This window comes from Tachysurus vachellii, chromosome 8 (genome assembly GCF_030014155.1).
Source record: "Tachysurus vachellii isolate PV-2020 chromosome 8, HZAU_Pvac_v1, whole genome shotgun sequence".
Taxonomy (NCBI): Eukaryota; Metazoa; Chordata; class Actinopteri; order Siluriformes; family Bagridae; genus Tachysurus; species Tachysurus vachellii.
In genome coordinates this window covers 2,494,920-2,639,098 of record NC_083467.1, presented here as the reverse complement: position 1 = coordinate 2,639,098, position 144,179 = coordinate 2,494,920, and the positions used below count along the sequence as shown (strand labels likewise).

At 41.7% G+C, this 144,179-nt stretch overlaps 3 protein-coding genes across 10 annotated transcripts in view; 1 reads left to right on the top strand and 2 right to left on the bottom strand.

The window, feature by feature from the left end:
• Positions 1–20,169, top strand: part of LOC132849825 (R3H domain-containing protein 1-like) — a 40,041-nt gene extending 19,872 nt beyond the window's left edge. Inside the window, exons 4-24 of one of the 6 annotated variants that reach the window (XM_060875729.1) lie at positions 1,298–1,433; positions 2,110–2,188; positions 2,370–2,429; positions 3,107–3,247; positions 3,378–3,486; positions 3,634–3,726; positions 3,852–3,880; positions 4,056–4,109; positions 4,236–4,459; positions 5,326–5,586; positions 7,234–7,406; positions 9,584–9,835; positions 9,986–10,124; positions 12,979–13,130; positions 13,248–13,429; positions 14,737–14,840; positions 17,006–17,178; positions 17,344–17,488; positions 17,707–17,804; positions 17,990–18,061; positions 18,695–20,169. In XM_060875729.1, the coding sequence (XP_060731712.1) occupies positions 1,298–1,433; positions 2,110–2,188; positions 2,370–2,429; positions 3,107–3,247; positions 3,378–3,486; positions 3,634–3,726; positions 3,852–3,880; positions 4,056–4,109; positions 4,236–4,459; positions 5,326–5,586; positions 7,234–7,406; positions 9,584–9,835; positions 9,986–10,124; positions 12,979–13,130; positions 13,248–13,429; positions 14,737–14,840; positions 17,006–17,178; positions 17,344–17,488; positions 17,707–17,804; positions 17,990–18,061; positions 18,695–18,697 (2,679 nt within the window). In that variant the 3' untranslated portion in view covers positions 18,698–20,169. Of the gene's footprint in view, positions 1–1,297; positions 1,434–2,109; positions 2,189–2,369; positions 2,430–3,106; positions 3,248–3,377; positions 3,487–3,633; positions 3,727–3,851; positions 3,881–4,055; positions 4,110–4,235; positions 4,460–5,325; positions 5,587–7,233; positions 7,407–9,583; positions 9,836–9,985; positions 10,125–12,978; positions 13,131–13,247; positions 13,430–14,736; positions 14,841–17,005; positions 17,179–17,343; positions 17,489–17,706; positions 17,805–17,989; positions 18,408–18,694 lie in introns of those variants that run through there. The other 5 variants (XM_060875725.1, XM_060875726.1, XM_060875728.1 and 2 more) reach the window with 5 other exon arrangements.
• A 23,354-nt stretch (positions 20,170–43,523) lies between these two features.
• On the bottom strand, positions 43,524–56,091 carry epc2 (enhancer of polycomb homolog 2 (Drosophila)). Its single transcript, XM_060875724.1, has 14 exons — positions 55,652–56,091; positions 51,729–51,888; positions 51,469–51,614; positions 50,535–50,741; positions 50,072–50,220; positions 49,148–49,277; positions 48,393–48,584; positions 48,184–48,267; positions 47,864–48,003; positions 47,084–47,403; positions 46,453–46,565; positions 44,569–44,707; positions 44,198–44,420; positions 43,524–43,971 (listed from the first exon to the last, which is right to left on the bottom strand). The coding sequence occupies exons 1-14, from the start codon at positions 55,802–55,804 to the stop codon at positions 43,899–43,901; spliced, it is 2,229 nt and encodes a 742-aa protein (XP_060731707.1). The 5' UTR covers positions 55,805–56,091; the 3' UTR covers positions 43,524–43,898.
• Positions 56,092–59,764: 3,673 nt separating this feature from the next.
• On the bottom strand, positions 59,765–102,285 carry acvr2aa (activin A receptor type 2Aa). 3 transcript variants are annotated; one of them, XR_009648934.1, is made up of 12 exons: positions 100,978–102,284; positions 85,530–85,740; positions 83,338–83,489; positions 79,400–79,554; positions 72,708–72,851; positions 72,262–72,405; positions 70,298–70,443; positions 69,906–70,020; positions 69,291–69,429; positions 65,588–65,718; positions 63,028–63,802; positions 59,765–61,761 (listed from the first exon to the last, which is right to left on the bottom strand). XR_009648934.1 is itself a non-coding variant. In XM_060875722.1 (11 exons), the coding sequence occupies exons 1-11, from the start codon at positions 101,030–101,032 to the stop codon at positions 63,608–63,610; spliced, it is 1,545 nt and encodes a 514-aa protein (XP_060731705.1). In that variant the 5' UTR covers positions 101,033–102,285; the 3' UTR covers positions 59,765–63,607. The 3 variants fall into 3 exon arrangements, 2 of the variants coding, with proteins under 2 accessions (XP_060731705.1, XP_060731704.1); XM_060875722.1 differs by having other exon boundaries at positions 59,765–63,802; positions 83,380–83,489; positions 100,978–102,285; XM_060875721.1 differs by having other exon boundaries at positions 59,765–63,802.
• Between the last annotated feature and the right edge of the window lie 41,894 nt (positions 102,286–144,179).

Sequence of the window (144,179 nt, the reverse complement as noted above, 5' to 3'; positions counted from 1 at the left end):
TTTGTTTGTTTTTTTACATTACTTCCCAGTAGAATGTTAAATTAGTTATGACTATTTACACACACGCAAACACACACACATATATATAGATATATATATATATATATATATATATATATATATATATATATATATATATATATATATATATATATATATATATATACACACACACACACACACACACACACACACACACACACACACACACACACCCATACACACACACACACATACAAACACACACTGCTGTTTTCTAAAAGCAAAATCGATTCTTTTTGCAGGAAGATTTTTATTTGTATTAGTATGTATTTATTTATTTATTTTTTAGTTTTCTATCTACGGTAAAGGCCCTAAAGGCAGTTTAAAAAAAATGCAGGCTTCCCATTTTATGTATCAGAAGCGTACTCAATAATTAATCACCGAACTCGAGTTCCTAAAGCCGTGTTAGTTTTAGCCATCGCTCCTCCAGGCTGCTTTATTTTTTATTTTTAATTTATTGTATTTTTTTTTTCCCTTCGAGGTCAGAACTGAGCTCTCGCTATTTTCAGTGTAAACACTACGGCTCCAGTTTCCCCATTAAAGGCGGCTTCTTAGAAACCGCTCCACACCTCCCCAGGCGTCACGTCGCGCTCCTGCCTCTCCTTTGTTTTACTTTTGTGTCGGCTTTGAAAAGAGAAATGGACTCCTTTCTCGCCGCGCTGTTAATCAAAGGAAATTGGGGAGGTGAAAGGGGGGTGGGGGGAGAAGCTGCTTGGTCTGAGCCACTCCAAAGGAGGCGAAGGCACAAGGACGCCGTCGAGCCTGAGGAAAAAGAAAAGACTTAAACCGAAAGCTTCTCGTCAGGGTGCCCAGGCTTTGCCACATTGCAAATGGCAGGGATCCAGAAACAAAAGGACCCAAGGAGTAAAATATTAATCTGTTGCTGGACACGTTCAAGATCGAGCCTTGAATTTTTTGACACGTTACACTTGGGCAGCATGAAGAGATCTCCTTGTAAATATCCTGCATTTCCTCTAAAAGCTGCTCTAATCTCTTTATTTTTTGATGTCTGTAATAAACCTTATTAACGTTGTTTATAAACCCATTGATCTCAGTGTGCCAGATGACACTAAGCTTCTGCTCGTCACATCCACCGATGTAAGAGATAAGCAAGTAGTGAAACAGGCGTTCACGTGTTCTGCTTCGTCATCACAATAATCACAACGTAATCTGGCAAGTCAAGGCTGAGTTTCTCGCCCCACTGACGCTGATTTGACTTTCCTTTTTTATTATTTTTTTTGTAATTCTTACACAGGAGGAGATTCAGATCAAGATCTGTCAGTCGTTCGAGAAGGAGGACGCTCCAGCCAGTAGGAACGAAGATGATCGGGAGAAAAGTGCAGACAAGTTCGAAAAATTGGAGAACATGCAGCGCAAGATGCTGTCAAGAGGTGTGTGTGTGAGGGGGAGGGAGGGTGAGGGAGGGAGGGAGAAAGTGTGTGTGTGTGTTTGAGAGTGTGTGTGTGTTTGAGAGTGTGTGTGTGTTTGAGAGTGTGTGTGTGTTTGAGAGTGTGTGTGTGTGTGTGTTTGAGAGTGTGTGTGTGTGTGTGTGTTTGAGAGTGTGTGTGTGTGTGTGTTTGAGAGTGAGTGTGTGTGTGTGTGTGTTTGAGAGTGAGTGTGTGTGTGTGTGTGTTTGAGAGTGAGTGTGTGTGTGTGTGTGTGTTTGAGATTGAGAGTGAGTGTGTGTGTGTGTGTTTGAGAGTGAGTGTGTGTGTGTGTGTGTGTTTGAGAGTGAGTGTGTGTGTGTGTGTGTGTGTGTTTGAGAGTGAGTGTGTGTGTGTTTGAGAGTGAGAGTGTGTTTGAGAGTGAGTGTGTGTGTGTGTGTGTGTGTGTGTGAGAGTGTGTGTGTGTGTTTGAGAGTGAGAGTGTGTGTGTGTGTTTGAGTGTGTGTGTGTGTTTGAGAGTGTGTGTGTGTGTGTGTGTGTGTGTGTGTGTGTTTGAGAGTGAGTGTGTGTGTGTGTGTGTGTGTTTGAGAGTGAGAGTGTGTGTGTGTGTGTGTGTGTTTGCATTATTATTACCCCAATGCTATCCTGTTCTATCAGAAGTACAGACTTTCTCTCTCTTCAGATTCCAGTCAAGAATACACCGACTCCACTGGCATCGATCTGCACGAGTTCCTGGTTAACACACTGAAAAACAACCAAAGGTTTGTAAACGCTGCTGCTTCATTTATCTATCTATCTATTTATTTATTTATTTATTTATTTATTTATTTGACACACACTTTTCCACAGCCATTTGTTTGTTTTCTTCACCTCATAAGTGACCTAAAACACACACACTGGCTTTGTACTGAATGTGAAATGATGTTCCTTCATCTACTGCAGGGACAGAATGATGCTGCTGAAGCTGGAGCAGGACATCCTGGACTTCATCAGTAACAATGAGTGAGTTAATGACTCCCGCAGGCAGCCTTTGTTTTAGTAACTCACTGTTTCATCAAATCTTTTCCTTAACATTGTTTTGATGATTTTTTTTTTTGCTGAAAGCAGAGAGAGAAATGTAACAACAGCTAATGATGGTTGTGGGATTCTTCTTTTTTCTTCTCCCTTCTTTCTTCTTCTCTCTTATTTTTTCTCCTCCCTTCTTTTTTCTTCTTTCTTCTTCTTCTTTCTTCTTTCTTTCTTCTTTCTCCTTCTTTCTTCTTCTTTCTCCTTCTTTCTTTCTTTTTTCTTCTTCCTTCTTTTTTCTTCTTTCTTCTTCTTTCTCCTTCTTTCTTCTTCTTTCTCCTTCTTTCTCCTTCTTTCTTCTTTCTTCTTCCTTCTTTCTTCTTTCTTCTTCCTTCTTTTTTCTTCTTCCTTCTTTTTTCTTCTTCCTTCTTTTTTCTTCTTCCTTCTTCTTTCTTCTTCTTTCTCCTTCTTTCTTCTTCCTTCTTCCTTCTTTCTTTCTTCTTTCTTCTTCCTTCTTTTTTCTTCTTCCTTCTTTCTTCTTTCTTCTTCTTTCTCCTTTTCTTCTTTCTTCCTTCTTCCTTCGTCCTTCTTCCTTCTTCTTTGTTCTTTTTCTTCTTCTTCTTCTTCTTTCTTCTTCTCCCTTATTTCTTCCTTCTTCTTCTTCATCGTTCTAGGAGCCAGAGAAGAAAGTTCCCCCCCATGACGTCCTACCACAGAATGCTCCTGCACCGAGTAGCTGCTTACTTTGGCTTAGACCACAACGTCGACCAAACAGGCAAATGTGTGATCATCAACAAAACCAGCAATACGAGGATGTGAGTAATCTGTCTCCGTCCCTGTACGTCGTGCCTCGTGTCCGCGTTATAAAAACGCCCTTTAAAGAGGAAACAGAAACATTTCTAGACCGATGTCTAACATCCTGAAGGCATTTCTTTCTCCATTCAGACCAGATCAGAAGTTCTCCGAACACTTCAAAGACGACAAGACGGACGATTTCCAGAAGCGTTACATATTAAAAAGGGACAACTCCAGCATGGACAAAGACGACAACTTGGTAAGCGTTGAGCTCGAGCCTTAAGTAGATCACATTTTTAACAGAATTTTTTTTCCCCCCGAAGCCGGTATATTGTCTCTGGGTGATGGATGGTTATTGGATCATAACAGTTCCTTAAACTTAAAAAATAATAATAATGTGTTTCAGATGCGAATGAGGTTAAAAGATGACAGGAGGAGTAAATCAATAGAAGAGCGTGAAGAGGAGTATCAACGGGCGAGAGAGAGAATATTTGCTGACGTAAGATTCATCTTCTTTTTCTTCTTCTTCTTATCCACTCAATTGTTTTGCTTTTTTACATAAACCTGTTTGGAGAACGTGGGTCGATACATGAACGTTAACCCCACTGCGGATTTCTCTTGCAGGGTTTGGATATGTTCCCGCTTGATAAAAGGTGAGTCGATCACGTCAGTAGAAGCGAGTTTGGCGTAAACATTTAGACAGAGAGAGAGAGACGGCCTGAGCCCGTCGTCCTGCTCCACATATACACATGTCAGCTGCTAATGTCTGTGAGATCTGTTAAGACCCAGACTCTGGGGAAATTAAGCCTAGCTTTCTAACTTTGGTAGGATCCAGGAGGACGACGCCTGCAACACCACTCAGCAGAGGCGACAGATTTTCAGGTATCCTTTCATTTCCTACCGAGGTGAAATAATGTCACCGCTTCACACACCATTCAGGTCTGGACTTATTTAACACTGTTGCCTTGCAGTCAATGGATTTAAACACCATTGTTGTTTGCGACTCAGGTTGAAACATGGGCGCTCGGGGAACGGGACAAGCCGCCAGAGCAGTTCGGAGACCGAGGCTCGTTCCTCTGAGCCGCGGCCGTGGAGCAGCACGGACTCGGACAGCTCGAACCGCAACCTGAAGCCGGCCATGACCAAGGCGAGCAGCTTCAGCGGCATCTCGTTGCTCATCCGCGGAGACAGCTCCAGCAGCGGCAAGAGCGCTTCACGCCTCTCTAAAACGGGTGAGTGACACCTCGTCTCAGCCAATCACCGTTCCACAAAGGAGAAAAACCAAACAAGAAGCTCTGGTGTCACGCACAGAAGGGCTCTATTGGGTTGGATGGCCCTAAGGGGATGCTGAGAAATATTTAAAATGGCTCTCAAGTATTGAAAACTAATTTTCAGACTTTTTGTTAGATTTATTTCTATATTTCCAAAAGACCTCCTCTTTCCTTCTTGTCGTTTCACCGCATGCCTCTCACAAGACACGTTAAAACGTCTTTAGCGAAAGCCGGAAAAGTTTTAACGCACGCTTTTCGTTTGCGTTTTCTCCAACTAACTCTGCATTTCCATGTTGCTCCATTTCATGTTGTAAACAACACTTGAAGGAATTCAAGGAATTTTTAGAACACATAGAAGCACAAAACGCGTCCGCTATACGTCTTGAGATCTTTGTAACCCGAGTCACGCCGGTTAGGAGAATTAAGCATTAAAAACCGAATTGTTAAATTAGCCGAAGTGTTAATCAAGAAATTAATTAACTTGTCATTCATTGCTAATAAAATGATTACCTTATTTCATTCCTCTGGTCTCTGAGGTATTTAGCAATTAGTATAGAAAATGTATCGCACATGTTTGGAATATCGGTCAAAAAAAAAAAGAGCCGTTCGTGTATCTGTAGGGAATCTATACATCACACCCCGACTTTTTAAAAATAGACGTCCAATATCCCCAGAAATCCCCAATGGATTTACAAGCTTGAAGGGCTCTAATTTATTTCTATCATTTTACAGCCCCATCTTCATCTTCTAGCATGATTGGCATGGTGTGTTTCTGCTCTACCTGTCGCTTAAGGCTTCCTGTCGTTGCTCCCTTCCTCCCTCCATAGGTTCTGACTCTTCTAGTAGCGTAGGCTCATCTACGGGCTCGCTCTCTCGCTCTCTGCCTCCCCCTCCTGTGGCTCCGTCCCTAGTCCAACTGGGCCACGCTGCGCCCTTGGCCTATCCTACCGTCAGCACTAGTAGCAGTGTGTCCTGTGAGGGTGGCAGGAGCGGGGCGCCAACAACCGCAGCTAATACTAGCTACTATTTGCTTCCCCTGGAAGCAGCGGGAATACCGCCTGGGAGCATCCTGCTCAACCCGCACACAGGTTGGTACTCATGCAGGTACTGACGGATAAGTTTCTCACTACTTTGAGGGAGATTTGTCTGTGTGGTGTTTTTTTTTTTTTTTTTTTGTACTGAATCCTAAACTAACCCCACTTACTTACTTACTTACTTACATACATACTCAGTCTTAACCATCTGTTCTTGCATATTGTCTTGCATAATGTCTTAATAACACTTAATAACACTCTTAATATTTTAAGATGCTTCATCAGTGTGGTTACTTTGCTCCAAAAGAAAAAAAAAACAAAACCTAATGACCGAGCCTCATAATTAGTTTTTCTTTTCTCGTACTTTGGTAAGTAAATTCCGAGCTGATGAAATGCACATCAGCGTCACCAAATTGCTAAGAATCTCTGCCTAATGAGGCGGCTCATACGCCATTAAAATCCCTCCAAACCCACCGGCAGACATGTCTTTGGTCAGAACAAATTCTCCAAAGCGTTGCGAGGAAACGGATAACGAAGCCGTCCTGCGCGCTATCGAAAACAAGCCGAGGTGATGGATCCCGTTAACTCCGCCGCATAAAATATTCCCCGTTCGCTTTGCTCGCTCCCGACTCGTCTTTAAATATGCATGCGGCCGATAAGTCGCTACATCGCCGCTCCTGATATATTTTGGATGAGCAGCCCAGGTGTGTAATTGCTTATTGACCTTTCCGAAGCGATCACCCCGGGGGTTTTTTTTTTCTGAATTTATCATTACGTAAGCGTTCGCAGCCTACGGAGACTCGTTCGGGGTCGGAGAACGCTCAAGCGATCCGTCGATCCGTCCGTTTGCCGATTTAACGAGCGCTCCCACGCAGTCAAGAAATTTCATCTTGCAGCTTTTAGACCTTGAAATTCAATTTGTAATGCATTCAGAAATCTAACGTTTTTGCTTCCTTACTTGAGAAGTAAGTAGCAGCACAGTACACAAAAAAAAACCTATATTTCAGGTATATTTTCCGGTGGCGGATTTATTTTCTGATGGCTTTTTGTAAATCTTCCCCACGTCACACCAGGTCTAGTGCACAACCATGTAAAGGTATAAACAGTGACACTGCACCTGCCTTATCTACGACAGAAATGATACGTACACACATCATAAACAGGACAGACTATATATATTAGGGCTGGGCGATAAAACGATAACGATATGTATCGCGATAGACACGTGATCGATATAAAAAATGTGTTCGATAAAACGTTCGATGTTTTTTATTCTTTTTTTTTTTTTTCGAATAAAAAAGGAAATGTAATTTTTATTGCCGGACCGGATTATTATTATTATTATTATCGGACATGTATGTATACGACACACAAATAGCTCACAGGATTTTGATCTTTAAAGTAATGATTAGTTTTATTTCTGCTCACTCACGGTGGAGATTAGCTGAGGCCTGAGACTACTCCAAGGCCGGTTGATATTAAGTCTTCTGCAGGCAGACGTGAGTGAAACATGGAAATACTTTCATTATGTATCTTCTAACTTTCTAAAGGAAACATCGATCATCTTACTCGCTTGAAAAGCTGCAGTTTATTTAATAACAGTTTATTTAATATCTTGCGTTCGACAGCCGACGTGCGTCTGCGTAGCGACGATGTAGCGTATACACGGCGGATTGTGACCCTTTTCGTCTCCCATCACAGGTCAGCCTTTTGTGAACTCGGAAGGCAGCGCCGTGGTCTACAGCCCCAACGTGGCTCCTCAGGCTTCCAGGCCCCAGCAGCCTTTGCCTCCTCCACCACCTCCTCCTCCTCCTCCACCACCTCTACCTCCCGGCCCCCACCAGCATCAGTCTACAAATCATGTGATGTCTCAGGTACGATCGCGACGACTTTATGCTTAATAGTTTCATCGTCCCATCTTCCCTTCCCACAAGAAAAGCAGGAGACAGCTTGAGATAAATGCTCGGCAGTAAAATATTGAAATCGCATTCTGTTTACCCCACGTGCAAAATTCACTTATACAAATGAACGCCTCACTATGATTCACACCTAATGAGCTGACCGTGTGGTCATGCTTTTTTTTTTTTTTTTGTAGGTCAGTTAGATTTGATAGATGATGGTGGATTTGTGCTGATTGCACTGTCCTGCGACCAGTTATAGAGCCCGACGGGGCATTAATTGCTTGGCCCAGGTTTTTTATTTTTTTTTTCCTTCTTGCTATTAAACCTGCAGCCAAGTTACAGTCTGAGGCCTTGTTTGCAAGCCCCCCGTCTCGTTGAACGATCGTCAGGGAAACAGGCGCTCACGTTAAAGAGCAAAGTTCACTCCAGTTTCCAATTGGGAGCCTCTGGAGTTCACACAGGTCATTTTAGTAAATTACAATCACTTAGGCGCAGGATATATATCGTTAAACCTTATGCTACGACGACCATGAGGTAGACCACGATGGGAACTCGAGCCTCATCTATTTCTAAGATGTAAAATGAATTTGACCCCCATCAGAGTGGGCAACTGACAACAGCCTTTCGTTTTCCCATCGATCTCCACGTGTGTCGAGCACCAAAATTAAATCTGTCTCCCAAGTCCAGGGATTCCCAGATAACACGCACGGTGCGACCGTCTCCGATTAACCCCATCACCATACATCTATCGTCGTCGTCTTATCGAGCCGACTAATCGGCTCAATTAACTTCCTCACACGGTGTCGATTTTCTTTTCTTTCTTCCTGCTAAGCCACTAAACTAACACGCCCCACGGGGTGAAATCTACTCTTTTGATACCCGAATGTCCTGTGCTGTTTTCCACTTGAAGTCTTTCCATCTTTTCTTCATCTTTGACTCAACCCTTTTTCCCCTCTTCTCCTCTTCTCGTCGTCTGTCGCTTCCTCAGCCTCTCTGGCCTGTCCAGCCCTCCGCTCAGCCGGTGCAGTACTCGGCGGTGTCTTACCCACCACAGCTCCTCTCCGTCTCCCCTAACCAACAGTACACTGTGGTACCACACTCTCTCTCTCTCTCTCTCTCTCTCTTTTTTTTTCTCTCTCTCTCTCTCTCTTCTTTTATAACTATTCTGGTTTTTGGTGTTGTTTCTTTCCCCCCCTTTTTTTATTCTACCTATGCAATTTGTTTTGCTGTTCAAATTGAATGTATGTTTTGCTACACAGATTTGTTTCAGGGTTTGTTTGGTTTTTTTTCTCAGTTGTTTGTATCCACCACTTTTTTTTTTTCCTTCCGTTCGTCTTCCACGAATCTTATTGAACTCTATAGACATGGTGAAAATGTCGGATTGCTTTTTTTTTTTTTTTTTCTTCTGTGATGAATTCCTTTTCACCCAGATTTGAATATAATGTGATCATTTAATGCAGGCTCTCTTGACGAATGGGTCTGCTTAATAAAATATAGAACAGCTCTCCTGTAGAACGGATGGCACGACGGCACCAGGCCCTAATGACGCTCATTGGTCTTGTGCCTCCAGTAGATTAATACGATCAGCAGAGGTTTATAATCTGTAGTCACTGTTTACACGTTTCTACACGTCGGCAGCGAGGAGATCCTGTCGCACGCTTCGGTAACGATTAACTTCGTCGCCGTTCGCCGCCAGCCTCTGTTTTTTTTTTTGACCTCCCTCGAACAGTAAGCGTTCATGAATTACTAATTAAAATGGCCTGCTTAGAATAATTCATCTAGGAACAGATGTTGAAGTGAAGATTCTGCAAATACAGCACAAGCCCCTGTGTTATATTTAATTGAGAAAATAATACAAATTGATACGGATTGGGGATCAGAACGCCGCGTGTCGTTTTACTGAACCGCTTTAGATCTGGAATAAAAAAAAATAATAATTCAAATTTGCACACAACACGTGACTGAACAGAATATTTCTCATGGTCTGTTTAGTGATGCAGAAAATTCTGTTTTTTACAAGATATTAAGGAACAAGACATGAAAAATTGAGTGGTGGGGGAAAAAAAAGGGTGGATCAGCACAACTAAAGATAGGACAAAATCAGTGTGTGATCAGTGTGTGTGTGTGTGTGTGTGTGTGTGACCTTTTAGCAAGACAACCTGAGCACCCAGTTCAGTCACATGAGCCTGGCACGGCAGCCGTCAGGCGAGGCCCGTGATGCCCACACTGCCATGTATCCGTCCTCCATGGTGCTCCAGGCTCCTCCTCCTCCTCCTCAGCAGGCCGGCTACATGGGGCAAAGCATGCCAACCCCAACCTACTCCACTCCTGCGCCAGGCCCGGTGCCCGTCAACCAGCCGGTGATGCAGCAGCAGGGCTACATGCAGCAGTCTATGCAGCAGGTATGTTTAATCCAAGCTGAAAGATCACGGATGTGTGTCTAATTCTAACGAAGGCTGTGTAGTAATGAGCCATCAGTAAAAGGATCCGAAAAAACCAAGTGTATTGTGTCACTTCTGACCAGCTGTGTGTTTTGTTTTGGATATCTGCAGATGCCGTGTTACTGCACACCAGGCCAGTACCCTCTGTCCAGCCAGCAGTATCGGTCAGTTGGCGCAGTGCAGTACAATAGCCCTCAGGGCCAGGCGATGCCCCCTCCCCCTCCTCCTCCTGCTCCTACCCAACAGCCAGGTAACCCACCCAAGGCCCGTTAGCAAAACCGCTACTCATTAAACCTAAACAGCTTCTGATCGTCTCCTTTAATCGCATTAGAGCTCGATTCCTCAAGTTTCAGCACTTGTGCAAATGTGAACTTTTTTTTTTTTGTTTGGCAAATAATAAAATTTCCAGCCTGATTTTGTTGCATCCTGCCCTTTTTTTCCAGCACTTTGTTGTCTTTGTTTCCTAGCAGTTGTAGTTTTCACACGAATGATTGGAAATGAGGAAGCACCCCAGGGGCAGAGGAGCGGCGCCGAAAGCTAATTACACAGAGCCGAGCGCTTTTGTACTCGCGTTGTATTGCCCTTTTTTAAACAGATACAATAAGCATTTCCAATCAAATACAAAATTAGCGTTGTTTTTCTCTCTCTCTCTCTCTCTCTCTCTCTCTCTCTCTCTCTCTCTCTCTCTCTCTCTCTCTCTCTCTCTCATATGTAAATGTGCCTCTTTGTAATCCCGCATGCTTTGATGGATGTTTTGTTCAACTGAAGTGTAAAAATGCTGTTAAAAAAAAACGAGCTCAAATGTCCTTTATGGCATCGGCACCGGATCCTTTGAGAACCGTAAGAGACATTTTATTCGTTAAAAGCTTCAGTTTGGATTTCAACACCTTGAGCCGTCCTTATTAGCGAGACTCGCGAGCTGTTTTATGGTCCGAGTTAAGTTACGGTCCTAAAACGAAGCCCTCGGAGGTCGGGATATAGACGGTGTACTGCGTGTTCTGTCCAGGTAACGTAACGAGGCTGTCGACTCTGACTCAGAGTGGCTGAATGCGGGGCCGGGACACTGTCTGAGAGGCCCTAAGATTCTCACAGTGAACCGGTCTCTTTTCCAGCCCCTCACTCCTCCTCAAAATAAACGTGTCGCTGTTTGTCCGAGCACTCTGTCACCGTAGAAGTGCTCCACCTCGCGAGACCTTACCACACCAGATCGTCCTCCTTTTTTTTTATTTTCCCGCTTCTTTACTCCTCACTTAATCGGCCACGACTTGAAGTCGCAAATCTGCACTTGCTTCTGAAACCCTAGTAAACGGATCCTCATGTAACGCCATTAGAAACAATCTCTCGTTCGCATCCGTTTTTGAACACAAACATAAAAAGGAGGGAACGTGTTTCCTCATTCGGTTTAGCGAAGGCATAGGGGAACGAAACACACGATCAGATCAACGGTGATGGATGAGCAGAACTTCACAGTCGGCGAGACGGTGGGGAAAATGAAAAATAAGAGAGCCAGAGGAAACGAAACATCTGCCCTCGAAAGAAGAAAGACAACACATAGGGTTTTTTTTTTTATTCCTTTCCTACCCCAGAGTCTTAAATCTTAATCATAAAGCGCCTGACGGTGCATTTTTTTTATTTATTTTTTTCCCCCCCAAGCAGGCGACGTGTGAGCGAGAACGTCTTTGAAAACTTGTACGTTCCGAGGGAGTTTAGTGAAATAACTTGTTTTCCCATATTTTTTTTTTTTTTTCTCCCTCTCATCATTTTTCGCTGCTTTGCTCAGTCAGCCTGCACAGAGAATATTTAATATTAAATGTCCTTCCATGCTGGCTTCCTAAGTGGAGGTGAGTGAATCGAACCAAAAATAGCCAGCTTCTCTTCGGCTCCTCGCCGTGGGCCATCCGTTCCTTTTGTCCCACTTCTTTTTTTCTCATCAGGGCTAAATTGATTGCTGTCGCTTTGGCCAAAAGCCAGGAGAAATTGAAAATTGCCTCTCCTCCACACACCCCACCTTCTTCAGCTCCCACACAGGCCTCCCATTGAGTCTTCCCAACGGGCACCACCACCTCCTCCTCCGACGAGAGCTTTTCAATAGCGTCGTCTGGTTGTAAACCCCCCACACCAACCCACCCCTCCCCTCCCCACTCCCAATAACCTTGACACCGATGCAAATTCTCTCTCTCTATAACGGCCGTCGGAACAAAACCGTGTCGGCTTCTTTCATCGCGTCTCACCTCGCCGGGCTGTTTCTGCAAATGTCTTCACTCGTTTTGTTTTTGTTTTTTTTGACCTGCCGTTTTTCCAGTATCCTTAAAAGACGTAACAAGCGAAGGAGCTCAACAGCTTCAACCAAAGGCAGTTTTAATGCACCGCGTTCATAGGCCTACTTTAGAGGTAATGAAAAGCCATTTAATGGCAAAAGACTCGCATGTGCCGCCACCGGGTGATCGAATTCTAGTATTGTAGCTAATAAGGGAGTAATTAAGGTGGATTTGGTTTCATCGTCGTTCTCCGGCTGTAAATAATTCATTCCAGAGTTGCAGCGATGGACGGAAAGGAAGGACCACGCCGCATTCTTTAGAAACTTCTTACTTCTTAGCTTCAGGGTGTAATGTTATTCCACACAAGCTCAGATTCATCATCGCGTATTATTTCAGTTTTAAGTCGGCCCGTTTCCTCTTTCTGACTCTCCGACATGTCGTGTTGCGTGACTGTACCTTACAATCGAATTCTTTCTTTTTTTTTTTTTTTTTCCTCCGCCGTCGTCTTTATTGCGTTACGCCGCTTATCCGTAATAGCAGCCCATTTTTCAGAGTTATTTCTCAGCAGTCTGAGAAACACAAGGTGAGGAGAAACGCGTTCCCTCGGGTCAATTTTGGTTACAATTATGCAAAGTATGTATTTTTTATTTTTTTATTTTATTATTATTTTTTTTTAAACGATTGCAGTCTAGAACAAACCATATTGCAAGTGTTTATTTGCAACTTCACCGTCATTTGATATGAAACATCTCTCGGAGATTCAATTTAACGCGAAGCGAAGCAGAAGGATGTCACTAATCGGATCCCGTTTCCTTCCATTAACCGATTTTGTTTTCATCTCTTTAGGTTACCAAACTGTGATGCCAAATCAGCAGCCGAGCTACCAGAGCGTGGTGCAGCAGCCGGCGAATCAAACCCTGGTCGGAGGCCAACATAGCAATATGGGGAATCAAATGCAAGGCATGATGGTCCAGTATCCCTCAGTGCCATCTTATCAGGTGAGACTTAAAGACCTACATTCCTCGTTAGCTTCACTTTAGACGATAAATATATAACGTATGCTCGAGTAATAAGACGAGACACGAACGCGTGACTGAAACGGAAAACTTTTCCAGGTATCCATGCCTCAAGGATCCCAGCAGACATATCAGCAGCCTGTCATTATTCCCAGCCAGTCAAGCCATGCGTCCAGCATTCAGGTCTACTACAGTGTTATACCACCAAACCAACAGAACAACATGAGGTACGCAATCATCTACGGACCAGAGGCCTTCACCAGGAACTGCTATTCTTTCAAGTAAAACATTAAAAAAAAAAACAAAAAAAAAACACCACTGCTTTTTGTACTTGCTTGTTTGTATTTGTTTATAATGTAATACAAGCACATTATTTGCCCCTTACATTGGATAGAAAGTGGATAGAAATACTGTAGTAACACTTCATGAATTTTCCTCATATAGGTTTACGCATTTTATTGATTTCTGATTATCTGCTGAAACAAAACTTTCTAAAAACCTCCTTTGCATTTTTGCTAAATGTAAATTTTCTCACGTAAATAAAAAAGATTTCAGGCCGCGTCGGATCGAGCGTCACAGCATGAGCGAGAAGAAGGCACCTTTTTTTTTGACGTTATTAGGCCACACTTGGCACTGATTTATGCGACCAAATACCGACCACTCTTATTATAACACAGTTGCTCCCGAAAGGAACGCTCTCTCGTTTCTCTCTACACATCCACCATCCTTCATAAGCGGCAGCCTGTGCAGGGGGATTTGTTCCTCAGGGCTCTCTCTCTCTCTCTCTCTCGCTCTCTGTCTCTGTTGCTCTCTGTCTCTGTTGCTGTCTCTGTCTCTCTCTCACTCTCTCTCTCTCGCTGTCTCTGTCGTTCTCTGTCTCTGTTGCTCTCTCTCTGTGTCTGTCTCTCTCTCACTCTCTCTCGCACGCTCTCTGTCTCTGTTGCTCTCTCTCTGTCTCTGTTGCTCTCTCTGTCTCTGTCGCTCTCTCTCGCGCTCTCTCTGTCTCTTGCTTGCTCTCTCTGTCGCTCGCTCTCTCTCTGTCTCTCGCTCTCTCTCTGTCTCTCGCTTTCTCTCTCTCTGTCGCTCTCGCTCTTTCTCTCTCGCTCTTTCTCTCTCGCTCTTTCTCTCTCGCGCTCTCTCTCTCTCTCACAGCTGCCTGTGCACTTTGACTGGCACATCAGTCTCCGTGCTGCTTATATCCTCATTAGACCGGCACTTTACATCCTTATTAGAGCAGCGGAGAAGGGGAACGGCGCCTTGGAAAATTGGACGACGGATGATGAATGTCTGTGGTGCCACATCTATTTTGATATTGTGAAAATTACATTGGCAGAATATTTTTGTGTGTGTGTGGAGGCATGTCCCGGTAGGATTGCAGAGGGTATGTTTAAACTATCGCTGGCATGTGGAGCTGCGCTGGTCCCATGTGCGCTCCGTGCCCTACATTAGTAATTTCCTTCCAATTTCCAGGCAATCAGCTGAATTTGTGCTGTATTAAGTCAACTGTAGACCCCAATTTGGTGGAATTTTATTATAGCTTTGGCGGTAAGACCTGTTTATCAGAGTGTGTGTGTGTGTGTTTCCGCAGCTCCACAGTGGGATTCCTACCCCCTCCGGGCACGGAGCAGATGCCGTTCCCTCGCACGTCCTCCCCCTGCAGTTCCCAACAGATTCCCGCCCAGCAGTGCTCAGGTACTTAAGGCCACGATGACCTATAACTCACTCGGTCAACATCCTCCACTCTGCCATCCTGATTCATTTTTATTCCCATTTAGTTTGAGCAACATTTTGTGGAAACTCTACCTAATGAATATTTCATGCCCGAGTATCTACATATTAAATAGGAGTTAATGGCACCATCTGTAGTCTTTCCCCACGGTTAGTGCCGCATTGTTTATAATACACACTCACTCATTTCTGGTGCGTAATGTTCCTCCTTAAAAAAAAAAATGGCGCAGCTCTCGTTTTGTCGCATGAAGTGCTGAAATAGCACAAATAAAAATGTCACCATCATCTGACCCGTTGCCAGTCGCATTTTATTGCACTACGACATGAATTACAACAAAATCTGCTGCATGCGTGAGTGAAAATCTCTCCCGCAGGTTACCCTTTCAAATCAATATCCTCTTTATCCCTGTGCTACTCTCTTATTGCTCCCCCCTGTAAACTTCCTAATCCTTGCCATTGCGCACGCACACACACGCACGCGCACACACACACACACACACACACACACACACACACACACACACACACACACACACACACAATGCCACCTCCAGTCCCTCCGAGCTACACACTGAAGATCCCAACTTCAGACCTCACAAAATTAGATGCTGCGCCTCAACAAAAGAAGGTCGCACCTAAAGAAACATCTACGCGCTCCGTTCATCACGCCCGATCGGAGCAGGTTCAGTAAATTCAATAGGCAGCACGCTCAAAGGGAGGCGGTCCGTCTTATTGTCGAGACCGTAACCGCACAATTCAGCCGCGACAAAAGAAAGGAAGTCGCGTAGCGGCGCGAGCGATCGGACTCGCCGTTCCCGCCCCACCCCACCCCACCCCACCCACGCTTCATTTCTGCGTCGAGCTTTAAGGTGCTAATTGAAACGATGTTCTCCAGCTGTAACGATCCAATTATCGAACAGATATGGGGTGGTAATTAAAAAGTAATTCCTGCGCCACTTTGTTCCCAGTTATGGCAATCTTAAAAAAGAAAAAAAGAAAAGAAAAAAAAAATTAAGCAAGAACCTTCATGGGGCCTCTAATTCTAATTTGCTGCTTTATGTGCAAGCCGTTAACGCAAATGACTTCTTTCACTGTGCCCCCGTGATCTTTCTCTTCTGTCTCTCTATCGCGCTCCTCTTCTTTTGCCCGTAACAGCTAATTAAACGAGAAGACGGGAAGGAAGAAAAGCTGCTTTTCAAATGTTGGAATTAGATTCCCGCCGCCCCTTTTAGTAGCCAGTGGCCGAAACGGTTTCATTTCATGAGGGGATTACAGAGTGGAAAGCATATACCCTTAATAAATCTGTCAGGGCAAATCCCAAATATTTCAGTGCCTCTTTCCTGCGTTTCCCGATCAGATGCCGACGGCAGCCTTTTCCATTTTAGAACAGTGGATCATAACGAGCTTGTCTAGTCATTATCTCGTTTTTTTGCTTTTCTAGCTTTCCTTCGGTGTGTAATTAGACTTCTCTGTGCTTTATGACAATACATTCTGTCTGCGAATAAAGCCGGATGTCTTTAATGCTCGAAATTAGCAATTCGGTCGAAAAGAAAAAAAAAAAGCACACGCAAGTCAATTTCAGGTGGAGCAAAATTAATAAGGGTGTGAGGAGACGACGCAAACACGGATTAATTGAATTCAACCTTGTTTTGATCTCAATCTGAAGAGGATATTAAATGGGTTACTTTGAGCCATTTAGAAAAAGAAAGAAAAAAAAAAAAAAAACGAGTAATTACCCAGTGAAAGGCCTTCAGAGCCTTTCATAAATGGGGTCAAGTCTTTTCTTCAGAAGAAACTGGTAGAGAAATATTTTAATGGATTGTGCTGCAACGCTGTGCTTCCAATTTCGGGCACTTCTGCAATTTTTACTGTTAAACACACGACGCCTTCGGTCACAGGTTAGACGTCCCGACGGAGCGACGGATCATTTTTAAGTCTAACAAACGAAAATATGAAGAAAACCCGAATCAGTGTCATCGAAGTGTTTAGTAATCCTTTTGTTAATAAAGAAAACAGCTCGGCTTTCACGACGGTCAGCCTGCGATCTCAAGGTCAGCTTGTTTTTATATTAATAAGCTTAAACATTGGATCTCATTGTGTGTGTGTGTGTGTGTGTGTGTGTGATATAGGCGTGCCTCCTCCACCCCCTGGTAGCGGCATGGTGATGATGCAGCTCACGTTACCTCCTGGCCAGCAGCCCCGGCCGCACTCGCCTCCTCAGTGGAAACACAACAAGTACCACAGCCTGGACCATCAACGCAGCCAGAAATCCAGCGACGTCTGCGGTCTAGACAGCTCCCATGTAAGCTTGTCTATAAAATCCCTTCTTTTTTCTGTCTGGTGATTCATTGTGATTCTTTTTTTTTTTTTTTTTTTTTTTTTTTTTTTTTTTTTTTTAATGAACGTTCTTATTAAACACAACCAGGTAAAGCCACGTTTCTTCAAACAGCTCTTTTGTGCCTTCCAGAGCAGCGCTCAGCTCGGCAGCCCGTCCGCATCCCCGGCGCAGTCGCCCGCTCCCTCCCACCTGACCAACGTCAAGAACGTCCGACCCGGCCTCGCCTCTCTTCCCATCATGCCTCAGTTCTCCAGATCAGTTGTCCCAGGGCAAGGTGAGCTCGGCCGCTCGGTCAAAGACAAGCCGTTCTGATACGACGAGCTGAGAATAGCAGCAGACTTTAGGACTTTAGGGTCGTATTAATGTTAGATACTAATGTGTTTTTATTTTGTGCTTTCTTTGAGTCATTTAAGAATAAATATATAAAAAAAAAGACATTTTCTTGGCAGAAACAGCAGTTTTTATTGGTTGCTTGTTATTTATTTTGACAAGGTGATGCACGGTACCCTCTCCTCGGTCAGCCTCTTCAGTACAACCCTCAGATTCGTCCTCCTTTGCTCCACGCGCCTTCCATGGTCGCCAATCACCAGGTGAGTCTCATGGAACACACAGCAATAAACCCTCACTAGCAAAAAACACTCACGTGCGTCCACACGGTATAAATCTTTACAGCCGAAGTCGAGCCACAGAGCTCCAAGGGCAGATGGAGAGCTTTTGAGAGAACTCTCTTTATGTTCTTTCTCCCCCTCCTTCACTTCTTTCTTCTTTCATTTAGGGCCCAGTGGGAATTCGGCATGGCGGTCGAGGCAGGAAGGGGCCCAGAAAGGCGCTCTCTACAGATCTCAGTGTAGGTGAAACCCGTAATGTGAGGACAGGCAAGCAGAAAGAGGACAGGAGCAGTGACATTGGCCTAAATATTAAATCTCTGTCCCTAGCCTGTTCTGCCTCCCAGAGCTTTAGACCTAATTTAAAAATAGACTTGTGATATGTTTTCAATATAACTAAAAGGTGTTGGGTATAATTAAAGCCCCTGGCAACATGATGTCAAATCTGAATCTGTGTGATACCATATGATCTGTCTGTAAATTAGTTATCAGTGATGGACTCAAATGACAAAATCACTTAAACATGAGTGTGTGAGAGTGTGTGAGAGTGTGTGAGAGTGTGTGAGAGTGTGTGAGAGTGTGTGAGAGTGTGTGAGAGTGTGTGAGAGTGTGTGAGAGTGTGTGAGAGTGTGTGAGAGTGTGTGAGTGTGTGAGGCCTCAACCGTTGAAGTTTATACATTTTTTGTGTAAATAATGAGTATTGCATTTATTAGATTTAAAAAATAAAATAAGGAATCAAGCAACTTTTTCTTTAATAGCACTCAGTAGATCATGATTAATTTTACACAATAAAATATATATATTTAATGTGTAAAGAGTGATGATTGGGGAGCTCATCAGTTTGTGATGGTAAATCTCACACTTCTCTCCTGCAGTGATGGGGCAGGTCCAGGCGGTGACGCCGCTGCCCGGGGATGACGGCTACATGCGGGCCGACTACCTGTAGGGGAAACTGTGCACGGTGGGCCTCAAACGTACAGCACCCGTGCTTAGCCTCCTCCTCCTCCTCCCTTCTCGACCTCCGATACAGCCCCAACCCTCCTGCCCACGGCCCCCACCAGGCACAGCGTCACGGGGGCATCATCCCCGGCACCCTGCATTCTGGACGCAGCGAGCGGCCCGGCCTGAAGCGGCAAGAGCCAACTCTCAGTGAGAGTGTTAAGTGTAACCGAGCCCTACTGCGACCGTTACAGCACCAGCACCCCTCCCTTACTCACCCTCACCCTCATCCTCAACCTCACCTCTTCTCCTTTCTGACTCCGAGTTGCCCGTTTCTTTTTAATTTATTTTTTTTTCCCTTACCATTTTTAAGGATACGCCTTTTCCTCCCTCCTGTCTCCACACTCTGGGTATAGACACTTACAGGGGGGTGAGAAGTGTTGTCTTTGTGATGTTTGAGGGGGTTTTTTGGGAAAAGGAACCCGAACTTCAGTTCAGAAAACCTCCTCTGACAGATCAGACATAAATAATGTCCTCTCTGTATTTAACTGACTGGAACATATCAAAGGGCAACCTGTGGTTTTTTTTTTTTTTGTTTGTTTTTGGTTTTGACTATTTCTACTTTTTTAATTTTGCCTCTTTTTTAAACTTTTTTTTTTATCTGTTACCAGACAAGTCCAACATCGTTGTTTTTTTCCACCTTGTCCAGCACCGTTGATCATATTTACCCCTGTCTGAGGCCCTCCTGGTGCACAGCTGCCCCTCCGTACCAGCCATCACCCCTCGGTGTGGTCAAATCACGGAGTCACCTCTGTGTTACGCGGCGGGTCTCATGTTGTGCCTTCGATAAGAGGCTGACTTCGCTTTTCTCCGTCCAAGAAAAACGAAGACGCCTCAGTGTCTAGTGTAAAACGACGACCCACGCATTGTTTTTGTAAATAATTTATACAGTAGCTAAATAATTCAATTGTTTTCCCTTCCTCTGAATGTCGGGAAAAGACAAAGGCTGTTTTTTGTTTGTTTGTTTGTTTTTGGACATCCAACGATTTTAACTTTTATTTAAGACGTCACAGCGAATCCTCCACTCATCAGCTATTTTAATAATCCCCGTCTCCAACGATTCTACTGTCACCGATTCTCTTCCTCCTAAACCTTGTCAGAACTTTTTCGTTTTTCAAAATCTTTTAAAAAATTATATACTGGGTCACTGGATTAAAAAAAAAAAACACAATTTGCACATTTATACAATTCGCTATATATATATATATATATATATATATATAAATATATATAAATAAATAAATATATTTTTCTTTTATTTCTCAATGAAAAGGTGTGGATTCTGAAAGGCTGTTTAATGTTTACTGGTGTCATTTTTATTTCAGTTTGAAAACCAATAAATGTTTACACCAAACGACGTCTTTATGCCAGATGAAAACGAGTTCTTTCTTCTTATTATTTTTTATTTTGTTTTCCCGCCTCGTAAAGCCGTTGCTTGTTGTATTTATAATATATATATTTTTTAAAGTTCTAATCTCACGACCGAGCAGGTTGCTGTGTCTATTAGTCCACATTTATCAGTTCGTGGCTTTGTTAGCGTGGCCGCCTGGGCCTGTCATCTGCTGCTCTGCCGGCTGCTATTCATCTCAATATTCTCTTTATTGGCCCATTTGTCTGCTACATTAACCTTCTTCCAACCCCATCTCTCCAAACTGCCCTACAGTTTATCTAGATTTTTTTTTTTTCCTCTCCTCCAACAAACCCCCACCTCCACCCTCCCCCATCCCCCGTTGTTCTTCGCCCCACCTTTCCTTAATAACGTCAAAGCAATTTAGCGCAAGACTCGTCCTGCTCACCTGGCTGCGTTTCATATCAGTTGCAGGAATTGCACTCGCACCAGAGCCCTTCTTTACTCTTATTAAAAAATAAATAAATAAATAAAAGGTTTGAGATCTAAAATTTTGAGATCTTCATAAAGGCGTCGTTGAGCGTATTAACGGCTAATCAACAGGGACTGGGGAATGTGGCATGTGGCAATCGGAAGGTTGTGAGTTCCATCCCAGGTCCACTAAGCTGCCACTGTTGGGCCCCTGAGCAAGGCCCTTAACCATCGATTGCATAAAACTAAAATAATGTGAGTCGCTCTGGATAAGAAGCGAATCTGCCAAATGCTGGAAATGTAAATGTTAACGGTGAAATATGTCCCTCAATTATAACTGGAAAATTTCTAACTTCCCTGTTTTAAGGAGCTTCAAAATTCCGCTCCTTATTTGACGGTAATTGTGTTTATTGCTCTCTCGAAGCACAATAATGCCTTTTTTTTTTTTTTTTTTTTTTTAAACTTCGTCAAATATGAGATGCTGTGAGATGATGTACAGTCCGGTCAAGCAGAGCGTGTAGAAAGCGTTGGGAGACAAATCTTGTCATTTTCCTTACACTTATTTTCCCCAGCAGAAAATTCTACACTTGACTCTGCTTAAAGTGCCACAGTTACAGAGCGACTCCGAATTAAATTAGGGCCTCGGTGTCAACTCTTCACCCTCAGCTGTCATATTGCTGCTGTCACCGTCTCCATGAATTTCCAATTAAACCCTACGGGTGCCGTAGAACTCGTCTTTAATGGAGGCCTATAATTTGACGGTAATATCTATTGACCCGTGGTAACACTCACGGTTTTATGAGTCAGATTAATGAGGCTTTACTATGAACAATACAAAGTATGATTAGATCAATCAGTTTTTTGGCGCATTCTCACTGACCTCACATCATTCATTTATTTATTTATTTATTTTGCCAATTTACATAAATCTGGTCATTATTTTAATTTAAATTTGCACATGCAATTAAGTTATCGTGAGATTTGATACAGATGAAATTACCTAAATACGTCTTTCTCTAATAGCATTGAGAAAGCTCTTACTCACTAATTGAGTGTTTTAGAGACTCATTTTCATGGTTATTGGATTGTTTTATTTTTTTTTCTTTCTCTCCCATATCCAAATTTTGAGGATTATTAAATATTACTATTAATTAAAACGTGTGTTTCTCTTATCAGGGTGTCACAATTGTCAATTAGTATGAAATTATTTTTAAATAATAAATAACTAAATAATAAATAAATAAAATGGAGTGTTTTTGAAGGATGGTCTGATTCAACGGTCCTCTAAAGCTCGTGAATCTTTGTGTGATTTAATTTCGAGCCGGAGCTCGTTGTGTTCTGTCTCAGTCCTGTGCTGACAGAGTTACACTGCCACCAGCTGGCCACTCTCACTACACTCGAGTACCATCAATGCATCGATACATATTTTACACCCTAATTATGCATTATTTATATTTAGAGGTACATCATTGGTCCTTAACGTCCAATTACGTGTCTGTAATTATTTTTATAGGTAGACACTCTACACTCCGTTCCCATTTCCAGATAAAAGATGTGTCCTTGTACTTGACGGTGCAACCGTATAAGCCAGAAGGAAAAGAACACCTTCATTTATGAGAGTGTAGACAAGTAATATTTGGCTTTTTTCTATAGAATCTACTGCTTATCAAACGCTCATGTCTATGCTTCGTCATACGATAACGTGTCTGATCATTTCATCGCTGATTCTATTTCACATTTTCATGCTAAAAATTCCTTCCTTCTTACTACTCACAAAGAAATGATGTAGAACCTAATGCTGTTCCTCGGGTCACGAATAAACAACCTAATGTCCTGAGATTACAACAAAAAAAAAAACACAACAGACTTCAGTAAGTTGTCTTTTTTTCCCTACCAGGTTTGTTGGAAATATGGCTAGGTTTTGAGATTTCTTTCTTTTTTCTGACAATTTACATTTTAAATTATTATGTTTCACATGAAGGGGGACACAGTGGCTTAGTGGTTAGCACGTTCGCCTCACACCTCCATGGTCAGGGTTCGATTCCCGCCTCCACCTTGTGTGTGTGTGGAGTTTGCATGTTCTCCCCGTGCCTCGGGGGTTTCCTCCGGGTACTCCGGTTTCCTCCCCCAGTCCAAAGACATGCATGGTAGGTTGATTGGCATCTCTGGAAAATTGTCCGTAGTGTGTGATTGTGTGAGTGAATGAATGAGTGTGTGTGTGTGTGCCCTGCAATGGGTTGGCACTCCGTCCAGGGTGTATCCTGCCTTGATGCCCAATGATGCCTGAGATAGGCACAGGCTCCCCGTGACCCGAGGTAGTTCAGATAAGCGGTAGAAGATGAATGAATGAATGAATGTTTCACATGAAACCGAGTACTAAAATAAAACTCATTTTGCTTTCAATTCTATATTTAGGTTCAATCAGACCTCCACAGCACGTGTCCTAACACGCCTGGGACTGAAGGACGGTCCACGTTCGGTCTAGAGCCAATGTCCATCATTTTAATTCTAATGAGTAAATTCTACAGACAATTGAGGTTCTCTAGAAATAGAACAAAACAGAAAAATCTCTATTCACAGTCCAGATGTTTTTTTTTTTTTTTTTAGTTTTTAACTATTAGAAGTGACAGGTGTGTGCAGAAAGTGTGCTTTTTCATTTCTATACAGAATAAAATGTGTGAGAGAAACAGTTTTTTATTTATTTATATATTTATTTATTTATTTTATTCAGTGGAATAGAGAGGCTGCTTCAGCGTTCGCTCGGATTCCGTTTCAACACTTGACGACAGAGAAAGTCTGCGCTTCAAAACACTGGGTTAAATGGACTCAAAACATTTGAGACTTGTTTGAAAGCCAATGTTGACATTTGAAATCACTAAAACAAACACGCCCCTAACCCAAACGGGTCCCACCCCTGTATTGATAGCTCCGCCCACACATACATACGTAACCCAGGCAACTAATGGTAAGAAATGTGTCTTTATCATAGCTGAAGGGAAGAACAATACGATTGTAGATAAACAAACAAGCAAAAATGACACACAAGCATAATCATGTAAAGGACAAAGGCATATATTAGTTCTGTGTAACAAAGCAAAACCAACGTTACTCACCTATCGAGAAGGAAAAAAGCGCCTCGGCGTCCCATCGCAGGCCTTCCTGCTCCTTCAGTTCTCTCCAGCGCTGGAAAGCTGATCCTATATTAACACGTCCTACTTCTTGCCTTATCGTAAGTCTTTCTTCTCTTTCTTTCTTTGTTTTTATCCTCCATGTCAATGTTAAAACCGCTTTCTGCTAATGTCACACATGCGCACTGAACACTCTCTCCGCCCATATTGACAAGACACGCCCCTTTCTGCTCATCGGCTACACGTTAGTTTTGTTTTTGTTTTGTTTGGTGTCCCGACTCAGTTTTCTCAAGCATTTCCCAAACAACGGAGACCCCACCTTTAATATCTCGTTTTCATCACTGTTCCACAAACGTAATAGCTTCAATGCCACAAATATCCGTTTGAAAGTAATAAATTGCTACACAAAGCAAAAAACTGTGTGCACTTGAGTTGATTTGATTAGTTTCAGTTTAATCTGTAGACAGAACATCATTAATGTGGATAAACTTGTAGATGAAGTACGCATCTGTTCATTATTATTGACAAACTCACCATTGTTACTGCGGTAGTGTTGCATCCTGTCTATGCATTAAGGGTAAAACGTGCTGTACTTCACTAGGGCTTGAGAAATTATTTAGAAAAAATTGATCGGAACACGAAGCAGCACAATGTGCAACCTGTTCTTTCCCGGCTGTCACCCTGTGACAAATGCTTTTGTTTCACAAGGCCTTAAGGGACCACTCTGCCCTTTTTTCTGCTTCTTTTCCAGTCCTGGCTCATTATTCACCATTTGTCTTGAATCAGGGACAGCGGTGACTCAGCTGTTAATGTTCTGTTCTCGTAACCAGAAGGTCGGAAGTTCACATCCCAGGTCTGTCGATGAGCCCAGACCTAAAGCTTCAATTGCTCAGGTTTAAGTTTTGCTTGGATTTTTGAGAGTCGCTATATAACAAAGGTTAAATCTGACTTCCCCGAACAGTCCACGTTAGTGTAGAGATCTGCAGTGAAGATCTCTGCTTACTGATTAAAGCGATGGTGTGAGACTCTCAGATCTGCTTCCACTTAATGCGATCAAAATATCTGTTGCTTTAAACATTCTCCAGAAGTTAATCAGAGTCAAGGACCGTTCTGTTTTGTGTCCTTTTTTTACATTTTGTATTTTGATTGGACAAAGTGTGCGTCATGGATCGGACTCACCAGGTTGGATTCAAGTGCAGGGCTTTTTATTTTATTACAGAATAATAAATAAAAAAAATAGGAATAAAATAGGAACAGGGCAAAAGTTTTGGAACGTCCACTCACTGAGTGAGTGAGTGAGTGAGCGAGCGAGCGAATTTCTACCCCAAAAATTAAATATTGTGGAAAATATACACATGATGATCACACAACAATCCACTACGTTCACATTGACTACACCCGTGATTTTAAATTTAAGTCATGTTTTCTTACTTTGTACAAAAAATACATGCATTCTTGTATATACCTCCTTCTCAGTCACTGGTGATGGTGTCTGACTTGGTTCCACAAATAATCAGCCTTATAATAAGAAATTGGATATTCAGATACTGTTAATTGTCTGAAGTGGATGGTAAAAATTCTGGAAAAAATGAAGAGACCGCTCCAAATCATTCCGGTGTTCACCTGAACCAAATCTTACTTAATGACGAAAAGTATAAAGATCACTGCTGTTGTCTAGTCGTTACTGTTCTCTTCCAAAAGGACCAGCCGGATTCGAATACGCACTATTGGCCAGGTCAAAAGTGTTGAAAAGAAAAGTTTTGAGTGAAGAAAAGAAGAGTTCAGTTCTGGCTTTATTGGCAGGTGGATACAGCGAGCGTCAGGTTGATTCTATCTTTAAAATATCAGGTTGATTTGACAGCGGTTTATAAGAACAAGGTCGAGCTGCAGACTTTGGAGACAACAAAGCTACAGAACGGCAGAGAAAAATGACTGGGATGACCGCTAACTTGTTCGAAGCTCACTGTAGCATGACCTACAAAAAGAATGGCAAAAGGCAGCTGGGGTGAACAATGGTGCACGGTGAGGATGGTTCGTAACAGGCTCCTAGAGGCATCGCTGAAGTCGTGCAAAGAAAAGTTAGGCTGAGGTTTGAAGAAACACCATAAAGACTGGACTGTAGAGGACTGGAGTAAGGTCATCTTCTCTGATTTTAGTCCTCTAATGAAAAAGCTTAGAAATCGGACACCTGGAGAAGCCTAAAAGGCACAGATTCTCGCGCCCACTGTGAAATCTTGCGGAGGATCAGTGGGTGCTTCAGCAAAGCTGGAATTGAGTACATTTGTTTTTGTGAAGGACACGTGAATAAAGCCACGTACAAGGAAGAAAGCCTGCTTCCTTCTGCTCTGACAATGTTCCCCAACTCTGAGGATCGGTTCTTCCAGCAGGACAATGACATGACACAAAGCCAGGTCAATCAATGTGTGGATGGAGGAGATAAAGACACTGTCATAACCAGCACAATCTCAAGAGGAAGATGGATGACTACAAGCCATCAAACAAAGCTTGAGTTTTTGTGCCAGGAGCAGCATCAAGTCATCCAACAGCAATGTGGGAGATTAGTGGAGATCATTACAAGACGCATGAAAGCTGTGGTTAAAAACCGGGATTATTCCACCAAATAGTGATTTACATTGGTACTGTGTTTAAAAATGAATATGAGTTTGTTTAGTTTGCATTAGCTTAGGCCTGAGGCATCATTATTGACCAGCTCTCATTCTCTACAAATAAATACTCTAAATATGACATTGTGTTTATTTGGAATTTGGGAGAAAAATATTGTTAGTGAAAGTGACGTGACGTACGGCTAAGTACGGTGACACAGACTCAGAATTCGTTCTCTGCATTTAACCCATCCAAAGTGCACACACACACAGCAGTGAACACACACACACACACACTGTGAACACACACCCGGAGCAGTTGGCAACCATTTATGCTGCGGCACCCGGGGAGCAGTTGGGGGGGTTCGGTGCCTTGCTCAAAGGCACCTCAGTCTTGGTATTTCCGGCCCGAGACTCGAACCCAAACCTTAGGGTTAGGAGTCAAACTCTCTAACTATTAGGCCACGACTTCCCTTAGTAATTTATAGAACAAACCAAATATGTTCCGTTTACTCAAACACTAAAACCATAGCAACTAATCATTCTGTTGTGGTTCTCTTTATTTGCTCTAGAGCTGAAGAAGAAAATTGATTCATTAGTGTTTATATTTTTAATAGAAAAGGCTTCAATTTCCAAACACTAACGACGACTAAACATTTCCACTGAGCTGACTAATTACTGAGTCATTTTCCTGTAGAGACTCAAATTAGAACTTTGAATCAATATCAACAATGTATGAGTGAATAATAAAGTGTGTGTGTGTGTGTGTGTGTGTGTGGGGGGGGGGGGGGGGGGGGGGGTTTTTGTTTAATGTTCATAAAGAGCTTTTTTGGATTATGGGTTAAGTTCTAAGCACAAAATCAACAAAATAAAGTGCGCTAATATTTTTAAAGAGCCGTTTTCCATAAACGTCGTCACAGGAACGAGGGGGCGGGGCTAATCTCAGATTCTCAATGATTGGAGCTCGTTAGTAGTGTTTAAATTGACTTCTTATTGTGCTACTTAATTGGCGGAGGGAAGTAATCTGCCCCAATGAATAATCTGCCCCAATAATAACAAAAATGTGTTGTTTTATTTCAGAATACGTCTTATAATGTTTTTGCTGGTTTCTCTGATATTTTAGACACCAGGGAAATATTACAGATTGATTAGAAACCAGAACCCAGTCTTGTTCGTGTGGCTGTTTGTTTGTTATCTTGTTGAATTGTCCATCATCTCTACAGATTCTTGACCACTGAGAGTAAATTCTCCTTTAATCCTGGTACATCACCCCGTTCACTTCCTTCGATGAAGTACAACGCTTGAACCGTTTGGAGAGAACCAGCTTCGTATCCTGAAGCCAGCTTAACATTTAACTTTATTTATTACCACTTTGGGACTTTTTGTTGTTCCTGCTGCTTTCAGAAAGTACTGTGACAGCTGATGAAGCCTCATGTTTCATTAAGGTGCTACTGACAAACAAACGAAGCACTTTGTGTATCTTCTAATGTTGGAATTTGATCCGACTTTATATAAAGCGCTAGTCGGGGATGATCAGATCTGTAACGGTCTTGAACATGATTGTGACTGTTGCCTTGAAGGTGCCTCAAGCTGCTCTTGCGGTAATATGTTAAAGGAAAAAGGTTCCTTATTTATAGGTCTTTTCTATCAAAACACCTTCAATCTCACAAGGCTTTGAGGTATCGTGGTAGCAGTTTAGCAGAGATACTTATTTCTGAGCCATTCGACAAGATCAATGGTGTTTCCCTGATGGTTTCTCATCCTGTTTTCATGACGATATGCAGGAAAGATGCGAATTGTTATAGTTACTGCACTAGTTAAATAATTAATTAATTATTAGACAGTACTTTGGGAAAATGCTGGTACGTATTTAACTAGTGTAGTAACTATAACAAAGTACTGTCTATTGTACTGGTGAGTTAAATCCTCACCAACGGTTTTTACTCAGTTTGCAGCTGAGTAAAGAGCTCAGGATTGTCTGTACTGATGTCTGTACTGATGTCTGTACTGTTGTCTGTACCAATGTCTGTACTGATGTCTGTACTGGTGTCTGTACTAATGTCTGTACTGGTGTCTGTACTGATGTCTGTACTGTCTGTACTGTCATCTGTACTGATGTCTATACAGATGTCTGTACTGATGTCTGTACTGATGTCTGTACTGTCTGTACTGCTGTCTGTACAGATGTCTGTACTAATGTCTGTACTGGTGTCTGTACTGTTGTCTATACTAATGTCTGTACTGATGTCTGTACTGTCTGTACTGCTGTCTGTACAGATGTCTGTAATAATGTCTGTACTAATGTCTGTACTGTCGTCTGTACTGATGTCTGTACTGTCTGTACTGTTGTCTGTACTGTCTGTACTGTCGTCTGTACTGTCGTCTGTACTGATGTCTGTACTGTTGTCTGTACTGTTGTCTGTACTGTCTGTACTGTCGTCTGTACTGTCGTCTGTACTAATGTCTGTACTGATGTCTGTACTGATGTCTGTACTGGTGTCTGTACTGTTGCAAGAGATCAGCGAGACACGTCGGAGCCATAAACAACGTAGTCTGAAGAGCAACAGGCTAATAATAGATTTTCTGATTGTACTCTGAAAAAGCTCCTAATGTAGAAGATACAAAAGCAAGCACTAGTTTCTCAGTATTGTGTAGGAATAGGAGATTTCTTATTTCTATTTTTTTTATCCATCAGAGTAGATGAGAAAGCTGCATGTATGGATTTCCAAGTTTGGTAATCCATACATGCAGCTTTCTCATCTACTCTGATGGTTTAGAACTTATCAGTTTAACCATCGGGTAAAAGCATCAGTATCTTTTATCAGGTAAAAGATACTGATGTATCAGGTAAAAGCATAGCTAAGTATAAATATTCTCTATCCTGTGAAACCAAGGTTGTACAGCTGTGGCCAAAAGATTTAGGACAGACACAAATATTAATTTTCACAAAATTAATGCTGCACAAAATTCTGCTTCAGGTTTTTTTTTATGATGGCGATTTGCATATACTCCAGAATGTTATGGCTCTCTGGTCAGATGACAGAGATCCCTGTGTCTTTCCTTCATGATGGATAAATAGTTCATCAGATGAACAAATAGTTGTAATCTAGTCCAAATAAATACCATCCAGTGAATACTGAGGAGTCAATACTGAGGAGCACTCTGCGGGTTTAGCCTCATTAAATAGTGCAAGGACAGTGGAGTTTTTTAGTAGGATTTATTTGTAGGATTTGGAGCTGAAATCTTCAAGCACACGGTCCCTCTAGAATCATCTGGACTCCAACACATGCAATGCAAGGCTTTTTACTGCAGTGATTACTACAGTACACTAATTTTTATTTTTTTTTTTCAGTTCGACAGGAGTGCATGGACTACTAAGAAACCTGGAGGACATCCAGCACAAGGTACATGTTTGAGCCTTCATTAAGACTTCAAAGATGGTCCCTTATTATATATGTGGTGTGCTGCAATGGAGCCACATACACCTCTTAAATAGATGGGGATTTTGCATAGACTCTTGTTGACATAATCTACATTTACCTTAGGATTACGTAATCTTTTTATTGATTTATTTTTTAATAACCTCAGAATGAATTATTAATCAATTACAAAATTGCAGTTTCAATTTAGTAAAATATAATAATAATAATAATAATAATAATAATAATAATAATAATAATAATAATAATAATTTTACATTTACATTTACATTTACAGCATGTGGCAGATGCCCTTATCCAGAGTGACATACATAAGTGTTTAAATCTCTAACATTGAATACATTAATGCTGGCTCACTAAGTTACATACTTAAGATACCATGAGTTTAAAACATTTGTTCAGAGTTACAATGAAAAAGTGTCAAAGGTGTTTTTTTTTATTTTTTATTTTTTTAATGCAAAAGATAAGGAAAGAAGTGCTAGTTGAAGTGTTTCCTGAATAAGTAGGTCTTCAACCGCCGCTTGAAAATATCCAGTGACTCAGCTGTCCGGACCTCTAGGGGAAGTTCGTTCCACCACCTTGGTGCCAGAACAGAGAAGAGTCTTGTAGTATACTTGCCTCTTACCCTGAGAGATGGTGGAACCAGTCGAGCAGTGCTGGTAGATCGGAGGGTGCGGGGTGCAGTGTGAGGAGTGATGAGGGCTTTGTGGTAAGAGGGAGCTGGTCCATTTGTGGCTTTGTAGGCCAGCATCAGTAATAATAATAATAATAATTAATAATAATAATAATAATAATAATAATAATAATAATAATAATAATAGAGAGCTAACTAGAAAATCTATATAAACAGCTTAAAACATGTTTTTTTGTGAGTTTAATCGTACTATATGTGGTGAAATGAATCGATGTCACAGAATTCCAGCCCCAAGTCAGAGCTCTTGAGAAACTCAAGACTTCCTGAGTAGTAATTAAGGGTTATAAGGTCATTCAGCTGGTGTTTTTTTTTCTACTCAAAATTCAAACATTTCCATTTGAATGCAACAACAGGCCCTGCATCGCTCTTGTAGTTGTGTGATTTAACCGTAACCCCCACAACGCCATTCATGAAATATAGAATAAACCAGAATAAAAGAATTAGAATAAAATCTGTTTATATTAAATAACGCTAATGGAAACGGTAACGTTAGTGCAGCGATGAAGCCGATCGTCGATACATGGGTAAAGTTGCTGAGCAAAGAAATGAAGTTTGTAAGATTTAATTATAGTGACATTTATTAACTGTTTACCTGTTCATCAGGAAAAGAGCGTGCTCAGCTTTGTTTAGTTCTACTGAGACCCGACAGCTGTGTTTTCTTTCTTCCTTCCTTTCCTTTCAATTAGATCTCTCGTTTATACTCCAGCTCGAGTCTCACAAGCACATTTCTTTCTTTTTTCTCCTTCTCCTCTATTGAAGCTGTTTCATTCTTTTGAGAAAACCAAAATTTCAATTTAGATCTCCAGAGTATTGTTCGGACCGTGGGTGACTATTGTCTTGACACACACTGGGTTTTAGTAGAAGGTTGCTTATTAACGGCTGTTTAGCTGCACTTTCCTAAGCTACTGCTCTCAATTAGAAAATCTGAACTAGTCGATTCTTGTTCTGAGGTTCGGTCTGAGAAATTACACAGCACTCAGTCTTGTTGCTTTTTAAAAGAGGGTCAGATGATTGTGAGTCTGTAATATAACCTCTTTCAGATTGGTGAGGATACAATTAAGGAATATTTGTATAAATGGAAGCCAGAATTATTAACCAAATTATTCTCTCATCATTGGTTCTATGTTAATCTCGCCTTGGTAATATTAAGTCCTGTTCTTTAGCTAGTCATCACAAACAGAATAAACATCCAGGGACATTGATTGCATTCTGTTTGTATATCCTTCATGGAAGTTATTAGATAAGGAAAGACTATTATTATCCGAATTTATTATTATTAACCAAATCTGGACCATCATTTTGTTGTTCCACTGAATTCCTGAATAACAGCCTATAAGATTCCTGATTTGATGTGTTAACCAGTTCACATGAGGTTTTCTCAAACTGGAACAACTGTCTTGGGTCTTAGATATTATTCTCTACTTGAAAATGATGCACTTAGGTGCAAACTCCTTTTACTATTTACTATTACTTATCTGAAAGAAAGGACAGATGTGAACCAAAATAGATCGTTTCACCAAATAAACGGTCTAGTATAAAAGTATTTGGGTTGTAATGTCCCCAGTACATCTCTGGAAAATTGTCCGTAGTGTGTGAGTGCGTGAGTGAATGAGAGTGTGTGTGTGTGCCCTGCGATGGGTTGGCACTCCGTCCATGGTGTATCCTGCCTTGATGCCCGATGACGCCTGAGATAGGCACAGGCTCCCCGTGACCCGAGGTAGTTCAGATAAGCGGTAGAAGATGAATGAGTGAGTGAGTGAGTGAGTGAGTGAGTGAGTGAGTGAGTGAGTGAGTGAGTGAGTGAGTGAGAGTCCCCAGTACTTATTAATGCTATGTTACGTTGGAAGCTCTTGTAGACTGTAACATCTGGAGTGACACATCTGCTCAGTTTTACAACAACGGGACTGAGAAAGGTAAAGTTTGATATGCTGATACACCATAACAAACTAAAAAGGTCTTATTATTCTAAAGAGTCAGACCAGTAGCAGAGCCTGAATAAGCAAAAGAAAATGAACATCTCCACTGAGTCTGAGTGTCTTTGAGATGCACTTTATAGAATGAATTTTTTCATGGTATTAAGTATGAGATGTTTCCTACCTGCTAAAGTCTGTTATTCATTGGGATTCTTAGGAAACACTTATGAATACACTGCTTGACATGAATTTTAATGCCTTGCGATCTAGGCCGGGGGCAGCAATGGGCAGGGGTTGGCTTAGCACACCAAGTTTGGGTCTTGCCCACCTAATCAAAGTAAGATTTTTTTTATTTTAGTCAAAGGCTAATAAAGTTTCGTCAGTTAGCAATTTGAATAACGACCCATCCCACCTAATATTAGCTAATCACCCAAGGCGTGCTTTTGTAATATATTCAGCTCATTAAATCATTCAAGGTATCGCACACGAACAAGGAAGCAGTGCTCTGTTCTGCAGGATGCATGCTTTTATTTCCCATGACGGAAATACGCTACTGCTGACGAGAAGGATGTTGTATTTACTTCACGTGGCTTTACTTATTTATATAGTTATATAGGTAGGTGGGGGGCACGGTGGCTTAGTGGTTAGCACGTTCGCCTCACACCTCCAGGGTTGGGGTTTGATTCCTGCCTCCGCCTTGTGTGTGTGGAGTTTGCATGTTCTCCTCGTGCCTTGGGTGTTTCCTCCGGGTACTCCGGTTTCCTCCCCCGGTCCAAAGACATGCATGGTAGGTTGATTGGCATCTCTGGAAAATTGTCCGTAGTGTGTGATTGTGTGAGTGAATGAGTGTGTGTGTGTGTGCCTTGCGATGGGTTGGCACTCCGTCCAGGGTGTATCCTGCCTTGATGCCCGATGACGCCTGAGATAGGCACAGGCTCCTCGTGACCCGAGGTAGTTCGGATAAGCGGTAGAAAATGAATGAATAAATGAATATAGAGAGGTTACAGAAACGTGTATCCAGCAAAAGGGAAAACCATCAAATGTAGGCTGATGTCATGAGCATCCCGAATTCAATACAAATATTTTTTTTTGCTGTTGCTGATTTCATGATAAAACACGATCCTAAAATTACCGAATCATGAATAACGATCATATTTTCCCTCAAATACATTTGACCTTTTAATCAATCAAGAATTCTGGTTTCTTTCTTCGCTGATTCTCTTGTTCTGATTTGATTAACCGACATCTCCGCAGCCGTGTGGGATTTAAACTTTGTCCAGTTTTATGTTTTATGCAAGTTGTTTTATTTGTAAACAAGTTTTTTTTTTCCTTCCTGAACTTCCCAGAGTTATGGGATCATTCACGCTTGTCCTTTTTTTTTTTCTTGTCAAGTCTGAGTCAAGCTTGCGTTCATCTCCGTATGCGCATTTGCATCTCATTTTCTGAACTTGTTCCAATCTCTGTGTTTACAGGTGACACACTCGAGTGCAAGTTTCCTGTCAGCAGCGTGAAAAACATTTTTAGAACTTCTTCATCGTCAAGAATAAATCTGCTAAGATTTGTTCTGTCTGACGGCGAAATCTTGTCAACATCCGAAAACCTTTGTGTTTCAGCCCAAAAGGACACAGTTATCAAGAAAAAGTGCTGATTATTTCTGTATAACGTAAAATATTAAATATTAACGTTTTCCAACATAGCGACAGAGGAACATGTACCATGTACAGTAGGTGCAACATGATCTAAATAATAATAATAGAATGCATGTTATATAATATAATATGTGGCTTAGTGGTTAGCACGTTCGCCTCACACCTCCAGGGTTGGGGGTTCGATTCCCGCCTCCGCCTTGTGTGTGTGGAGTTTGCATGTTCTCCCCGTGTCTTGGGGGTTTCCTCCGGGTACTCCGGTTTCCTCCCCCGGTCCAAAGACATGCATGGTAGGTTGATTGGCATCTCTGGAAAATTGTCCGTAGTGTGTGATTGCGTGAGTGAATGAGAGTGTGTGTGTGTGCCCTGTGATGGGTTGGCACTCCGTCCAGGGTGTATCCTGCCTTGATGCCCAATGACGCCTGAGATAGGCACAGGCTCCCCGTGACCCGAGGTAGTTCAGATAAGTGGTAGAAAAGGAATGAAGGAATGAATGAATGAATAATATAACAAAATAGGATCAGTTGAAGAAAATTGGAGCATAGGAAAGTCTTTAGGATGGAGGAGTGTAAGCTTAATGATTTATTTGTACAATGACAAGCTGTTATTTTATTTTGTTTGTATTTGTGTTGTCTTTTTTATATAAATATTTCATTTATTTATTTAGTTTTTTTGGAGAGAAAGAGAGAGAGATGCTGGTGAGTGAATGACTGTTTATCAGAACTATACTTTTTTTTTTTAAATTAGTTTTTCCAGGATTATTTCTAGTTTTGTAAAGTGTACGAATTTAAAGGTTAATCCATATATTTGATTTATACATTTTAAGATCAATTCGGTTTAATGTGAGTTAGGGTTAGAGTTAAGGTTACTCCCTAACCCTGTCTTTATCTCTGAACTATACGTCTGTTCCTTCAGTGTTGTCCATAACGTTCTGCCTTTGCTCAGATTTTTCCTTCTGCTTTATCTTCGGACGTTATCCGAATGCTGCCTATGGAAGTATAAATAGAAAAAAAACTGTTTTGTCTAACTTTTATTTAGACTATAGACGTATGCCCAGTGTGTCTCCCATCACGCAGCAAACTGCCTGTTTTATTCTAAGCTTTATTAATTTAATATAATCTTGATCTCCTGATTCTTCAGTCATCTTACTGTTATTCATTTATTTTAATCATTGTAATCTTGGCAAATTGCCGTGGTGGTATAAGCAGAATAAAACAACAAGAACAAAAAGAATCCCAGTGCTCATAGCATCCTGTTTTACATCACACCAAAATGCCATGGATTATTTTTATATAAAAGTTCAGTATATCATATCGTCGCTGTCAGACGGAATCCTCGTATCTCCAAAACCGTTATTTTTCAGGAAATTAAAAAAACGCCGTACCTTATCTGCAGTGCACAGGGTTTAGTCCGCGTTACAGTGGATTGTCTTGCGCTAAATTCCTGTCCTCAGACGAGCACCAGAACTAGCGGGGGTCAAGATTTTTTTTTCTTTGAGCCCAGTGTTTTGAAGACATTTACCTCAGAAGACGTGTTGATTCGTTGCGACTCTTCTTGAGGAGAAATATGCCGTGAATCTCTCCCACGGAGTGAGGAAGAGGTGGACAGTTGAAGTGTCCAATGGAGTTATGAGATTTGCGCTCAAGCTATTTTCAAGACTTTAGATTGGTTAATAACTTGTAAAAATAACAACCACGTGGGGACTGACCAATAGCATCGATATGTGAAAAAATATGAAATTGACAAAATTTGGACATACGAGGTTTCCGCCCGACAGCGACGATATATATATATATATATATATATATACACACACATATTTCCTTACATGATTGCAGTTCTATCGTATAATCTGTCCTGGAGACGACGGTACACTCATGGTAAGTAAATTACATTTATTTTAAATGTTAAATTTAAATAAAACATTTAACATTTATTTAAATAGTAAAGAAACAAAGCAGTGATGAAATAAACAAACAGAGATTTATAAAATGCAAATTTCTAGCAGGTAAATAAATAAATTATCTTAATAATAAGATGACAGGTACGCAACTCTAAAACTTTACTTTACACATAAAACATTTGTGGGATTATATAAAGCCTGTAGGTTCAGATTATTAAGGATGGAGTTACTGATTAATCTCGTGTTTGGTGATTGGAGCTGATTAGTGGGTGCAGCTGATGCTTATTGGTGGTTGTGAATAAAAGAGCAACGTGAGGTCACTTGGACTTTTAAGAGGATGTAGAGCAGGAAGGTTTATTGAGAAGAACCAAATGTGAAAGGAATAAAAAAAAAAAAAAAAAAAAAAAGAATGGTTTGCTTCTGGAAGCTTTGAAACTATTTGAATCGTTATATTAAAAAGAAAGAAAGAAAGAAAGGACACATTTAATGAGAGGTTTTCAGGATCCTGGCTGTAATGTTGAGTTTATTTTAGATGGCAGCTCTGATATTATGTTGTCTGCTTGTACTTTTGTTTTACGATGATGTCTATAGCTTTATATATAAGTGCTTTTGAAAGTCTGTGTTTGGGGAAAGATAAATGTTAACATTAGTTTTGTGGATTTTGCTTCCTGATAGCAATTTCCTCTTTTTTTTTTTTTTTTTTTTTTTTTGTGGGGGGAAGAAAAGGTTTTAACTTGGCATGTGTGAGAATGGAGGAAAAACCTTGACCTGTCAGTGGGGATGAAGTGCTTGATGTCTAAACATTAATGATGAGAAATCTTGGGATATTTCAGAGAGTCAGATTGATTCAGCTCACCTTCCAACTGGCTCAGGACTTGTTTTAAAACCAGACAACGTTTGCTATATTAGTGTCAGTTACTGATAGCATTGAATGGTCTAAAATCAATTTAAATGATTATTAATTCAGCGAAACGTTACACATGTGCATGCAATAAACTTCCCTACACGTCCACCTGATGATGCGTCTTATGCTCCATTTACATTTCTACCGATCACCTTCACTAACACACGCTCCTCATCCTTAATAATCACGTTGCATTAGACACCCCGTCGTTCATGAGCGGCTCAGATGTTGAATGAAGGTTTCTATGGAAACAAAACACTACAGCAGCATCTATTAAAAGAAAATGACTTAAACGTCTCATGTATTTGAGTCAGAGCTCGGCGGATACCTAGAAGAGTTGAATCGTTTGTGAATGATGTGTGTATACGAAGCCGTTACGTATATTACGTGTACTGCTGATTGTCACAAACACGGATGCTTTGAGAGCTGGTGAAAGAATGTGAAAAGAAAGTGGCTTTGATCAGAAGAAGACTGAGAACAATCCAAGGTACAGGGCGAATGAGGTGCAACTAGTGAACTGACACTAGTGAACTGAAGGTATACGTCACACGGATGGAACTGAAACAGCGGTGCTTTAAACAGAACACACTGATTAAACAAAGATGAACAGAATCAGAAGGATGGTGACTGGGAACGAGGGATCTCCCGGAGTAGGAGTCTAGGCCGTGATGTTTGTTAGTCGTTTACATTCATAAATGTGACTCTGACGTAGCATCACAGAGCAATCGAGAAGCATCCAAACCGAACAGACAGGATGGACAGAATACAATCGATCTGTTAAGCTTTATATAAAGATAATATACAATATTTACTATTATCTATCAATAAAACAGCGTACGTATTACCTACAGATGCTGTTTAGGGATGTGTTGCATACGGTTGCATCACGGTCTTGAGCCATGTGTTTCACATCTCTGTCATGTTGTTGCACGTGTTTACGTTACTGTGAGACGAGATCGAGTACTGAACGCGCCTGGAGTGATTTTTAAGCTTTTGTCTTTCTAAGTTGATTTGTTGTGTTGTTAAAACTTTAACCGGTTGTTTTGTTCAGAGTAAACAAACACTGGTGGGGAAAAAAAAAAAGAGGCATTTTAACATATTGTACAGTGGCATCATGTTACGAGTACTGAACAGTGAATATGGTACAGAATCTGTATTAATGTTTTTTATTTCAGGGTATGTGCATGACATACTTTTGTCTAATTGTCATCAGGTGTAATTTTGAGGACATGTGGACTGATAGAAATGAAAGAAAGAAAAAGAAAGAAAGAAAGAAAAAGAAAGAACATTTAAAAACACAAGTGAAGATACTCATCAGTGACATCTGGTGGACAAACGGGTAAATAGCAGCTATTGATACTGATCTAATTATCCTATATCTAATTATATTTTCCTTACACTGATTTAAAAACATGTACATTTATCCAATTAAATAAGAGCCATCAATTCTATGTAAATAATTATTAACATGATTTCCAACCCCGAGCAGCTCACATGTAGAAAGAAGGTTTCTATGGCAACGTTTCCATAAAAACACACCGCAGCACCGTCTATTAAAATACCAAGAAAAAATAGCCAAGAAGAATTAGCTAGTACTAATTAGGCTGTTATCTATTACTTTTTTATACTGATTTAAATCATTTGTTCCAAGAAAAAAAAGGCAGTATAAAGAAATCTGTTTAAAATATCATCCACATGATTTCTAACACTCTTGGGCTCAGGGTTACACACACACACACACACACACACACACACACACTATTTTAAATATCCCTGATTAATTATATCAGTTCTACATCACAAAAGGAAAAAAAAAATCCTAAGATTGAGACACTTGTAGTGAAAGCGTGTCCTTGTGTCTGAGGATTGATTTCTCTGGAAAAAAAATTAAAAAAATGGCAACCAAGAGACCTGAACAACAACAACTTTTTCTCCTTATACGTTCACCCTCACAGAGCGAGAAATGAGGTGTTAAACAAGAAAGAAAGGTGTTTTCAGTGGAGGATACAGGGTTACACAGCTGGCTTCTCTATTTATACAGTGACTCGAGGAAGTTAGAAGCTCAAACTGTTGATCAGAAGAAGGGAAGCTCAAGATGCAGCCAAATCCAAAAGTGTATATATATATGTATATATATATATATATATATATATATATATATATATATATATATATATATATATATATATATATATATATATATATATATGTGTGTGTAGGTTTGAGCTTTAATTCGTAATCCATCTGCTCAGTCGAACTGAAATTCAATCTGAAACCTTCATGTGATCATCTGATCCAGAGGTTACAGCTGTCAGAGATCGTCAAGCCCCGGACTATATAACACTGCTAACACTCACAGTCCAACTCCAGATTCCTTTCCATTGGTGCTGATGATATAAAATGATATCGTAAGAATGAACCTTAAATAAAATGTCTTTTATTTAGTCTTTTATACAGAAAGTGTCGTATTAGACATTTGTATATCGGTATAACGTTTATCTCTGATATAAGACGAGATGTAACACTGTTGGGTTTCTGTGTCTAGAGTATCCTGACTCGGGTTTTTAGCTGCTGGTGAGATTCCTGCTGGGCAAATAATTCACACCTTTCCACACTAACACAGGTACAAATCTAACACTGGATACAATGGCTTGAAGAAAGTGTCTGATTCACTCACACAAATAAATCCAATGAAAAGAATCATTCTTTTTTTTTTCAAAAGTATAAAAATGTGATATAATTACTGCGTACAGAGGATAGCGTGTTTAGTCGGACCGCAGGTTCGTGTGACTGTGGTGGATTTGACTCGTATCTCCTGACGGCACTTGTTGTGATAAATATCAACTGCAACTCTTTCTCAGCGTCACGACGACTCCACAACGACTCAAACGCAGTACACGGTGAGAGTTTAGAAACTGCTGCGTCTTTGTTTTCACGGAGACGTGGCTCAGAGACAGAGTACCTGGATGCCGCCATTCAGCTCGATGGACTCACCTCGTTTTGTGCTGACAGAAATGCAGCTCTGTGCTTTAAGGCTCGCGGTGATGGTGGTGGTGGTGGTGGTGGTGGTGTGTTTACATCAATGCGGAATAGTGCAAGAACTCTGGGCTTTTTTCTAGTTACTGCTCATCATTAGTGGAGTTTGTGACTGTTAGATGCAGGCCATTTTATTTACCACGGGAATTCACCATGGTTCTCATTGTCAGAGTTTACATCCCCCCCCAGCGCTAATGCTAAAGAGGCTCTATGTAAAATCTATGGGGCTATTAGCGATCTGCAGAATATTTACCCCGACGGACCACTCGTCACACTCTAAACCGGTTCTGAAGCAGGTGAGAACCTGGCCAGCAGGAGCCACCTCTGCTCTTCAGGACTGCTTTGAGTGCACTGAATGGAACATCTTCAAGGAGGCTACAACCAACGGCGACTCCATTAACTTGTCGGAGTACGCAGCATCAGTGACCAGCTACATCGGCAAGTGCAAGTGCACACGCCCAGACAATCCACAGCCACTTCCAGGACACCCGGCGCATGTGGTAGGGCACGAACTACAAGACAGCTTCACCTGCCTGTGATAGCGATGCCTCCCTCCCAGATGCTCTACGCTCAGTTCGAGGTGCAGAACAACGTAGCAGAAAGGAACACCATCCCTCCCCCGATGACCACGCACTCTTTCTATCCACGGCCGACCTGAAGAGAACACTATGAACTCTAAGCGGATGTTTTTACTGACATCTTCAACATTTCCCTGAGCAGCACCGTTGTTCCTACATGCCTCAAGACAACCACCGTCATCCCCGTCCCAAAGAAGTCTACAGTCTCCTACCTGAATGGTCATCGTCCTGTCGCACTCACACCTATCGATATGAAGTGCTTCGAGAAACTCGTCATGAGGAACACGAGGCACTGGATGCACAGATGTACTTTATGTATCTAGGACTAACTTACTTAAGTCCTTAAGCTCTGTCCTATATTCTATGTAACACCAGGATCCTGGAGAAACGTCGTCTCATTTCACTGTGTACTGCAACAGCTATATATGGTTGAAATGACAATATAAGCTACTTGACTCGACTCGACTCGACTCCTCGTCGTTATCCTGCCTTTAGGAACAAGCATCATGTTACATCATCAGTATATAGTGCATGAAAGCGTGTACTTCTTGTACACTGCTTGCACACAGCAAAGACACTTTGGGTTCTATTTTGTATTTTTTAGTCTTGATCTGTTTCCAAGAGTGTTGTTGAGCTGCCAGAGTAAAACGCTCATGAAAAGAGAGTTTAGGTTCCAAAATAGCTGTCGGAGCCAAAAAGCATTACGCAGCTGAAATATTCTCTCTTAAATAAAGCGATTACATTCAGATGTCGTTCACACTTTAACGCAGGATGATATTTTCCCTCAGCTCTCTTGTGTGACTCTGAGCACGATGCTTTATTCTATAGTGCTCATATTTACTGTTCACTTCAAATGTCATTCCCCTTTACTCAGAGATTCGCTTTTTTTTATGTATTGTATTGTGCTCATTTTTATAAGATTCACGTAAATGTTTGCATCTACTTTTACTAAGGCTCAGGGTTGTTGATCAGAAGGTCAGGCACGGTGGCTTAGTGTTTAGCACGTTCGCCTCACACCTGAAGGGGTTGGGGGTTCGATTCTCGCCTCCGCCTTGTGTGTGTGGAGTTTGCATGTTCTCCCCGTGCCTCGGGGGTTTCCTCCGGGTACTCCAGTTTCCTCCCCCGGTCCAAAGACATGCATGGTAGGTTGATTGGCATCTCTGGAAAATTGTCCATAGTGTGTGATTGCGTGAGTGAATGAGAGTGTGTGTGTGTGTCCTGTGATGGGTTGGCACTCCGTCCTGGGTGTATCCTGCCTTGATGCCCGATGATGTCTGAGATAGGCACAGGCTCCCTGTGACCCGAGGTAGTTCGGATAAGCAGTAGCAAAACTGCCACTGTTGGGGCCCTCGAGAAAGGCCCTTAACCTTCTCCGCTCCAGGGCCACTGTATCGTAGCTGACTCTGTGCTCCAACCCCAACTTCCTTAGTGGGGACATGAAGAAAAGAATCCTGCTGTAATGTGTGTATATACGACAATAATAGATGCATCCTTACTTAGATGTCCCTCGGGATCAATAAATTGTTTCTTTCACCCAAACTAGAGAAATACGTCATTGCTATGAAACAAATTTTCGTTTTGTTTTATTAATCTAAGATAGTCAGGTTTGAATAAATGACTAAACCAACTAGTAACCCATTCAATAAAGAAAGTAGGAATTTCCCATTTCCCAGAATCCAGTCAAAATAATTTCCTTGTTGGCTTGCACAAGAAAATAACACAATTGTTTTAACAATTTATAAGCCCAGTTTCAGTCTTTATCAGATCGGTCCCGTTGTGCACGGTTACTATAGCAACCGTGAGGTATTAGAACGAGCGCATGAACGTATATAAACCCGTGGATTGGTTACAGGTAACGAGTCGACACCTTCTGACCAATCAGAATCCAGGACTCTGCGGTCATTTTCGAAAGTGACTGAGATTTCTATTATTGAACAGTTGATCACTTCAACACAACAGACTTCAAGTTAAAGCTGTAACGAGTTCCTTGTTACGTTCCTGGTTACGTCGTTTTACGCTAACGTGAGGTTTTTTTTTTCCATTTATATTTTCATTTGATTATTTCGTTATAGAAAAGAAATAATTTAATAATCTCTATCTGGTAGATTACAGAAGGTCTTTAGCGCCCACAGCAGTAACGCTGTATAATACGTCCCTCACGTTCACAGTCACTTTTGAAACACACTCCTTCCATTCCATTGCAACCTGAAGGACAGTTCATACATAATATATCTGTATATATGTTGGGTTACATTTTGTCTATTTGTAAATGAATATATAATATGTGTAGTTTTTGTATCTACTGTGTTCACTTTCTCCTTTGTGTTATATCGCTGTGTTCAGCTGCTCATGCAAACCGATTTCAGATCATACAAACATTTTGGCTGATTTATGGCATCTAAGGCTTTAAAACACTACATATACACTGTGTGTGTCTGTGTGTGTGTGTATATATATATATATATATATATATATATATATATATATATATATATAAACGTATATGACTCCTTTTCTCATGGCTTTTTATCTTTTTTTGCTTTGAAAAGCACATTTACATAAAAAAGAGAAGAGATTTCACCCTTGCGTGACTTAGCACAGAGTATTTCGAACCTCAGTTGCTGAAGAAGCTCCACTGACTCTTAACCACATCACTTTCTGACCCTTTAACTTGTTGTTGTTGTTTTTTACAGCAGACACACTCCCACACAGCTACTGAAATAATGCAGCATGGGGCACAACTGTCAAGACTGAAGTGTTTCATGAATTTATATATATATATATATATAAATATATATATATATATATATATATATATATATATATATATTTATATAAACTACAATTTTACCCTCAGGTAAGTACAGTATATACTGTGTATATATATATATAAACTTATATGAACTCAAGTTTCATGTCTGAGTCACTTACAGTCTCACTACGGTCTCTAGAATAATAACACTAATGATGATGATAATAAATCTATACGTTAGAACTCCTGTCATATGTAAACAACAACAAAAAGGGAGACTTGACACTAGTTGTCTTGGTATCCATGTTTTGTGACAAAAATCTGATTTATTTGTACAAGATACAAAAATGTAAACATGGCAAAATAAATAGTTAAAAGAAGATTGTATGATTTGGACTCATGCACGATCCCTGCGCTTACTGATGCACTTTGTTTCGCCGTCGGCTAGATTTCCAAGTGCAAAAGCATGATGACGAGATCTACAATTCAAGTAACAAATGACACCTAATGATACAAATAGACTATTTTACAAGGTAGTGATAGTTCCCAATTTTACAAAAATGTACACATAGAATATTCACAAATGTCTGATATGCTACTGTGCGGTGTAGGTCCACGTACAGGGTCCAGCGTCTCTCAGCGTCGGTGTCCTGTCAGGGGAAGGCTATGTCACCTCCATGGCCACAGTGGTGTCTGATAATCCGTTCAGTGCCAGCCTCTCCGGCTCGTGTTTATCCCTAAAAGGAAAAAAAAAAAACAACCAAAAATGGTGTTTAATGTCTAAAAGGACTAAATGCCAAATGAAGGCTTAGAGCGGAGAAGGTTAAGGGCCTTTCTCAAGGGCCCCCCTCCCAGTGGCAGCTTTGCAGTGCTGGGGCTTGAACCCTGACCTTCTGATCAACAACCCAGAGCCTTAACCACATGTGCTTTCTGTTACTGAACACTTTTCCCTTACAGATTTACCTGCCAAGTGTGACTTTAGGAACGCGCTCCAGACTGCTGCTGGCCAAGCTGGCGAGCTTTAACGTGGGCGACGAGGGGGCACAGGGTCGTGCAGGAGACACCACACTCACATGGGGCACAGACTGGGGCACAGCAGGCGGGCGGGCAGAGGACGACGAGCCTGAGGAGACGCTGCCGACTCCGAGCGGAGACGAACAGCTGAACTTATTCTGTCTGGAGCTTCCTGTTGATAATTAGAGATGAAGGTGAAGGTATAGTTACTGTTATAGTTATTCATGCTTTGTCATTACATTCGGTTTATATTCTGACATGCAAAATAAAATGCGCTAAAACAAAATCTTTTTCAAAAACCCTCCAGACTGGAAGCTGACCTGAATTTGTAAGGACACCGTTGACGCCGGTGCTGTGAGGTTTGAGATCCTTGTTTGAGCCGCTGACCACAGCAGAGGCAGCGAAGTGAGCGCTGGCTGAGTCTAACGTCTTGGACAGACTGCTAGAGGAGGCTGATTTCTACAAGGCAGGCAGAGAGGTACGTGAGTGTGTGTTTAAGACAAGCTCCCTGTTCAGGGGAAACAACAGATTTGTTATAAATCAGTACAGGAGCCTTTTGTCAGCATTTATAAAATTATTTAAATGCTTTCGCATCTCCATTCCTGTGAAATCAAGGGTTGAGGATCGGGAAATCATGTGCAGGTGTCGCTCTGGGTGGTGTACGGTGATGCTCTGTGGTGTGTATAGTGTCGCTCTGGGTGGTGTGTATAGTGTCGCTCTGGGTGGTGTATAGTGTCGCTCTGGGGGAGGTGTATAGTGTCGCTCTGGGGGAGGTGTATAGTGTCGCTCTGGGGGAGGTGTATAGTGTCGCTCTGGGGGAGGTGTATAGTGTCGCTCTGGGTGGTGTATAGTGTCGCTCTGGGTGGTGTATAGTGTCGCTCTGGGTGGTGCGTATAGTGTCGCTCTGGGTGGTGCGTATAGTGTCGCTCTGGGTGGTGCGTATAGTGTCGCTCTGGGTGGCGCGTATAGTGTCGCTCTGGGGAAGGTGTATAGTGTCGCTCTGGGGGAGGTGTATAGTGTCGCTCTGGGGGAGGTGTATAGTGTCGCTCTGGGTGGTGTATAGTGTCGCTCTGGGTGGTGTATAGTGTCGCTCTGGGTGGTGCGTATAGTGTCGCTCTGGGTGGTGCGTATAGTGTCGCTCTGGGTGGCGCGTATAGTGTCGCTCTGGGCGGTGTATAGTGTCGCTCTGGGCGGTGTATAGTGTCGCTCTGGGCGGTGTATAGTGTCGCTCTGGGCGGTGTATAGTGTCGCTCTGGGCGGTGTATAGTGTCGCTCTGGGCGGTGTATAGTGTCGCTCTGGGCGGTGTATAGTGTCGCTCTGGGCGGTGTATAGTGTCGCTCTGGGCGGTGTATAGTGTCGCTCTGGGTGGTGTATAGTGTCGCTCTGGGGGAGGTGTATAGTGTCGCTCTGGGGGAGGTGTATAGTGTCGCTCTGGGGGAGGTGTATAGTGTCGCTCTGGGTGGTGTATAGTGTCGCTCTAGGTGGTGTATAGTGTCGCTCTGGGTGGTGTATAGTGTCGCACTGGGGGAGGTGTATAGTGTCGCTCTGGGGGAGGTGTATAGTGTCGCTCTGGGGGAGGTGTATAGTGTCGCTCTGGGGGAGGTGTATAGTGTCGCTCTGGGTGGTGTATAGTGTCGCTCTGGGTGGTGTATAGTGTCGCTCTGGGTGGTGTATAGTGTCGCTCTGGGTGGTGTATAGTGTCGCTCTGGGTGGTGTATAGTGTCGCTCTGGGTGGTGTATAGTGTCGCTCTGGGTGGTGTATAGTGTCGCTCTGGGTGGTGTATAGTGTCGCTCTGGGTGGTGTATAGTGTCGCTCTGGGTGGTGTATAGTGTCGCTCTGGGTGGTGTATAGTGTCGCTCTGGGGGGTGTATAGTGTCGCTCTGGGGGGTGTATAGTGTCGCTCTGGGTGGTGTATAGTGTCGCTCTGGGTGGTGTATAGTGTCGCTCTGGGTGGTGTATAGTGTCGCTCTGGGTGGTGTATAGTGTCGCTCTGGGTGGTGTATAGTGTCGCTCTGGGGGGTGTATAGTGTCGCTCTGGGGGGTGTATAGTGTCGCTCTGGGGGGTGTATAGTGTCGCTCTGGGTGGTGTATAGTGTCGCTCTGGGTGGTGTATAGTGTCGCTCTGGGTGGTGTATAGTGTCGCTCTGGGTGGTGTATAGTGTCGCTCTGGGTGGTGTATAGTACACTATGAGCTCCACATACAGACACATGTGCATGGGAATGTTCAGACACAGGGAGGGTCTGCGGGCCTTGCTGCTGGAGCATCTGAGCCAGCTGCTGCTGGTGAGACTGAAACTGCTCCTCTGTGATCCCACCTACACAGAGAAAGGGTTAGGAGTGAATAAATATTGATCGTTTAAAAAAAAAAAAAAAAGGCCTTATGCACACAAAACCGCAACCGCTGTCCATTTTGGTAAGTAGATCAGTAGGTCAGATGCAGGAAGCGGCTTTAATGTTTGCATTAACTCACGTATTTATTTAGAAGCTGAATGGAACAATTTGTACGACTGATGTATTTTTATACTGTAGAGAATGATGGCAGAATCAATTCATTTTCATCACCACTAGATGGCACAAGGGGACTTTCACTGGAACTACTCGGTCAATTTAAGTGACTGTTTTTGAGGATTAAAGACACTGTTTTTTTAACGTCATCAGTTGGTGCTATAATAAGTAACTACGTAAACACCAGGATTCTTAGACTGTAGAACCTTCAATAGATTCACACTTTTTATGACTATGATCCGATTCCCTTTCCTCAAATGTCAGATCAAGAAACTTGTAATGTCTGTAGACCGGCGGAGATTTTAGACTACTCATGTCTACAACCCACCTAAACTGCCGTTTCTCAAACCGTTGCTGACTGTCGTTCCTCTTCCTCCTTTCCTGTTGTCCTGAAGAGCGTCTGGTCTGCTCTCTTCCTTTCCGTTTTGGTTGAGGGCTCGTGGGCGGAAGTACCTTCGCCTGCAGGCCTGGATGTCGTGAAGGAGCTGAGCCAGAGAGCGCTGAGGCTTTGCGCTGGCTGATACGGGAAGGTGTGTGTTCGTCTGTGTGTCCGTGAGCGTGGGGAAGGGGTCAGAGGTGCTGATCGTGTCAGGGTCCAAGTGCCTGAGGACTCGGTCCAGATCCGATGAGGTTCGGTCGAGCAGAACTCTACAGCGGCGGCACAAAGACCACGTCAGATTTCAAGCAGGGGAAAAAAGCAGTCTTTAAATATGGGCTCCTTCGTTCCACTACAGGCACCAGGTGATCTTATTTTTTTATTATATATGATATTAAAAATGCTGCGACGTTCGCTAGGCTTATACGCACGACAGGTTCCTCATTTTGCATTGATGCTGGTAGTTCTGTTCTTGATACGTTACTTTTTTGCCCTGTGTGTTTATCATATTGCACTGAAACTTTAATCCTGTACCATGATACTATAGGCACCGTTTTTAATTCCACTGTGTGTACAGATTTGGAAAAAAAATGACTGGTTAACGGATGATGATAAAACACTTTCCCCGTGTGCATAAATAAAGCTTAAAAGGTATCAGATGACTGGTGGGATTAAGAGCAAACAAGACACTTGAACAAACAGGAGGAGGAGGAGGAAGAGGAGGAAAGCTACCTGCCGCCACGGCCCAGGCGTCTGCGCGTCACTCCTACGCAGCAGCGTGGCACCGACAGGGCTGTGAGGGAGTTTCTCTGACACAGAGCGTCGATGCCGTCCAGATGTGGTACAGGAGTGCAGCTCTTATCTGTGAGGGGCTACACACACACACACACACACACAAATGTTAAGACACTATAGCAACGATGTGTGTTAATGCTTGCTTGTACGTTTATTTTAATCCTCTCATACAAAAAAAAAACCTTGCTTGTGTGCCAGAAAGTAGCTACACAACATCTTTCTTATTAAAGTTTTATTACAATGAGCTCGAGACTCACAGCGAGGTAATGGCAACCGGCTCTACGTCTAAAAACAAAGCCTCCATCTGGGTCATTCTCCTCGTCCGGCTCAGATGACGGAGACTGGAAAAGAACAAAATGATATAGACGTTACCCTTAACGTCACGGCAGCACCGCCGCCAGTTTGATTTATTGTTTAATAAGGATTTAAACGCGTGTGTTTCTGACTGGTCCCTGTAACTGCTTACCAGTGGGTTTTCCTCCTCCCCGGAGCTGTGAAAGTCGTACTGTTTGATGTCGGCCTTGGTGACGGCATGCTGGCGTAGCGGCTCCAGCTTGGGTCTGCGCGTGTATTTTTTATGCCCCCGGGCGATGTCGAACTGAGGCTCGATCTTGACTGGAAAGTGGTACGTGTGGTGCTTCGGCACGGACTTGTGGGTCTAAAGAATCATAAAGGAGTGAGATGTGAGTGCGTATCTGGACACGCTGCTCCGGGTCGGTCCACAGACCTCCTGAATGATCGTCAGGCTACTGAAAACTTTTTAATGTGTTTGTTCATAATTAATGCAGCTAATCTAATGCATCCTGAAACTACAAATATTAGTGAAGCCTTAATGGTTGGCCTCCTGGCGCTCTAATAAACATTAAGTAGATAAGCGGAGTGGAAAAAAAAAGCACTTCGGGGCCTGTCGTTACTGGGAAATAATCAGTGTAGAGCTGGTGTGATGCAACACATTAGTTACTGTCATCACTCGAAAGTATTTACTCCCCACTTAAACTGCAGCGATTTTCCGACAATTCATATTCTTATTTATTAAAGAACGAAGCGCGGCTGGATGTACAGTAAATTTCAGAGACGCTGTTACATAAAAGTAATCAACGCCTCGTGACCGATCGGATCGACAATTCAACAGCGCTGTGATGTTTTTCCTACAGCGCTGCCATTATTTCTTTGCGCTGTCAGGAGACACGAGCGCTTCCCGAGCCAGAAATGAGACTTCACCTTCATTTTGTTTTCCACTTTATGCCGGTTCCCGTTGGGCAGACATATTGGAGCTGGGTAGACTGTTTTTTCTGCCAGTGGTGCTGAGACCTCGTTTAAAACGTCTCCGGAGAAATCACTCATTTGGTACCTGTGAAAGCAATAGGAAGTCAGCCACGTGTTCGGAAACACAACACTGTTCTGGTGAGGAATAACAACCTGAATCCTCTGGGTGTAAATTAGGCTGTGTTTCTTTGACCATCTGACACAAAACCTGTGTACAATTACTTATTTTATAATCGTGTGTGTGTCTGTGTGTTTGTTTGTGTGGGTCTGTGTGTGTGTGGGTCTGTAGGTGTACGTACGTGTCTGTAGGTGTGCGTACGTGTCTGTAGGTGTGCGTACGTGTCTGTAGGTGTGCGTGCGTGTCTGTAGAGGTGTGCGTGCGTGTCTGTAGAGGTGTGCGTGCGTGTCTGTAGAGGTGTGCGTGCGTGTCTGTAGAGGTGTGCGTGCGTGTCTGTAGAGGTGTGCGTGCGTGTCTGTAGAGGTGTGCGTGCGTGTCTGTAGAGGTGTGCGTGCGTGTCTGTAGAGGTGTGCGTGCGTGTCTGTAGAGGTGTGCGTGCGTGTCTGTAGAGGTGTGCGTGCGTGTCTGTAGAGGTGTGCGTGCGTGTCTGTAGAGGTGTGCGTGCGTGTCTGTAGAGGTGTGCGTGCGTGTCTGTAGAGGTGTGCGTGCGTGTCTGTAGAGGTGTGCGTGCGTGTCTGTAGAGGTGTGCGTGCGTGTCTGTAGAGGTGTGCGTGCGTGTCTGTAGAGGTGTGCGTGCGTGTCTGTAGAGGTGTGCGTGTCTGTGTGTCTGTAGGTGTGCGTGTCTGTGTGTCTGTAGGTGTGCGTGTCTGCGTGTCTGTAGGTGTGCGTGTCTGTGTGTCTGTAGGTGTGTGTGTGTGTACCTCTTCTCCACCACCTCCAGTGTGAGGTGCAGCAGCTCTCTCTTGCTCTTTTCCCTCTTCTTGACCATCTCTAGGATGGTGATGGCTCGGCTGAACTCCCGTCTCAGCTTCAGCATCTTTTCGTAGGACGCCTCGTCGTTTTTACGGTTCTGCGGTCGGAAAGTCGTCTCGTCACAAGTTTCTGACTAAAGCCTAATACGAGCAGGAAGCTCCTAAACGTCTTCCTGCTCCTCTGAGCTCCCGGCGTTTTCCTTTCCTGAATGCTTTTCTAGGCTTTCTGTGTTCAATTTTATTTCTAGTTCTAAAGGTCTGTATCATGATATAAGAAAACATTACACATAAAAGAATCAGACGGGTCGCAAATCTTAGTCTTTGAAGCATTGTAGTTGAATTTTTTTCTGAACACTTCTCTAAATGAGTCTTTTCAGACCTGCATGAACACAAAATGTTGGTGTGAGGTTACCTTCCTCGTCTGCATCTTCTCTGTGCGTCGGCGAAAAGCCACGTAGGCGTCGTTGTTGGTGGAGCCGTCGCGCTTTTCCTGCCTTATCTGCGGGATGAGCGAAGGCCCACGGCAGTTCTTCCTCTTCCTCACCCAATAGTCGTACACAGACTTGAGCAGGTAGTCGTCTTCGTTCAGGAGCAGTTTGGCCTCCTGCAGAGTCACCAGCTATAAAACGGAGACACGTTAATGAGACGCTATCCTCGTTTCTTAGGATTCAAATATCATAAAAAGCTAAAGCCAGTCGATTAGTTTCAATTCAATTTTTTATTTTAATCAAGACATTTTAGCAAAAAATTTTGTGGAAAATCTTCACAGTAGTCAAATACTGCTGTTGTAACATAATGGACCAAAGTCCTGAACCTATTTCTGGATATGTTTCTAATTTCAAGCTTGAAGCTGGTTTTATACTGTGGTTGTGCTTGTTGTTCTTCAGTTGCTTCATGTTCAGGTTCATCAGAGCAGATCATCTGGTCCACATGTTTAAATTGGCACAGGTTTTACACCGGATGCCCTTCCTGATGCGACCCTCCCGTTTACCCGGGCTTGGGCCCGGCGCTGAGCGTTAACTCTTCAGTGACTGGGTTCACTTCCTGCTCGGGAATCAAACCCGGGCCACGGCATTAAGAGCGCGAGATCCTGCCTGAGATCAAGCTTAAATCTGTTTTATACTATTGTTAAATAATTTCAATTTGTTCACAAATAAGAAAATATTTTAAAAAATGAACTGCCGACGATTTCAATCTTAAAGCGATTAAAAAATATCTAGAAATGAATTCAGTAAACTATTATTAATAAGAATTGGGCAAATGTTCTTTTTGGATGATTGTTATTAGACATACAAGATATTTTCACTTCCAGTTTGACATGACATGACTACGGCATGTTGTGATACCTGGTTAGCGCTGGCTTTCTCCAGCCTGTCCACCATGACCTCGAACTGGAGCGGCTTTAGCTCCATCTTGCGGTTCAGTCGATTGAGAAGCGTCTCGTCCTCCGAGTCCATGTCGTAGTCCGGCTGTTCGCTGTCCAGTCCGAAAGCTGTCGAGACGCAGGTCGAGAGGAAAAAACAAACAAAAAAAAAATGTACGTTAAATACGTTAAGTACGTTAACTAGATTGTTCTCGGTGGAAACGGAGAGAACGAGAGACTCACGCTGGATGTGGATGAGCTGCTTGGGCTGACGGAAGTCTCCTTTGTACAGGCGGTCGTAGTAGGTGATGTTGCCTTGAGTCTCGGGCACAGGGATGACCATACAGTCCTTCTTCTCCCTGAACACCTGCTGGGCACAGATGGCCCTCTGGAGATGGTGCTCCTGTGGGAGAACACTGGAGTGTTTAATAAGAGCTTAAACCGCATCGGGTAAAAGAAACGGATTCGAAACCGAAAAGGAAAAAAATCAGACAAATGAAAACAAGAGAAACATTTTGTATGGATTTAATTACTACACGGTGCACGTTAAAATGTTCACGTACACGATTGTCTGTAGATCTGAGAACTGACTATACATATATATAAATACTGTGTGTGTTTATCATTACCAAGCTGCATACTGATCGTGTTGTATAATTCTGAGATACTGGACATGAACAGTATGTTGTGTATTGAATAAGAACAGCATCATGAAATGGCAAGGCGATTTCTGCGCTTATATTTAGCTCAGGCTGAACGCTGCCTGCGGGGAAGCGATGCCAAGGCTCTACAGACGTTACACGATTTGCGTCAGTGTGCTGCGAGGTAATGAACAGAACGATTAAGTTTGAAACACTCATTAGCAGGTTATTGCATGTTACAATTAAAGCGTGTTAATGGCACCGACAGGGATGTTTAAACGGTCACTAAACGTTTGTAACCGTTATTAAATGTTTATTATTAAAAAATAAAAAAGGGACCAAGGCCTGGCGAGTAAACGATAGCTGATGAAAGCCGGTGCAACGTCTGCGCTACGGTATTAGTCGCTTTGCATAAATGGCGACCTCGAAGCCGCGGTGTTAGGAAGTTTCTCCTGAAGAAGTTGTTGAGAAAGCACTAAAGAAAACATGGGTTTTTGGGAAATCATGAACTTTTATGGGATTGGAGCTGAAGTTAATTATTTGTAGCACAGATTAAACCACCGCTAGTCTCTTTCTGATATTAGGTATCTGTGGCAGGTTTAAGGAGGAACATCTTCCCAAACTCAGGAATAAATACATTTTTATATATTTTATACACACGTTTATTATTATTATTATTATTTTCATGCAGTAGATTCCCTTGGCTTGTACTTATTTCATTTCATTTGTATTTTTATTCTATTTTATTTTATTTTTATTCTACTTTATTTTGTGCCCCAGACAGTCAGAGTTCACCTGCGTTCATCACGCACTACATCACCGATCACGCTGTTGGTTTCTGATTGGTGGAATGTTCTTGTGTAATAATCACGCTCTAGTGGCACAGCCAGTCAGGACCGAGGTGTTTAACTGTAACGCAGTTTCACCTTTGTCTACACTTTTATTTCCTTTTCAGATCTACAGGAATTGTATGACCCAACAGTACAGTGAACCACAACTTCACAAACTTGTTCCGCCTCTGTTTTTAGCCACAAACAGCACTTCCTGAATCTGAGACACACATAAGTCTAATGTTCTGATGCTGGTTGTGCACTTTGGGTTATAAAATACTGTTTTCTGTGCTGATTAACGTGAAGGTTTTCTTTCATTCGCACATACGGGGTAATTTTGACGCATCACGTTTAAACTGAGGTTTTTTGAGGTTAGATATTATGTTTATAGTTTTGCATATAAGCACAGTGCACATAAAGGAAAGTTTGACACGATTGTCTTTAAGAAAAAACTATTCTTCACAAGTTCACAGGAAATGATGGGATGCGCCCTGTAACGCACATCCCCACACATAAGCTCCTTAATATCAGATAATAAACAGCCCTTCCTGTGTTAGTGTGTGTGTTTGTGAACCTGCTAAAGTCACACTGTACAGACTGCACCTGAGTAATGGATCACTGTTACAAGTGTAGTGCAGTAAGGATGGATCACTTGTGTAGTGCAGTAAGGATGGATCACTAGTGTAGTGCAGTAAGGATGGATCACTGTTACAAGTGTAGTGCAGTAAGGATGGATCACTGTTACAAGTGTAGTGCAGTAAGGATGGATCACTGTTACAAGTGTAGTGCAGTAAGGATGGATCACTGTTACAAGTGTAGTGCAGTAAAGATGGATCACTGTTACAAGTGTAGTGCAGTAAGGATGGATCACTGTTACAAGTGTAGTGCAGTATGGATGGATCACTGTTACAAGTGTAGTGCAGTAAGGATGGATCACTGTTACAAGTGTAGTGCAGTATGGATGGATCACTGTTACAAGTGTAGTGCAGTATGGATGGATCACTAGTGTAGTGCAGTAAGGATGAATCACTAGTGTAGTGCAGTAAGGATGAATCACTAGTGTAGTGCAGTAAGGATGGATCACTAGTGTAGTGCAGTAAGGATGGATCACTAGTGTAGTGCAGTAAGGATGGATCACTAGTGTAGTGCAGTAAGGATGGATCACTAGTGTAGTGCAGTAAGGATGGATCACTAGTGTAGTGCAGTAAGGATGGATCACTAGTGTAGTGCAGTAAGGATGGATCACTAGTGTAGTGCAGTAAGGATGGATCACTAGTGTAGTGCAGTAAGGATGGATCACTAGTGTAGTGCAGTAAGGATGGATCACTAGTGTAGTGCAGTAAGGATGGATCACTAGTGTAGTGCAGTAAGGATGGATCACTAGTGTAGTGCAGTAAGGATGGATCACTAGTGTAGTGCAGTAAGGATGGATCACTAGTGTAGTGCAGTAAGGATGGATCACTAGTGTAGTGCAGTAAGGATGGATCACTGTTACAAGTGTAGTGCAGTAAAGATGGATCACTGTTACAAGTGTAGTGCAGTAAGGATGGATCACTGTTACAAGTGTAGTGCAGTATGGATGGATCACTGTTACAAGTGTAGTGCAGTAAGGATGGATCACTGTTACAAGTGTAGTGCAGTAAGGATGGATCACTGTTACAAGTGTAGTGCAGTATGGATGGATCACTAGTGTAGTGCAGTAAGGATGAATCACTAGTGTAGTGCAGTAAGGATGAATCACTAGTGTAGTGCAGTAAGGATGGATCACTAGTGTAGTGCAGTAAGGATGGATCACTAGTGTAGTGCAGTAAGGATGGATCACTAGTGTAGTGCAGTAAGGATGGATCACTAGTGTAGTGCAGTAAGGATGGATCACTAGTGTAGTGCAGTAAGGATGGATCACTAGTGTAGTGCAGTAAGGATGGATCACTAGTGTAGTGCAGTAAGGATGGATCACTAGTGTAGTGCAGTAAGGATGGATCACTAGTGTAGTGCAGTAAGGATGGATCACTAGTGTAGTGCAGTAAGGATGGATCACTAGTGTAGTGCAGTAAGGATGGATCACTAGTGTAGTGCAGTAAGGATGGATCACTAGTGTAGTGCAGTAAGGATGGATCACTAGTGTAGTGCAGTAAGGATGGATCACTAATGTAGTGCAGTAAGGATGGATCACTAGTGTAGTGCAGTAAGGATGGATCACTAGTGTAGTGCAGTAAGGATGGATCACTGAGTACTTTACATTATTTTGTTTTTCACACAATCGCACGTTCATGATAAAAAGCTTCCCATAAAGTTACTCATTAATATTATCTTAATGTAATATTAATTAAAAGAAGAGACGACGTCGGTGTTTATTTAAAAATCTGGTCTTTAATTCGTTAGAAACAAAAATATCTACTTTATCCTTCTACATTAAACGTACCGGAAGTTTACTTCACACGCTACTTTGACACTTTGACTAGCCGCTCTCTGCGCCTGCGCGACGCAGGACGTGACGTCGAGCACGTCCCTTACGGCGACTTGCGCCTACGTCACAGCGCCGTGTACTTACGCCGTCGACGTACAAACCTTACGTGACGTGCGTACAGAAGGCTGTTTACACGCCGCACTGTGCGCGTGCACGTGAATAGAGAATCCCGGTCACACACCTGAACCGTATAATAATAATAAATGAGTTTGATGTTAAAACACGTACCGATTCCTCCTCTTTCTCCATCCCAGTGGGCATCTGAGGCACCGCCCTGCTGATGGACACGCAGTCCGTTAAATCCGGGATGTCGCCGTTACCGTAAACCGGCAGCGGTTTGGCGGCGTCTAGCGCTCGCGCACGGAACGACAGTTTGCTCATTGTTTTCGGCCCTGAGAGGAAAAAAAAAAACAAAAAAACACAGCGGTTTGAAGGCGGAACCGAATCCGAACTACACCGAATATTCGCGCTGATTCACCGCCGAGGCGACTTTTATCTCATCCGTCGCGTTCATCGACTCCGTGTCGGTCGACGTGCGGCACTGAAGCTCATTTCTGGGGCGTTTATAGCGACACCGAACCCGCTTTTGTCCCCCGCTCCGTTCTCGGAGCCGCCGCAAACATGGCGGACATTAACCCAGAGACAGGGGCTCGCACAGCAATCCCGACAGCCACCGCGCGCGCGAACGCGCACGCACACAAACGCCAGGACGGGAGCCGCAGCGCGAACGCGCACGTCACGCACGCACGCACGTTTGTTGATCAGGACGAAAAAGGGGATTGAACGCGTGTAATACACGTGAATTCAGTACAAAATGCTAGTCTGAAGCACGGCCTTGATCTCTATTTATTAATTAATTTATTTATTTATTTATCTATCTATCTATCTATCTATCTATCTATCTATCTATCACACTGATCATATTTGAACAGATATCTGAGATGATGATGATGATGATGATGATGATGATGATGATGATGATGATCTCTGTTTGGTTGCATCCCATTCGTCTGGTCCGAGACACAGCATCACAACATGAGGATGGTGTGTGTGTGCGTGTGAGAGAGAGAGAGAGAGAGAGAGAGAGAGAGAGAGAGTGTGTATGTGTGTGAGAGTGTGTGTGTGAGAGAGAGAGAGAGAGTGTGTGTGTGTGTGTGTGTGTGTGTGTGTGTGTGAGAGAGAGAGAGAGAGAGAGAGAGAGTGTGTGTGTTACTTACAAAAGCACCATTACATAAGGGATATTAAATGACAGGTTGCTGTGGTGTGAAAAAGAAAAATAATTTCAAGGGTAAATTAAAAAAAAAAAAAGGTTTACAATAACCTGGTTGAATATTTATTTATTTATTTGTTTGTTTATTCATTTATTTAAATCGGAATGTTTAGTTAACATGTGGGTGCGATGGTCAAGGGTCCACATGCTATTTGCCATAACAGTGTATGAACTGAACTCAATGAACTTTTCCTCATACAAGGGACTGAGTTTATATTTAAACATTTCTTTATTCATTCATTCATTCATTTTTTTTTTAAACTCACAAATAATTTATCCAACACAAACATGAACCTGAGCTGGCTGTAGAGTAGTTTAGGGAATTGAACTTGCAAACCTCTGGTGTTAAAGACCGTATTCTCCATCATAACATTTTAATATGATCACTTCCTGTAGATGGAGCTGTTTGACCTTAACTGTGACCCACAGAACTACCCTTTCTTTTTTTTAAACCAAAAAAAAAAGCAAATCATTTATTGCTCAACACACCAGATTGCAGTTAAGCCAATCTTGATTCTGATTGGTCAGATCTTTGCATTGTTTCTGTATGACAGCTCAGGTAAGCTGATGTTTATGGTGACGTCAGTACAGGATCTAACTTATTAACTTGTTGATGTTTTACAGCACCATTAAAAAGCAGGATGTTGTTCATGAGTTAATGAATCGTTGTAATTGCTGGCAGGTTGCAGTGGTGTGAGAAGAGTAACACACTCCAGTACACATGGTTAATTAGAACCAGTTCACTTCAGGAGGTTATTTTGTTACATCACAACACCATTTGCCTACAAACACGACCAGCACAAACCTTTGAAGGAAAAAGAAAACCGTGCTAAAAAAAAGTCAGAGTCTAAATCACTAATGCCATCAAAATAGTTTCATACCTCATCTCGCTTTCATATCTGCTTCTTTTCACGTGTGTGATGCTGTCTGAAAGCTGAAATGAGGAACAGGGAAATAAATGACAAGATAAGAGTTGGGGATGTTGTTAGCTTTGTGGTTAAGGCCTACTGGTTGTGAGTTTGAATCTCAGGTCCACCAAGCTGCCACTGCTGGGCCCCTGAGCAAGGCCCTTGACTTGCTAGGGTTGGAAGGCATGAGTGAGTGGTTTAGCCCTCTGAGACTACAACTCACCAACCTTTGCATTATTATTATTATTATTATTATTATTATTATTATTATTATTACCACCTCACCAACTCTTCCAATGAGCAAATGAACGAATGTCCAATGGCCGTGCACTAACAACAGTGCCTCTCGCTGACCGGAATATGAAGTGTTTTGTTTAACAGCTTGACACGTACGTTTTAAAACAGCGCATAACTGAATGTACGAATGGAATTGTAGTCTTTAACTTTATTAGTAGTGTAAAATATTTTCAGACTTCAAAAAGACCAGGGGCTTTAAACAGTACACGAGTGGCTTACACCACCGAAGCCCCACCCTCACAACGGCTCTGCCCTTAATTGCTCACTTGTATAAAATGAACTTAAATGTAAGTCGCTCTGGATAAAATGCCAGAAATGTAAATGTTAAGATCTCTGAACAATCCTTGGTGTTTCAGCACAGGACCTCCAGTGTAATGTGCCTCAGTCTGAAAAACCGTAAATTTTTCACTTCTGTACAAAACGCTTGATCCCAAAACCAACCCAATTAATATCAGAAGACGCATCGCGGCACTACCGAACAGCACTAGGGAAGGTGTAGCCTAAATATAAAGACACATTCATCAGATGGTTGTTGTTGAGATGAATTTTATGGGGCAGACGCGCTCTTTAAAAGTAGTAATATATCTCCGAGCACACGGGAGCCCATCTGTTCGCTTAACGATGTCTCTGTATAATGTTCCTCACTACAACACAGCGTACTCATCTTCACTAGTCTGTCATTTTTCCATATTGTAAGTCATACTGTAATTTAGTCCCATGTAATAAATCAAAAAGCAGTGAAAGACAAGTCCCTGGTGTTCCCTGTGCAAAAACCTTTCTAAAGGAAATTTGGAGCGAGTTGAAATTTAGGACAGGAAGTCTTGGAACAGTAGGTAGCCCCTGTAATTGGGCAGTTTACCTGGCTGGTATATCTGACTCGCTGAATAAAAACTGGAACGTGAATCCATCTGTCCTTTCCAGGCCATGGAAGACTCTGGAATTCAGGCAGTGTGATGAATCGAATGTGACGAATCAGTATGACTTAAAGAAACGAAGAGCAAGCATTCGGCGTTCAGATTCGTCTACTGTCAGGGTGATCTAGTATTTATGCTCTATGTTGCTATGCAGTGTGTTTGCTGTCCTCTACCACGTCACTCAGCAGAAAGGGAAAGCCATAAGACCACCACTGACCGGATATTATCTGACCTCCTGGTTCATTCACAGCACAGCAGGGACACTGACATGGTTATTAGTGTGTGTGAGTGTGTGTGAGCGTGCATGCTTGCGCGTGTGTGTGTGTGTGTGTCAGGAAATATCCAACAAGCACTGGTGAGCTCTGATGATGATGATGCTCTTCTGTGGTGCTAATACGTGTGTCTTTTATAATACACTTCGTCTATAAAGAAACCTAGAGAAAGCTATTCAGTATGGATGCATGTACAGTGTCATGTTCGCTTCACACCTCCAGGGTTGGGGGTTTGATTTCTGCCTCCACACTGTGTGTGTATAAAGTGCTTCAGATGTTTCCTCTGTGTATTTGTGTTTTCACTAAATTGTGTGTGTCTAGGTATCATATCTCCTACCCGGATATTCTCCAGGTTCCCTGTGACCCAATGTAGAATAAACATTACAGAAAAAGGATGGATGGTATTTAAAGAAGACTTTTAAAGAGAATTAACTATAACTTTGCTGTTATATGAAAATATTTCAGTAAAAATATGTAGCTGATTGGCTTCGTTTCAAATCTTTCTTTTTTCCTGCATTTTCACATCCAGTTATTTTTTTTTTTTTTAGATGTTACATAAATGTACCACTGACCTCATGTTTGTGTTTTTTGCTAGATTTGTTCTTGCATCTCTGATCCATATCTCATACATATCTGTGCCACGAGGCGCAGGAACGGAACAGAAGTACGGACGAGACGAGTCAGAGCAGTCACTATACTTTATTCGAAGGAAGGAGTAGCATAAAATTTCATATGTACAATATGTAACAACGACTTCCAACCAGGCCCTGAATATGACTGTTAAATACTTTTACTTTTCGAATGGCGTGTCCGGGGTTACGGTAATACGTTTGCGTGCACCGACGATGGTACGGTGACGATCGGTGGCGTTGCAGTGAGCGGGAAAAAAAGTTCACTAAAAACCACAAAGTGCGTTTTTGTTGCCAGGAGAAAAAGAAAGAACTGAGAGAACCTGCTGGTCGATTCCCATTGAATGTTACATGTTTCACAACACGTGCACCATGTTGTCTGTCGTGCTACACTGCTTCATCGTGTTGTGATAACGTCAAGTCAGAACCGGGAAGTCTGAGGTAAAGAGACAAGATCAAGATTTTTTTTTTCTTTCTTTTTTTCTTTTTTTTTTTTTTTTAGTGTTTCACTAGACCAGTTGTATAAATAGAGCAAAACCACTTCTCATTTATTTGGAATAAAAATAACCTGTTTGGGCTGTGACATAAATTAATAAAACAACCTAAAGTACAGATATACAAAATAAACAACAATATTATTTTGCCATAATATTAATAAAGTGTTTTTGCTTTTGAAACCGTAAAAAAAAACAAAAAAAAAAACAACCTCATGCTACTTTTCACAATCTAAAACGTTATTCGTATTTACATACGGTGCACTGTTCAATCCAGTCTTCTGCAAACATGAGGGAAGTGAGGAGAAAGGATGCTTAGGGGTTGAGTAAGGATCTTTTTTTCAATGCTCTCACGTGACCCAGTGCCTCATCTACCCAGGGGTGAGGAAAGGAAACACAGGGCCGACTTTTGGTGAAGTCTCTCAAAGCCCTGATCGTCAGGATAACACTGAAAATCCCGGCTGTCTGAAACCGAAACCTCCTTACAGTCTGGTCTTTAAGGAGGCAGCATGAGCGTGTTTGTGCACTCGTGACCATCGCACCCTCGCGTGCTAGTCGAACATCTCGCTCCATGTTTAATCTTCTTTTTGCCGTCGTAATGGAAGTCTTTCCACTAGATGCTGTGAGGATTTGTGATCGATCGTCTACGAGAGCGTTAGTGAGATCAGACGCCGATGTTGGGTTTCAGTCATAGTTCCAGTTCATCCCGAAGGAGCAGGATTTAAGCCTCTTAGTATCAGTGAAGTGAAACTGTAGAACTGTTACTAGCGGTGTGTGTTTACAACATTGTGGCAACAGTTTGGAGAAGAAATCACATTTTCCTGCGATGGACAGGTGTCTACAGATTTATGGCCATACAGAGAAATTGTGGAGAATTTTGGTTTGGTGTAATTATTGCCACCTGCTGGTTAAAGCATAAATGATTTACAAAAAAAAAAACAGCACAGAAAATTCGTGGTGGCCCTCACAACTGAACCGTTTTTAACAGTCAGATAGGGAAGGTGCGGTTAAATCCGATTCTTACAAAATAGCGCCTATATCTGACTCGAAGATTTACGTTTATATGTAAATAACCACACAAAACGTTCGTCTAGACGAAACAAACTGACTAGATAATTAAACACTGGCTTAGTGTTCAGGCCGTCTATTCGCCAAATACACCGTCTGCGTCTTTGAACGAAAATAATTACAAATTACACGCAAACCTCTGTATTGCTCTCCCCCGCTAGATCGGACCGGATCGTGGTTAAAAAAAAAAAAAAAAAACACAAATCAATGCCTCACCGATTTCCGTATCAAACACACCGACAAGGCATTGGGGGGAAAAAAAAAACAGCTACGAGAAGCTACTAAACAATAGCAGTTGTTAGGCTTGAATCCAGACTGAGACTTCAGACAAGCCAGCTTTCCAGAAGTGAAAGAGCTTACCTGGTGTTTCGCGGATGACTTTTTCCCCGAAAACGCTAACGTGGCCAGTCAGCACCATGCAAATCAAATCATGTTGCAGAGACGCAAAGGATATTGCGTTAGAATGAGCGTTAGGACACTTGGTCTCTGAAGAAAGTTTATTTATATATGTATATATATACGCACATGTATATATACATATATATATACACATGTTGGCACCTGGTCAGAAGGATGAGCAGCACAATGCACGCGAGTGTCAGAGTTTGAGTGAGAATGCTGGAGTTGAGAGCACGCTTGCATACGGTCACACAGACCTGAGCGCTTTAGGATGGGTTAAAAAAATAGAATCACAACGGCGACCTGATTCTTCTCGACGGTAGTCACCGTAAACCCAGTGTTAATGAATGACACCAGCGTATGAAGATAATACTTGTGTGCAAGTCTTAGGACTCGATCTAAACCTTTTCACATGGCATCGTTTAGCTTGGTGACATCAAAATAACAACACATCAAGCTACAAAGTGGAACTAAAAATCCAGGGTGAAGTGGTTGAGTAAAGGACGTGATGAAGGCCTCTTGCATACACGATACGACATGGATCACCAGAATGGCACCGGAAGAGAAACGCTCGAAAGATAAAGGCTTCCTGAGACATGAACTATTCAAACGTGGTGACGCGTAGCCGCTAATCTGAGGCTAGATGTTTACGGTGTACGTATTTACACTTGGGTTAGGATCGGGGGTGAAGGAAGCCGTACTCGGGTTAGCTTGGGAAGCGGACGAGGATCTGCACAAATGAAAACAAAACACCCTGCTGAGGAAAAAAAAATAAAAATAAAAAAATCTGAATCAGGGAGAAGACCGATGACTGCTCGAGATTTCACGCACAAGAGTAAAAGAAATACGAGGCATGCACGTATGTCGATTGCCGTGAGTACACCGCAAACCTATACTGGTAAGTGCTTTCATATTTTCACAGAATTCATATATTTCAGGGATTTTCTTCTCAACAGGATTTGATAAAGTTCTAAAAACTGATTTTTTTTTTTTTTTTTACAATCAATTTGTCACAATGTTCAGAAAACAGTCACATTTTAAACGGCAGGGCAGCACGGAAAAGACACGGGCAATAAGACGAGTAATAGAAAGAAGGCAGAAAAACACTGGTTTATGAATGGCCATATTTTCTTGGCATAATCTGTCGTCATATATATATATATATATATATATATATATATATATATATATATATATATATATATATATATATAAATAAAGGGTCCCCCCGACCCCTTGTATTAAAAAGCTTCTGTGCCCGTTGCAGGTCAACAGATAGCTTCATAGTTTTTTTTTTCCTTTATATAGTGTTACAAAACAAACTTGTTATTAGGATGAGAAACTGAGGTATACCTTGTCGAGAGAGGTTCGTGGTTATTTGACAGAAACGCTGGGAGGGAAATCCAGAGATACAAAACGATCGTTTTTTTTTTTTTCGTCCTCTCGGTTGAATATACAGCAGTGACACGCTAGACATTCAGAAGCTGTTTCGTATTGGCATCGCAACAAGTCAAATGTGTTCTCAGAAAGTACTGTTGCCCTTTTTCCTTTTTTTTTGTACACTGAAATAAGGAAAGGAAGTTTTTTTTCTTTTTCTCCTTCTTTTCTCGGAGAAAAAAAAAGCTCTGTTTCTCTCTCATTCAGATGAAACAAGAGTGTCACTGTGTGTGACACTGTCCGGTTTCTAAAAGTCAGTGTGTCGCCTGAGGTCCTCTTGTTAGGTGTTCGGCCTGTCCGGAAAGCCTCATGACATGAGTTTGCACACACACACGCACTCTAAGTGCTACTGAAACGAGCACATTGTAAGATCCAGCAGTGGTGACCGCAACCAACCGAATATACAGTACAATCACCAGGGATTTCGAGCGAGCGGCTCTGAGCTGTGTGTGGGTTTTTTTTCGCCCATGTAACGTCACACGCTGTTCTCCTCTAGTCATAGACTGGATTCCTTGGGTGGAAAGTCCACGTTTGTCACCATGGTGACGACGGTGACGATGTCGTCGGGGGCGGAAATGCTGATGAGGCGCTGCACCTGTAGCACGCGCTCCTCTACGCAACCTGCTGAGAGACGAGCCTCGGCCTCGTGGTCCCAACACTCCTCTATGGTCTCACACAGCATGCTCAGACCCTGAGAGAGAGAGAGAGAGAGAGAGAGAGAGAGAGAGAGAGGAGAGAGAGTGAGAGAGAAGGAGAGAGAGAGAGGAGAGAGAGAGTGAGAGAGTGTGAGAGAGAAGGAGAGAGAGAGAGTGAGAGAGCGTGAGAGAGAAGGAGAGAGAGAAGGAGAGAGAGATAGAAAGAGAAAGAGTTGAGAGTGAGAGAGAGAGAGTGTGAGAGAGAAGGAGAGAGAGAGGAGAGAGAGAGAAAGAGGGAGAGAAGGAGAGAGAGAGTGAGAGAGCGTGAGAGAGAAGGAGAGAGAGAGAGAGAGAGTGTGAGAGAGAAGGAGAGAGGAGAGAGAGAGAAAGAGGGAGAAAGAGAGAGAGCGTGAGAGAAGGAGAGAGAGAGGAAGAGAGAGAAGGAGAGAGTGAGAGAGAGAGAGAGAAGGAGAGAGAGATAGAAAGAGAAAGAATTGAGAGAGAGGAGAGAGAAAGCGGGAGAAAGAGAGAGAGTGAGAGAGCGTGAGAGAGAAGGAGAGAGAGAGGAAAGAGAGAGAGAGAAAGAGGGAGAGAAGGAGAGAGAGAGTGAGAGAGCATGAGAGAGAAGGAGAGAGAGAGAGGAAGAGAGAGAAGGAGAGAGAGATAGAAAGAGAAAGAATTGAGAGAGAGGAGAGAGAGAGTGTGAGAGAGAGTGAGAAGAAGAGAGAGAGAGCGAAAGAGAAGGAGAGAGAGATAGAAAGAGAGAGTTGAGCGAGAGAGAGAGAGAGTGTGAGAGAGAAGGAGAGAGAGAGAGGGAGAGAGAGAGAGTGAGAGAGCGTGAGAGAGAAGGAGAGAGAGAGAGAGAGAAGGAGAGAGAGAGAGAGAGAGAGAGAGAGAGAGAGAGAGTGAAGGAGAGAGAGCGAGAGAGAAAGAGAAGGAGAGCGAGAGAGAAAGAGAAGGAGAGAGAGATAGAAAGAGAAAGAGTTGAGAGTGAGAGAGAGAGTGTGAGAGAGAAGGAGAGAGAGAGGAGAGAGGGAAAAAGAGAGAGATTGAGAGAGTGTGAGAGAGAAGGAGAGAGAGAGAGGAAGAGAGAGAAGGAGAGAGTGAGAGAGAGAGAGAAAGAAAGAGAAAATTGAGAGAGAGGAGAGAGAGAGCGTGAGAGAGAGTGAGAAGAAGAGAGAGAAGGAGAGAGAGAGAGAGATAAGGAGAGAGAGATAGAAAGAGAAAGAGTTGAGAGAGAGAGAGAGAGTGTGAGAGAGAAGGAGAGAGAGAGAGAGAGGGAGAGAGAGAGAGAAGGTGAGAGAGCGTGAGAGAGAAGGAGAGCGAGAGAGAGGAAGAGAGAGTGAGAGAGAGAGAGAGAGGGAGAGAGAGAGAAGGTGAGAGAGCGTGAGAGAGAAGGAGAGAGAGAGGAAGAGAGAGAAGGAGTGAGTGAGAGAGAGGGAGAGAGAGAGAGAGAAGGAGAGAGAGAGAAATAGAAAGAAAGAAAGAAAGAAAGAAAGAAAGAAAGAAAGAAAGAAAGAAAGAAAGAAAGAGAGAGTTGAGACAGAGAGAGAGATTATCGAAGAAAGAAAGAAAAGACAACATTAGAGAGACAAAAATGACAGAACGCAATAACAGAAACAGCACGTGGCAGTGTGGAAAAAATGATAATAAAAAAAAGAAGGAAAGACAAAAATACAGTTCAATTATGACAAGTCAAAACAAAAAGAGATAGAGGGGAAGAACACAACACAACGCTCATACTTTAATTACAGAAAGTCCCAGGAGAAAAGCATTACATAATCCTGAGTTATATCAGTATGGTCACTGGGCTGGTTACAGCTGAGTGTTAGAGGACGTACCGGATGTTTGTGCCAGCACTCGCGCAGTGTGGGCCTCAGTTTTTTATGCACAACCACTTCCTGCATGTCCTCTAGAGTGGGGTGCTGACCCACCTCCTCCTCAAACGGTAGCATGTACTCATCCACTGGACCTGAGAAGGCAAAAGGCAGAAGTCCATCACACGGTCAAGTTCACATCCACCTTCACTCACACTGATTCCTACAGACATGTTGGTTTAGAGGGTTTTCATAATAGATATGTTTAAAAAAAAAAAAAAGCCCTGAATTGTTGTTTTATATGGTCTAAGATTTTGAGACTATCTGACAGTCACATTAATACATGGTTCTTACACCATCTCAAAGTGCACTGCTCATGAAGACATTGGAGTGGAAGATCTCGAGTGTCCCTCACAGAGCCCTGAACACCGACTGAACCCTAGACCTCCTCACTCACATACAGGCGTGTGAAGTTCAGGTGTGCACAAACTTTCGCCCATATAGCGTATCATGGGCTTAAAGTAGTAGGGACTTGCAGCTTGGTTACTTGGTGAGAATTGGGTGGTTCTGTGTTAGTACAGAAAAATACAGAGATTTTCATTCAACCCGTGCAGAAAAAAGACGGCGGGCCGCATCGTAAAACACCGATACGGTGGAAACGCGTCTCAGTAGAGAACGTGCACATTCGCATTCATTTATTACTGCGAGTGAGTAGGACACGGAGCAAGAAGGAGACGACGATCCTGTCTTTCGCATGCTTGTACAGATACACTCCCTGCCTACTCGCTGTTGTCCATCACTTGATGTCATTTTATTTTGGCACCTCTGCTTATTAACTGTATAAAATATTCCTCAAGCTACGTTTGAGTCGGCTAGAAAATGCCTTGCGCGTGCTGGGTCATGCAGTACATGCCTTTGGCTCGAGATGAGAACGCTCCAAATGCTCATTAGAAAGAAAAAAAAAAAGGGAACATATTTGCAATGGAAAAAAAAAATCCATAGGCTGACTACATTACGAGGCAGTTAGGTATTTAAGGTTGTTTATTAAGCATTTCCACCCATCTGATCAAGCACGCATGTGACGGATTTGTCTTTTCTCTTTACAGAGAGCTCAGTAAGGAGCTCTGTTCCTGGACCTGTTCCCAGGGTTGTAAACTCATTTTGAGGAGCAAAATAGAGTAAGTCCACATGAAATCTCGACTGCCTCCAACGGGGTTTCCATCCATAAATGATTTAAGAGAGAGAGTGTTCAGTGCGCATGTCTGACATTAGCATGAAGGGGCGTGTCTTGTCAATATAGGGCGGAGAGAGTGTTCAGTGCACATGTCTGACATTAGCATAAAGGGGCGTGTCTTGTCAATATGCAGCGGAGAGTGTTCAGTGCGCATGTCTGACATTAGCATAAAGGGGCGTGTCTTGTCAATATGCGGCGGAGAGAGTGTTCAGTGCGCATGTCTGACATTAGCATAAAGGGGCGTGTCTTGTCAATATGCGGCGGAGAGAGTGTTCAGTGCGCATGTCTGACATTAGCATAAAGGGGCGTGTCTTGTCAATATGCGGCGGAGAGAGTGTTCAGTGCGCATGTCTGACATTAGCATAAAGGGGCGTGTCTTGTCAATATGCGGCGGAGAGAGTGTTCAGTGCGCATGTCTGACATTAGCAGAAAGGGGTGTGTCTTGTCAATATGGGGCAGAGAGAGTGTTCAGTGCGCATGTCTGACATTAGCATAAAAGGGCGAGTCTTGTCAATATGGGGCGGAGAGAGTGTTCAGTGCGCATGTCTGACATTAGCATAAAAGGGCGAGTCTTGTCAATATGGGGCGGAGAGAGTGTTCAGTGCGCATGTCTGACATTAGCAGAAAGGGGCGAGTCTTGTCAATATGGGGCGGAGAGAGTGTTCAGTGCGCATGTCTGACATTAGCATAAAGGGGCGTGTCTTGTCCATATGGGGCGGAGAGAGTGTTCAGTGTTCAGTGTTAACTGACGTTAGCCGAAAGCGATTGAATCATTGACATGGCGGATAAAAACGAAAAGCGGAAAAAGGCAAGAAGCAGGACCCGTGTTAATATAGGATCAGCTTTCCAGCGCGGGAGAGAACTGAACGTCTTCCGCGTTAAATGGAGCTAAACCTTTCACGGTACAACACACGGTACTACAAAAACACATTTGTATTACCGTAGTGTTACACATTGAGATCTTTTATTGATAAAAATATACCCTCAACCAGCCGCCCCAGCAGGCTCTGCCATAATAGTTGCCTGGGTTACGTATGTACGTGTGGGGCGGAGCTAAAACAAGGGCGACACCCATTTGGGTTAGGGGCGTGTTTTTTTTAATGATTTCGAATGACAACATTGGCTTTCAAACATCGTGCACCCACCTTTAATGTGTCCTTAATCGGAAAATATGAAACGAAAAAAAAAACAACATTTACTTTAAAATGCTGCAAAGACTCTTAGTCACATGTTGTGCCTATATTAGACAATTAAACACGACAGCAGTTGATGGGAAAGTGCAAAAAACTGCAGTTTTCGAAAGTTCAGTTGAAGTGAATGTTGTGTTTGATAAAAAAAAGTCTTGTAGTAAAGTTGTGTGTAAATATTTTCCCAGCCAAGCTGAATTAAAAAACTTTTTTGTGCCAGATTTCATAAAAAATATCTGTGATGCTAGTCACATCTTGTATATACTTATAAATACACTATAGGGCCTAAGTTTGTGGACAATCTGATCATTCAGCCACAAGAGCATTAGTGCAGTCAGACTCTGGGGTTCAGTCAGTGTTCCAGTTCATCCCAAAGGTGTTCAGTGGGGTAAAGTCAGGGCTCTCCGGTTCTTCCACTCCAAACTTCACACACCATGTCTTCATGGAGCTCTGTGCTTTGTGCACAGGGGCGTTGTCACATTGGAACAGTGTTTGTGCCTCTTAGCTCCAGTGAAGAGAAATTGTGGCATTAGATAAACAACAAAACAAATGAAAAGCGTATCTGGATTAAATGTAGCGATGCCCACGAATACGTGAAAATATAATGCAAATAAACCAATGCAGCTCATCAGCTACCGTAGACAAACTAACTGCTCTGCAACAGGCTGCCGTTACCTTTGTCTTAACAATTTAATCCCGTGAAATGCCTTGTTTGTTTCGGATCGCTTTATTTCTAATCATTAATAAAAAATGACTCGAATTGGAAAGAAAATTTCATTCCGTTTGTGTTTGCAATTAAAATAAATAAGCAACGTAAGTGTTGTGTAACCTGTGTATAAACATCTGCAAAACCTCACCTGCGATTACACAATGCAGATCGATTACCTTATTTGTCACCTTATATGCAAATGTACATCAACCCAGAAGCTCTCAGGATAGGAATGAACTGGATTTTCCTAAATAACATGTCCTTATTGTGTAAAAGCACCTGAGAGGGATTTATGAATAAATTTTGTTCGTATTCGGTTTGATTAAAAGAAACGTTTCGATAAAGGCCCAATGTGTGAATAATCACGTCTGTCATCCAGAAAGAAGCAGTCCAGCCTTGATTGTGTGGCTTTAGACGTGTGTAGTGTTACAATGGTTATGACTGACTGAAGCCCTTTTAACGATAATTACAATTTAAAGCCATTAATGACAGAAAGCTCGCAGGAGCAAATTAGCCGTGCTCAAAGAAAAGTCTTCTAGCTGCTCCAAATTAATCAGCGCTCTTTTGTTGTTTGGTGACACATGTTTCTGTTCTTACCGTCTGCGGCTGTGCAGCGGGATGCCAGTTCCCAAAGCACCAGGCCCACGGCGTACATGTCTATCCTGAGAAAGGCATCTCGCTGGAAATTGATGGCCCCCTCTAGCACCTCGGGAGCCATGTAGCGTCTCGTTCCCACCTACGACACATCACAGAAGACGGTACTGATGTGCGTGAAGCTGCCGTTCTTTGCGTCAGAGATCCGATAATTCATCAAGCGATTATCGAGCGCTGTGAGCGGATTCGGGTTATTAAAGAAAAGAAATTTGAACTGCGAACACTTGCGCTGCATTTCGGCTTATCTTACTTCTAAATATTAAAATAAATATTCACAATATTAATGAAAATATAAACACCTTCACCTTCCTAAGCTTTAGGGAGTGCGTTGGGACTGTAACAGCCATTATAAATGGAATTCGTTTTCACAGACGTCAGAAACGTTTTAGCTTAGCAAAATAAAATAAATAAATGAAAGAAATCAGAATTTGGACATAGACAGAATACAAGATACAGGATCAGTAACACACTGCTTAAACTGCCTTTTTTAATGTTTAAATAGAGCTGAAGAGTTAATTTGAGCAAACAGCTACATCTTTCTCTGCTAGCGCTACTCACTTGTCCATGTGTGTCTCCGGCAGACTTGCCGGCCTCGAACCTCAAGGCCAGGCCAAAATCAGCGATGCAGGCTGTCAGATTAGCCTTCAACAGCACGTTCTTACTCTTGATATCCCTACACACACGTACACACACACACATACACACACGCTAAGTGAGTGCAACTCTAAACTAATTCTTCCTAAATCGATAAATGCACCGAGCAGAAAAGCTAATGCCGTTTAATCAAGGTCGCAGGACTCTTGTTTGATCTTAGTTCGATCTTTTAATATTAATAGACCGGTCATAATGTCCTGGATATGACAAAATCTTTGTGAACAAACCTGAATGATATGCGATCGTAAAATAATGCAAAAACACACAGGGTCAGGAAGGTGTCTGGAGGTGCTAACCTGTGAGCAATGGCCGGCTTGTGCCGGTCTCGGAGGCCAGGGACATCAGCATGAAGGTACGCTAGACCTCGTGCCATGGTCTGAGCGATGTGGCAAAGCTCGTTCCACGTCACCACGTTGGCTTTTAAATAGTCAGTCAGCGAACCCTGCGGAAACAAGAATCTGTGAGCGACTTCATGTAGGACACCTTGTATAGAAAGGGTTTTACCAGGCGAGCATCCGCTACAAACAATGTTAGAGTAGGAGGTAGCAGTTGCTTTGTAATGACTCATGCTGTAATTTAAATGCAGTAGGATGATAGATACAGATCATTCAGCTTAAACTGCAGTGTTAATGGTGATACTCTGCATCGTTTTAGTCCGAGAGCATGTGAAATCGAGCCCTGCGTGTTTTGTATCGATGACAAAACGCACTTGATGAAGTCATTTTTAGCTACTATTAAAAAAAGGACATATACTAACCACTTATAGCTTAAAGGTAGCTTGTGTTTCTATGTCTACCGGTCACATGTGATGACTCACGAATGTTTTTTACAGGCCGTACTGAATCAGGATCACGACTGTGACATAAGTCCTCTTCTGCTTCGTTGCTCTGAGAGTTTCAGAAACAAGCTCAAGATTAAGATGAATATTTTAAATATATATTCATTCATTCATTTTCTACCGCTTATCCGAACTACCTCGGGTCACGGGGAGCCTGTGCCTATCTCAGGCGTCATCGGGCATCAAGGCAGGATACACCCTGGACGGAGTGCCAACCCATCGCAGGGCGCACACACACACTCTCATTTACTAACGCAATCACACACTACGGACAATTTTCCAGAGATGCCAATCAACCTACCATGCATGTCTTTGGACCGGGGGAGGAAACCGGAGTACCCGGAGGAAACCCCCGAGGCACGGGGAGAACATGCAAACTCCACACACACAAGGTGGAGGTGGGAATCGAACCCCCAACCCTGGAGGTGTGAGGCGAACGTGCTAACCACTAAGCCACCGTGCCCCCTTTTAAATATATATGATATATAAAAGTCCTTAAGAGCCCCATGAGAACTCCATATGAACTCCTTTGAAAGGGTGCTGTGGAATCTGGCACTAAGACTTTAGCAGCAGATCCTTAAGTCCACGATGTTGTGAGGCGGCGTCTCCGTGGATCGGACCTGCGTGATGTGGAGTCTGTTGGTCAAGTCGCTCCTGAAGTGTTTTTTCAGTGTGGCAGAACATATTATCCTGCGTATTATTAGGAAATACTGTTACTGTGAAGAGGGGCACTTGCACGCAGCAGCAACATGAATTCCAAGGCACAAGGTTTCCCAACACAGCATCGGCCATAACATTACGGCATTCACGGTTTCGTTACCACGACGTAAAGTGGGCGTGTTTCTGGAGGTCATGGAAAAACGCCCTCTTTCAAAAAAGATCATACCTACGATGGATAATGAAGTACAAAACAGTCATACAGGTAGATTTTATATTTTATACCTATTTATTTATTATGCTTTATAATCTTACAGTTAAGCTATTTTCAAAAACAAATAAACAACCAAAAACTACGGTTAGGTTTAGGGTTAGATTATCAAATAGGCCACGCCTGTCCGATGACGCAATATCTGTTACGCTGTTCTGAAATCCCTGGTGCATCCCGTGACATTACACTGTCTCCGCTGGCTCTCCTTTATCCCATAGTGCATCCTGGTGAAATCTCTCTCCCAGTTAAGTCCACGTGATGTAAAAGAAAACGTGATGCGTCGTCCCAGGCCACCTTTTCCCACATGCCCATTGTAGGAGCTTTCAGTGGTGTACAGAGGACACCACTGCTGCTTAATAAAATCTCACCCATTGACAGGTATCATTTTAACAATATAGTCAATGTTATTCACTTCACCTGTCAGTGGTTTGTATAAATTACATGAACGATAGAAATCTTGCCAGAAAACTGACCTCTTCTCTAGATTACGTTACCTTTTCGTGGTAAGCTGTAATGAGCCACAACTCGGTGTCCAGGCTGACCCCTCTTTTCTCCGCACCGATGAAGTGGAGGATGTTCTCGTGCCTCATGCCAGGAACGTTGTATATTTCATACTCGTTTTGCCAAGACTGCTTATCCTGAAAAAATGTGCAATTAAGGTAAGAAACTTAGATAAGACACTTTGTGACATCGGTGAAGTAATTAGGTCCAGTGATTATGTTAAAGTAAGGACAGGGAAATGATCCTATATCTAATTTGAAAAGAAGTCGATAAAGGCAACTGATGTGCATGAAAATAGAAAGTGTAAGTGTAATTTCATAGTTAGGTTTATAGCTGATGGCGAGTAAAAATGCTGAACTCTCTCGGTCAGCTAACTGCCGCTTGTGGAGAAAATAAGCTCGGTAGATTAGCTCGGCAGCTTCGAAAGCTTTTCACATGCCTGAATGGGGAAGATCTTGACAGCCACGTAGTCGTTAAGCAGCTGTGCTTTCCACACACAGCCGAACCGACCACGGGCTTTAATCTCCAACAACTGCAGCGGCTTCTGGCCGAGGATGGGCGAAGGGGGCATGGGGCCAGGGTCCTGAAACACACAGAAAAAACAGAAAGAAATGGAACTGGGGCAGTCTTACGGACACAGCGAGGTTGTGCTCATCTGAACTTTTACATTCATTCATGTGCTCGTATGAACTTTTACATTCATACGTATTTTCTCAGCCTTGTGTTTGTGACCACGTGTTGGGTCACGTGAGATGTTTAAAGGGTTGTATGTTTTCTGTAGATACAACTGTTATCTGATTGAAAACTGGAGCAGGTTTTGTTTCATGCTTTACGAAAAAAGCGATCCAGTGCTTGTACAGTCAGTAACAGACTTCTAAGTTGGTGAAGCGTGTACATACCAGCTGTAAATAGGGTGATGGGGAGCTGAGCCGGTTTGAAAAGCTGACTGGGAGCAACGGAAAGAATCGGATAGCGGATAATGACATATGAATCGATCGATATCGTAAACTTACACAGATTGTTAGATGACCGTTCGTGTTGCTTATCGTTTTTATTTACCTCTGGCCCCTGTGACGTGTTGCCATTCTACGTGTATAAGTGATATAAGCGTGCGCGTATCCGATGTAAACGTTCTGACCGGTTAATCTCTGCTAGCTGACAAACAAATGGCTCTGCACAAATGGCTCACATGAGCTAACCCCCACCTGTAAATCGTGGTCAGTGAGTGTTGGCTGGCTCACACACAGCTCCCCTTGCTATTGTTTCAGTGTTGCACTGAAACCAACATTTCCACGGTAAAGGCAAACGCAGTGGTAAGACTAAAACATTGGGTGGTTTTGTTGCCAGGTTCCTGTGCTGATGCTGATACTTGACAAAAGTAGGTCAAATGTAGAGCAGCTACGGTGGCGTACTTGGCCTAAATTTCATCCAAAAATTGGATGTGGCACCCCTGAGTTGAGAGAGAGATCCAAAGTATATGGATCTGGGTTGTGTACCACGTTCCGTTTGGTCCTCCAGGAATTTTCCACCAGAGGAAAAAGGAGATGAAGTGACTGGAAGCGGGAACGAGACGGGCTGAAAGGGCAGAACATCCATCATGCGAGGGAGGAGGGGAAGCAGGAAAAAAAAATAAAATAAAAAATCAGTCAGGGCAGGGGAGAAAGGGAATACGTCTGAGATTGAGTTGCGTTAACTGTTACCCAAAACGAGCCCTGAAAGAGCTGACACAGAAACGAGAGTGTCGACATGAAGGAACGAGCTCCGTGGTGGGAGGAACACAAAGAAAAACACACGCCCCAAAGCCTCCACTATGTCCTGTCACACCAGACACAATAGCCTGGGTTATGGCAAAAAAAATGACAATGGCTCTTTATTGCACTGTTACAAAGTGTGGCTTTTACATGTGCTGCTCTTCTGTAATTTAAGAGTGATCTTTCTCCCCGGACGCCTGAGGTGGTTAGACGTTAAGTCAAACAATCCTAGACCTAAGCAGAAAATGGCCAGGAGGATCTGAGGTGTTTATTGTCATGGACTCAGTACATGGAAACCGGGAGAATACAGTAATCTAAAACGGTGTGATTCCAACAATCATCGATGGTTTTATCTGATCCTATTAGACATCAGCTTGTAATCGTTTTTCTCGGTGATTAAAATGAGTTGCATTTTCATGAGATGTCTGAACCCGTATATTTGCATCATACCGTCATACAATTATCTTATCTTTATTTTAAAAATTCTTCTCCAGCACGTATTCGAGGTCTTAGCTTCCGAACCGAATGTTTAATATCTGGGGAGGGTCACTGGTCCTTAAAGTGAGGTGACACCTGCGTAGAAAATCCCGGATATGTGTATTCGTATGAGACTAAAAAGATCAGATGGTGGACGAAACGCCGGCGATTCGTAGTAGGAAATAAATCCGTCACCGCCTCCTGACCAATCAGATTAGAGAATTCAGAAGTGCCGTTGCTCATAATATACCGTGGTTATGTTTAACGTTAACGTAGACGTTTTTAACGCCTTTGTGTGCTACGGAGACCTGAGAGAACTCTGAGCCCGGAAAAGAATTTCGTCTTTGTAAGCTCGTTCTTTGCATGCTTGGAAGCGTGCATACAAAAAGCAAGGCATCGCTGGTTTACATGCAGCTTAATTAATCTTCTGCTCGATTCCAATGAAATACGTGGGATTTTTGGTTTCTCCGTGCATTGTAAAAACAAACAAGAACACAAAAAAGAATCTCGGTGTGCTAAAGCATAACAGACTTTCATGTGTGCAGGGATCAACTAAAAAAAACAAAAAAAAACAACAAAATCAGACGTTTTCCACCTTATTCTGGAAAAAACTCATTCGTAAATGCTGTTACTCAACGAAAAAAGGAAGGAAAGGAAGCAGGAACCAAGACTCTCTTCAGACAGATGAGAAAATTAGACTTCTCTTACCTCTACCATGATATGAAAGGCGTGCTAGTCGAGGGGAAAGGAAGGAAGGAAGGAAGGAAGCAGAGAGGAAGGTGTTAGTTTGTGAGCGAGTGTGAGATCGAGACAGATGGGATGGAGAGAATCTGGGTCAAATGTAAATCCGACTTGGCCTGTTTAACAGCGCTGTCGGCTGGTCAGAGTTAAACACTGTTTCAGGTGAACGTGGGGATACGGCGAGTCTCCGACTACGTCGTACTACAACAGACGGCTGACAGGACAGTCGTGACACCCGAATGCGAACGGCACCGGGTGTCTTCGTCTGGATTGTGTACGGTGTTCATCTTTCATGAATGTGTTTCAGGATACGTGACAATTGGCTAATTGTGGTTTCATGACAGTAGCTAAATATATAATTTTGTTTTGCTTCGGAATGCTGACGTCTATGGTGACTTTAATCTGGTTGAAATGACGCTTTCTTTTTTTTTTAACTTGATTGTTTGAAAACATCACGAGAATACCGTCACGTCGAGTCCGAAGGGTTTCAGACTTGATATCTGTTAAATGTAGGTCATATCTATAAAATACAATTTGTGATGAATGACTAAGGGGTGCTCTATTTTTTTCTGTTCTCCAGAGAAATAAAAAAAAATGGACACAAAGCAGTTCTTAAAGGTGGGGTCTCCGTTGTTTGAGAAAAGCTTCAGAAAACTGAGTCGGGCCGCCACACAAAACAAAAACAAAACTAACGTGTAGCCGATGAGCAGAAAGGGGCGTGTCTTGTCAATATGGGCGGAGAGAGTGTTCAGTGCGCATGTGTGACATTAGCAGAAAGCGGTTTTAACATTGACATGGAGGATAAAAACAAAGAAAGAAAGAGAAGAAAGGCTTACGATAAGGTAAGAAGTAGGACGTGTTAATATAGGATCAGCTTTCCAGCGCTGGAGAGAACTGAAGGAGCAGGAAGGCCTGCGATGGGACGCCGAGGCGCTTTTTTCCTTCTCGATAGGTGAGTAACGTTGGTTTTGCTTTGTTACACAGAACTAATATATGTCTTTGTCCTTTACATGATTATGCTTGTGTGTCATTTTTGCTTGTTTGTTTATCTGCAATCGTATTGTTCTTCCCTTCAGCTATGATAAAGACATTTCTTACCATTAGTTGCCTGTGTTACATATGTATGTGTGGGCGGAGCTATCAATACAGGGGTGGGACCTATTTGGGTTGGGGCGTGTTTGTTTTGGTGATTTCAAATGTCAACATTGGCTTTCAAACAACGGAGACCCCACCTTTAAGTAAGTAAAATAAAACTAATATAGACGTCAATATTCTGTCCATCAATACAGGCTGGACGATAAAACTGACAGTCCGACGATCAACGTCACAATGGCTACGTAAATATCTAGGGTTATTGTACGAATTGTCAAATAAGGAACTGCTGTCACTCTTAATTAAGAGAAAGAGAATGAGTGAGACAAAGAGTGTGAAAGACTTAAAGTGAGAGAAATGGTGAGTCTTGATGCGCTTTCTCATGGCGCCAAAAGTATCGTCGATGTCGTCGGTGTTTCATTTCCCTTTTTCGTTGCGGGAGAGTTTCGATTTCTTTACGAATTATAGAACTTTTCTGAACCCATGGAAAGCCTGGATTGGTTGAGAGCAGGAAGCGTGTAAACGTGTGGTCTCTGTAGCGTCTTTGTGTGGAAGGGAAACATCGCAGGATGCATTAGGGCTGAAAAATAAATGTACGATCAATAAAAATAATGAATATGTTTGGGAAACGGCTTTTGATTGCCTAAATGGGCTAAAGTTTAAAACAATTAGCTCCCTTCTCTAGGAAATGTGTAAACCGGATAAGAACGAACAAACCCCGAACGCCGCCCTTGTCTCTTCTCTGTATTTCCGTCCGTTTTCCCTTACGCTGTTCCTTTTTTTTTGGCATGTGGAATGCTGGACATCCTGATTAATCGATGAAATGCTTATGTGTGGTTAAAAATAAAAGCGGTTCTTTAAAGGAGACACGAGCACGAGACGATATGCAGCATACTACTGTAGGTAGATAATAATCCAGTGACTCAAAAGACACTGATGTGTTTGGAGCTGATTAACACGTTCCAGTTTTGTTTTTTTTAATGGACAATTTTGACATATGAAAGTGTCTTGAGGTTAAATCGTTTCCGAGAACGCGAAATCTGTTTTTAGGTGGAAACGAATCCTAGTCGTTAATGACTAAATCCACTCAGGCTGCTGAGTCTTGGGAGAGAAAAGGAAAGAAATTCTCTCGTGTGAAAAATGCTTGGCTTTAATCCACCCAGGTTTTAATTCTTGGAACCGACTGAGATTTTTAGACGATTAGTTTCATACAGTACAGTGCAAAGGCAGAATAGTGAAAAACAGAAGTGAGAGATTTTGATATTCATTGTGCTGCTGGTGGTAAAGCTTCCCGGCTTCAAGCCATAACGGTGACCGCAAACGGTCAGATCCGAGGCAGAGAGGTAGCAGAAGAGCTCCTCTAGGATGCATCGCGAGAAAAGAAACCAAGACAAATCTACTGAAAAGAGGCCAAAAGAGAAGCGTAGAAGAGAGTTGTCTTTGGAAAGAATCTTTGAAAACACGAGCGAACGGAAGCTCTCGGGCCATCGATCAGAGAAGCTCACTGTTCCATCCCGCGCAACACCTTTTTAAAACCTGACCTACTTATTTAAAACCGAGCTTCTGTTCAGCTGCCATAGACGTTAGAAAGCCGGAGAATGCCCCTGTTACACGTCCTGTCAGTGCCCTGGAAAATGAGATCTGGCTCCTGTTTGCAAGTAATAACACAAAACTTCTCGCACCTTCTGTATCTTGCTCGAAGCTGTACTGAAATATTTGAAGTGTTTCAGCTTCTCAAAAAAAAAAAGAAAAGAAAAGGAAAGAAGGAAAGAAAAAAAAAATGTTTAAATCGCAGCATTGCTGAAAAACATGTCCAGACTTATAACAAGTGATGACAAAGAAAAAAAATAACATATTGGCACCTTTTTTTAAACCAAAATTATTAATCTTCTTCGTGCCGTGACTGTTATATCAACAGATTTGTTAACTGAATGGAAAGAAACACGCTCATCTCTGAGTAGAGTAAAAACTATAAACAGCACATTGCTTTACACGTTCTGAGGAATCATTTCTTGTTCTTCCTTGGTCTTGGGTTATGATGCTTCTCTGGCCTTTCCATGACATGAACTGATGTTGAGCGTCCTCGATGTACCTGAGGAATCCGTAGCGAAAGGGCGAAGGCTTTATCGGTTCTGAATCGGGCACCCGTTTTGTTCTCAAACCTCGGAAAGCTTTTCTTTAATAAAAGTAGTTGTGAGGGTGAACTTTTTCTTACTGAAGTACAGTACATATGCAAACACAGTGTTTTTCTGCCATATTTTTTGTAACGTATGTGTAGTGTAGTTCGCGTCGGGCAAACAGATTCTTATAATCTCTGCAGAGTATTTAAATAGTGTCAGCCTCAGACAAACTCTTGACTGAATGTCTGATTCCTACAGCACACGAGCCTGGAAACTCTTAAGGAGTTTTGAAGTCGTTATCTGATTGGTTGGATCCTTTTTATATTGTGCCACATTTGCTCTGTGCCTTTCCACTATGTCCCTTGCGGAAATAGGAAGCGATCGTGAACATGAGGATCCGAACGATGTGAACGCTACCGACTCGTTCGTACGCTCGACTTTTTAAAACGGACCGTTTACGGTCTGGTTTTGTAGAAACATCGACTTTACATTTTCGCGCCCTTAAACATGAACTTAACGCTGAACCTTGAACTTAAACGCTGAACAAACCATCTATGACTGGTTACTTTACATGTCAGTCAGACGGCATCTCGGGTGATCCCTGGCCGATAAAAGCTGCTATGAACTCCAGATCTTCTGTCGTCAGTCTGAAGCTCTGGCTACGCGAAACTTCTTTGTTATTTGTAAAAATCCTGCTGTTGTACTGAATATCAGCATGACTACAATTGCTAATAAAACACCTTTAGGTTGTCAATAAACATATAAACATAGCCATGTTTCTCTTCAGTGTAATAAAGGTCACTAGTGTTGAAAGATGCCTAAGGACAAATTCTTCCAGACCCACTCTGACTCTCTCTGACAGGATTGGACAAGATTAGACGAGAACACGTGCTTTTGTGCTTTTTGAACTTGAACCTGTGAAATGCTGACGAGAAACGTCCAGGCCTTACCTGCGTGGGCACCAGGACGGGCGGATACGCCAGCTTGTGATGCCGATACATCCAAAAGGAGAGGAGGGCGATGGCTGCGATGCCCATGATAGGCACAAGAGAGTACAGGAGGGTGCTGAACAGCGGAGGCTTTTGGGTAAACGGGTTAGACGTAGCTGGAAAAGAGAAAGACAGAGAAACAGGGAGAGAGAGAGAAAGAGAGAGAGAGAGAGAGAGAGAGAGAGAGAGAGAGAGAGAATGTCAAAAACCATGTTTATAACTTTAGGTACAAATGTACGTGTCAGGTTACGTAGCGGATTAATTCTCTGGAAGCATATTACCATAAACAGGCACTGCACAAATGTGGAATAATGAAGTAGAAAGGAAGCACTGGTAGCTGTGCATCACACTGATTTTCTCTCTCTCTCTCTCTCTCTCTCTCTCACTCACACACTCACACTCACACAGAGGGAAGCAGGAGCATGAGTTGCTAACTCGCTAATTAGCACGATAGCGAAAGCGGTTCTACCCCCACTGTGCTCGAGTGTTTGAAACAAAATCAAACAAAACTTGTTAAGAGAAATCGCAGCAAGTCTAAGTGTCTTATTTTTCATGACGTTTGATCTGTGAGTTTTTGTCACTGCCTTTATGATTAGTGCTGAGATCCTGGACGCCGCTCGTTGTTTAAGGATCTTGCTTGCGTGTACTCGTTTATTTAGACGCACGTGTACACGACGTGCTATCCGTCTCGAGTGGAAAAAACCACGACAGCTTCCTGTGTGTGTGTAAGGAACCAGGCGATGGGTTTGATCCAGGGTAATCGTGATACGGCGTCCGTCCCTCTGCTCGTCTGTAAAGCTCATCCTATCCGGGAGTATTTGAACACATCCTACTCAAAGCAACTCCATCCCTTGTTTCTCAATCTGGTCAGAGTATTGGGATTGCCTCACTCTGGCGTGAAAGCGCTCTGACCGCAAACACGCTAAACACATTCCGCTTGTCCTAAAGGTGAAGTGTGCTTAATGGAATTCTCCACGTCCCAGCGAGCTGCTGCTTTTTAATATCTGGGGCATTCTGTATCGAGTGAGCTGATGCTGAAAATAGGCCTGTGGTTGCGTAAGCTATCGCCGCTGCTGCTGCTGCTGCTGCTGTGAAGAAAAGATACCAAAAGCCAGCCAGGATCTGAATGTAAATAACCGCATGTCAAATAATACATCAGATGCGTACTGTTTTGTTAGACAGAGAGAAGAAAATGTTCCCGTCCTCACCGTGCGTTGGACGGAGGAGATGTTTCTCAAAAGTATTGTGCTTACCGTTTCCTGCGCTTGGCGTTGGAATGCCTTTAAAATCTAAATAATGGATGATAAATAACTGGCAGGAAACTCTCTGACTGTTTACCTCTACGTTCTTCGATGTAAAAAGGTATTCGGAGAAAAATCTCGGGTATGTTAGAAATGATGAGCGCTTGCTAAACGAATGGAGGGTCTTTGGGTACATCGTGGCGAATTTTAATAAAATAAAAGTGGTGTAAACACAGTGGTGTAAATTCTTTGGCTACATAAACACAAGAAAAATTGATTTGTTTAAAATAGTTTTCCCGAACGCTTTACTCGACCCGTACGGCGCACGATTGTCAAGAGTCGTTTTCACGGGTTACGGCACATACGAAGCACCGTGGGAATTTTAAAATGATGTAAATTAACATTCATATACAATCTATGTCCGTTATTAAATAGGAAACAGCGGTAAGCCTGCGCATTCCTGCAGTTAACTAATCAGCCAATCGTGTGGCAGCAGCATGCGTTAAATGATCAGGAGCGTCAGGTGGTAATGTTCAGGAGTGTCCGAGTAGAGTTAATTAACAGGTGTTTTACTCCTGCGATTCACAAACATTGTCTGTTGATGCCGATATCTCCTGAAGTTGAACTATAGGAGCTTCGTCCCGGTAATTAATGCTTTTTAAAAATTAATAAATAAATCAAATTCCAGTAATAACTTCCGGTCCGAATCCTTATACGGGCGTCAACATACTTTCGGTGTATCTCACACTGCTTCTATGCAAAAGTAGCTGCCGTAAAACCAACAGAGCAAACGAAGAGTTACGGATTTGTGTATCAACTGTTGGTTAATCTTTGTGCCTGATAGACGCCGACACTATAAGAGAATGACGTGACCCGTCGTGTCAGTTTACACAAGAAACGACCTTGTGACCTTTTCTAGCTTTTCTACGGTATGAAAACACAACTGATAAAATCTAGAAATGATGAAATCTAAAACCCCGCTGGAAGAAACTGTGCTATACTTACTGGAAGGACCGGTTTCGGGCGAAGAAAATATTTAGCCCGAAATTTGCATAAGAAAAGTGTGGGCACAATAAAGACAGTACTGTGGGGTAATGAAAGAGCTGCCATGCTCGAGGCATGGAAACGTTTTTAAAACGTAACTCTCCGAGTGTGAGCCAAAAGTATGAACAAAGTGGGTCACCTTACGACCTTTCTGAGAAACGGCTCGGGATTGTAAAACGGAGGCCGTATCAGGAAGGGATTATATTCTATTCTATGGTGTCGCATGTAATAGCTCCGAGATGGAAATCTACGGACGAGCGGCGAGTTTCTACGCAACTGTTTTTCCTGTGAATCTAGATGGTGGTGAATCTGATGTCATTTATTTATTTATTTTATAAATCTAAGCATTACATTGCTGATTACTCGATTCAGGAAGTTCATTCATTCATTCATTCATAAATACAGTATGTGTGCTAGGCGCCTAAACATGTTCTCTAGTAGCAGACAGATAACTTTCCTCGGCATCTTCCTGCAAATCGAGAGAAAACTCGAGGCCCTGGCCAAATAGTGTGGAATTCATGAAGTTGCTCCGGATCCCCGTGCAAATCTAATGAGATTCGAATCTTTAATATATTTAATCTATTTTTTAAAACACTGTCCTTACTTCATAAATGAGAAAAATAGCAGAATGCTAAGAAAGGGCACAACACACAACACACTCTCACAACAACCCTTTTGTTTCCTTCCAAGGAGTCAACAGAGTTTGGTTCGTGTGTGAAAAAGAAAAAAAGCTAGCTAGCTGTTTAGTGCCGTGACTCACCATGAAGTGGGACTGATTTGACATTTCTGGAACAAGGAAATGGTAGCAGTTTGAGGAATGCTGTCACAGGTGAGCTAAATGATTCAAAGTGGAGCAAGAACACGAGTATTTATTATCCTGATGACGTTTTAGCTACTGATACTGATAGCTACAGGTAGCGCTGGAGTTATTTTGTTATGATTAATAATAAAAGCTGTCTCTGGATTAGTTTTGGAAAATCAATATGAATCGTCACAACACACTAAACATAAGTGATCTTTTAACAAATTTTAAATATATAAATATATATTTGCTTGCATGCAGTATGGACAAAAGTTTGTGGACACCTGACCGTCACACCCATATGTGGTTCTTCCTCAAAGTTGTGTTGGTTCTTCCTCAATGTTGCTGTGTAGAACATCTCAGTTTTCTGTAGCTTTACGTTTTCCCTTCAGAGGCGCTAAGAGACTCAAACACTGTTTCATCATGACAACGTTACTGTGCACAAAGCACAGAGCTCCATGAAGACGTGATGTGTGTGGAAGATCTCGAGTGTCTTACACGGAGCACGTATGGGTGTGATGGTTATGGTGTGTGTATGTGTGTGTGTTTATGAAGAACAGAAAGTCAAGTTTTTGTTTTTGTTCCTTTCAGGTCAAAACGCTTCAGCACAGCTTCATGCTGAAGGGCAGAATGGTTACACGTTTTTTGACCTGAACAGAACACGAGGGTTAAAGCGCACCACGTTCACGACAAAGAGAGGCAGAAACAGACAAACTGACATGTGGTTTAACATGCAGGATTGGACTGAGGATTAGAGCGACACTCCGGAGTGGGAAGTGAGAGGAAAAAAAGGACTCAAGAAGTTTCAGTACCCTTAAAAACTCCACTGCTTCGGTCGGTGATCGGAGTCTTACTCTGTACAGGCTGTGCGTCCGGGTTGTAGAAAAACTTTTCGTTGCACATGTTGCCTTCGCAGCAGCAGAAGAACACGTCTGGGTCCTCTTTCCTCTCCACACACTCCGTGCTGAGAGACAAGAAAAGAAAACAAACGCTTTAATCACGATGATTCAAATCATTTCTGCAAAACTGGAAATGTAATTTCTGTATTATTAATATTATTATGATGATGTCATTTTGAACAAGGCAGCCGGTTATCATTAACGTGTTTGGTGCTGAAGTCTAATTCCCCTTTTCCGTGATTTGTTTTTCAGGTATTTAGTTTTGTCACAAAAAAGATCGCTAAGGAAGGATGATACTTTTCAAAAGAACGCTCGCGAGCTGCCAGACCGCATAAGAGCGGCACACGCCGCTTAGCTCAGAGCAGATAAACGAAGATTAACTAAACAAAAAACCCCACTAGAGGAAATCGTGCACACACGGCTGCAAACATAAGGAGAGTGGATCGCATTCCAGGAGCCTTTTGTTCGGGTAAGTAGGGAGTGAAAAAGAATGAGAGAGAGAAAGAGACCGAGAGAGAGAGGCTGTTAACTTCATCATACACGTGCCACAGGCTGCTTTTTTTTTTTTTTTTATTTAAAGTCCCTTCCAGTTTCAACGGGTGTGAGGTAAACAGGTTCAGCAGCATGCTAGGACAAGCACGGAGAGCGCAGGCGAGTGCTTTTCTGCTTTGGCTTTGTGCCGCCTTTCTACTGATGGACGGATAAGGACAAGCGGATCGTTACCTCCTTTCCCACCCCTATGGTGATAGAAAGGCAAATGGGTTCACGTCAAATCTCGACAAGAAAACATGTTTACTCAAAGGGATGGGATGGGATGCCTTCGTATAAATATTCAGCGTGGAACGTGTGCTATCTTTAGTCGAAGCCCATATGGCTAATGAATGGGGGATTTACCGCTGTCCCTGGACGCACTCCGTCACAAAAGCGTCTGTAATCGACGTGACGTTTCTTTATTGTGACTTTGCACAGTATGATTCTTTCGTTATCCAGAAGCCTCAGGTACTCAAACTTCGGGGGCAAAACTTCTTCGAGAGGTTACACTGGATGATGAAACTTTTGCACAGGTTCGGTGCCCAATGAATAAGCGGGACACATGACAGTTATAGACTAGCTGTCACAACTCTGGGGCTGTAGTTCCTTCATTATTTATTTATTTTATTTATTTATTTATTAGAGAAAGGGCTGCATGAATTTAAAGGTACAGCCCAGTACATCATATGCTCTTTAAAAAAAAAAAACATTAAATGCCACATAATACTGCAGCAGCACTGCTTGGATTCAGTTACAGTGCTCAGGAAGCTGCTGGAATGCTTGATTAATAAGTGACTGTAATTCTTAAAGGTGCCCTGCCACACGTATTTCATTACTTTTGTGGTAATGTCTGAAGTTTACCATGGACTCTGTAACATTTTTTTGTGGGAAATAATGCCTTGGTTACCTTGTTTCAAGCCATTCTAGTGTGGTATAGAAAGCCTGCAGGAAGACTCAGCTCGATTTGCGCCAGTTCTCATGAATATTCAAATTAGCTATGCTGCTTGGCTCCGATTGGCTAACCGCTAGGATATGAGAGCATGACTATTCATTCACCCGGCGCAATAAGTAGCCTAGGCTAGAGGAAATTTGTTTACAATCACCTTGTATTGCGGCAGAACGGCTTCTTCACAAACCGTTGACGTTCAGCCATCCTTGCTGTATAGGAAACTCACTGAGCTACACGAATTCTGGGGGCGCGGTCTCAAGTGGGAGAGCTCATGAATAGTAATGAGCTTAGTCACTCTGACGTCAGAGTGACCAGCTTTTCCAACTGACCTGATTTTCTCCCCTTATTTCTTTTTTTCTAGAACTGACCGGGGAGGTAGCAGTTCGTTTTCACATTCACGACACAACACAAACACATATGGACTTAACACATATCAAAAAATACAAGTAAAAACGGTTTTGTGTGGAAGGGCACCTTTAAACATGAGCGTTTTAATTCATTTTTTATAACGACAGCTTTGTGTATTAACTTGTGAGCTTAATTGCAAATGGTTAAAAGCGCAACGTGACCTTGTGGCATAAGAGGAACACCCCAGGTTTCCCCGGGTGTGTAAAAGCGAACGTACCTGTCGTAGCAGTTGACGTCATCGAGCCAGCAGCCCTGCTTCACTACTGCGACATTCCCTGACACGTTGCGCCATGTGGCGAAGCAGTGCAGCCGCTTGTCCTTGTCACCTACGCAGGCCTCGATGCCGGTGCGGTTGCCTTGCTGCTCTGAGCTCGGGCCGTAGTTGTAGTGCACGCATTCGCGGGTCTCGGAGCGTCCCAGGATGGCGCCTGCACACATAAGGGAAGAGGGACATTTTATCCTGTAATTCGCCACTGCGACAAGCGGCAGCGTGATGCAACGTGATGCGGTTTGCTGCAACCTAAACTGATGAAAGACACGCTGCACAGTCGTCTGTCCAGAAAAAGACTGGAGACTCTTGATAAACAGCAATAGCACTGTCGTTCTTTATACGTCCTTTAGCCGTAGAGCTCTAATAATAGTACGAAGATACATATGATCAACACCGAGCTACAGTTTAGCTCTACTGTAACAATCATCGGGGAATCGTTGGCTGAAAAATGACTGAATTTTAAATAAGATAGAAAACTGAGATACATTTATGAGTCGTTATTTATAAAGTCGGATGTGGGGAAAACGTTGACACGGTTAAATCAAACAGTACACTATTTAGCTTCTGAGACTAAAAGCAGACCATGTGTGCTCCGAGGTGACCTGAAGGGTGGATGGTTACGTCTTCGGACCACAGGCTGTGTGTGTGTGTGTGTGGTGCCTTGCATATCATCTGATGCCTCCTTTGTCAATGCGCATGTTTACAACACAAACAAGAAGCCATTATCAACAGTTATTATCACCCCTGATCTCTCAGGCATCTAAACCTGAAAGCCCTGATTGTTCTGATCATAACTAATTTATACCACAACTAATTAAATTTTTTTTGTGTGGTGGACGGGTGGGTAAAAAACACTTAAGCGTTTAAACAAGCAGGGTGTGAAAAGACCTTTATTAACTTTAATGAACAGTTGTCGAGTCGCATTTACATCTTTAAAACACTTGCTGGCATTTGCATTGAACGACGCTGCCAATGGTTGTCGCCTTGGGGCTGAAGGGACTTGGGGCGACGTTAAGAAGCAGTTGGAGCTCGAGGCCAGGTATTTGAGAACTGGTTGTGCAGGCTGTGAGGAGAGACAGCTGGCGCCGTCTTAGCAGGGGCGTAGAAGGGACGATATAGGTCAAAACGGGCAACTTTACTAGCGCTTGCGAGGGAAAAAAAATAGAGTAGTGTAGTAAGACCTCCTTTCATACACCTTCTTTTTTTCCTTTACTGCGGTTTCATTGCTTCGTATTAACTCGTGATCGGCAATTTATTGGTAAGATATCTCTCAAAGAATTCGTTGGTCATCACTCAGAAATATTGACCCCCCGACACACAAACAAACCAGCACGTTATATTTGCCAAGACCTGTTATATTAGGCTGCTCTCTGGATAAACGTGCAAACGTTCTTCATGTTGTGTGCTGAACGGTGCACCAGCCGTGCCGTACGACAGTACAAATGACTACAGCTTTGACCTCTGACTGCTCGCGTTGAGGGTGGAGCAAGATACGTTTAGAAAGGGAGATGATATATTCATGGATGTCTCCACCCATCTGTTCTGCTGAAACAGTACGATCATATTATCTCATCGGACGCAAAAGACCTTCTCATGATGACGGTGCTATGATGAAAAATCCCCACAAGGTGCAAAGGGGTCGGTGTAAGCGGAGATAGGTGATGATTAAACTAGCTGAATGTGTGGGGTAATTTGAAATACCCGCATGTCCCGAATTTTACTTGCAAATAAGAAAAGTAACTCCCGATTCCTGAAAATACCCAGAGTTACGGACACAGTGACGGTCGTAAGAATACGAATCGATCGGGAATCTTTATACGTTCCTGACGGTGAGAAAGAAAAGCACCTAGGCTTTATTTTAGAAGAATTTATATACAGATGAAGTGTTGCGATAAAATGCAGAAGGAAAAGACTATCAGTGTAAAACCGTTTTAATGTAATCTTTCGTGTAGAAAGTACGATGAAATTAAAATATTTCAGCCGTGTATTTTTCTGCCTCGGGTGAGCAGAAAGATGAGAGTTGACGTCTCGGATTTGTACTTTACAAGCTATTAAAGTCGGAAGAAGCTTATAAAAGAAGTGCGGTTTTTTTTTTTGATAGTTTTTTTATGTTTTATTTAAATTATGAAGGAGCAAGAGGGGAAAAAAATGGGCGGAGCATAGTGGGAGGGGCAAAATTAGATAATAGTCCCCTGGTGCTGATAAACGGACAGGATCCGTTCCAGATATACTACAAGTCGTCTTAATTGGGAATGCAGAGAATTCTTTGAGGAATCAAAGAAATGATGAGGTGATTGTAACTGTAAAGGTTCTGTTATGCATCTTGATTACTGATGAATGTTTGTGCACATTTGACTATCACAGCCGTATCTACTCTCCAGTTCCTCCTTTATTGTTATGACAAGCTCCATTCTTCTCTACTGAGGTTTTCCACCAGATGTTGGAGTGCGTCTGTGGGGATTTGTGTTCGTTCAGATACAAGATCGTCAGTGAGATCAGACCCTGATGTTGTAAGTGTGCGGAGGTCTGGGGTACAGTGAGATCAGACCCTGATGTTGTAAGACTGAGGAGGTCTGGGGTACAGTGAGATCAGACCCTGATGTTGTAAGACTGAGGAGGTCTGGGGTACAGTGAGATCAGACCCTGATGTAAGACTGAGGAGGTCTGGGGTTCAGTGAGATCAGACCCTGATGTTGTAAGTGTGCGGAGGTCTGGGGTACAGTGAGATCAGACCCTGATGTTGTAAGACTGAGGAGGTCTGGGGTTCAGTGAGATCAGACCCTGATGTAAGACTGAGGAGGTCTGGGGTTCAGTGAGATCAGACCCTGATGTTGTAAGTGTGCGGAGGTCTGGGGTACAGTGAGATCAGACCCTGATGTTGTAAGACTGAGGAGGTCTGGGGTTCAGTGAGATCAGACCCTGATGTAAGACTGAGGAGGTCTGGGGTTCAGTGAGATCAGACCCTGATGTTGTAAGTGTGCGGAGGTCTGGGGTACAGTGAGATCAGACCCTGATGTTGTAAGACTGAGGAGGTCTGGGGTACAGTGAGATCAGACCCTGATGTTGTAAGACTGAGGAGGTCTGGGGTACAGTGAGATCAGACCCTGATGTTGTAAGACTGAGGAGGTCTGGGGTTCAGTGAGATCAGACACTGATGTTGTAAGAGTGAGGAGGTCTGGGGTTCAGTGAGATCAGACCCTGATGTTGTAAGAGTGCGGAGGTCTGGGGTTCAGTGAGATCAGACACTGCTGTTGTAAGAGTGCGGAGGTCTGGGGTTCAGTGAGATCAGACCCTGATGTTGTAAGAGTGCGGAGGTCTGGGCTTCAGTGAGATCAGACCCTGATGTTGTAAGAGTGCGGAGGTCTGGGGTTCAGTGAGATCAGACCCTGATGTTGTAAGAGTGCGGAGGTCTGGGGTTCAGTGAGATCAGTCACTGCTGTTGTAAGACTGAGGAGGTCTGGGGTTCAGTCTGTGTTCCAGTTCATCCCAAAGGTGTTCAGTGGGGTTGAGCCAGAGTCAGGGATCTGTGCAGGAGTTGTCCAAAAGAGCCAGAAATCCTCAGCATTATCTTCCTCTGATAACCGTAACATCCCCATCCGTTTATTTCATAATTATTTTATTCCCATTACACCACAGGCACATTGCTGCCGTACTACACTTACGTTAGAGCAGCTATAAGCTACAAAGTTCTCTCTATCCCTCCTTTCTTTACATTCTACCATGTTTTCTCTCATTCCCTCTGGAGAACGTCTGGATGCAGGAGTTAACGAGTGCAGGAAGCTTTCCAGGGAGCAGAAGTAGTAGTAAAAGCCAGTTCACCCTCTAAACTCTCCTCAATGTGACACGATAAATCTCTGACCCATATTCTGCTGCTGGTCGGATGAACACGAGCGCTCCTCGGCTGCTATTTTTAATGAGCGTGAAACACTCAGTCAGCCGGGCTAAAAAGGTAAGCTCCTAAAAGCACACCGGGGAAAGGTGCGACGTAAACAAAGAATCCTCTGAAGGCGCAGGACCTGACGTGTTAAAAAAATACGCTAACTAATTTGTTTAAAAAAGCGTTGAAACCGAACGTTTTATATAAGAACTGCGAGGCTGAGATGTCGCCTTCTCAAGTTCTGCAGTTATGCAAATATACGTGGTGGGGGGTTTGGGGGGAATCTTGTTTAGGTTGTGTGTTTAACTGCTTTAATTCCAAGTCTTGGAAATCTGACGTTTTTTTTTTTTTTGTTGTTGAATCTAATATTTCTCCTGAAGTCCTGACCTTCACTTCCCCATATGTGGCCTAATGTGCAATTTATTCATTCTCTGGCCTCCAGTGAAATGAGAAATGAAACCTAGAGAAGCAAAAAAATAAAAAATCTGTCGGAGAGCGCTACAGCCTTTTGAGTTCGGTGACACGATATCTCCTCGCTGGCTCTGCGGTTTTGCCTTACGGATCGCTTACCAAAAAAGGGACTGAAATTCCTGGAATGGGGATTTTCCTCCACAGAGAATTCGAAGGCCAGCTTTCTCGAATTGCATGCGGCCTCAAAGCGAAACGTTTTGTTCTGTTTGGTGAAACCGTGCGATCTGGACACTATACCTGTGCTATTCTGAGCACTGGATGATGTTGTAATGCAGTATTTAAGGTGCTTCTTAAGAATAAAACAACCTGTGTGAATGATATACGGGTGAAGGTCCCGCTGCGACCGACGGTTCACCCGGCGGCTCTGTGTACGGGCTCTAAACGTTCCAGCTCGGTCTGTTTGGTCTCTTGTTTATTATGTTTACTGTTGATCTCTGAGCTGAAGTACACAAGATGGACTGAAGATATTTAAGTAATAAAAAGTTATCAAAAGGCTGAATCCTGTACTCTCTGCTAGCTTTGCCTCATTTCAAGACAGCGATAAAAATACTGCGGATATGTCGGCCGCCTGCGACACGTCTGCTTCGTATCGCGCTTACATCACTTCCTACGCTCCTTCCTAAAGTCTGAAATGCAAAACGAGGCATGTCCGCTACGGTCTAACTCTGAAGCGCTAGGGCACTTTGCCTGAATAAAACGTATCTGTCACGGAGGCCTAGAACAACAAAGTGCACTTAACAGATCAGAGCGCATCTGCCGTGATGATGGATGGAGAGCAGAGAGAAGAGTCCGGGCAAGATCCTTCTTGCCGTGTGCCATCGAGTTCCAGTATAGCAGCAGTTTAACATCAAACCGTTTTTTTCCCTCTGTGATCTACACCCAGTGAATGAGTTGAAATGAAATCTTTTAAGATCAGTCGCTGAAATCTTTTGAAGTTCTACTTTAATTTATTAGATGCATTTCATGTTTGCTGAATTTGTTCATCAGAAACTAAAAAAACGTCACAGCTTTTAAACGTTTTAAACGTTGCAGGTTGTTTCCTCACAGGACGAGTCTTGTTATTACCATTTATTTTGTACACGTGCATAAACATCTCCGCGCTGCACCGCGCTACAGTCATCGAAAAATATCACTGCGATACTTTTGAAAAAATGAGTTTGAGGTAAAGAAATTTTTACATTCTGCTGAATCTTTCTATCATTGTTTTTTTGTCATCTGCAGCGTAATGAGCTGAAATTGTACTAATCCTGTTCCTGGATATTACAGAGCTTGGTCGAGAGGATGTCGGTGTGGGATCGGTATCGGGTATCAGTCGATGCTCGGAGCTTCAGCGTCAGTGTCGTGTTTTAAAAATGGAAGAAATTGGGACTGGTGTTTATCTGTTACCCAACAACGCGCTGCACATCTAAAGGCACGAGGAATACATTTGTTTTTGTTCCTTACATCCTTCCATGTGTGATATTAATCCTCAGTTATTGATTGTGCTCGTGAGCCTCCAGCTGCAGGATCATTAAAACAGAGCCACCGACTGCATCCAGTGCTCGATTACGCTGTGCTAAGACACTTTTGTTTGTTTTTTTAAATTAAATAAATTCAGGTGCACAATAAGCTAAACGGCAACATGACTGCTGTAGGTAAGCTGAAGAAGAACAAACTCTAGGTTGTTGAGTTTTCTCTCTTTGAGATAAACATATAAAAAAGATTTTTCGGTCAACTGTTAGTCATGAAGAGCTCGCGGAGCGTCGGTGTGAAGTTCGTTAAAAAAAAACTCCTTTTTAAAACCCTTATAAACTGCTTGTTCTTACAGAAAACAGGAAGATTTCTTATTCAAACGGCACGTTTACATATGTAATCGGTTACGTGTCTGTCACGCAACGTGCAAACCTGATTGGTCAGAATGTTTGCATTGTTTCTCTTTCTTTAACATGCACAGAATTCTGGAGAACATTTAAGAAGATTTAGTCCCTAAGCAGTGGTCAAGTCATTAACACAGTGTCATCACTGTACCACAAGCTGCTGCGGTAAAAACAAAAACGTTTCCATCTTCCTGCGGCATTCGTGTCACTGTCATGTCAGTGCGTTCCCAGCATGCCTCCTCCACGGAGAGCCGACACCTGCTTTTCCTTCATCTGCTCATTAACTAACACTTCTTGTGTTCCCCTCTGCGCTGCTCAGGTACTGCAGATTTCAGAGCATTTCTCATACTAGATCCTGCTTTATTTTCTTGTTGCTAAATACCTTCTGCTCCTGCACTGTAGCTGGAGTATCAGTATGTCTGGGGCTCCACGTTTCTCAACGTTCCTCTTTTTAAACGGTACCAAAAAAAGAGAATAAATTCTTATGACATGTCACACTAATTATCGGTTTATAGGGTTCTTCATGTTTTTTCATCTCATGATGTTAATAACACACACACACACACACACAAAAACCCACACAGCTGGCATGTTTTAGAGACACAAGGCAACGCAAGCTCTTTACAAAGTGACAATTCAAAGCACTGACGCTGATGTCTTCCACAAATGTTAAATAAACATCTCACAAAACTGCGCTGTATTGATGGTTCTACATTTTCTTTGTTTCTTTGTTTACGCAGACAAAATGATATTTCGTGTCACGCTGAAATGAACGAATATCTCATTAAAACCTATATTTCAGAAACTTTTACTTTGGGCGGGGGATTATGGGCTTGGTGATATTTAGGGTCCTGTCTTTTTGAAATCTGAAATCCTATTCAGAATCTTCAGGAATTTCATATTAAAATACGCTCCTTTAACGACGTGTACTTAATATAAACACTGAATTACAGACGGCACTACTGTCTGAGGTGCTGTTACAGAGAATTAAAGGTGGGGTCTCCGCTGTTTGAGAAATGGTTCAGAAAACTGAGTCGGGCCGGCAAACCTAACAAACACAAAACTTACGTGTAGCCAATGAGCAGAAAGGGGCGTGTCTTGTCAATATGGGCGGAGAGAGTGTTCAGTGCGCATGTGTGACATTAGCAGAAAGCGGTTTTAACATTGACATGGAGGATAAAAACAAAGAAAGAAAGCGAAGAAAGGCTTACGATAAGGTAAGAAGTAGGACGTGTTAATATAGGATCAGCTTTCCAGCACTGGAGAGAACTGAAGGAGCAGGAAGGCCTGCGATGGGACGCCGAAGCGCTTTTTTCCTTCTCGATAGGTGAGTAACGTTGGTTTTGCTTTGTTACACAGAACTAATATATGCCTTTGTCCTTTACATGATTATGCTTGTGTGTCATTTTTGCTTGTTTGTTTATCTGCAATCGTATTGTTCTTCCCTTCAGCTATGATAAAGACACATTTCTTTCCATTATTTGCCTGGGTTACGTATGTATGTGTGGGCGGAGCTATCAATACAGGGGTGGGACCCATTTGTGTTAGGGGTGTGTTTGTTTTGGTGATTTTATATGTCAACATTGGCTTTCAAACAACGGAGACCCCACCTTTAATCAACACCTTTTAACAGTGTGACACCGTGTGACTTCAAGCGACACAGTGGTGGAAACCTGTAGAGTTTTGTCCAACATTAAACTTCTTTACCGTTATGCTACCGTTACGAAAGTCTGCGATCTTTCGGAAATTCCCTCGTTTTTCTATCAGGGCCTCGTACACCTTTTTCTGTTCTGGTTAGAAGCAGTTTGCTCTGTTCTATGAAGGGAGTAGAGAACCACAGCATGGTAGGAGAAGATCATGAAAATAAAAATAGATCTTTCTTCCTGTCCATTTTTAAACCTGTAAACAAATCCAACTCCTGATGCTCCAGATACTAAAGTAACCTAAAGAAGGCAGCTTTTATTTCTCCCTTAATCGGTACGACGGTGTTCAGCTGCGCAAGCGCAATTACTATAGAGTTTACTAATAATCAATTAGTCTTGGATTAGCAAACACAACATGAGAATGAACCAAAGGACCGACGTTTTCTGACGACGGGCTTCTGTGGGACAAAGTAGATCTTTCTTTAAAAATGATCTCATAAAATGTATTTTTTAAAATGGATAAATATCTGTTTTTTTTTTTTTTTTGGAAAGCAAGAAAAATTTATAAGCGATCCCAAACTACTGAGGCAGAGTCTCGACATGTTCGCTACGCTGCGGTTTCGCCGCTAGTTTCATTCTAATAAATCTCAACGCTGAAATAATGATCGTATTAAGGAGGCTGGCCAATTTTTTCAAAACATTCACGTATGAGAGCTTCTAACCATCCAAGGCAAGAAAACCCAATTAAATAAATACATAAATAAATAAATACAGTATGCATTGTATCAACAAATTGTGTTCATTCGAGCCAAACAGCTTCAGGAGTGGAGGAGGTTGAAACGACAGGTAACATCGCGATATAAGCGCTTCGCGCTTTACGAGGAGCCTTGGACGAACTACGCGGCAGACCGCCTTCGTCAGGAAAACAGCACCGTGATTTTATCACAGCCTTTTAGGTCTCTTCTTCATTTTTAATTATCCTTCAGCGGTAATGTATCCTTGTGATTATTTAGCTCAGACTGCGGGAACATAAAACTGTCTTTTCTGTCACCTACACAGTGTGCTGCGTGAGCAATTCAGCCGAAGACACGGAGTCGATCTGATATCTTTAAAAGATATACACGCTGCTATTCTGCACATCGAATTTTAAATCTCTGTCTTTCAGTATAGTGGTTTGCTACGACAACTTCCCACCGCTCGGTGTTGTTACTAAGGCAAAAACAAAACAAAACAAACACAAGACAACATGATAAGTGCTCAGATTGTCAGTGTAGAAATTAGAAGAAAATCTGTGCCGCAAGGCTGTTATTAGCATGAGTCCTGGGTGACCTGTGCGTGAGTGGTCAAGGTGTGATTAGGGTCAAATGGATCTCGAGGACGACTGGTATGCGTATGTTCGTGTCACATTTGGAGTGTGAATGTGACTCGACGCGTCCCTGACGGCAATAAAGCACCGACTATTTGTCATGTCATGGTGCTAGCTGGAAAATATGTCATTCATGCAAGAAAACTACTACTACAGTCTCTACTACAGTCTCTACTATGTTGTGGAGAACTAGCCTGATAGTGCTTTGTGGAACCGAACTATAATCTTGTTCATCTCATGTCTCCTTCATTTATAAGTTTTATCCACAGATCATGCAATTGAAATGTTGGAAACAGCACATACATGGAAAAGGTGGAGCATTTCTGCCTGAAAAGAAATGCGGTGGAAGGCTGACGTAATAAATGCGTTCGACAGGCTTTCTACAGCGGAAACGATGTATGAAATCCGATCGCAAGTGGTCACTGGAGACACGTTTATAATAACAGGTGTGAACCGGGCCTTAGCTTCTCTTGTCCGTGTTTGCCAAACAGATGAAGATGTACGAATGCCTACGGTCTCAAAAGGTAAACAGAGCTTTTAATGAAGGAAATGAAACTGTTTAGTTATCATAATTAGTTACAGCTACAAACTCGTTATGTGTACTCACACACCCGACTTTAGTTTACTTGTTAACAATAAATGAATTGCAAAAGAAACAAAACACTAACGCCGACGTGTAGTCAGCTTCTGGTGTTTTTTCCCTGTGACAGACATCCAAACAGAAACTGAACAGCATCACGTGAAAACCATGACGTAGCGAAAAATACGGGTCGGTGGCGTCAGGTGGCAAAACAGTGAACAAAAGGGAAGTACGTGCCATAGCGTGGGGGGGGGGATATGTGACACAGAAAAAATGAGCAGAATCAATGACAAACTTTAAAAAAAAAAAACATTTTTAAGATGATAAAGCTATGAAAGATAACAGAACCTGCCCAGGTGCAACACAGACCTGTCCTTATTTCCGTCACTGATGTGAAAGTGTAAGGCAAGCTGTTATTTAAACAGATGCACGCTGTATTTATCCTTGTCATGGGCGTACGCGCAAATATGCAAATAAGAAGAAAGTTAATCCAGGGTTTAAGAATTAACAATGTGAAACGTCAGATTATGAAGAGCCAGGATTAGCTGTTAACCCCGGGTAAAGTATGAACTATGTGATAACCTCAAATAACAGTACTCGGGATTCGTTTACGTCGTATTTACAGTGAACTATTTGAACCCTACTCCTACCTGTTCACCCTTTTAAGCACCACAGTTAATTAATTTGTATCTCCTTAAAACCTGTTTGACTGTAATGCGCTATTTCTCTCCATAATAATCAGTCCTGTTGTGTTCTTGAAAATTTTTGAACCTACTTGTGGGAACAGAGACCACACACCACTTCCTTCTCTGGTCACATGACACTCGCTCGTGCGAGTGTAAAGACCTGGGACCCGAGCCACGGATAAAGATGTTGAAATGCTGTGCAACTGTTGCTGGTGCAAAAAAAATCTCGCTTCCACCGGGTGACGTTTTTAAAAAGTTAGAAAAGAAATATCTTTACAAAAAAATAAAACAACACTGCTGCACAATCCTTCCGCATTTCTAGCACAAATCTCTTTCCTAATATGAATCTTTGAACTGGTCTATTTAAAGGGTTCGGTTCAGATAAAAGCAATAAATAAATAAAGGCCACTCAATATCTGCGCTACAGAAAGTTTTGCCCCTTGCGAGATAGAAAAAGTCGTTCTTAAACGGATTACACTTTTTTATATTGTCCTGCAATCATCAGAGCAAGGACTCGCACTGTCCTCAGCCCTTTCCTAACTGCCCCGCTGACAGGACGACGTTAATTTCGAGCTCTGCGGTACAGGGTCGAAGAAAAGCGTCAAGGGACAAAAGACAGCACTTTTTGATTTCGAATAACCTCTCCGTCAGCACTGGTCAAGCCGAGGCTGTAAATAATTCACGCGGGCACCTCCATCTTGGAAACGACGACCTGCCTGTGTTATATAAGTCCACTTGGTAAGGAGGATCAAAATACAAGCAAGGTCAAGCTATCAATCAAAAAAAAAAAAAAGTTAATTAATAAATAAACAGGCAAAAAAAAAAGAAAAACATTCGAAATATGGAGAGTTAAACATAAAATCCTCTCCATAGTTAAATGGCTGGAGGACAATTCAAACGCTATTTACATATTTTATTGCTTTACATGTGCAAGAATTCCGTTTGTTCGACTGCAATCGCAAACGAGCCAAGTGTGCTACGAGTTGTTAATAAGGAGGTAATAATCTCTGAGAGCCTGAGAATACGGCTCCAAATGGACATCTGATCTCGAGGGAGAAAAACATCCGTCCGAGCGGCATTAAAGAAACATGCAGGAGAAACGCTAATTGCCTCTTTTCACCAAGGAAACAAAACAAATTAAATGTTTTCACTACGAGTTAAATATTTGCTAACGGCTCAGCAGATGACATGCTGGAATTAAAGGTGCTGAAAATCATCGTCTCTTTGAGCTCCGATGTCTTTTGTGGTTAGTGGTCAAGGTGAGACTGCAGGGACAAAATATGACTAATTGGCCTTCTTTTTATAACTAGAAAGAGCGCTGTTTTTCTGTGGCTCCTACTCCTTGTTTTTGTCATTTCGTGACCTCACGCTGAAAATATGAGGCTGGATTGTTTGCTAATGCAAAGGCTTACCAAAATTACCCGTTGGTGTGTTCGCCATGGCTTGTGGGGGTAAAAAAAATGTGTGTTATCCTGACTGGAAGGGAAAACCTTTGTTTTGGGGATCTGCTGGAGAAGTGGCAGGATCTGATTTACAAAAGAAAATTTCCTCATCGTGTCAAAACTAGAATTACGGATGATGCCATGTCAAAGTAATGATGTTAGAACCTACCCAAGAAACACGACGCACAGGCAGAGCGTATGTTCCTTCTCCTTGCTGTTGCTACAAACCCAAAACTATGGGATGAACTGGAAACCCACATGATGAGAGAACACGCTTAAAGATATGTTAGTCTGCTCGCCCACACTGTTTAAACAAACGCTCTTGTTTGACGTTCAGTAAAATCTCCGGATAATGAGCCGACCTGAACATCGGATAAACGTTCGAGCTAAAGACAGAAACAAAGACAAACTGTCTTTTTCTTGATAAGATCTTAGACTTTCAAACATCTCTCCAGACTTTTGTTCTTTTTTATTGTATGTCAATAACGCCATTACTGAACGGCAGGTGGCAAAGCAGTGCCAAATATTCAAATATACTGTACAAGAATGTTGTGTAATGAAGCGATTATAACGGGTACCGATTCGAACCACCAACGCCGGTGTTTGTTGTGCGAATATCATAAACTTCACCGCACACTTTCATTCCGACCAAAACACTCGGAGCAAGCTGACATGATTTACAGCCGTATCCTGCAACATGATTGTGCGAGGGAAGAGGCGTGCTTTGTATTTGCATGCTCAGCTAAACAGTCACCTGCAAAGGTCGACTACGTCTCTCGACTGCATGTTGGTAAATGTAAATGGCTCAGAGAGGCGTGAGGTATGAATAATGTTTAATTAACCTTACACTGGCAGATGCCCAGCTTTGGCCCACTTGGCAATCAGGCACTTTAACCATGCCAGAGCTCATGTGGTCAAGCCAATCGATGTGAAAAGCCTCACCTGAATTACTCGTCTGGTGCACAGCGCCTGTCTTTAATTTCTCAAATGCGGGAGCACTTGAGCCTGGGCTGAACTATGCACTGCAATAATACAAAAACTCTGCTCTACATGCTAAATGCATTTCATTAAATCAAATTTTAACTTAAGCTTTACGTATAAACCTTCTGATCTGGCTTAAAACTGTGAATGAGGTTATTATGGTGGAATATTTTAGGTGGCGTGCGGCTTGTTTCCTTTGATTTGTTGTCTGATATTTGTTTACAAAGCAGCTCACATACTATTATGTACGACGCTATGGTTGTGGGCTAAATTAAACCGTTGAGGGCAAAAACAAATTGCCTAATAAACCAAGAGCCGCAAATTAAAGTCGGTAAACTAGTTTAATAAACACACGTGGCTCTGGGACAACGTATTCTAACAAAGATGCAACGCATAACACGCAAGTCTGCGTAGTTCAATTCTCTATGAAATATTGGTGCTAAATCAGGTCAGTGCTTTGATGCTAAAACACACATATACATCCATTCGCAGTATACACAGTACACACTGAATATGAACCTGGTTAGCAACGACTGATTGCAAAGCCTTCACTGAGCCAAGGTGCAACGTCGTCCCCCTAACTATCAGCGGTTGAAGAGAGTATCGCCTGTGGCTTTGGAAGGGTGTTGACTTACGCGGATAGAAGGGTTAAAAAGGGGGCGTGAGACAGTAACGTAATAATAACTTCCAATAACGTAAGACGTCTTGGTGTACTCGTTACATCATTACAGCAGATAAAAATACCGGAAGCTTATATCCAGCTGTAGCAGTTAACAAGCTTGTGAAGCTCGTTATAACATTCAAATAAAATTCTTTAAACTAGGCATATTGTGTGTCGGACAGCAGCAGAGATACTTAACGAGATCTTGAGAGCGGAGACACGTGCGTTTTTACGTTAGGTATCTATGATGTGTCAGACAAAGATATTTTGGTGATCTGAAGTCAGAAAGAAGTTTTGTGTGTGTTTTTAAACTTTAAATTCGAGCTTTTTCTGCTTTAACGTGAACTGCTGCTGTTAATCTACAATGCAACAAAAGAAAAGATAAATGCTGTTTTTAAAAACAGTACAGGGACAGCGCTAAACACACGTCCTACTATATCAACAGGGGATCATTTATATATTTATATATTAAAAAAAAATACTGCTTTGTGAATATGTACAAAAAAACAAGCTTCTTGTCTCTCTACTTGTGAATATTTAGCAGTATAGTACTTAGATGTATTAGAGGCAAATTCCCTGGTCGTTACTTAGATGCAACGTAGTATTAAGTGTGTTCGGCACTTTATTTACTGTGATGTAACGCTGATTTGGTTTATCAATGCAAGGCAATAAATTGTTCAATTGTTCACAACCATCATAATCTACGTGCCAGTTCTGAAGTTATAGTAAAGGGAAATTCTCTCGCGTGACTAGCCACATTCGACAACACTTTCACATCTGTAATGCAGAATCAGACCTGGTTACGAAAACACATGAAAAAGAAAAGATTCACACAATAAAATGCACATTCGTCCTTCACCTGTAAACCATAAACGTTCTCTTTAGGAGGATCAGTGCACGATTGTAAATCTTTGTAAAAGCCTGAGTTATCACATCTGTTCTTGCTTTTCTAACTGTTGGAAGTCATGTGATTGTAAATTTAACCGTTTCAGGTGTGACCCAGACTAATGAATAGCAGCATTCAGGGTTAAATAAGATTCCAATGAACATTAGGCTGTAAACTAATATGACGGTCCTGCCCCAGCTCTCCGGGGATGGGCTCCGGATCCGCCGTGACCCTGATCAGGATTAAGATGAGTGGGTGAATGAACTAATGAACCGTCCTCTTCAAAGCGAAAAGGAAAACGCTCATGAGGAGGACGGCAAACATTCCCATGTCCCTTAAGCAAAAAAATACACTGCTTCGTTTCGGAGGCTCATCTCTCTCTCTCTCTCTCTCTCTCTCTCTCTCTCTCTGTCACACACACTTCAGTAACAGAGTATTATGAAACACGGGTGGATCAGGTCTGATTTTTATCTGTTTATATGCAAACATGAGCTTTGCTCCATTTGGTATGATCAAATAATCATTCTCGTCCATTCTCCAGGTTTTTTTTTGACGTGTCGATCGACAGAGACGTTTCACGTGGAACACGGACACAAAAAAAATCATCAGAATGTGAACTGAAGTTCGGTGTTTGAATATGATTTACAGCTTAACAACGGGATCGAGCTCCAAATGCCGTGTATTTGAAGCCATACAAGATTTGTGTTTGTGTGTTAGTGTTATGTTATGTTATGTTATGGGCATGTTTTTACATCTCTCATGGGGATAAAAATCTCCCTATGAGGAAAAGTGCTTGTGTAGATTTAATGCATAACAACTACAAGGAATTAACGATATATGTTGGGTTATTGAGGCTGGTGTGTGTGTGTGTGTGTATGTGTGTGTGATCTCATCTCCTAGCATATTGTGTGGTTAAATCGAGTCAGACAGTAATGTTAAACCCACCTGAGGAGCATGAGATGAGGAACACTCCGAAGGCCAGTTTTGTCGCAGAACCCATTGTATATATTTATATATTTGCGGTCCTTTTAAAAAACCAAGTAGTTCTTTCCGTCAGAATCCGACAGGCCTCCAGTAATGTCCCTGTTCGCTCTCTTGACCAGTGATCAACTGCTTTAAAACACATCCATGCCGAAGGGTGGGTGGGTGTGTGTGTGTGTGTGTGGGGTGGGTTGGGGGGGTTTAAAAAAAATCCCAAGAATCCCAAGTGCTCGATAACGACCTATCGATGATCCACTCGATCATATAAAATCGTTTACAGCTCGAAACAACAAAACCAGAAAGAGAGACAGAAATCACGTAGGGGCGAAAAACACAGCTGTAGATTATATCTCTGTGTTGACGAGACGAACATTACGATCTAATAATAATAATAATAATAAAAAATAAATAATAAAAAAAAAATCTCAGTTTATTAATCGAAACTGAACAACAAATCAAAACGAGATCCCTTTCGGACAGATCACAGCTTCTCTCTGGGACACTTTTTTTTTTCTCCCCCCCCCCTAAACCAAACACTTAATAATTCTATAACTGACCACGTTAATGTTATTAAATCTTACAAATTCGACATTTTACAAGCGATAAAATAAAAACAAATCGAAATAAAACGTTTGTCACTTTTATCGGACAAAAGTCGTGGACGTTTGTATTCACATCCGCACGCTGTTAAAAATGACACCGAGGTAGATTAATACGTGTATTAAACGTCTGAATATACCGAACGGGTTAGTTTAATAAAATAGACAATAAAAAATAAAAATAAACAAGAGCTAACGAGGCTAAGGCTATATTTGTTAATTCACATTGTGTGCGCGAGCGTTCTCTTTAACGCACAATAACGTTATAGAGAAGACAAAATACTAGCGGATTTTTATCTATATGTTTTTATCTATATATATATTCGGTTTTTTCCCTGTTGTCTCTGAGGAAAAGAAATGAAGAAGAAAGAAAGAAAAAAAAAAAACAATCGGTTAAAACGTCGAAGCGGTGAAATGTCGACGGTTCGCCGGCGTCCGTTTGCCCGAATCGGGTCCCTCAGAGACGGTTAGCATGTCCGGCTAAAGGAGCAGCGAAAATTAGCAGCTTTGTCTTATTAAAAAAAACAAAAAATATATATATATATTCCTCCTGGTTACGCGTCTTGAGTTCGGATGAAACCGTGTTCTCTCTCCCTGTGTGTGTGTCTGTCTCTCTCCGGCTCTCCGTCAGTGAAGCGCTTCACACTGTAGGCATTACTGTATATCCAAGATGGCAGCCGGAGCGGGCGGATTGTTTGTGTTTTTTTTTTTTTCCTTCACTTTCCCCTCCCGTTGTGTGTACATGGAGCGTATAGGAAATGATTGACACGTCTCTTTACCAATCAGAGAGCTGGAAGGGATAAGAGAAGCGAATCATATTATGGTATGAATGAGAGCTGACTTAATCCCGCCTCCTTGTTGTGTGAAGGAGGAGCTGATGTGAAGTGAACGTTCACTATTCTTACTCTTATTGTGTGTGAAAAAGCACACGAGAGCTGGAAGATAAAGATAAAGACACTGAGACTGGGGTCGAGTACACAAAGTTTGTCTAGAGCTACGTACTGATAACGTAGTGAACGAGATGAACAATTAAAGCTCTAGATTTGTGGTGCTGATTAAATATGTGCAGTGTTTCTAGGCTCAATTTCAATGAATTTTTCTAATTTCCTTGTTTGGGCAGGACATTATATGACTATGACCCAAAAATTATTTCTCAGATTTCTCAAAATAATACACTATAAAGTGAATATCGTGCTTCGGATGTACCCCGAAACGCCAGGTTTAACTGATGATCTACATGGATTTCAACTAATTTGTCATCATTTTACAGTGTGGTTCCATCCAAATTGCCTTAGATTTTTACCATCATGATACCATTTAAATAACGTATCATATTTCTAAACAATGCCTTATTACTCTTCTTCTTACTCTTCTTCTTGTTTCGGCTTTTCCCTTCAGAGGTCGCCACAGCGAATCATCTCTCTCCACCTATCTATCCCTATCTTCTGCATCCTCAACGCCTGCACCTACTAGCTTCATATTCTCATTAATTACATCCATATACCTCCTCTTTGGCCTTCCTCTTTGCCTCCTGCCTGGCAGCTCCATGTCCAACATTCTCTAAACAATGCCTTATTACTAATGTGTCATAATTTTCATGCTCGCGTAATTAACAAGCACAAGGCACACGATGCTCGGTGGCCGTGATGCAAGCGTTATTCGACTCTAATGTTGGGTTTTGTTTATTTGTAATCGTTTTCCTCCAGAATTAGTCAGTCAGTTTCAGTAATACATTATTTAACATTTTATCTCAATCCACAAAGCATCTCGATATACCAACAGCTGCTCAAATGTCATCCTAAATATTGAGCGATTTCGATTCGATTCTTTTAACGTTGGCAATCACACATGAAACCATTTTGTTCACAATCTATGATAATTCTACACTTGTGTGTGTGTGTGTGTGTGCTTGCACTGATCTACAAATACACATAATCCCCTCTGTTTCAAGCCTCATTACACCAAGTGTTTTCATTGCTGCAAAAATGCATTAGTCCTGTGCTCTAAGCTCATCCATTTTCTGGTGTAACGAGTGAGCAGAGGCATTTTAAAAAGTGTGCAGGGTGGAACACTTTCAAGCATTATGCCTTCCTAAGAGACGATTTTCTCCTAAACGGGTGCCGACTTTCACAATAGCCCTACTAAGCTACTATGAAGGTCAAATGCTGATGGGCATTGATATCGTCCCTTCACATTTTCTCCCACTCTTGATATATAAAACCTTAAATATTGCAGCGGACTGCAACTTTCTTTTTCTTTTCTTTTCTTTTCTTTTTTTTTTTTTTTTTTGCTATCCACCAGTTTTTGTTCTCTTTGGCTCCCTTGCTTTCTTCTCTCCAGCGAATTTTAGCTAATATTATTAGCTCAGTGTCATGTATTCCAAGAGTCACCTTTTATTCCCTAATCCTTCCAAATGAACAGATAATGCTAGTCATTATTGACTGAAAGAAACCATTAGGATGAAAAATATTGTGCAGATTTTGGCAAGGATTTGATACTCTGACATCTTGATGCATTTACACAATGTCCTTGTACTGTTCATTCTTCTCTTATTAGATAGACATGACATGGCAAGTTGGTTTTATCTGATGGATTTCGGTGTCTCTAAAAATATATTGTGATTTTAATTTAAAGACACTTTGTCTTCTCTTTTTGAAGGATGTTATTCTGTTTATCTATAAGCTGTAATTAAGCTTTCAGTAAGATGTAATTTGTTCTGTAATAAGAAGGTAATATATGCACAGAGTTCATGCTGCAGGCGTGTCATGTTCCTGGAGGCATGTCATGTTCTCTGTGGAATTCCCCAGATAAAGGTTGCACAGCTTATTTACAAACTCTAACGATTTTTTTTTAACGATGCTTCAAGCTTAGGGAATTCTCAGCATTAAGGACTATACACTTCACATTCAGTCTTTTCTAAAATACCATGCACACTTGATTATTTATTGTAAAGTGTGTTTGCACTGAGAGCTTGGAGGCAACTTGGTATAAAGGTGATCTAATCCCCATGATGGATGCACACTAAGTTCTTGGTTTAACTTGTCACATTATTATTATGTAGCATTGCTAAAGTGTTTCAAGTGGCACATCGTTTGTTAATACATGCAGTATTTTCACTTGACTAACAACGTGATGGGTTGATTATTTTTTAGAAACCGCATTATCCTTTGTTAGAGTCGTCACTAATTCTGGAGCTCCTCCCAAAAACAGAGCAGACAAGGCAGGAATATACCATGAATGAGACACCGGTCTATTGCAGGACATCAACATACATACTGTATAGGCTTGCATTCATTCACATCCAGCATGAATGAAAAGACGGCACGTCCAAACTCTGGGATGGTTTTGGAAGGTAGAATGAAACTCTAGGATTGTGAGCTGTGAGGCATCGATGCTACTATTGCATCATGTTATATTATGAAAGTGTGAGTTTATATCTGGGGGGGGCACGGTGGCTTAGTGGTTAGCATGTTTGCCTCACACCTCCAGGGTTGGGGGTTCGATTCCCGCCTCCGCCTTGTGTGTGTGGAGTTTGCATGTTCTCCCCGTGCCTCGGGGGTTTCCTCCGGGTACTCCGGTTTCCTCCCCCGGTCCAAAGACATGCATGGTAGGTTGATTGGCATCTCTGGAAAAATTGTCCGTAGTGTGTGATTGTGTGAGTGAATGAGAGTGTGTGTGTGTGTGCCCTGCGATGGGTTGGCACTCCGTCCAGGGTGTATCCTGTCTTGATGCCCGATGGCGCCTGAGATAGGCACAGGCTCCCCGTGACCCGAGAATGGTTCGGATAAGCGGTAGAAAAGGAGTGAGTGAGTGAGAGAGTTTACATCTGACAATAATCTTCTTCTTCTTCTACTTTCGTCTTTTCCCGTTAGGGGTCGTCACAGCCAATTATCTGTTTCCACTTAACTCCATCCACAACATCCTCTAATCTCGCATCAATTCGCACCAAACTGGATGAATCAATTGTCACATCCCATGATGCCGTGTTTACCTCCGAACTATCGGTCAGGTGCAAAAATCCAAGAAACCCAGTAACTGCAAATGATTAAATATTTAGTTGGATATTCTCTGTTGTCAGACTAAATAGCTTAAGTATACTTTCAAGGACGAGATCTGTTTAGAAAGGAAGGCGGTTACGGAGATGAGGTCAACGACAACATGACCCTCGCCTGAAAATTGAGCCCTTGACTCCTAAGCACCTACTCTTTCTGCGCCTTCCAGTTCACAGAGCCGAGAGCCAGCAAATCGCATTACACGCTGCCCTCTTCAAGCACATTAAAGCTTAGGCTTTGGAATGGGAAAGGAAAAACCCTCATCTATACTTATAGTATAAAGCACTATAATTGATCTCTTTAGTTCTTGATTTGATCGGTATCATTAAGGTAAGTCTCATTACCTTTTTAATCACATCGGGGTTAATGATAAGGAGACTGAAATTTTAAAAGAAGAGAGATATTGGTCTTGCTTATGTCTTGTTAATGATCCAAAGTCTATTGGAAGGATTAATCCACCTTATCAGTCATTATCATCAGTATCTTTATCATCATCACACACACACACACGTCATAAGCAGAACTTTTGTGTGTCTACTGTGCAGTAGAAAACACTTTCATAGTGGGTCTTCTTCACACATGAAGACCACTGTAGTCAGTACACATACCCAACATTCTTTTCCTCTTTTTGACATGCCAGCTTTACAGAGAAGATGATCTACATCTTACAGATGGAGCAGCTGGGTATGAGCCTAACCGTATTCTATCCTCCTTTACAACTCCATACATTCTCTTCAAACTAATACCTCTTATGGGTGAACAATAATAATGATTGACTCGGTTCCCTTTTTATATGTTGCACTAATATAGGATAGCATGCTCAGTGCCCCACCGAACAACTTAAGCTACGTTCACACATGTTGATTTTATGGCTGCAAATCTCCAGTTGCTGTACTATGAAGATAAAAGTAGGCGCAACCAGTAGACTGGTTGCCATAGTAATAACAATTATCTGCTGATTTTCTACAGTTAGGGTGCATCTAGCATTCCACTTGATAACAAATCAGTTTTCTTGCCACTAAAATGAAAGATTCTGGAGGGAGATTTGGTGTTTGGGTATAAATACAGTATTTTATATTTGCATCATATGATACTAGATGAAGGAGATGTAGTGTTTGTTCTTCGCCACAGATCACACGCTCTATACTGTCTACACTATACAGTATGTCACGTCTCTGGGCACGTCCACATATAGTCACCAAAAATGTTGCTGTAGCTCATGTCACCCGCAGCTACCGGCTCTCATTGAATATAAAGTTTTCTGGTTTCTTTTGTCACTGCAAGTCGCTGTTTATCATTATAATTGCACCTACTGGTCAACAATGTGAACTACAACTTCAACTTTGCCCATTGCTCGCCTCCAGGACTGGAATTAAATCAGTTGCTAACAAGCTAAATCAGTTGTTTTATAGCAAATAATTAAATATGATTAATCAAATGCAGGGTGTAAGTTCTATGATGTGTGGAAGCACATTTCTTTGATAAGATATATCGCAAAAATTGGGGTTATGTTGAATGGATAATGTCCATATATCAGAAACGCGTGCACATCAGCGTGACCTCGTTTTACCCCTCAAACAAAGTCTGAGAAAAACAATAAACGATTTTTTTTTCTGCTATATGTTTTTCTTTATTTGTCTCATACGCTGACAGTGTCAAAGCTTCACAATGAGCTGTATTGCAGCGTGTTGTCGACTTTCAACTGCCCGTCAACACGAATCAAATCTAACAGCTTCTTGACTACCAGCTAAACTACCTCACTAACTTATTTCTATATCATGTTTATAAGCGTTGAATTGTGACGTATGAGATGAACGTCTTTTGTGTAGGCGGTGTAGCATGATGTGTAGGGGGTGTTTATTTATTCACAGTGAGCTTGCTGGTTGATCATAAATGACACATATGGTTATTTACCTCTGATTATACATGGATAATCATTATGTCATGAAATTAGATTAGATTAGATTAGATTAGATTAAATATTTCTTCCAAAATTGCTTCCATGCCTGTACACAAGACAAGTGCATTTAGTTATTTCACCATATTGGAGTGCATGTATTGGAGAAACAGCAAAGCTGTTTAATTTTACAAGTCACTAAGAGTCTATGTGCCTTTTCCTGCACTTTAATTTGCAAGTTCCTCTTTAAAAACCTTGTCACTAAGTGCCATGTTCAGATGCATAATAAAATAAGGAAGCTTGAGCTCAAACCTTGAGTTCTTCTAGAATTCCAAGCCAAATGTCATTCAGTTCTTTCCTGCATCATATGAACAAATCTAATTAAACAAATCTATAAATATGGATATTTTGATAAATAAAAGCAGACATTATATGCAGTATACAGCATAGTGTGCTGGTAGGTTGGAATAATAATTAAGAAAAATAAAAAGTTATAAAAATACATAATGCCATCATTTCGATATCATTGGACCTTCGATATCATTGAACATTCCCTGGAAATGTTTGTGTGTGTGGAGTTTGCATGTTCTCCCCGTGCCTCGGGGGTTTCCTCCGGGTACTCCGGTTTCCTCCCCCTGTTCAAAGACATGCATGGTAGGTTGATTGGCATCTCTGTAAAATTGTCCGTAGTATGTGATTGAGTGAGTGAATGAGAGTGTGTGTGTGTGCCCTGTGATGGGTTGGCACTCCGTCCAGGGTGTATCCTGCCTTGATGCCCGATGACGCCTGAGATAGGCACAGGCTCCCCGTGACCCGAGGTAGTTCAGATAAGCGGTAGAAAATGAGTGAGTGAGAGTGAATATTTGTTAAAAAAGAGAAAAAAATAATAATATTTTAAGATTTGTGAACAATTTTGTATGATGGTGAAAAAAGTCTACACACCCAAGTAGCATGTCAAAAAAATTTTAAAAAAATAAAAAAGAACCCAAGATGAAATGAATGTATAGACATTTATGGAAAAACAATATTTTAGGGAGGGGGCACGGTGGCTTAGTGGTTAGCACGTTCGCCTCACACCTCCAGGGTCGGGGTTCGATTCCCGCCTCCACCTTGTGTGTGTGGAGTTTGCATGTTCTCCCCGTGCCTCGGGGGTTTCCTCCGGGTACTCCGGTTTCCTCCCCCGGTTCAAAGACATGCATGGTAGGTTGATTGGCATCTCTGGAAAATTGTCCGTAGTATGTGATTGAGTGAGTGAATGAGAGTGTGTGTGTGTGCCCTGTGATGGGTTGGCACTCCGTCCAGGGTGTATCCTGCCTTGATGCCCGATGACGCCTGAGATAGGCACAGGCTCCCCGTGACCCGAGGTAGTTCGGATAAGCGGTAGAAGATGAATGAATGAATGAATGAATGAATATTTTAGGGAAAATAAGAATAGGAATATTGACCTAGTTGCAGAAGTGTGCACACACACTAATACTTATGGGATGTGAAAAGTTAACAAATGAAATTTTAGTGAAAAATGTAAATTTTAGTGCAAATTAAAATTACAAATTAAAATTTTAGTGAAAACCTTAATAGTAAGCTGAAGAGGAAAAGGAATTTTACCTTTTAGCACTACAATGACCCAAAGCGTACATCCACATCGACAAAGGACTAGATTAACCAAAAGAAGATCAATGTTTCTGAACGATCTAGCCAGATCTCAGACCTTAAATCCAACTAAATATTTGCGGGGTGATGCGAAGAGGGCCGTGCACATGTGTAATAAAATCAAAAGATGCTTTAACAAAGTCTTAGTTTAGAGGTTTGCAGACTTACGCTACTAGATTATTGCAAGCAATTATTTTTTACATATGTCAATTTTTTTTAAGATAAATAATTTCCGACATAATTCCATTTTTTTTACATTACAAAAACCTGCCATTTTAACCTGGGTGTGTAGATTTTTTTAAAATATCCATATGCATATATGCTAATTAGTCTTAGTGATTATTTGACATTGAAGCAAAATGCAAAATCACTTAAGTAAAACTTTAACAGGATGCTTTTTAATTAGCCAAGGAGACTTCTTATTTGCTCTTTATTCACTCTACATACATACAAGCCAAAGTCCATTTTGTCCCAACCTTTGTGCAAAACAGAACTGTGTGTAGTTTCCTCCCTGGGTTAAAGAGTTACATGAATCCTGGACAATAATTAAACAGTAAAGAACACAATAAACAAGGACTACAAGCAATAAGGTACATAATATAAAAGCTAATACCAAGACAAACATTAGACGCTATAAAGCTTGGACATCGTTTATTCCAAGTTTAAGTATAAGCAATATGCTGTATAATATGTATAATATATAAAATGGAATAGATATTGATCTAGGATTAACAGTCCAGAACACTCAAACAACAATGTTTAGCATTCTACAGTACCTTAGTGAACACACCAGATGATTCTCATCAGATGAGGAGTTTTGGATTGAATTTGGTGAGGAGGTTTCTGGTGAATAGGGATTACCTAAGTGACACAGGAGGACTGGACATGTGCCCACTGAGCTGTAATCTCTGTAATATTACTCTTCATGTTGACTTGTGTTAGAGTGAAAAAAGAAAACAGCAAGAAACGAAAAGAGTGGGAGAGTGGGAGTCTGTAGGCGTCTGAGAAGAAAAGTGTGTTTGCTTGATGCATAAGTAGGGATAAGAGTGCATATTGTGAATGCAGATGTTTTGCAGTTTAAATCACTGGATTTGTGTATACTACACTCTCTCTCTCTATCTGTCTCTCTCTGTTTATCTCTATCTGTGTCTCTCTCTCTCTCTCTCTCTCTGTCTCGCTTTCTGTCTATCTCTCTCTCTCTCTCTCTCTCTCTCTCTCTCTCTCTCTCTCTCTCTGTCTCTCTTTCTCTATCTGTCTCTCTCTCTCTCTTTCTCTCTCTGTCTCTCTTTCTCTATCTGTGTCTCTCTCTGTCTCTCTCTCTGTGTCTCTGTCTCTATCTGTCTCTCTCTCTCTCTCTCTCTCTCTCTCTCTCTCTCTCTCTCTCTCTCTGTCTCTCTCTCTCTCTGTCTGTCTCTATCTCTCTCTGTCTCTCTCTCTGTCTCTCTCTTTATCTGTCTCTCTCTCTGTCTCTCTCCGTCTCTCTCTATCTGTCTCTCTCTTTATCTGTCTCTCTCTCTCTCTCTCTCTCTCTCTCTCTCTCTCTCTCTCTGTCTCTCTCTGTCTCTCTCTCTGTTTGTCTCTCTCTCTTTCTCTCTCTCTGTCTGTCTCTCTCTCTTTCTCTCTCACTCCCTCTCTCTCTCTCTCTCTCTCTCTTTCTCACTCTCTGTCTCTCTCTCTGTGTCTCTGTCTCTATCTGTCTCTCTCTCTCTCTCTCTCTCTCTCTCTCTCTCTCTCTCTCTCTCTCTCTCTGTCTCTCTCTTTATCTGTCTCTCTCTTTGTCTCTCTCTGTCTCTCTTCACTGTGTGTGTGTGTGCATACATTTTGAAATCTGTTGGCCTAAAAAAATAATAAAATAAAATTTCAACCTGCATCTATAACCTGTAAAGGTTTTCAGACTGAACTGTTAAAGGTTGTGTTGAACCGTATATGCCCTATCATACTTTCCCCATTTGCATCATGGTTACCATAGAGACAACACCACATGCCTTTTGTTTTGGCTTCAGTTCTTTTTTTTCTCTCCCTGTGTCACGCCCATGTCTTTTCAATGGTACGTTTTTTTTTCTCATTGTCTGCACCTGTTTCTTATTACCCTCTAATTAGTTTGAGCAATTCTTCCTTTTTGTCTTGCTGCAAAGTCTCGAGTATATTTTAGCATTGTATTAGTATTTCAAGCCTGGAGTCTTTGCCCTGAGCAGTTTCTTCTATGCTTATTAATGGATTATTCGGCACTAACTCTGACCACTACTACGACAATAATGTATTCTGTTACTGATTGTTGGAAAACCCCTTTAATAAAACTCTCTCACTGAGCACACACTCTTGTTTTGTGCCTCTGACAGAGAAGTAGAAATTCCCTTTGAAACTAACAGCCCTTCATTATCTAAAGGACCCTTCAATGGACCCTGCTGTTTTTTTTTTGTTCACCTGTATGCCAGATGACAGAATGTTGTCATACATATCCTTATACTGTATATTCATCTGGTGCTGATATCATTGTCTGATAATGCAAAGAGTCCATCAATCTTGGGGACTTTACAAAACCCAGCAGTACACCTAGTAAAGTCCTAACGATCAAGTCTGAGGTGACTGTGGTGAGGAAAAACTCCCTTAGATGGAAGTGGAAGAAAAATTAAGAGGAACCAGACCCAAAAGTGAACCTCATCCTCATTTAAGTGATACTGGAGGGTGTGATTATAAACTGTTATAAACACCAGAGTGTTATTATGAATAATGTCCTTTAGTCCTACAGTCAGATACAATCTGATAATTGTGTATTGATTAGGAGTTTGTTGTTCTCAAAGACCGCATGGAGTCGGGATCTTCTCTTTGAATGTCTGAAATCTTCATTAAGTGGAATCTAACTGGAGCTGGAACATCTCTTGGTGCTTCGGGATCCTTACAGGGTTGGCCTCTTCACACAGAAGGTCTGAAATCTTCATGGCATGGAACACAACTGGAGGTGGAACAAACTCCAGTTATATAAAGTATATACAAAAGTATATCGTCGCTGTCAGACAGAATCCTCGTATCTCCAAAACCGTTATTTTTCAGGAAATTAAAAAAACGCCGTACCTTATCTGCAGTGCACAGGGTTTAGTCCTCGTTGCAGTGGATTGTCTTGCGCTAAATTCCTGTCCTCAGACGAGCACCAGAACTAGCGGGGGTCAAGATTTTTTTTTCTTTGAGCCCAGTGTTTTGAAGACATTTACCTCAGAAGACGTGTTGATTCGTTGCGACTCTTATTAAGGAGAAATATGACGTGAAGCTCTCCCACGGAGTGAGGAAGAGGTGGACAGTTGAAGTGTCCAATGGAGTTATGAGATTTGCGCTCAAGCTATTTTCAAGACTTTAGATTGGTTAATAACTTGTAAAAATAACAGACCCACGTGGGGACTGACCAATAGCATCGATATGTGAAAAAATATGAAACTGACAAAATTTGGACATACGAGGTTTCCGCCCGACAGCGACGATATGATGGTATAATAGTAAAATGTAAACTTCAAATGCACACATATCCACATAATTACCACCTTAAAAAACCCTGAATCCTTATCGCACTGAAGTTGATTACTTCTGAATTAAAACTATCTCATTTCCCAAGTACCATTGACTTTATATTTCTGTGGAATGGCCTGAGGCTGGTGCAAGAAGTAGAGAGGCCTTAATTAGATTCGCTCTCTCATATGGAATGCTACAGGGTCAGACTCTGGTGCAAGATGTGTTCCCTGGTGTAAAAGCAGCCTTAGAAAAGGTAGATTATGGACTGACTATCTTTCAGTATCACCATACATAGTGTTTTAAGGGTTTCTTTGGAAGACAGATTTCAAAATGTGGTGACTAAAGATCTGAAATGATCTGGATGAAATTTTTCACCACATCCTCGCTAAACCTTTCATATCAGCTACTGTATATCTGCTTTAGTGGCCTGCTAACTGCAGGTTGCTCTCTTCTATTGGCTGAGCTACTCATCCACAGCTGAAAACAAAAAGCTCGGCTGCCTGTGCCAAGTAGAGCAGCAGCCAAAGGCCCGGAGTCTGGCAGGGGACAGAGACGGTGGTGCCACAGTGATAAATTCCTCACAGCATGGCCATGTCTGTCACTAGACACACTGCTCCAGTGACCATCTTCGCTTTATTGTTCTTCTAAAGGGTAGTAGAATGGCAGCATGACTCCATACAACCGTCTAGTAATATTTCCCTATACGGTACCTAGGGACAGCAGATGATACTTGATCAATGTCGGGTCAATTCAATTTTATTTGTATAGCACTTTCAACAATGGACACTGTCACAAAACAGCTTGGACGGAATATATAACATCTGAATATAAATTATAAAATGATCTGTTTATTTTTATCCATAATGAGCACGCCAGAGGCAATGGTGGCAAAGAACACGCCAATATTATGTAGAACGTTTAGGAGGAACCAGACTCAAATCGGACTATTCATTTGGGAACAAAAAAATATTAATTTGGGACCATTTCAACAAATAAATCTTCCGAATCTTTCCAAAATCTTTACCTTACACGTATAGAAAAAGGTTAAATCTAGAACAACAGCCAACACTAATTCCACCCGAGCAGGTAGTGTTGCCACGTTATGGCTTCAGGATCTTGGATTGAACATGTGCTTGGGTTACTGTTACTGTTGTGTTTTACATGTTCCCCCTGTTACATGTCTCTGTGTCGGCTTCCTCTGAGTTTTCTCCCGTCTTTCGAAACACACGGTTCTGGACCAGATTCCTTAAATTGCCCTAAGTCGTGACTCACTGTGTGAAAGTCAGTGTGCAAAAGATGGACTGGCATCCCATCTGGGGTAAATTTTCTTGCCTTGCACTTACTTTTCCCAGGATAGGCTTTGGATTTATCATCATCCTTATCGGTATAAAGAAATACTGCCAGTTAGTGTTCTATGATATGCAGGTGATCTGTTTCTGTATGCAGGCTCCAATTGTAGGCAAGTGTGAAGCTGGAAATTCTGGACTGCCAAGAAAAAAAACAACTTGACCTCACAACACTCTATCCCAACTCTCTCGATTTACAGACATATGTTCCGTGGCCAAGGCTAACCCTGGGTCGCTCTGGTCCTTCTGGAATCACTTATCTTACCATCTGAGTCAGAAATATTACTTCAGGATAAGATGAAACCACGGTTATAAGTTTTTCTTCCATTTTAGAAGAAGAACGGGGGCATTGAAGCCTTTATTATTGCCACATATACATAACAGCACAGAGGAATTCTTTTCTTCACATACCCCATCCGAGGAGGTTGGGGTCTGAGTGCAGGGGCAGCTATGATACAGCACCCCTGGAGCAGGGAGGGTTGAGGGCCACAGCCAGCAGTGGCAGCTTGGCGGTGCTGGGCCTTGAACCCCGATCCTCCGATCAACAACCCAGAGCCTTAACCAGTTGAGACACCACTGCCCCAATCATTTTTTGTGCATAAAACAGTAAACAGAAACTTCTGTGACTGGGGAAATGAACAACCTTACAATTAGTCTGGGGAAGCATCTGAGCTAATCTATAGGATTTATTCATTACCTGCATCATATCAGACTTTGGTTGAATTGAGAAAATCTCATTTGTTGCGCTTTTGCTTTGCTGCTTGCCGCTGTCCTTGAAATCATGGTTCCGTGCCATGAACATACTGTAAATCCCCGGCAATATCGCTTACATTCTTTTCTCCAGCTCCACATTGAACATTCATCACTAGAGAACATTCTTTGCCGGTTTTCAAAGAGACTGATGTTTCCATGACATCACAGGCACCAGATAAAACACCTCACACTGATTTAGTCAGCTTGACGTTTTGAGGACCTCTGTGTTATCCTGTGCCCTTTCAGGCTTGCAGATAACCCCCTGCTGTAGTGTCATCCCACGCTTCCCTGCACTGGCATGGAGTCTCCAGCTCTGTTAATTTCACCCACCGGTTTCCTGACACAAAGTGCTGGCTGATTTTATCATTACACCTTCACGCCTGGAGAACCGGAGGCAACAACATCAGGCAGTCACGATAGAAGCCTTCTGTGGATTGTACATGAGCTATCCAAAGGTTGCTGCCTAGAGAAAGCACATCATGTGGTTTGAGTAAGGCAATGGAACAGGATGTGGTTTGGGTGGCTTCTGAAGTAGAAGTTGTTATTGAAACAGAATGAAATGTAGAGATCATGGTTGAGTTAAGACTTTGGCCACAAGGGGCATAAAGGGACCGTCCATGATGATGATGATGATGATGCTTACATGAGAAAGCGTTAAAATGTTAATTTTCATTCTCAGTCATTGTGAAATTTTAGATTATAATCAACTTCCTTTGAGATCGAAATGAATATATTCCATATACAGGTTCGTAGCTAGTCATTCAACCTGACCTAGCATGCCTTAGAGATCTCTTAATATGCATTTCTAAAATAACTAACTTGTTGATGAACTTAATGATCATAAAATGTACATGAGGTGCTTTTCTTCACATGTTGTGAAAAATCCACTATAGTCTCCATTGTCTCTACCACCGGCATAAAAGGAAACGAGCGAGTTGTCTGCAATTTGTTAATAATTTGTTGAAGTAAACAGACTTCATAGACAGAGATTTGGCTTCACGGCATCACTTTTACCCCTTTTCCACCAAAAAGAACCGGGTGCTGGTTCAGAGCTAGCACTGGTGCTGGTTCAAAGTTGGTTCCACTGGTGAACCTTCTAAGAACCGGTTTGCCTTTCCACCGGCTAAAGAGCCATCTCAGAGCCGAGTCTGACGTCACTGTATACGTGTCACGTGACCCAGCAACGTTAGCGCAGCAGCGGCAAACACAAACACATCAACAATGGTGGATGTTGCTTTACTGTTAATGCTCATGGCTTTGCGAACCTACATTGGCATCCAAACTCGGCGAATCCAACGTGTACGTGCAGCTCCATGTAATCTGTATAAACGGAGGTTGTAATCGAGAAAGTACATAACGCTATTTTTCATTAACACAGAAAAAAGGTAGCCTTAGCATGTAGCTACTTACTATAATGTGTGCTTAAAGTAAAAAAGTATTAAACATTAGTATACTTAAGCTACATTATCAAATGCGCTAACTGTAGCCCCGCCCACAGCCCCTGACACAAGCGGTTCTTAAGTCTAGACCAGCAACATTTTGGTGCTACTTAAGAACCACTTTTCCTGGTTCAGAGCCGGTGCTTTGGCGGTCGAAACAGAAAGAACTGGTTCTGAATTAGTCTCTGGCTCCGAACCAGCACTCGAACTGCCTCGGTGGAAAAGGGGCATTAGTCCCTTGAAAAACAAACTAAGATTAGATGAGCAGATCACATTAAGGCATTAAGACTCTTTTGATTACTCGTGAGCTTGTACATTTCTTTCAACCCCCCTTCCTAACAGTCATCCTGGCCTTTTTTTTTTTAAATAATTTGATTCGTCTTCACTGAAACTCCATGTTGTTACTTCCCCCACTTTTCCTGCTCCAGTGAAACAAGCTAGCAGCACCAAAGCGCTAGCGGTTCTGCGTAGGCGCGTGGCTAATGGCCTCTCTCCAGCAATTAAAAAGCCACTTCATTTCATATCTCTCGTTCATTGTTATCAGTGATAACTCTTTAATGCAGCTATTCAGTGCACCCTCTCTCAGGACATAGCAATTTCCACATGGCTGGAAAAATGACCGTCTTACAAGCCCGTTCTCTGTCCGTCCTCCGGAGTTTTTAATGCCGGTCTCCAATGGCAATACTCGTCTGTCATGTCATCGGAGAGAATAATCAGATAGCCGTAATAGCTTTATGCGCTGAGTGGGGGGTGAAATTGCACTTCAGTGCACTTTTTATTCCTGCTGCTATCTCAATAGGCCACTTTGCAGTTTTGTGACAATGGACGAACAAGAGAGGATAATGGATAATGAATGTCAATTCACTGCTTGAAAAATGTCTTTACTGCACTGTTCAACATGTCTATAACTTGTACAGTGTTCCCATGATGCCTCGCACAGCGCAGTCTTATTTGTAATCATTTTAAACTCTCTAAAGTATATCCAAATGCAGGGACTTTGAAAGCAACCACGATGAACTGCTTTTAGTACCTCTGTTGTATCGTGTTTCTCACTTAAACCCTCTTAAGTGGATCTTGTTCTACTGACTCTTTTACAGGCAACAAAAATCATAGATGGTGCTGATGATGATGATGATGTTGAGTGTGATCCTTTGATAATCTATAGTCTTAATGTTAGCTTTTCATTTACATCCTGTATTGGCATCTCACACAGCATAACCATAATGCAGCTCTGCTCGCCAACATTAACCAAACTGCCAAGAATCAGTTTAACAGTTCCTCAAAAAAAAAAAAAAAAAAAAAAAAGACACCTCACCCACACACAGTAGTGCTGTCTCAGAATGTGCTTCCTCTTTGGAAATATTACATCACCCATGGACCCATGGACCCATGAACAAAATGCAGGAGGTTCTTATATACTCTCTGTATATATGTAATTTTTGCTCTGCCTCGGTTTTAGGAATGAGACCTCAGTTCTTTGTAATCTGATTATTTTCTGTGTGTGTGTATGTGTGTGTGTGTGTGTGTGTACTGCATGGAATGCATATTAGCTTAGCGATTTCTCCGAGCTCTGAAACATGCTATAGGACTGACTTCTAAAACGTGAGCTTTCACTGTGTTCAAGCCTGTCATGAAGGAACAAGAACCACTTTACCTTTATAAAATACTCGAGGGTTTATCGCTGATTCAGGCTATGGCTTCAGAAAGGGAAAGGTCTGAGTGAAACACATTGCCCGAGTGAAAATGAGAATTTTCGCAAGCTTAATTGACGTTCACTGCCACGCGAGTACCGAAGAGGACTTTGCTCATACTGCAGTGTTTTTTAGCGAACACTCCACTTACATAAAAGCCCGATAACACCCTTTCATGTAGGGTAGTTTTTGAAAAAATCTTTCCTATTATAGTCAGAACAATGAACGTCAACGTCGTCATTCACTGCACAATATAATTATCCAATTATGAAACTATTTCAAGCTGTTTAACAATTCTGTCTGTCTACATAGCTAAATTGTAAGCAGATTATTTCATCATGAGTTTAAATATCACATCCACCCATATTGCTGCACAACTTGTGTGCTCCGTGATCTGCTTTCCTCCAGTTGATTGTAGATTACGCTAAAAAGCTGACGGTGCTTTTATAGAACACGTCTGCAGACTGGGAATGAATCATAAAGGGAACTTTTTATACCCTTCGAGTCAAGCCGGGCATTATGCATGTTAGCAATTAAATCATTAATTTGCGTGGAAAATAAAAGACCTGTAGGCTTCGTTGAGAATTAGCGGATCTTTCCCTTGACTAATCGTCCAGCTAAAACTATCAAAACGCTAAATGAGAACAAGCTGAACTGTGTAGCATCTAAACCCACATTAACAACGTACATGTTTAGCATCAACAGAATGGAAATTATTATACGACTTTCTGCATAAATTATTCATGCACCATGCACAGACCTCCAGTCGTGATCCATTTTGCAGTCGATTATGCACACGCTCGGAAATATCTATCGGATCTTCCGTATTCTGTATCTTCTGATCTTCTGCGTCTGTATTACTGTATATATCGCCATAAAAAAGAGGAACCGCGACATTTAGGGTCTAACCACACCGACCAGAAAAGATAGTCTATTAAAAAAAAACCCTCAAAACTCAAAAGATATACACCTTTCTTGTACAATCTTTACAAAACTAATCAAAATAGATCCGCCATCTGGATGAACACAGTGTAGCCTGATGTTATGTGGGAAAAAACCCAAAGGTCTCAGAGGAGTGAAATAAAGCGCTCAGCCGATATTCTACTTCCATCTGGACGAGTTAATGTTTTTCATCCCACATGGCCTGTTGCTAACTGTTATACACACATAAATAGTCTTGCAGCATGGTCCAAATTACTACAAGACACCTGGGAAGGAAATGAAAGAAAATGTCATTGAAACTATTCAGTTAATTATAACTTCGTAGTCTTATCTTCGTCGAAATTCAAGTTCCTCAATGGTTCTTTCGATAGTTTTGCACTTCCTGAAAATCTTCTACGTGGAGCTCAGCGAGACTAGCTAAAGATCTTTACACTTCTAAATGAACCCCTATCTTTTCTCAACTGGTTTGCTGTGGCATGGCAGCTGTGATTGGTCATTACAAACAAGCTACGAACTAGCTACGAACTTCCACATACCACTCTAGCATGCTAACTCCTTTCCCCTTATATTTCCTTAGATTATTTAAAGCTCTCATGTCCACACCACCAGCCTTTTTCGGTTCCTTTTCCTTTAATCTTTTGCGCAAACCTTCATAGAAATTTGTCACCACAGTAAACCGATAATAAGCACCCCAACTCTTCCCACATTGGGCTAATTTCATCAGCAAGCTTCTATGTCTAACACTTTGCTGCATATTAATTGACAGGTTTCCTGGATTTGTCTCTCAAGCTTAGCCAGCATCTGGGGAAGTCGTGGCCTAATGGTTAGAGAGTTTGACTCCTAATGCTAAGGTTGTGGGTTCAAGTCTAGGGCCAGCAATACCACGACTGAGGTGCCCTTGAGCAAGGCACAACCCCTTGGGAACCTGGTGGACGTAGGAATCGAACTCACAACCTTGGTAGCCCAACACCTTAACCACTAGGTAACCACGTCCCTACTTTGGATGGGTTACATTGGATGGCACTTTGGATGGGTTAAATGCAGAGAACGAATTCTGAGTATGGGTCACCATTCTAAGCTGTATGTCACGTCACGTCATCTGATTCTCTTAAATCCTGACTCATTATTTTAGTCTCAATAAAAGAGCCATTGCTCAAGTCCCTGAGTTCCTTTTTTTCTCTCTACCCCCTTTTGATGCTCCTGCAGCTTGTTGAACATTAGCTCAATCTGCAACAGGGCTGTTTTGTCAGAAGTATGACAGCAGGCATGATTAGATCTAAATCGAATAGTTTGTACCACAACTACTCTGTGAAGTCCGGTGCCAAGCAGGATGGATCAATTTGACTGTGTTCCAAAGATGTTCTTCGGTTACGGCTCGTCTTTTCTTGGTTCGACCATGTGTTAAAGCCGGCCTTTTTATTACAACCGTGGTCAGTTACCACATACAGTACTTGGACGGTGACACATCCACAAGCGCGAGGATCGACCAGACAGCAGGATTTCTAATCAGATGTTAGGACCGACGGCGTTAAGCCAAATACATTAATATACAATTATGATGGAAGTTTTGAGTGCACAGAGTTTAAAAGCTCTGAAAATATGGAATAATAAAAACCACTGAACTGTCAGTTCTATAGCAAAACCATCTGATTTGAATGTATTCTGCCAAAATAAATATTCAGTAGCGTTGCATATCCAGGCGATGTTATTTCTTTAAAACTGGAATTCTGAATACTGTGTTGCCTTGAAAATAAGGCTTGAAAAAGGCTAGAATTTTAATGACTTATCTGCCATGTAGTTAGTTTTGGATAATGAGTTGCAAGTTCTGAATAATGTGCTTCGCCAAGGGACATGAATGCAAAGTTCACAGCCAAGAATGAAAATTTCAGGCGTAAAATTAATCAGTGTTGCATTTTGTTTCACAGCACGGGAACAAATGTTTTGATAAGCTGATCAGAGCACAATCAAAGACTGCTGTACTGTTGCGACCGTAAAAGTAGTTGCTAGGAGGCTCATTTGTTTTTGTTTTTTTTTAGTGGTATATTGACAGCTGTGCTACGAACACAACGGGAAACTTAGCTGTCAATCGCTTTTAAGAAATTAAAAAAAAACCCTTAAATGTCTGATTCTGCTGTCATCGCCACACTTCGCCTTTAATCTATTAATCTTATTAAGAAGCGAGAACATGTTTTGTCAAGTCAGCACTTCTCTCGTCTCCTGTAAAATAACACACAGTGGAAGAGATCAAGTGGAGCAGCTCATAGCCTGCAGTATCGACAGGCAAGATCAAGACCTCACAATCTCTCCAGCGTTTTATCCTGCACGCTGACAACTTGGGCCGTCGCATGCAAACATCTTTGCCCCAGCAGGCCTTTTTTTTTTCATGCCTGTCTCTATTTCTTTTCTTGTTTACGACAGACCCCTATCAGATTCTGCCAGAGCCTTGAGATCAAACGTAGCCGCTGTGCAGACGAGGTGACGTCTGCAAATTATTGGTTGATAAGATCATGATCAGAAACGCAAATGAAACCTGAAGCGAGAGCCACTGGGGTTCAGTGAGCAGTGCACCTGAAATCTCATACAGTATACCGTGTATTTTGAGATCTATTGTAGGTAGGTCTCAAAATACAGCATGGGGATGAAGCAATAAATGCTTAAGCACGACTAAATACACAACAATGCTGAAGCTTGTGTCTGTTAGATAGTTTAAAAGGAGAAAATTCGAAGGTAATCCAGTAGATCGTTAGTAGGAAATGCGGTTTAGATTTGCAAGCTTGTTAATTGTTTTGTGGTCTTAGAAATTTTTTCCATTATATAAAATCTATTCCTCTTTCTTCCTTCCTTCGAATGTTCCTTGTTACCAAGGATACAGTATTTCTTCACACCTCGAGCCCCCCTTCGTCACTTTTTTGTCTCAATATCTCTCCGAGATCTGCCCCTCTGAAAACACACACCGAGGCTAATCTTCACAAAAAACAACATTCAAAGGAGTCAGCTGTTGTTGTGGCTGTTGTTAAAGGGAACTTCATGGCCACAGCTGCCACCGTAGCTGCGACGTAGCCCCCGTGATGGACACGCCGCTTTATTTCTTATCGACAGGAGCCTTTTCAGACTACGGTTTAGTTACGGTTTCAGACTAGAACTCTAAGGTTGAGAGTCACACTGTTAAAGCCGTGCCAGGTCTCACTGCACCGAGCCGCTAATCTACAGGCTGCATGCTAACCGTCTACAGCTTTCCTTTGCCGATTTCTCGTAGCCGTCCCTCGCTGTGCTTTTGTCCTAAGCTGTTGTGCTGGCTTCCAAACCCGAAAGATATCAACAAAAGCCTGCCTTTTCACAAGTGGTGCGTTGGCCAGTCATTATGCATGCATGTTCAAAAGTTTGTGTTTTAAATGTCGGGTCACGTTTCATTGTGGGTGCCTGTGATGCCTTGTGCACCTCGTGGCAAACCCTGAGAATGATCAAAACTTGGCTCAGTCTTCTTTTATATCCATGTTACAGTGGATGTCTTGAGTGACACCATATAAAGAAGCAGCCAGGAATGAAATATGAAATATACGTGCGACACGGAACGTCTCCCAACAAATGACCATGACCGCTCTTTAGGATTCTGGTGCTGTGTTACTTATTTATTTATTTTTTTATTTATTTTTGCCTTCCTTTATAACGAAGTTGCTGTCTCGGTGTACAAGCTGAAGGCTGAGCAGATGGAGCTATTGCTTGTGAATCAGTATTCCCAGGCGTGTTCTCTGCAAGAGTAAAAAGGGAATATATCAGTGTGAGGTCAGGACAGGAACCAAGAGGAAGTAAAGTGTAGGAGTGAAAGAAAAAAATGTTAATACAATGCATTTTGGTGACTTGGATATTTAAAAAAACGGGAGAAAACAAACCAAACACAAATGATTTAATATTTTTTTTTATTATTTAGCTGTTAAGATTTGAACTTTTAATATGCGTGATGGGGGGCACGGTGGCTTAGTGGTTAGCACGTTTGTCTCACACCTCCAGGGTTGGGGGTTCGATTCCTGCCTCCGCCTTGTGTGTGTGGAGTTTGCATGTTCTCCCCGTGCCTCGGGGGTTTCCTCCGGGTACTCCGGTCTCCTCCCCCGGTCGAAAGACATGCATGGTAGGTTGATTGGCATCTCTGGAAAATTGTCCGTAGTGTGTGATTGCGTGAGTGAATGAGAGTGTGTGTGTGTGTGTGCCCTGTGATGGGTTGGTACTCCATCCAGGGTGTATCCTGCCTTGATGCCCGATGACGCCTGAGATAGGCACAGGCTCCCCGTGACCCGAGGTAGTTCGGATAAGCGGTAGAAAATGAATGAATGAATGAATTAATATGCGTGATTGTATTATGTCAAGATTATGTTATTAATCTACACTCTGTAGCCACTTTAATAGGAAAACCTGTACCACTGCTTGTTCATGCAAATATCCAATCCAATCATGAAGCAGTGCAATGATGCAGATACATAACAAATCCTTCTGTTAATTATCACCAGGCACTTTGCTCACTGCAAGCCCAGATTTCTGTTCTTGTGTATTCTGAGATGCTTTTCTGCTCAGCACGGTTGCAAAGAGCGGTTAATTAAATGAATTGAATTACTGTCAGCGTGAATGTATTTCCACTCACACATCTTTTTATTTTTCTCACCAGTCTGTGTAAACACTATAGACTCGACAATCAATATCTAAGATCATAATTGCTCTTGGTGTGTATAATTGGATGTTTGGATAATTGCAGTAATGAGCAATAAAGCGTATAATAATAATAATAATAATAATAATAATAATAATAATAATAATAATAATAATAATAATAATAGAATTAGAAAAATAGATAGATACTTTATTGATCCTGGAGAAAATTTAAGATCTATCTATCTATCTATCTATCTATCTATCTATCTATCTATCTATCTATCTATCTATCTATCGATCTATCTATCTCATCCTTCTATCTATCTATCTATCTATCTATCTATCTATCTATCTATCTATCTATCTATCTATCTATCTATCTATCTATCTATCTATCTATAAGAGTGCACCTAATGAAGTGACCGGTGAATGTGTACTAAGTGTTTGTATTTTCTCACCATTTCTCACTGACACATAAAGAACATCTCAATAATACAAAATGAAAACATTTTAATACCAAAATATCAGATGCATGGAATAGTTTGTAAAGGCAACATGAATTCAACATCTCCAGTCTTTTAGAAAACCAAACACTTACATTTGACTTCATTTTATTTATTTTATTTTGTACCTCAGCCAACTCCATGTGTGACCTCTTGGTATAAAAAGCAAAGATTTTCTTTTCCTGCTCGCTCTTTCCAGCTTCTGCACACTGTGCACTTACTTCATAAATGCATTATCACCTTCATACATCTTTACAATCTTGCCACGCACTGCACTAGTTCAGTGCACTGGGTTATTAAGTGCAATCCTATATCCATGTCTCTAAGGCAATGCTAATAGGATTAACCGAGATGCTGTTCTCTTAATGCGGGGGAGGTTGGCTTGTGTTCGCATTCTTGCATGATGGGCTTGCAGTGTTGCATTATGGGAGAAGATTAGCATAGTTCACTGAAGGCCTACTTCAGGTAGAACGGGTCATATTTGCACAGATCAATCACTCGGCTTTATTTGTTTACGGTGAGAAGACAGGATTTAGCCTGCATGCTCAATGAAAAGTGAGAACAAATGGAAGGAAAACAAGGCTATAGTTAAATTATAAATTAAACAGATTAGCTTGACGGGTTCTGCGACGTTAGCGGTGCCAGATGTTGCCTTCTGAAAGTTTTAGACAAATTGTACATGAAACAAACAGCCTGAATATCCCGTGCAGGTCATAATAATTTTAGCGCCCGTATGCCGACGTTGTCCGTGTATATTCAGACCTTCGTATATGAACGTAAGTTATTACACTGCTTGGTGCTGGAGACTGTGGGAGAGAAGCTCTCACCCAATGAAGCCCTTTGTTGTCTGGTTGTAATTAAGAAGCAATTTATGCAGAGATAACATTAATTAGGTGATTAACTGATAACTTGGGTGTTGTTTCCAGATTTTTTTTTTCCTTTTTCTTTTAAATCTCAGCAGAAGCATTTCCTCTCTTGAGGCTGGGAAGGGGGGGGGTTGGGGTGTTTCCTCCGGGTACTCCGGTTTTCTCCGCCGGTCCAAAGACATGCATGGTAGGTTGATTGGCATCTCTGGAAAATTGTCCGTAGTGTGTGATTGCATGAGTGAATGAGTGTGTGTGTGCCCTGTGATGGGTTGGCACTCCGTCCAGGGTGTATCCTGCCTTGATGCCCGATGACGCCTGAGATAGGCACAGGCTCCCCGTGACCTGAGGTAGTTCGGATAAGCGGTAGAAGATGAGTGAGTGAGTGAGAGTGAGGCTGAGTGGCTTTACTCTTATTTCCGTCCTTATCACAACACCTCGCTCACCTCGTGTGCCCTGGATCAGAAATGAAAGCAAAGTTCACCTTCCTGACTTTGAATGGTAGATGAACGGACTGGATGCTGGTGCTGTGTGTTTATCGCTAGGATTATGTTCATCCTTCTAGTCGGTACGATTGTGCAAATGCGTCTTTTATTACTGTCATGGATGGCTCGGACAATTTTGTTTACATCCTTTACCATGTGCTTTTGTCTTTGTGTTCTCACATGTGTTTGCCCCAACCGATCCTTATCCCCGTTTTTTTTTCACTCTGTTTTTAATCTGAGTTCAGGGGCAACCTACAGTAAGAAATCATCTTTAAACTGTGAATAATCCTCAGGATTACCAGCAGGATCATCTTAACTAAGCAAACTGCTTGGGTAATACTGCTTAACAAGATTAGCAGAAGAGATACACCAGATTTAAACCATTCAGAGTTTGTAGTCAATGGAACTTAACAGGTGATCAGTGTACTGAATGAGACGACATGGAAAAACTCCCTTAGATGGAAGAGGAAGAAACCTTGAGAGGAGCCAGACTCAAAAGTGAACCTCATTCTCATTTAGGTGACACTGGAGGGTGTGATTATAAACTGTTATAAACACCAGAGATTGTTATTATAAACAATGTCCTTTCTACAGACTGATACAATCTGATAATTGTGTATTGATTAGGAGGTTGTTATCCTCATAGACCACATGGAGTCGGGATCTTCTCACTGAATGTCTGAAATCTTCATTAAAGGTGGGGTCTCTGTTGTTTGAAAGCCAATGTTGACATATAAAATCACCAAAACAAACACGCCCCTAACCCAAATGGGTCCCACCCCTGTATCGATAGCTCCGCCCACACAAACATACGTAACCCAGGCAACTAATAGAAAGAAATGTGTCTTTATCATAGCTGAAGGGAAGAACGATACGATTACAGATAAACAAACAAGCAAAAATGACACACAAGCATAATCATGTAAAGGACAAAGGCATATATTAGTTCTGTGTAACAAAGCAAAACCAACGTTACTCACCTATCGAGAAGGAAAAAAGCGCCTCGGCGTCCCATCGCAGGCCTTCCTGCTCCTTCAGTTCTCTCCAGCGCTGGAAAGCTGATCCTATATTAACACGTCCTACTTCTTACCTTATCGTAAGCCTTTCTTCACTTTCTTTCTTTGTTTTTATCCTCCATGTCAATGTTAAAACCGCTTTTTGCTAATGTCACACATGCACACTGAACACTTTCTCCACCGCATATTGAGAAGACACGCCCCTTTCTGCTCATTGGCTACACGTTAGTTTTGAATTTTGTTTTTGATTTTTTTATTATTCGGCTCGACTGTTTTCTGAAGCATTTCTCAAAAATCGGAGACCCCACCTTTAAGCAGAATAGACGAGTTAAAATAAGGACTTTGTTGTACTTTAATGTATAGACAATAATGAAAACTTTAATAATTTAATTTTACAGTCTATTTAAGAAACTAGGTACTTCAATTTGCACTTATATGCAAATAGCTAGTAACTTTCCATGTGCTGCTAACAAAAAGCTACCCAGTGTTTGATTTCCAATTTCATCCTTATTTGGGTGACACTGAAGGGTGTGATTATAAACTGTTATAAACACCGGAGTGTTATTATGAATAATGTCTCTTCTACAGTCAGATACAGTCTGATCATTGTGTATTGATGAGGAAGTTGTTGTCCTCAAACACTACATGGAGTTGGGATCCTTTCTCTGAATGTCAAAAATCTTCATGAAGCGGAACTAGATAGCGGAACTAGGTCTCTAGATGCCTCAGGATCCTCACAGAATCAGAAAGTTTGGCATGTTTGCTCATTTTCAGCTATGAACAGACTGGTTCCATATAAACTCCCGGATCTGAATAAAATCCTTCACAGACACAACAGTTTGCCTTCACATCAGCCTCAATGTGGCGAGGTCTTGCGTATGCATGGACTGCGAGGGTTTCTTACCCTTACACCAGTACATCGAACAAAGCACAAAAGATCAAGAGTTTTAGGTAACATTCACATCAAACATCAAAATGAATAAAAAAATTTAAAAAAATGTGTGTAAGACTTGGCAAGAAAACGCTTGGCATTGTTCTCAGACGGGTTGAGGTTTTCAGAAACTGCTGATCTCTTAGGAGTTTCACACAGAACAGTCTAGAGTTTGATGATGTGTGAGCTGACAGGAAGTCTGTAGTAACTGAGATAATCACTCTTTACAACCGCGTTGAACAGAAACACATCTCAGAACACACAGCACCACAAACCTTAAGGTGGATGAGCTTCAGCATCAGATTTCTCACCCGTCAACTAAGAACGGAGGAATCTGAGGCTACTGGGAACAGACTCACCCAAACTGAACAGCTGAAGTCTGGAAAAAGTGCAGGTGATGGTTTTCTTAATCTTCACCTGTCCAGTTTATTCCCATGTTAGCATCAGTTCTTGGCAGACAGAAGCGGAGCTCATCCACCTCAAGGTTCAATAATTTGTCTAACCCGAGATGCTTTTCTGCTCACTCCAGACTGCTCAATTTTTGTTACCAAGGTGTTCCATCATTTGCACATTAACTGAAACTCTTAATCTTTATCTGCAGGATTTTGAATTTAAGATGAATTTAATGTTAAACTTAATTCAGATTTTCTATAATCCTGTAAAGATACTTTGTGACGGCGTTTATTGTTAAAAGCGATATTCAAATAAAATTGAATTGAATTGAACTGAACTAAAACGTTCAATGTTTTTATGAATTTCTTTGGAACTAACAGAAGAGATGAGAGAAGTGTAACTGGCACTGAAGGTCAGCCAGCAGCACACTTTTCTTTTAGATCTTATTACTGATGATTTTAGTTCCGTCCGAATGTGCCATCTCGGTAATCATTACGGACAATGTCAGTAAAGATTACAACGACTTTTACCTTCTGTAAAAATGTCCGGAAAAATGACCTCAGTTTCCTGTTTAAAAGTAGTTTTTGGCGCGTTTTGCAAGCATGGAGGCGCCATGTTGTCTGTTTGCGCACGTGATAACAGGAAGCAACGTCATACGCACATGACGACAAGGAGGTTACTGTGGTGCGTAAAGCGAGTTACCCCTCCCACTTCTGCTAGTTTTACTGAGATGTCTTGTCCCGTGCGAATTGGCCAATTTATATTACAGACGTCCTGAGGTAAAATTGCATTACTCCACGTCCCCACGTAAATCTAATCCCGTCCGAATAGGGCTTTAGGGAATACACTGCAAATCAAGCGTATTTAAAAGCAAATCTAGTTGTTATGTGATCTAAACATTCACATTTTGCTGTGTGATTTTGTGCTTCTGCCTAATGATTGGCTGATTAAATAACTGCATATAAACGTCCAGGTGTACAGGTATTCCTAAGAAAGCGTACAGCGAGCGTATATCCTCCGAGTAGAAAAAATCATACCGGATCGAAGCCTGTAAGCTCTGAGGGTCAAATTAAGTGAGCTAAGCAGCAGCTCCATGCCTGTAAGATTGATGATCCTCATCCTGCCCCCAGTGTTACAGATTAAGAAGAAAACGGCAAGGACTCAGCCTGATGAGGGCATCTAAGGACACGGCCCAGGAATAAAGGAGCACATGGGAGGAAGCGTTGTCTGGCTGTCAGGGTATATTTTTTAGACAATAAATAATTTGGAGTACATAGCACAGCATTGTAAAGTTGTAGAGGAATTTGGTCATGTAGGCGGTTTTAACCACCTGGGTCCTCTGTGAGCTTTTTGGTTAACATCACCTAGCTTTAACATCTGCACCATTAACAGATTGTACCAAGACAAGTGGGCAGAAATGAATGTGCCAGCAGTAATGATTTATAAAGAAGCGGAACAACTGAACAGGTGACTGTAAGTCCATATATATATATATATATATATATATATATATATATATATATATATATATATATATATATATATATATATATATATTTCCTACATTACTGCATGATCCAGGTGCTGATGAGAAATTCAGCTTTATTTGTTTAGCACTTTTAACAATGGACGTTGTCTCAAAGCTGCTTTACAGAACATAAGAATATAGTACAAAATGTTTATTATACAAAAGTTCAAGATTAATATTAGACTTGTATTTAAATGTGTTTGTATTTATCCCTAATGCACAAGTCTGAGGTGACTGAGGTGACTGTGGTGAGGGAAAGCTCCCTTAGATGGAAGAGGATGAAACCTTGAGAGGAACCAGACTCAAAAGTGAACCTCATCCTCATTTGGGTGACACTGGAGGGTGTGATTATAAACTGTTATAAACACCACAGTGTGTTATTATAAATAATGTCCTTTCTGCAGTCAGATACAGTCTGATTATTGTGTATTGATGAGGAGGTTGTTGTCCTCCAAGACCGCATGGAGTCGGGATCTTCTCTCTAAATGTCTGAAATCTTCATTAAGTGGAGTCTAACTGGAGCTGGAACATCTCTTGGTGCTTCGGGATCCTCACAGGGTGAAGATGCTGAAATGATTTTATTTCTCGATGTACTCTCATCTCATCACACTAACATATGTGACGCACGTCACATATTTATGTTTCATGGTGAACACTAGCGCTGTCTCCTGTCTCGTTATCCACACGTTTATTTCTTCCGTCTACCTTTAATAAAACTGAGATCCCAGTAAAATCCCAGTAGGATCTGAAACCTGAGCAGTGAATAAATTCCACAATGATTTAACTTTCCTTCATTTAATCGCTATTGTGTATTACTCTGTTTGTTAAACTGTAACACAACATTAGAAACTAGCATTGTATTAATTACGCTGCAATTACAATTACAATGATGCTCAAACTCTGTATATTCAATCTCAAAGGCTTAAAGTAAACTTTGATTGCATTTTAATGCAATTGCGACACAGCTGTTTAGTTCTGTTTTAATATATCTAACGTTTTTGTTTATTTAATTTAATTTCATTAAATATGCTGAAGTATTATAAGTTTATTATATGTTTAGCGAACGAGGTGTTTAGGGACGCTTAAAGATGTACACGGGACCGCTGGAGAGAATTCAACAAATACCATTGTGGTGGATTTGAGGTCTCTGTCAATCGACAGGAATCTACAATTCAGAAATGACACTAATGCTCATACTTGTTCATGCAGAAATTGCATAAAAGCTCCTGGTTACACAATGACTCGACTATATTGTGTACCGTTATAGAAAGGAAAAAAAGAGTTCCTTTTTCAATCTGGTTCCTCTCAAGGCTTCTCAAGCTTTCATCTTCCATCTAAAGCAGTTTTTCTTCCCCATGGTCACTTCTGGCTTGCTCACCAGAGATGAATTTAATGTTAAACTTAATTCAGATTTTCTATAATCCTGTAAAGATACTTTGTGATGGTGTTTATTGTTAAAAGCGATATTCAAATAAAATTGAATCGAATTGAACTGAACTAAAACGTTCAATGTTTTTATGAATTTCTTTGGAACTAACAGAAGAGATGAGAGAAGTGTAACTGGGACTGAAGGTCAGCCAGCAGCACACTTTTCTTTTAGATCTTATTTGTTTGAGAATACACTGCAAATCAAGCTTATTTAAAAGCAAATCTAGTTGTTATGTGATCTAAACATACACATTCTGCTGGGTTTTTATTACTTATTAGTTATTTACTGGAAATCGGATACACTCGGGCGTGCCTGGGACGCTCGGACGCTCCTGGCTGTCGTTAGCTGGAGGAACAGCAAATGCCCCACATAAGAACCCTGAACCCTCCTAACTACCAGCACCAGCACACATACAGTACAGTGAGGTCCAAGACATCTAAAAATCAACAACACTGAAAATCTGGGATTATATATTTTGATATGAATTTAGAAATAAACAGAAGGTTTTAGAAATTTGAAATAATCTAAGAAACGAAGTGCGTAAATGTTTTAAATCACTTAAATATTTTAATATTATAAATTCTGCACTAGGGGGGCACGGTGGCTTAGTGGTTAACACGTTCGCCTCACACCTCCAGGGTTGGGGGTTCGATTCCCGCCTCCTCCTTGTGTGTGTGGAGTTTGCATGTTCTCCCTCAGGGGTTTCCTCCGGGTACTCCGGTTTCCTCCCCCGGTCCAAAGACATGCATGGTAGGTTGATTGGCATCTCTGGAAAATTGTCCGTAGTGTGTGATTGCGTGAGTGAATGAGAGTGTGTGTGTGTGTGCCCTGCGATGGGTTGGCACTCCGTCCAGGGTGTATCCTGCCTTGATGCCCGATGATGCCTGAGATGCCTGAGAGGCACAGGCTCCCCGTGACCTGAGGTAGTTCAGATAAGCGGTAGAAAATGTGAGAGTGACAGTGAGAGATTCTGCACTATTTCTACATCAAATTTCTACTTAAACAGAAGCAAAAGTGTGATATTGACCATGTTAACTGTTTTGAACAAAAGCTCAAATTTTCCTCTTGACATCAAACCTCTTCTACCGAAACAAACATTCGGACGAAACACCGATGGATTTCATCGAAAATAAATTTGTTCCAGTTTCATCCAGAGCCTTATAGTGCTAATGATCTTGTTTATTACAAGTTTTAAAAAAATGTGATATCACTTTAGATCACTTTATATAATGTGATAAAAAAACACTTCAAGCATTAATTGTATCATCCTCAAAGTTTAGATTAGATTAGATCAGATTATAGTCTATACTGTATACTGTACATATGACTGAGCATGAGCCCTTCATTTATTTTTAACATAAAAACGCTGCCAGAAATGGACGCTGTGGACAAATGGTGGCCTCTGGAGGAAGAAAAGATTTTATCTGATCTCTGATGAGTACATGCTTCAGCTGATTTGATGTGGGTGGCTGATCGATGGCTCACGGAGATGTTGAAACTGTGAAGGAAATCGATTTTAGTAACCGAACACACGGTCCATGGAAATGGATAAGATTTTCACACGTTTCATAAAATTCTCTTTTTTTCAATCTCTCGCTCGTGGTTCATTTCGAGTGGCGTTTCTGTTGATTATACGTTCATAAAATAACTAAATTCTTGTTTTAAAACGTTAAAATGTACATTTCACTTTTCACATTCAAAAAACTATTTTCCACGAGAAAATATACTACAGTTTAATATAATAAAATAGGAAATTACCTGGAGAGCATTAACAATACACATTATAAAGGACGCTGTTAAGGCTTCGGGTTACTGATCAGAAGGTCGGGGGTTCAAGCCCTCAAACTGCTGAGACATCAACGTTGGGTCCTTGAGCAAGGCCCTTAACCTCACCTGCTCCATTGGTGCAGTATTATGTCTGACCCTGCGCTCTGACCCCAGCCTCATAATAACCTGGTATATGCGAAAACTTAAAGCATTTCACTGCATGTCTTTGTATGTAACAAATAAAATTAGATTTTTTTTTATTAAAAAAAAAGTGAACAAATAAATAGATAAATAAATAATAATAATATTAATATTAATATCATGTGTTTTTTTTTCTTATTGAATGTCAGATAAAATGTATTAAAATGATAAATCCTGTATTACACTTTAGTCTTTTTTTTTTCTTTTTTTTGCGGTACTCAAAACATGACCATTTTTACTAATTTAAAGCAATAAACAAACCACTAATTAAATACACACTAAAATAATCACCTGCTTATCTGGACATTTTAAACACAAAATTTTATTTATGAAGTTCATGCATATGATGCCAGTTTGACGAATGCATCTCTATGATCAACAGTAAACTAGCAAAGGTCATTTTAGCCGGCGAGTTAACTAAGCTAGCTAGCTCATGCTAATTCATACATGTCTCAAGCAACAGATTTAGCTACCTAGCAAAGATGCTTCTTACACAATTGCCTCAGCGATATCTATAGATATAGTGAACACAAGATAACCAACTTTTCTTATCTGTTTTTTGCTAACCTATTAGCTTACATATACATTTCTGGATGGCTGTGAAATGCTGAAATCTCCAAAACAAAGCTTTTCAATTTGAAGATATCTGATGATCAGGGCCAGGGATGCTCATGTGTCTTCACCGTCTCAGCTGAAGAGTAAACCTTTGGCTCTTGAAGTGTAGAATTTTGACAGACGGCTGCTTTATTTTTGTCTTGATATTTCATAACGTAATTTAAACCACGCTGCCTTTTAATTGGCGTACAGTTCATTAGTTACTGTGTTAAATGTTACATTTGAACTTTTATTAATAAGTTAAATATTACGGGGGGCATGGTGGCTTAGTGGTTAGCACGTTCGCCTCACACCTCCAGGGTTGGGGGTTCGATTCCCGCCTCCTCCTTGTGTGTGTGGAGTTTGCATGTTCTCCCCGTGCCTCGGGGGTTTCCTCCGGGTACTCCGGTTTCCTCCCCCGGTCCAAATACATGCATGGTAGGTTGATTGGCATCTCTGGAAAATTGTCCGTAGTGTGTGAGTGAATGAGAGTGTGTGTGTGTGCGCCCTGTGATGGGTTGGCACTCCGTCCAGGGTGTATCCTGCCTTGATGCAAAATGACGCCTGACCCGAGGTAGTTCGGATAAGCAGTAGAAGATGAGTGAGTGAGTGAGTTAAATATTACTACATTAAAAAACCTCCAGTTGAAGCGTTATGATTTAATTATACTAAAAAATACAGCTACGGTTACAATAAACCAAAGAGGACACGTGGTTCGTTTCTTTGCATTTAACGATGAAATTTTCATATTTAACACCACGTTTTGATGTATAAAATATAAAATGAATAGCATTTGAGCACTAATTGTGGGCAATCAATATTGCAGACTTTATGGTTGATTTGAAAGTGTGCTTCACAGCACATTCTCACTTAACAGCTCTTAACCATCAGAAAATATTGTTATGCTTGATGCCAGTTAAATTTCTCGCTGTGACAGCAGCTTGACCGACTCTGCAAGCAACTTTGCTTTGGTAGATATAATGTTTAAAAGGCTGTGCAGCCTCAGGGGGCTTTTAATCAGTTTTATAATTTTTTTTTAGCTGAGGCTATAGGGCTTGTGCTAGTTCCTCAGGCTTTTATAAAGAATTTAGGCCACAGATACAGCAAGAACCCCCTTGTGACCAACAAAGGTTCAGACGTATTGTGTACCGGTGGCTATGTTTAAAAAACGCAATGGTGTAGCAGAATGATATTCGGTCTAATATCCTGCGTAGCCACACAGCAATAGCAGCTTTATAAGACCACAGAGCATCATAACCCTGCCTTAAACAATCAAAGTAGAGCAACGCAATTACTGTGGCCAGACAGACAAGCTAAATATAAAGCTACATTCAAATATAATTCAAAGCATTTATGCAAAAAACCTTCGCTAATATCAGCTCAGCTAAAGCTTAATTTCCAGGATCAGTTTTTCCATCTGGTTTTCCAATTATTAAATTTTCTTAGTTGTTTAGGTGAGGTACTTTGTGTTATTTTATTAAAGTACAAGTACAATTACTTTGTCGTTGTACTTAAGTATCTTTAGTTAGAGATTTTTTTTTTATCCATTAGGTTTAACATTTGTTTACTCCATTTGAAAAAATCTTCACTTTCTACACAGGTGAGAATTTAATTATATATACAGAACACATTTATAGGAGTTAATTAAGGCCTTGTTATTTATCAAATTTGATGTTATACATTAATACATTCATTAGTTCATAATTGGTGATTTATGAAGAGGTCTCCATATTAATATATACGTTTTTAATTGCTATATTAAAGATGAATGAACTCATCATTGATTCATAGCTAAAAAAGAAACACTAAACAGATCTGAGATTTTTTAACCCTGTACAGTCTCGGTTCTCACTTTCTGTAAATCGCTCTTCGGCTGAATCAGACAACATGACGCGGTTGCTGGACTATACTAAGGTTTATAAATGTCTGAAATTTTGTCTCATAAAAATGGGTTACAGAAGCTGTGTAATTAAAATACGTAACATATGTAATCACACTATGTATCACCAACAGGCAGACTTTAGTGCAGGTAAATAAATAAAAGCACAGTTTATAGTACAAGTATGATATAGCTTCATGAATCTCTTGCTTACATTAGTGTGTATTATTGTCACGACAAGACAAAGGCGAGTGAGGATCCAAGTGCAGTTTAGACTTTTAATAGACAGAAACAAGCAAACAAACGGGCAGGCAAAACAGGGCAGAACACTGAGCGCACAGGAAACAGGAACATCGACACCAACATACAACAACGGCCAACCCCAGGGAAGTGAACAAACAGGGTAGATATAGCAAACAGGAACCAATCACCAAGCAGAGACAATCAGTGACTAACACAACACACCTGGGGGGAGATAGAGTGCAATTAGTGTCCATGGCAACCAATGAGTGGGCGGAGCATTCATTACAATTATGCATATTAGTTTAAAAATAGAATTAATTTTACATTCTATAATTATCAAAGTTGTATTATGACACTTTAGCTAACTATGGAGTTTGTTTGTACCAGCTAGCTCATGCTAGCTAACATCTGAGAAATTAGAAATAAAGCTTTTGTTAGTAAGCATTAGGTAATATTTTCCTAGGCACTAATTTCCCTTCAGTAACTAAAATCAGTGTGTGATTTGTACAGTGTGGGTTTTTGTACATTATCTTCACGGTTTAAGCAGTTCTAAATTTATACGTTCCTATTTCAGCTTGATTGAAGAATTTGTATGAGAAGGAGTAAAACATTTGGGTACTTTTACCACCTTTTCACCTGTCAGCGCTCCTGTATTATATACGACAGTGATATCCTACCTCTTACTGATATACTTAAACTAGCACAAACACTTACTCACTCACTCTCTCACTCATTCATCTTCTACCGCTTATCCGAACTACCTCGGGTCACGGGGAGCCACGGGGGGCATCAAGGCAGGATACACCCTGGACGGAGTGCCAACCCATCGCAGGGCACACACACACTCTCATTCACTCAATCACACACTACGGACAATTTTCCAGAGATGCCAATCAACCTACCATGCATGTCTTTGGACCGGGGGAGGAAACCGGAGTACCCGGAGGAAACCCCCGAGGCACGGGGAGAACATGCAAACTCCAGACACACAAGATGGAGGCAGGAATCGAACCCCCATCCCTGGAGGTGTGAGGTGAACGTGCTAACCACTAAGCCACCGTGCCCCCTACAAACACTTACTATTACTTGTATTACTTCTCAACAGAGTTTTAGACTGAAGATGTTCTCAATCTGTGACCTAGTGAACCAGTATGGATGTATTCATTGATAGAACGTTAAAGCATTTCTGTAACTCGCTCTGAATAAGAACAAATGGATTAAATGGAATTGTGAAGGCTAACTTGTGCTTCCTCATAGAAATGAGAAACACGGCCAAATTTGCGTGGATGACAGTGGCATTGTCAGGAATTTAACATGAGCTCTCCAGAGATGATTTTCTGTTGTGCCACTTGGGAAGTTTGCACACTATTCTAGTTTGGCGAGCGTTTCCATAAATGAGTCCATAAAGGACAAAAGTGAGACAGTTGCCCTGAAATGTAGAGTTAGTATTTGTTTGGGATTTCTAACCTTGTTCCTCTTTTATGTCCTTTTAAGATCCTAAAGTAAAGTAAACTCCAATTGCCGAGGGCAAACATCACAATCCAAGCTCTTTAGATAGATGCTAATGACACTTTTATAAATTTAATTCCACTTTGAGGAGTGCAAAGAAAACACACACACACACCCACCCACACACACACACACCCACCCACACACACACACACACTCTAACAATGTCTCAAGCTCTAAAATAAGGCCCTGTTTTGACACGAACAGTGTTTGTTCAGAAGAACCTGTCTCTTCATGATTTATTAATTAATTAATTTTTAATAATTAATTTTATTAACCTTGGGAAGTCTTTTCCCCAGTAAAGGTATTATGTATATTATTTAATTTATTAAAACAATTTTATAAATCAAAGTATGCACAAGGTGAAATCTGTGGCATTTTTTATTTTTTATTGTATCTTTAGCCGTGAAGATAAATTGTTATTGTATCTTAATCCGTGAGATTACGCTGCGAGATGTTTTGACCTGTTTGTGAGTGAAATATTTACTACATTAGTTTATTACATTGTGAAATAGTTTAAAGCGAAACGATAAAAACACTACAATAAGACGGAGGAGTTTCGCTGTTATCAACACTGTAGACAATTTTCAATGTTGTTTTTGTTGAAATCAACAATTTACTTTTCCAAATTTGCTCAATAATAATAATAATGATAATAATAATAATAATAATAATAATAAAAGAACCCCTAAACAATTCTATAAAGTAATCCTCTGACTTTGATTCGAAGATCTCCATTGGGTTCTGTTCAAGAAACCCATCAAAAATAATCCTATATAAAGAACCCTTTTGGCGTTCCACATATGAAGCATGTGCTAGAACCATTCTTAACCATATCTGTGCATTTAGGCAAGATTAAGTCTGTTGTTTTATATTCAAACACTGCTTTACTTCATAGCAATACCATGACTGGATCTGGATGTAAGGCTCTGAATGTTCCTGCTGTGGATTTAGTCACAGGGTAATTAACAGTTATTAACACTTGAACCTTTTACTGTTCAAACACAGCTGATTCAAGTAATTAGCTAATTACTAAAGCCATTTCTTAGTCAAAATATGTGTGTGCTATCAATGCTGGGAACCACACCGGTGTTTTCTTTCAAATCTAAGCACAGATGCAAAACCTCACTGTCCTGTTACTTACATAGTCGCCATGTATATTCCAGACCAGTGGGAAAAGTCTTAAATACATTAAAAACATGGATTCAATACTTATTACATGGGACTCATTACCTTTTTATTTATTTTTTCATATCAATATAAATCGAATAGCTGCAGTTAAGCATCGAGTTATATTAATGTACCGAAACACAGAGTAATGAGCTCTATAGCTACTGTATCAGTGCGTCTGAATACAGGAAAAGTGTAGCGTGGAATGATTGTCCGAGCACGATTGCCCCTGGCCCTAGCTCAGAAAAAATGTTTCATTATGCTAAAGTAAGCAAAGGCTCGTATAAAATGAGGTGTCTCCTTTACCACCCCTGAAGACATGAACCCCATTTAACTGGGGCAGAGCGGCTAGACGAGAAGAAGTCCTTTCTCATGACAATTTCCACCAAACCTCCAAGCATAAAAGCCTAAATCACCTGTACATGTGTCGTAAAATGTGTCGACGAGATCGAGGTAGAACATTTTTAGCATATTTCGTCATAATTTGTCTAACCGAGAGGTTATTGCCCACAACGTGTTGAGAGCACAATACCTACAGTGAAGCACGGTGGTGGCAGCATGAGGCTGCTTCTCTTCAGCTGGGACTGAGGTAATAGTTAAGAGAAAGGAAATGATGGAGAAGGGGGCACAGTGGCTTAGTGGTTAGCACGTTCGCCTCACACCTCCAGGGTTGGGGGTTCGATTCCCGCCTTCGCCTTGTGTGTGTGGAGTTTGCATGTTCTCCCCATGCCTCGGGGGTTTCCTCCGGGTGCTCCGGTTTCCTCCGCCGGTCCAAAGACATGCATGGTAGGTTGATTGGCATCTCTGGAAAATTGTCCGTATTGTGTGATTGCGTGAGTGAATGAGAGTGTGTGTGTGTGCCCTGTGATGGGTTGGCACTCCGTCCAGGGTGTATCCTGCCTTGATGCCCGATGACACCTGAGATACTCACAGGCTCCCCGTGACCCGAGGTAGTTCAGATAAGCGGTAGATGAGTGAGTGAGTGAGAAATGATGGAGAACTCAGTCTGTTTTGGACATGGCAGGTCTCTATTAGACAGCTAAAGATGAAGAAAAAATTCAAAGTACAAATCCGTGTCAACAAAGAAATGACTCAAGGAAAGCTTTTCACAGGAGATCCATAAGCAATCTGATAAATCTGGGGCATTTTTTGGAAGAAAGGTTGGAAAAGAACTGCTGAATCACGACCTGCTACAGTACGTAGGTAGACTCTTACTGAAAAAGACTGAGTGCTGCATTACAACCAGAAGGAGCTTTAACAGAGTATTCGATTCGAGTGTGCTCAAAAGGTTATTGTTAATTTTTACTTTTTCATTTTTTCCTTCTGTTTATTTGTTTTTCACTTGAATTTTGCTGTTTGCTATATCACATTAAAGACGGGCAAAGTTCTGACCTCACAAAAATCTGCTATTCTAACAGGGGGGGTTCATTATTATTATTATTATTTTTTAGATCCACTGTACTGCTATAAAAGTATGTAAATGTGTACATTTTTTCATTTGCATTTGAATTTATAAATCTTTCACATTTACTCAAAGAATTAAATGGCATAACTACATTCTTTAAGAAAAAAATAAATAAATGTATTACTTTGAGAGAGAAAAAAATATTTCAGTTTACCTTGAGAGAAAATCTAAACTTGAGTGGGTGTCACGAGGCAGACGTATGTCTCAGCAGATATATTATAAACCGTGTTGATAAAAGACGCATGGACATACAGTCTGAAGTCTGGAGTCTAAGTTTGTTCAAGTAAGAAATACTGACATCATGATAACTACTGGAGTTCATCGTGTTTAGAACAAAGTTGGGTCAAAATCGTGCAGACAGGAACATATTTCGCATTCATACAGGTATCTAGTCAGCCATTCACATGGCAGCGGTGCAATACGATGCAGAGACGAGTCAAGAGAATGGACAAAATTTCTGGACCCCTATTCATTAAGACTCCTGATTTAGCTTAAACATTTCTAACTGTGAATCTTATCTTCAGTGTGATTCAGGATCGATCTCAGAGCGACTCTGAACAAGGAAAACACAACTTTTATCTTAGAGAGGAGGCGGAGCTTAACCTGTTACTAGGTGACACGTTCTGTAGAAGGCTGTGATTGGTTTAATAAAAAAGGAGCGTTTTTAAAATCTGGTCTATTATAAACCTTCACTTTGTCTCTATGTTAAAATATCTGAGACTATATGGTGTAGGGATTACGCTGGTGACCGATCATATTAGAGATGTTCTAACATCTGTATGTTATAAATGTAATAAATGTAAATGTTAACATCTCAGACATGGAGCAGAAATGTCATAGAGACAAATGATATCATTTCTGTCACTGTGTCATTTCAGCTCTGTTTCACAGATATTAGAGTCTCTCTAAATGACATGATGATCTCTAATCTGATTGGTCACAAAAATAATCCCTACACGATCTAATCTGCATCATCTTATTAACTCACTATCGTTATTACATATTGTATACGACACATTTCTTCTCCCTTTTCACCTTTCAGTCATTTTCTCCTCTGATAGATAAAGAAACTTTTTTAAGGGTTAAGATGCTTTATGAATAACTTTGATCTTCACCAGGATCTTCTCTTTAATTTTAAGGGGAAAAAGGGCTCACATTACTTAGAATTTTGTGACTAGGTGAAACTCTTTTCGTGAAAACGGGCACAGATCTTTGTGACTTTAACCATGACATGATTGTTGGTGCCAGAGGGTCTGGTTTGAGCATTTTCGAATATCTCGAGGTTACATGGAATGGTCCGAAAATCCAAAAACCTTTGAGGTGGAATTGCAGAACCTTGTTGATAAGAGAGGTCAGAGAAAAATGGTCGGACTAATCACTCTTTACAAGCGTGATGAGCAGAAAAGCATCTCAACATGCACAAAATATCGAACTTTGAAATGGATCAGTAAGCTACAGTAGCACGTCGGATCACATCGGGTTCCTCTCCTATCTGCCAAGAACCTGAATCTGAGGCTAATCTTTATTTTATCTGTCCATTTTCAGTGATCCTGCCCTGTTCACACATATACTCTGTATAATCTAGACTAAAATTAAACCTAAAGAAACAAGGTGAAGGTGGGAAATGCTGCATCGAATCATTCATTCATTTTCTACCGCTTATCCGAACTACCTCGGGTCACAGGGAGCCTGTTCCTATCTCAGGCGTCATCGGGCATCAAGGCAGGATACACCCTGGACGGAGTGCCAACCCATCGCAGGGCACACACACACACACTCTTTCATTCACTCACACACTCACACAATTTTCCAGAGATGCCAATCAACCTACCATGCATGTCTTTGGACCGGGGGAGGAAACCAGAGTACCCGGAGGAAACCCCCGAGGCACGGGGAGAACATGCAAACTCCACACACACAAGGCGGAGGCGGGAATCGCACCCCCAACCCTGGAGGTGTGAGGCGAACGTGCTAACCACTAAGCCACCGTGCCCCCTTGCATCGAATCAAACTTTTAAAATATCATTGTTTTGGTTCCTCAAAGCAATTATTAGTCATTTTTCTCATGCATGCATAACCACTTTACATTTCATTTCTTTGCCCTTTTATTGCCTCGAGAGACCGACTGAACGGTTTCTGAAATAAAGTGCTTGTTCCGACTTTCTTCTGAATAGAACGTCTGGGCCTCAGAAAGCAAGGATAATAGATGATTTTCTCGGATGCAGGATTTAGATTTACAATGCGCTGGGTCAGGGTGAAGGGCGAGGTGACCTTTCCGCATCAAAACACACCGCTGTAGGTCAATCTCTGTGATATTTCTGTTCCTATAAGTAAGTTTTCACACGGGAAAAGTTAATACTGTCTTTTCTTGTCGGTATTCTTGAAAAGCACAAATAAATACTCTGCATTTTTTAACGAACAGTTAAAACAACCTACTGTATTATTACTGTAGGATTATAATCGTAGTGTTGATGGATTGCTAAATATTTGTTGAAGATCGCTGAGTATTTTTCGGTTTAAACGCATATCTGACGACAGGATCAGAGGGGATAAAGAACTCTTCACCTTCTTATGTCTGTGCTTCTGATTGTGTTGGAGGTGAAAGTGAATAAGAAATAAAGCGCTCCGGTTTGAATGCATATAGGAAAATTGTCATCCGTGGTAATTCAGGGTGGAATTTCCTTTCTTGTCAATTTTTTATTTATTAACAAAAGACGTGTCTGCCATTTTTGGAATGAAGTGAATTTGGAGTGAATTTAACGATCGTTATTGGTAATGGAATGTAGGGAGGTTTGGTCTTGGCAGATTAGATCCACTACGCTGCTGCTGCTGCTGCTTCTTGGTGAGTATGAAGACTCGTCTTGTTGATCCTGCTCAAATGTAGAGATTAAGGAAACATGCTGCTGCAGCTGCAAGAAAAACAGGTGGTGTTGGAGAGGAGGAGGGTGAAGAGGGTGAGGAGGGTGAGGGGGAAAGAGTTTCACGGCTAAAACACACATTTATATGTAATGTCTGTCCCAGTGGCAGTCTTTCAAACATGACACCTCCACACCAGCAGAGGTCTCCTTCCATTAAATACTATATCTCTCTTTCATGTTTCCTTTAAATACTATATCTCTCTCCTTCCTCTTTCCTTTAAATACTATATCTCTCCTTCTGTTGTGAACGTGGGATAAAACGAGACCCAAATGCAGGATAGCAAAACAGAACAGGGATTTATTAACTAAAAGGACACTAAACAGGACACAGACAAAGACAACAGTGGACAACAGTACAACTCAGTACAACTCATTAGATTCCGCGCTGCACAAGGCAACGCGGCACGGTTAAATAGACACAGGTAACTACAACAGGAAACAGGTGTGTGGAAACGGGAGGAGCAGACAAAGGCGGGGCAGACACGTGATCATAACAAATGCACGTGGCCAAAGTCCGGGCTAAGTCCTGACAGTACCCCCCTCAAAGGCTCCCGACGCGCCAATCCGTCCTGACAGTCCAGATGGGGGAGCAAGGCACACGGCGAGGCAGGTGGGGGGAGCCAGGCACATGGCAAGGCAGGTGGGGGGAGCAAGGCACACGGCGAGGCAGGTGGGGGGAGCAAGGCACACGGCGAGGCAGGTGGGGGGAGCAAGGCACACGGCGGCGTAGCCAGAGAGGCGTAGCTCCATAGCCGAGCTGAAGGGCCGAGCGACATCCACCGCCGAGCTGAAGGGCCGAGCGACGGGGTTCAAGGGGATCAGGGTTCAAGGCCCAGCACAGCCAAGCTGCCACTGCTGGGCCCTTGAGCAAGGCCCTCAACCCTCCCTGCTCCAGGGGTGCTGTATCATAGCTGCCCCTGCACTCTGACCCCAACCTCCTCAGTTGGGGTATGTGAAGAAAAGAATTCTACTGTGCTGTAATGTATATGTGGTGATAATAAAGGCTTCTATGCCCCGTTCTACTATATTAAAAAAAACCAAAGCATCCGATCCTTTACTTCCCCTAACTGTATTTAATCAACATGTATTCCCCAATTATAAACTGTCATCGAGGATTACAGGTACATCGTTCACGTCTGATAAAAATATCAAAGATCCTCAAATATCCGTCAATAGGTTGTCATTTGAAGTGGTGAAGCATTTCTTTTGAAAGTTGGCCTCAAGGCGGTTTTACTCTCCAACATCAAAAACAACAAAAATAGTGTGTGGCTCAGCCTTGGCTCTATTTGAAGTCTGAAGATCAAGAGGTTTTCGGCAGTGAAACATATTTGCTGGATTATGAGCACAGAGGCCCCAGATTTTAGCCTCCAGCATGAATGTTTTATATTTGCCACTTTGCACCCACTTATTCGTAGAAAGTGAATGAGATCGATTTGCGATCCGACCACGTCGATGCTGCCTGCGTGCGCTAGGGAATTTAGTCCTGATTTATTGTACTTGTGATTGTTTATGGAAGTCACCTGGACTCGAATCTGCCGGAGTGGAGCTGAAAATGAAGGCCGCTCATGCATAATTCATCAAGCTCGTGACTACATCATGCAAGACTGAGTAAGATGCCCTCTGTATGTTCCCAAGGCTATGGAGATCATCTCTGTAAACAAGATAAGGTAAAAAATAGACATGCTGTTGTACAGAAAGAAATTTTCCTCATATTATTCTCTATCTTATTAATTATTCACCTTGGAAACAACAGTGTGGAAT

Coding starts and splice junctions, on each gene's coding strand:
- epc2 (XM_060875724.1), bottom strand. CDS start 55,804: ATGAGCAAACTGTCGTTCCGTGCGCGAGCGCTAGACGCCGCCAAACCG. Junction 51,889..55,651: donor TGGAGAAAGAGGAGGAATCG/GTACGTGTTTTA, acceptor GTTCTCCCACAG/GAGCACCATCTCCAGAGGGC. Junction 48,585..49,147: donor AAGTGGAAAACAAAATGAAG/GTGAAGTCTCAT, acceptor ATGATTCTTTAG/ACCCACAAGTCCGTGCCGAA.
- acvr2aa (XM_060875721.1), bottom strand. CDS start 101,032: ATGGGTTCTGCGACAAAACTGGCCTTCGGAGTGTTCCTCATCTCATGC. Junction 85,741..100,977: donor CCTCATCTCATGCTCCTCAG/GTGGGTTTAACA, acceptor TTATGTGTGCAG/GCGCCATCCTGGGACGCTCC. Junction 70,021..70,297: donor AAGCCGGCCATTGCTCACAG/GTTAGCACCTCC, acceptor ACGTGTGTGTAG/GGATATCAAGAGTAAGAACG.